The sequence below is a fragment of the Tachypleus tridentatus genome, chromosome 11 (genome assembly GCF_004210375.1).
Source record: "Tachypleus tridentatus isolate NWPU-2018 chromosome 11, ASM421037v1, whole genome shotgun sequence".
NCBI lineage: Eukaryota > Metazoa > Arthropoda > Merostomata > Xiphosura > Limulidae > Tachypleus > Tachypleus tridentatus.
The window spans coordinates 16600117-16722012 of NC_134835.1; the positions used below are offsets into that span (position 1 = coordinate 16600117).

At 32.6% G+C, this 121896-nt stretch overlaps 2 protein-coding genes and 1 long non-coding RNA gene across 19 annotated transcripts; 2 read left to right on the forward strand and 1 right to left on the reverse strand.

Moving 5' to 3' along the window:
- The first annotated feature begins 3518 nt into the window (after positions 1–3518).
- On the forward strand, positions 3519–29085 carry LOC143231701 (uncharacterized). Of its 5 annotated transcripts, none has more exons than XM_076466296.1 (7): positions 3519–3585; positions 15722–15951; positions 20471–20525; positions 21315–21464; positions 25587–25744; positions 26363–26468; positions 28276–29085. In XM_076466296.1, exons 2-7 carry the CDS (start codon positions 15742–15744, stop codon positions 28359–28361), a joined length of 765 nt encoding a protein of 254 aa, XP_076322411.1. In that variant the 5' UTR covers positions 3519–3585; positions 15722–15741; the 3' UTR covers positions 28362–29085. The 5 variants fall into 5 exon arrangements, with proteins under 5 accessions (XP_076322411.1, XP_076322410.1, XP_076322412.1 ...); XM_076466295.1 differs by lacking the exon at positions 3519–3585 and adding an exon at positions 3602–4012; XM_076466294.1 differs by lacking the exon at positions 3519–3585 and adding an exon at positions 14339–15190.
- A 27602-nt stretch (positions 29086–56687) lies between these two features.
- LOC143231705 (uncharacterized) lies at positions 56688–86116 on the reverse strand. 3 transcript variants are annotated; one of them, XR_013017120.1, is made up of 6 exons: positions 85974–86116; positions 73499–74382; positions 68845–68987; positions 68346–68371; positions 58182–58286; positions 56688–56973 (listed from the first exon to the last, which is right to left on the reverse strand). It is a non-coding gene; the product is annotated as an uncharacterized LOC143231705 (long non-coding RNA). The 3 variants fall into 3 exon arrangements; XR_013017121.1 differs by lacking the exon at positions 85974–86116 and adding an exon at positions 74636–74756 and having other exon boundaries at positions 68845–68975; XR_013017119.1 differs by lacking the exon at positions 85974–86116 and adding an exon at positions 74636–74756.
- LOC143231703 (uncharacterized) lies at positions 73688–119935 on the forward strand. 11 transcript variants are annotated; one of them, XR_013017117.1, is made up of 13 exons: positions 73688–73825; positions 87654–87962; positions 88327–88470; positions 101185–101490; positions 103550–104467; positions 106511–106777; positions 108987–109193; positions 112119–112359; positions 112572–112718; positions 114123–114242; positions 116450–116604; positions 117352–117530; positions 118724–119935. XR_013017117.1 is itself a non-coding variant. In XM_076466299.1 (12 exons), exons 2-12 carry the CDS (start codon positions 87684–87686, stop codon positions 118799–118801), a joined length of 2862 nt encoding a protein of 953 aa, XP_076322414.1. In that variant the 5' UTR covers positions 73688–73825; positions 87654–87683; the 3' UTR covers positions 118802–119935. The 11 variants fall into 11 exon arrangements, 10 of the variants coding, with proteins under 10 accessions (XP_076322414.1, XP_076322417.1, XP_076322419.1 ...); XM_076466299.1 differs by lacking the exon at positions 117352–117530; XM_076466302.1 differs by lacking the exon at positions 117352–117530 and having other exon boundaries at positions 116468–116604.
- Positions 119936–121896: the final 1961 nt, after the last annotated feature.

Consider the following 121896-nt stretch of genomic DNA (forward strand, 5'->3'; position numbering starts at 1 on the left):
TCAGACTTACCGCTGTGCCACTGAATGGGTGGGCATTACCAAGGCAAGAAGGTTGTTCAATGATGTGGTCAGATATAGGCTACTGGATATTGGTCCGTGATGACGAGAAAACCCACTTGTAGAGAATATTATATATTTACAAAAGGCTGGTATGGATAGACAAAGCTCTATGTAGATGCGCGAACAGCGTTTCGACCTTCTTCGGTAATCGTCAGGTTCACAAAGAAAGAAATGGTTGGTCAGCTACCGGTCAGTAACCCTTTCTTTCTTTGTGAACCTGACAACGACCGAAGAAGGTCGAAACGTTGTTTGCTCCTCAACTAGTGCTTTGTCTATCCATACCAGCCGTTTATAAGTATATAATTTACTGGATATTGGACTTCTGCTATCGCTGTGAAGGTCTTAGAGACTATAAGTTTACAGACCATACTGAGGAACAAAGTCCACTGGACCATCCTGACATCTAAAGAAGTTCTTCCCCAGATTCATGGTGTCGTGAGGTTGTAGATCACAATGATAGTACGATAGGCTGTTAAAAACAATATAAACTATTGAAAATATCGGATGGCGAAATGGAACTTTTATCAATGATGCCTTTTCTGAAGATAGCTTTATAATTGTAACTGTCTATATTTCACTTAAACATTACATTATTCTGAGAAAGATTTGTTTTAGGTTAAAGCAAATAATACAATAAAACATTTATTGATTAATTTAATATGAAACGTTATTCTTGTCCATATAGGAGATACTTTATGTAACATAATATTAAAGGACAATATAGGACCTTTTCGTCCATCTAGGCATTCCTATCTACTAAATTACACTAATCACACACAAAACCTCAAAGTTATTTCTTGTCATTCAAATATATATCAAGAATTCCCTTAAAATCCCTTACAATAACTGCATCCACCACAACTGAAGGCAACCCATTCCAGTGGTCAACCAAGCTGTTAGAAACGTAAAGCTGTTTTAACTGAAGATAATACTTACTCTCCCAAAACTTACGATTTTGTCCCCTAGTCATTTTGACTATTAGACACACTAATAAGACCCTATAATTCTTTTATTTCTTGAGGAAGCAAGTTCGGAGAACTTAGCTTGTCCACAAATGACAACCTTTCTACACAAAGTATATCAGCAGATAGCTCGATGTGGCTTTGCTATAAGAAAACACACACACAAAGTATAGTCTTGGTGGTTCTCCTCTGTACCTTTTCCAACAATTCAATTGTTCTTTCTGAGACAAAGAGCCCAAGACTGAACACAATACTCTAAATGTGGCCTAACCAATTACGTATAAAATAACGTTATAACATCTTTTAACTAGTATTAAATATTTCTATAGTTCCAATCTAAAATCTTTTAAGCCCTGCTGATAACAATAGCATATTGCTTGGATGGCTTAACAGGCTTATGAACTAGAACACCAAAATATTTTTGTTCCATGACACTATTAAGGTTATTTCCATGAAAATTATCCTCATAATTCAAACTGTGATATCCCACATGCAATAAAACACATGTATTACGATTGAAAACCATCTGCTGTTTATTCGCTCAAATTAACGAATAATTCAAATCCTGTTATAAAGCAACATATTCTTTCAGCCATGTCACTAATATGTACCCGCTTGTAGTTGTTCCCAGACTTTTAGGGGTAATGTGTGAAGCGCTCAATGTAAGAGGTAACAGCATTCTTTCACGTATCTGAGAACGGCTGGTATGGGTGTTAACACTTTTATTGATAAGAAGAGAACAACATTTCGACCTTCCTTACGTCATCTTGCGTTAACAAACAAAGAGTTTCCAACAGACCGCTGCCGGACACATGTCTTAGGGACAAGAGTATAAACAGATACCGGATTGTAGGGGGCGTTGCGTGTGAATGTTAGGTTGTTAATTAGTATAGGTATAAAGGTGTTCCTTTATATTGGTTTAATTTTGGTTTTAGTTGTTGTATAAGTAGGGCTTCTTACATTTGTTTATATTTGTTTCCTTACTTAATATCTGGGTGTTTTCTATGGTTATGTTGTGTTTACATGCTTTGCAGTGTTCAAACACGTGTGAAAGTGTGTTTTTGTGTTCTATGAATCTGGTTTCCATTTTTCTGCTTGTTTCTCCAATATAAAAGTCTTGGCAGTTGTTGCATTGTATTTTATAAATAATGTTGGTGTTGTGTTTGTCAGTGTAGTTTTTACATAATATGGACTTTAGTTTTGTACCTGGGTTTTGAATACATTTGGTGTTTACTGGAATGTTGTGTTTTGTTATAAGTTTTTTTTTTCCAAATGTTGGTTATTTTTTCGCTGATGTCGGGAACATATGACATCCAGCAGTATAAGGTTTTGTAGGGTTTGTTGTATCTTGGGATTTATTGTTGTTTGTTTGTTATTGGTCTAGGTGTGTACGTGTAATTTTTCCACGTTTTTATTCAATAAATGTATTGATATTGATGAAGTGTTGTTTTATTTTGTTGATTTCATCGTTTATGTTATCAGGTGAACATAGTTTTATGGCTGTGTTTATTTGGTATCTTAATATGTTGAGTTTTAGTTTTGTTTCATGTGCTGCATCCCAGAGTATGTATAGTCCAGTATTTGTGATGTTTCTGTGTATTCCTGTTTTGAATTGTGTATCAGTTATTGCGATCTTGAGGTTAAGAAATGATATTTGGTTAGTTTTTTCCTGTTCACAGGAGAACTTAATGTTGTAGTGTATTAAGTTAACATGATTGAAAAACCTAAGTGTGTGTTCTGTAGATGTGAATCCAGCAATTGTATCATCAACATATCTGTACCAGTATAGTGGTGGGTGTAAGGTTGAATTGATCGCTTGTGATTCAGTCTGTGTTATAAAAATGTTGGCTAGAACTGGTGACACGGGATTACCCATACTTAGGCCATTTATTTGTAGATAGTTTTGGTTATTGATGTAAGATAAATTTTTATTTCAAGTGAGTTTCTCATCAAAAAGCATTCAGTATTTTTCAGAGAAAAGTTTCAATCCAACTGTTGCTTGAATTGTCTCATTTTCTGACCTTTGTCACTGAAGGAAACCATAATGAAGAGGTATAAACATGGTATTAAATATAGATATATACACCATATATTATATTTTATTATTCTATTAAATACGGATATATACACCATATATTATATTACATTCTTCTACAGAGAATCAAGCATATATTTCTGTTAAAAATCCCACGTATAGAAGCAAATAAAATGATTAATAATTAATATCGCATTGTTATTTAGTTCTCTTATAAACGAATAGATGGAAGCACTTACTCCAAAAATAACAGAGCGTTGAAATACTGATACAAAAATTAATAGTCAATGGATGTAATAAGAAAACTTCAAATAAAAATTTTAAATTATTCTGTAGAAAATACAAGAACATATTAAATAAATGAAAAGAAATAAAAATTAGAGAAATCTACTTTACAGTTTTAATAACTATTTTAGTTAAGAATAAGGTCATTTAACAACTTGGCACTACTTTATGCGGATTTGCTGCATAAAGTGGCTTGTTTAGACTCACTTTAGAGCATGATAGTTACAGCAGACTTGATGACTGGTTAGTGTTGGTAACTACACGAGTTTGGACAGCTAGATGGGTTCATTCTGAATTTCGCGCAAAGCTACACGAGGGCTATCTGTGTCAGCCTTCCCTAATTTAGCAGTGTAATTTAGTTAGAGGAAGTGCAGCTAGTCATCTGTCCCCCACCACCAACTCTTTGGCTACACTTCACGAACAGTGAGGTTGAACGTCACATTATAACGCCCCCACGATTGAAAGGGCGAGCATGTATGGTGTGAGGGGAATTCAAACCTGCGACCCTCGGATTACGAGTAGAGTGCCTGAACCACCTGGCCATGCCGGGCCTTAGCTGGATGGGATGCTTCAGTTCGCTTGCTGTGCTATCAATTAGTGCCTTTCTACCACACTAGGGGCCGGAATGCTAGCATCGAGAGAGAAATTTTCAACTTACTAACACCCAATGGTAGTAACTTGTTTCTTTATGTTTTTATTTCAATTCATTCTTTACTTGGGAGATCAGTCACCTTCCCACAACAGTCTGCAGGCAGTGAAGGGTGATATAGATGTGGGACGTTATGAGTTTGAGCACCCACATCTCGCTCTCCTACTTTCTATTTTTAATTATATATCTATTGCTGTTCTTTATTTTTTATGTAAGACTGGCGAATGGAGTTTAAGACTGATAGGTGGTGTACCCCCACCGCTATGTCAAAATCTAGAGTACATTTTATAATCCCACATTATAGTTTCTAGCCTGGGATCTTTTCAGTTGATGCAGCATTTTTTGTTTTGGCTTGTATTTAATTTAAGATAACAAACTATGTATTTATATGTATGTATAAATTACAAGAAATTTATAATTATTATAATTAAAACCCATAAACGTAAACTTAAAATCATACAATAGCATATAAAACACCTCTGTAGGTATACATACACACTGTAGCAAAAGTTCACAAAACATTCCTTTTACAACAAATTCTCCGCGTATTCAACAACACCAGAGTCATCACAAACACAGATTTAAAATCTAAGAAAGTCGTTCTCATCATCTCCATCTTGCCGAGATATCTCAGACGGACTTCATTAGAAGCATCTTTAGTAATGGCGGCCTTTCGTAAGGGTGTCGTTTTCAGCGCCGTCTGTATCTTCTTCTTCATGTGTCAAATCTGCGGCAGACATCGACGACCATGGCATGCCAGACTTCTCTGTTGTCAATCCTCCTTATCAACTTGCTTATTGAGTTCTTGGTGACATAGTTATTGAAGCTGTCGATATATTTAGTTCTTTGACACCCTCTGTTTTTCCTCCCGTCTGTATATGTGACCTTAATTATATAGTAATGATATTCGCTCACATGTACATATCCAGTTATTAATCAGCATACCAACAACTACACAAAGACGACCTTCTGTTACAACTGCACTATACATGCACTAAAACATTGCGCTAAAACAAAATGTTTAAGCTACTATATTCATGAAAAGTTTCACTTTTTTAAAGCCAAGTTTGAATATAATAAAATTTTTAACTGAGTCATATTTATTGAACTTTTTCATGTACTAGGCCTAATAACTTTATAATGAAAATGTATTACAGCAATATAATAGACGTTATTGAAACTACTGTAGGCGTGCATATTTTTTAAATAAAAGATTTTTGTATGTTTTTTGGAATTTCGCACAAAGCTACTCGAGGGCTATCTGTGCTAGCCGTCCCTAATTTAGCAGTGTAAGACTAGATGGAAGGCAGCTAGTCATCACCACCCACCGCCAACTCTTGGGCTACTCTTTTACCAACGAAAAGTGGGATTGACCGTCACATTATAACGCCCCCACGGCTGGGAGGGCGAGCATGTTTGGCGCGACTCGGGCGCAAACCCGCGACCCTCAGATTACGAAGCGCACGCCTTAACGCGCTAGGCCATGCCAGGCCTTAAATAAAAGAAGAAAGGATAATTGGATTCTTACAAATGAGATTAAAGAATCCATTAAAGTGAAAAGGGAATTGCTGTTAAACATCTAGATAATATAAAACATAGATTGTTTAAAAATCTAATTATAAAAAAGCAAGTCACCTTAGAAACTTCTGCAAAGTTTGGATGAAGAAACAATTAATTTGTTTTAGGGCTAGCTATGAGAAGAAATATCTAAGTATTATTTTTAAACTAGCAAAATAAATATTAAAACAGTTGATAAATATGTTTATTGTTATTTGATAGTATAGAGAATAAATTTGAACTTTCACTGAGTATGAGTGTTCAGCAAAATAGAATTATAAGACTAATTGTTTGTTTTGAATTTCACGGAAAGCTACAGAGGGGCTATCTGCGTTATAAGACTAATAACGAAATTGCTGCTGCCGTTAAACAGAAATATACGCTAATGTTGAGGACTATACTGTTGCATTTGTCTAAGAAATATCTTAATAGAGCACTTAACGTACATATTTATGATGTTTTTCCAGCGAGCTCCGACTTAACCAGTAAAACCAGTCTACTAAGTGGGTAAAGTATCTGTCTCCTTGTCAGATTTGAGTAAACGGAAATAAATTATGGAAAATTGTCACTCGCTCCATCCATGGAGCATTTTTAGTACGGTTGGAAATTTCAAAGTTCTGAAATCCAAACATACTGCACTCTTAATATTAAAAACATTTTAAAATCTTGATCTTGCAGGTCAACCGTCGCTTCTGATATTTGTGCGGGGTTTGAAATTACTAGTAAAAAGGGTTTGTTTGTTGTAGTTTTTCATAAATAAGATGAATGTGTTCTCAGTAAAATATCATTAGAGCAGAAGCCAACTTTGAGAGAAAAATTGTTCTCACTAAGTCTACAAAAATCATTTTATCTTCGTAAATACTTCTGTATTCTCTGCTGAGTCATAATATCTTATTAAATTTAAAAAATGAAAATAACGGATGGAACAAGTTAAATTCATCCTTTTAACTTTGTAACATCACTGTTGATAAGAATATGGAAATGAACTTTGTATGGTATAAAGCCGATATTATATAAATAACACATACACTTCACGTAAATGTGAAACATATTTTTGCGAAGAAACACTAAAATACGTGGTTGATATTATGAGATATATAGTTCGATATTTATTAATTGGTGTGTTCTGAATTTCGCGCAAAGCTACTCGAGGGTTATCTGCACTAGCCGTCCCTAATTTATCAGTGTAAGACTAGAAGGAAGGAAGCTAGTTATCACCACCCACCGCCAACTCCTGAGGTACTCTTTTACCAACGAATAGTTGGATTGACCGTCACATTTTAACGCTCTCACAGCTAAAAGGGCGAGCACGTTTGGTGTGACGGGGATTCGAACCCGTGACCTTTGGATTACTAGTTGAGCGCCTTAACCATCTGGCCCATTAATTAATTGCTCAACTCTTATATTAATGTAACTGTTTTAAGAGAAAAAAGGAACTTAAAGCGTTGTAACTTCTCCAAGACATTTTAATCATTTATTTGTTTAATTAATTTTCTGATTATAAACTGCTCAAATAAATTAAAGGAACAAATACGTTTTATTATGTAATTTATCTCAGTGTTCCAAATGTGATAATATTTTTATATTTTTACGTAATTTGTCTCATTTCAGTTCCACATTTTTTGATGTGTGATGAACGGTAAAACATGGAGAAATATTTTTTAAAAAATACCAATATCACCAAACTGATATTACATATGAAACAATACTTTAAACAGTTTACATGCGTTTATTGAAGAAACGTTTGAAACATTCAACATCTAGTGTGACCTCCACAGGCTGTGACACACTGCTGATACCGACTTGGCACACTTAGAATCAGTCTATCGATGTTATCTGGGGGTATGGCAGTCCACTCATCCACCAGGGCTTGTCGGAGTTCCTGTACATTCTGAGGAGGGTGATGGAGTTCACTAACACGCCTCGACAACATATACCAACAATATTCAATCAAATTTCAACCTGGAGATCTGGCGGGTCACTCAAAAGTCTTTATTTCTTACTCGTCAAGGAAGTCCATACACAGTCTGGCGACGTTGGCTCGCGGGTTAACCTGCATGAGGATGAACCCATTGCCGACAGCACCAGCAAAAGGCTTCGCAATGAGTTACAGAATGTTGTCTCTATATCGTCGTGCGTTCAGAGCACGCCTGTAGAGTATGAGTTAGTCCGTGTGGCCACCCAAGCATGTGTCTGCCCAGACCATTACAGAAGCTTCTTCATTGGCATCGACTTCCATAATGTTACAGGCGGAAAATCGCTCTCCTCGGTGTTTCCACACACTCTCACGTCCGTCACCACGAGACAGTGGACCTGTTCTCGTCTGTCCACGGCACGGTAGCCCATTGACGAAGTTCCCAGTCCAGGTGCTGACGAGCAAACTCCAATCTGGCTGCACGGTGTCGCGCTGTCAGAATAACGCCTCTTGCAGGCCGTCTGGCCCTAAAGCGTCCTTCGTGCAGATGATTGCTAACTGTTTGGGTCGACACTGGGTTCCAGTGGAATGCTGAAGGTCGTTTTGTAGTGACCAAGCCGTAGCTAACCTGTCCCGCAGAGCGGTAGTCACGATGTAGTGGTCTTCTCAGGCTGTTGTGCAGCGATGACGGCCTTGACCTGGTCTTCTGCCATAAGAGTTCGTCTCCTAGTAGCGTCACCAAAGTCGACTGATGACGCTTGGTGACACACCGACGCGCTGAGCCACCATCCTTTGGGTCTGACCATCCTTCAGCATTCGGACTACTCTGACCACCTCGTTCTCTGTCAGATGGCGCCTGACTGCTTGGGTACACAAGATGAAACGAGCAGCAAAAGATCCATGTTGGTGTTTGTTTCGATAATTAATGAAGAATACATAGTTTCACGTAACAGCCTTATGTAGGGCACCTTGAGTAATAGAGTGCCTTATATAGGATACCTTGAGTTGTGTTCTCCTTGAGTGAGGCGAGTTTCGTTTGAGTTGCTTGAAACTTCACTTGCAAGCTTAAAAAAATACACTTGTAGACGAACGGATATGTTTTTAATACACAAATTTAGTTACGACAAAAATAAACTGAAATATGTACTTCTTCCTTTAATGTTTTGAGCAGGAAGTATTTTTGCGAACTATCATTTAGAATGCTTTGAATAATGCTTAATATTATAGACATATTTTTATTCGTTTTGTTCTTTTTCAGTCTAAAAATTTATAGGTTGTGATATTCGTGACCGGATTTTTTTATCTTTCTTAAATTTATCAAGTATAAAGTCTTCCACTTCCTCTTTGGTTTGGCTAATTATGGTGTTCAATTAATTAGCTTCTATTGATCCAAGATGCTGGCAGTCCTGCAGGAGAAACGGTTATCATCTAATTAGAGAGAGGATTAGCTTCATCACCTATATTTTTATATTATAATTATTTATTGATCAGATGTGACACTTTTACTCTCTGTACAAAGTGACTTCGATATTAAAACATGAAAGTAATGAAAATATTAACTCATTGTTTTATTATATATTAGTGTATTATTGTCCACTCTTATCCAACTTACTTAGTTTTACTCAGAGGCTGATTAATTTATTATTTGTGAAAGATCCTTAGTCCAATTAAAATACTAGATATTTCATTTTTCAATTTTGCTTTAATTAAATATAATCTTAATTTGGTTACGACTTTACAGTTGTTAATAATTACATAAAGCAATATATAATGCATTAGTACTTTCAAATTGCATAAGGTTTGTTTGTTTTAGAAAAAGTCACATATTACTATTTGACGTGTTCTCCACATAAAATAAAACCCTGGATTTTCGCACTGTTAGTCCGTAGACTTACTGTTGTCACATCGGAGAACAGTTCCATAAAGCAACATTTAACTTAAAATTAGACGTCTCCACAAGACCACACTCTCATATTGCCTTCGTATTTACATTTTATATTTTTCTGCTTCTTTGCAAGTAAGTAAAAAACAAACAAAAATGATTATGTGTGAATCTGTGTATTTCTATTTGTTATGTGTATTTCTATTTGTTTTGTGTATTTCTATTTGTTATGTGTATTTCTATTTGTTTTGTGTATTTCTATTTGTTATGTGTATTTCTATTTGTTTTGTGTATTTCTATTTGTTATGTGTATTTCTATTTGTTTTGTGTATTTCTATTTATTATGTGTAGTTCTATTTGTTATGTGTATTTCTATTTGTTATGTGTATTTCTATTTGTTTTGTATATTTCTATTTGTTATGTATATTTCTATTTGTTATATGTAGTTCTATTTGTTATGTGTATTTCTATTTGTTATGTGTATTTCTATTTGTTTTGTATATTTCTATTTGTTATCTCCAATTCGAAATTTAAGAACCTCGTTTGTCTTACCAGATTCTCATTTACTGGTGTTTTACTCGGTTGTTGCTTATTCTAGAGATAAACTGTAACAAAATCACGCCTATCATACACACTTTAGTTTAGGGCAATTATCGCGTTTCCTATACTTTACACTATTTATTTGAAGTGGGCCTACAATTGAAAGTATTTGGGCCTTATTCAACTGTAAAAAAATATTTAAATCAAAATACAGGAAGTAGAAAATCAAAATACAGGAAGTAGAAAAATCAAAATACAGGAAGTAGAAAATCAAAATACAGGAAGTAGAAAATTAAAATGCAGGAAGTAGAATGGGAGTAATAAAAAGTCAGGAAATGCCGTTTCTAACCTTGTATCTAATGTTCTCATCGTTGGGACTTTTCAAGGTTAACAACATAATATTCCCTCATTTTCTCTCATTTACCACCCTTTAAAGGTATATTTTAATGATTCCACTGTTTCAAGTACAACCTTAAACGTTAATAAGTCACATTTAGTTTGAAAACTCTTCAAAGGTAAATTATACAACTTATCTTTCTTATGTTAAGTTCAGAGTGTTTGAACAAGTCGTGTCAACCTTCGGGTAGCGTTCGTCCTCACATCGGAGAATAACGTCTTAGACGACGACTGCTAAAATAGAATTGCTTTGTCCAACAAAGACCCTCGAGTCAGATGTAGAGAACTGGAATCTTCACTTTCAAAAGTTATATCGTAGTTAAAACCTAGATCTAGAGAAGTTACAAACCACGTTTTTATATCTAGCTGCTATAGCTTTAGGCTGATCACGCAGAACAAAAACAATCGTACACCCGCACATATGAGGGTTACTTGACATCTTAGAGACAATGTTCGTAATCGGAGAACATGGATACTAATGTATTGTTAGCTCTTTAGTGGTGTTGCAAAATGTATATTGTTGTTATACATTATTACCAAGGTTATAAGTAAAATAATAAAAACGCTTTTAGCCAAGATAGTGTAATTCAATCATGTATATTTAGATTTAGATAAGATGAAAGTATGTGAGAAAGATACCTTTCAGTCAACCAAACTGATAAATCCCTGATTTTGTAACTTTTTTTTAATCTATCGATTATTGTAATTGCTTGGTTGGTTTCTTAGTTTACAGTGAATTTGTTTACTACTCAGCAATGTATGTAAAGTATTTATAAAGTTTTATTTACATGTTGTTTAAATTGTGTTTGAGATTTTAATTTCTATTGTATATATTGCACTTCTGGCCTATCCCTACTATAAAATATTACGTACTTATGGTATTAACATTTTAAAGAAATTTAAAGCTTTACAAAAGTAAATAAAAAGTATGAATATCCTTATAAGAGTAATCATTAAGTGTGGTTATTAATCTCCGTGTATCTCTTAATTAAGTACTTTAAGTACCTTCCAAGCAACTCTATGTGTATTTGATAAGATATTAAAGAATGGATTTGGCGAGGCGTCCCTCGTTAGGGCAGTGGTAAGTCTACGGATTTGCAACGTTAAAATAAGTGTTTCGATTCCCCTCGGTGGGCACAGCAGACAGTCCGATGTGACTTTGTTATAAGAAAACATACAAACAACCACGCAGTGGGTGATGTTTTACTAAGAAACCTAAATAGTTTTCAAATTCATAATAAATAAATCATCAAAGTTGGAGCGTGTATTGTCATCTTACCCCGTGCATGTCATTAACTTAATACGATTAACCCTGTATTCAGTAATACAATTAGCAAGGTACCCGTTTTAATATCCTTATTACTTAATACGATTAATCCTGTATTCAGTAATACAATCAACAAAATACCCGTTTTAATATCCATATTACTTAATACGATTAACCCTGTATTCAGTAATACAATTAGCAAGGTACCCGTTTTAATATCCTTATTACTTAATACGATTAACCCTGTATTCAGTAATACAATCAACAAAATACCCGTTTTAATATCCTTATTACTTAATACGATTAACCCTGTATTCAGTAATACAATCAACAAAATACCCGTTTTAATATCCTTATTACTTAATACGATTAACCCTGTATTCAGTAATACAATCAGCAAGGTACCCGTTTTAATATCCTTATTACTTAATACGATTAACCCTGTATTCAGTAAAACAATCAACAAAATACCCGTTTTAATATCCTTATTACTTAATACAATTAACCCTGTATTCAGTAATACAATCAGCAAGGTACCCGTTTTAATATCCTTATTACTTAATACGATTAACCCTGTATTCAGTAATACAATTAGCAAGGTACCCGTTTTAATATCCTTATTACTTAATACGATTAACCCTGTATTCAGTAATACAATCAGCAAGGTACCCGTTTTAATATCCTTATTTATCTTGAACGAGATTCTGATTAATTACAATTTCAATTAACCTAAAATCGAGTTAATTAGTAATTCAAATTTAGAAATTAATTAAATTTTAGACATTTGCCAACAATATTGATACAAAGAATTTTATTTCTTAAAACAAATACATTTTGATAAAGAAACAACACTACAATTTATAATAACGGTTATTGCCAACAGTTATTAAAAATAATGGTTTATATACAAGAGTTTTATAATACTGAATCTTCTATCTCTTCTAAAACTGAATGTTTTATCAACGGTTTCCTGAGCGTGAATTAATTCTCTGTTGATATACAAGTAAAGTTCTCTTGACGGCAAAGCTAGTTAGCTCTGTTCTTGGTTGGCCTAACGCAGTTTACAAAGTTTTAGCGAAGAACATATTTAATGTCCTCGTAGAAATACTAAAGTCCGAAAGTAATTCGCTTAAACGGTTCGTAAAGTTTGAAATATATAAACGTTTCTGGTCAAATGTCTGTGTTTTCTGATTAATAAGCGCATACTACAATTATAGCTTCCGAGTTTTATAGTATGCCGACTACAGCAAACAAACAATACAGAAAACTGTATTTATGTACCGGGCAACGGTAAGTTTCAAACTCTCTTTCTTGAGCTGAAGATAGCCTGTGGAGATCGAAACGTTGTTCTGTACTTTATTTTAATCAAAGTTTTAATACCCATACCAGCCATCTGGAGAACATACTTTTACTTCAAATGGGTTTCTTGTCATTAAGGATATATATATAAAACTGTCTCTCCGCATCTTGCGATTTATAAACTGTAAGGCGACGTTCTCAAAAGTACAGTTGGCAGCGATACTGGCAATCACTAGTATTACATATACAGACTGTACATTGTTGATTCTTATGCTCGAGAATCTTCTACAAATTTAGAGATAGACGGGACTTTCGCGATACAAGTTAAATGCATTTTAAACATATATTAAACTGAAACATAGATGTTAAAAATAAGTATACAATATTAAATCCGTTACAATACATATGTTCGGTGCAAATAGATTAGTTATTGATCGAGAAAATATCTGAGGAAATTGACAGTAATATTACAACGCCCCTACAGCTGAGAGAGCGAACATGTTTGTTGCGACGAGGATTCGAACCCGCAACCCTCAGATTACCACTCGAGCGCCTTAAACACCTAGCCATGCCGGGCCGGTCGTATGGATATAAACTCTATCTCAAGGTTCGTTATGAACTGTATTTTATAAGCAGGTTATGAACAATATTATACAGGTTAACCGTCAATTATTTTAAAGGCTTATTATAAATTATATTTCAGATTATATGTGACAGGTTAATGACTTTTCAATTAATTATAGAATAAGTAATTTTTAATTTCTGGTTAGCATTAGAAGAGACAGTTAATCATCTAAATACTTTGGATATTTTTAATTTACTTACAAGAGGTTACATACTGTTGGTTACCAATGTTCCCTTGTTCTTTGTCACTAATTAAATCCACTATTGCTCTACAAATTATTACTTGTTTTGTCGTCAGAAGTAAGGGAACATTTGCTTGTAATTTATCCATGTTTTAATGGTAATCATAACACGATACTTAAACATAAAAGTGTAAGAGTTCTTGTCTTTGCTTTAATGTGTTCGACCTTGTTTACATCAGTTCAGGATCTACGTCTACTCACATTCCCAGTAATATACGACGTAAGTTCTACTCACATTCCCAGTAATATACGACGTAAGTTCAAGATGTGAGAAGAGCACATAAGTTCAAGAACTCTTGATAAAAATACAAACCATAAAACCCGAGCTCATTCGAACGGTGGACTTCTTTCCTTCAAGGACAAATTGAAGGGGGGGGGAGTGTAATCGAATGAGTGATATATGTAAGGAAAAGGTCGCAATGTTGTTCTCTCCTAATCAATAAGTGTTAATACCCATACCAGCCCTTCTGAGATACAATTTAGTGACATAATGATGGCCATCTAGCTTTCAAGGAAATATTTATTTCTCTATGTACTATATTATACGTAAGCGTCTTATTTTCAGTCAATGGCGAGTGTATGTGAAAAAGTGTTAATAATAGCTAAATATATGTATATTTAAAACTATACGTAGGTGCTTAAGTAAAATAAAGGTGACACCTGGAGACTGATTTGAAAAATGTTATATTAATCAATTTATAAAATTATCGTAAACAAATAGTAAATTATAGAAAATTTAGCTTTCGTATTTTATGGAAAGTTAATCAAAAAAATTTTTTTTTTTTTTTTGACAGAGATTAAACCAATAAACGAAGATCACTGATTCCTGGATCTAAACTAAAAGTTAAACACTGTTTATATTAACAATCCAATATTGCCCTCCGCTAGTACAGCGGTAAGTCTACGGATTTTCAACCCTAAAATTAAGGGTTCAATTCCCCGTGGTGGGTTCAGCAGATAGCATGATGTGGCTTTGCTATAAGAAAACACACACACACACAACAATCCAATAAGCCTCTTTTATTTCTCAACTGGTTTAGTTTCGAATCCTGTTTCAATGCCAATGACAGTAAGACAATCAACAGAATGACCAGGTTGGTTAAAGTGCTGAGTGAATCTTTATCAGTGTTAACATAAGAGTTATGGTTATTGATAAGAGTTGTTTGTATGTCCTACATACTGGTGATTACACTATATAAGATAAATAATAATTTGTTTCACAAGTGATTTATTCAGATATGTTTAAAGTTTTTGTCATTGTGCTTGTCACTAAACTCTCATAAATATATAACACTCGTTCACCACCATTACCAGTTTATCGCTGAAGGAGAAAGGTCCATCTTTCGAAAGCGCTCGGGTTATAGTGTCTATTTCATTTCGATATAAATTCGAGTTTACTGGAAGTATCAGTGATGGCACTTTGCAAAGTAACACTCAGTGTATGAACCAAGCTTGTAGAAATGAGCATCCCAAAAAGGTATATCATTTAAATAATATTGCTATCAGTTGTTTAATTGTGCATTGTACGAGTTAGTCATATTTTTCATTAACCTAACATCTAACCAACCTTAGCGTTATGTTTACATCTTCTTGTTACTGTTGTATCTAATACTTGATGGAATAAAGAAACGTTTCCTCTGCACACAGTATTTGGACGCATTTCAATTAGACTTTAGAGATAAAAAGTCGTCTTCTCTCGCAATTGGCCTGGCACGGCCAGATGGTTAAGGCACTCGCTTCGTAATTCAATGGTCGCGGGTTCAAATCCCTGTCACACGAAACATGCTTTCCCTTTCAGCCGTGAAGGCGTTATAATGTGACGATCAATCCCACCATTCGTTGGTAAAAGAGTAGCCCAAGAGTTGGCGGTGGGTGATGATGACTAGCTGCTTTCCCTCTAGTCTTAGGGACAGCTAGCGCAGAAAGCCCTCGTGTAGCTTTGGGCGAAATTTAAAACAAACAAACAAACAAACATTTTCTCGCTGTTATTATCTGCTTTCTTCTTCAGAGTGAACTTGATTATCCAGAATGACACAGAGGGCGTTCGAGAAAACAAGTCTTCATCTCTGTTACAAAACCTTCAACGAGAGTAAAGTAGAGCGGGTCGTGTACGAGAAACTGAGGTCAGACGCTTTAGAGAATAAAATCGACGACTTTGTTGTCCCGAAAAGAAGTGGGAAAGCTTGGATACTCAGAGCAGGTGACTTATGTAGAATTACAGTCACAGAAGGACCCCAGGCAAGTAGAAACCTCACCCTTAATATAATACACTCAATACAACTATTCTGGTCAATACATAAAACGTTTAATTTTTCAGGTCTGTGATTTTTATCATTAGATCAGTCTTTTTAAACACGATGTGACCCACAGATGTCCACAAGTACCATTATGATTGTGTTATTATCAGTGGCATAGAGATATATATGCGGACTTACAACGCTAGAAACCGGGTTTCGATACACATGGTGGTTAGAGAAAAAAAATGTCCATTCTGTCGCTTTGTGCTTAAGTTTTATAAAAATCGTTCTACTTATGTGAGCCCCCTAGTGGCTCAGCGGTATGTCTGCGGACTTACAACGCTAAAAGCCGGGTTTTGATACCCGTGGTGAACAGAGCACAGATAGCCCATTGTATAGTTTTGTGCTTAATTCAAAAACAAAACAAAACCAACAACTACTTATGAGTATAAAAGTAAAGAACAATCCATCATTCAGAATATTACATTGTTACATCATAACTCCGTAGTTTGTAGAACATTCGTGACCTCAACCATACAGTATATGAATGTGTAAGCTACAGAAAATAATATAATGAAAGTGATAGTCAAGGGCGATTTCTAAAGTGAGTTTCACGGTGCTTACTGTAACAACAGAAATAGAAAAAAATAATGTCTTTTCAAATGTCTTCTAAAGAAATTGAACATACCTATATGGAGTTTCACACACACGAGAACAAAAAAAGGCAATTATTTAAAACTCTTGATATAACTGTGATAACCAATAGTGTAACGGTTTTTGTTGTTGTTTTTTTGCATACCTTTGACTTGTTTTTAATATACTATGTTAAAACAAGTGGATTATTGCTGTTTATTTATTGTTCAAATTTATCTCCAACAAGCCACGGACACCTACTGTAAAGAATCCGGCTCTACAAGGTGTAATTCTAAATTGCTTATTATCGCATCAAAAATTACATGCATTGCAGCATTCAGTTTTATAGTATACTCGTTAGCCAATTAGAAAACAGCATTATGACATCGAATTCACTTAATGATCAATCGAAATTATAGCTTCAACGATAAGAAAACCTGTTGTATACCTCAGTCAAAACATATAACACAGACATTACCATCTGATACGACAAACATACTACAACTACTGTACAATTGGATTAAAACATATAACACACAGTTAACTGTTCATGATATCATAAACTTGACATATTTAGAGTGTTGGTTACATTAATTTTTACCTGATCTTAATATCTTAGCTTTATACTAGTCCTTTGCTTTGTTTGTTTTGAATTTTGCGCAAAGCTACTCGAAGGCTATCTGCCCTAGCCGTCCCTAATTTAGCAGTGTAAGACACCTAGTCATCACCACCCACCGCCAACTCTTGGGCTACTTTTTTACCAACGAATAACTTTGCATGAAAGTCGAACACGAATAAGGAGATCAATAAAAACTACATATTTAAATATATTAACACCATTATTCTTTCAGAATTACTTATTTCATACGTAACGGTAACCTGACGTAACCAAAGATAAAAATATTATATAACACGTGCTACCTTTCATCGGTTTTCCAAAACTTACCACTGCTCTGGAGTTTTACATTTTTTTCAATTTCGAGCAAAAACATATACTTTATATACTTAAGATGTACTATAAACTTAAGATGTACTGTATACTTAAGATGCACTATATACTTAAGATGTACTGTATACTTCAGGTGTACTGTATACTTAAGATGTAGTATATACTTAAGATGTCCTATATACTTAAGATGTACTATAATCTTAAGATGTACTGTATACTTAAGATGCACTGTATACTTACGATGTACTGTATACTTAAGATGTACTGTATACTTAAGATGTACTATAAACTTAAGATGTACTGTATACTTAAGACGCACTATATACTTAAGATGTACTATATACTTAAGATGTACTGTATACTTAAGATGTACTATAAACTTAAGATGTACTATATACTTAAGATGTACTATAAACTTAAGATGTACTATAAACTTAAGATGTACTATATACTTAAGATGTGCTGTATACTTAAGATGTACTATAAACTTAAGATGTACTGTATACTTAAGATGTACTATATATACTTAAGATGTACTATATACTTAAGATGTACTGTATACTTAAGACGTACTATAAACTTAAGATGTACTATAGACTTAAGACGCACTATATACTTAAGATGTAATATATATTTAAGACGTACTGTATACTTAAGATGTACTATATACTTAAGACGCACTATATACTTAAGATGTACTATATATTTAACATGTACTGTATACTTAAGATGTACTGTATACTTAAGATATACTATAAACTTAAGATGTACTATAAACTTAAGATGTACTGTATACTTAAGATGTACTGTATACTTACGACGTACTATATACTTAAGATGTACTGTATACTGTATACTTAGATGACTGTATACTTAAGATGCACTATATTCCTAAGATGCACTATATACTTAAGATGTACTGTATACTTAAGATGTACTACATACTTAAGATGCACTGTATACTTAAGATGTACTATATATTTAAGATGCACTGTATACTTAAGATGTACTATAAACTTAAGATGTACTATATACTTAAGATGTACTGTATACTTAAGATGTACTATAAACTTAAGATGTACTGTATACTTAAGATGTACTATATACTTAAGATGTACTATAATCTTAAGATGTACTGTATACTTAAGATGTACTGTATACTTACGACGTACTATATACTTAAGATGTACTGTATATTAAGATGCACTATATTCCTAAGATGTACTATATACTTAAGATGTACTGTATACTTAAGATGTGCTGTATACTTACGACGTACTATATACTTAAGATGTACTGTATACTTAAGATGCACTATATTCCTAAGATGTACTATATACTTAAGATGTACTGTATACTTAAGATGCACTGTATACTTAAGATGCACTGTATACTTAAGATGTACTATATATTTAAGATGCACTGTATACTTAAGATGTACTATATACTTAAGATGTACTGTATACTTAAGACGTACTATAAACTTAAGATGTACTATATACTTAAGACGCACTATATACTTAAGATGTAATATATATTTAAGACGTACTGTATACTTAAGATGTACTATATATTTAAGATGTACTATAAACTTATGATGTACTGTATACTTACGATGTACTGTATATACTTAAGATGTACTATAAACTTAAGATGTACTATATACTTAAGATGTATTATAAACTTAAGATGTACTATATACTTAAGATGTACTGTATACTTAAGATGTACTGTATACTTACGACGTACTATATACTTAAGATGTACTGTATACTTAAGATGCACTATATTCCTAAGATGTACTATATACTTAAGATGCACTGTATACTTAAGATGCACTGTATACTTAAGATGTACTATATATTTAAGATGCACTGTATACTTAAGATGTACTATATACTTAAGATGTACTGTATACTTAAGACGTACTATAAACTTAGGATGTACTATATACTTAAGACGCACTATATACTTAAGATGTAATATATATTTAAGACGTACTGTATACTTAAGATGTACTATATATTTAAGATGTACTATAAACTTATGATGTACTGTATACTTACGATGTACTGTATATACTTAAGATGTACTATAAACTTAAGATGTACTATATACTTAAGATGTATTATAAACTTAAGATGTACTATATACTTAAGATGTATTATAAACTTAAGATGTACTGTATACTACATTCATGGTTGTTGTCTGTATATAAACTGAAACCACTGCAGTCTGCAGCACATTCAGTACAAATTAACAGCCTGCGATCCAACAGTCGCTAGTTATGATAACATAAGCTGTTAGTGCTTTACCCATTGGTCAATAGATTGAAGCAACAGGTCAGTTCGGCAAAATATTTAGTTAATTTTAAATAACAATACTCTTTTCCCCAGAAGCACTCCTAAAAGATGTTTATGGTGTGTGTTAGTGATGTATTGTGCTAATACAAGGACCTTAAAATGTTTTCATAAAATAAACATAACCACCTCAAATACGTTACGTATCAATTTCTATACTGATTCGTACATTTAGTTTATCAGTATTATTTTTACGCATATTTATTGTTGTGAAAACGGCCCGCCATGGCCAAGTGGTAAAGGCACTTGACTCTTAATCCGAGGGTTGCGCGTTTAAATCCCCATCACACCCAACATGCTCGCCCGAAAGGACGTTATAAAGGTACAGTCAATCTCACTATTCGTTAGTAAAAGAGTAACCCAAGAACTGGCGGATTAGCTGCTTTCCCTCTTGTCTTACACTGCTAAATTAGGGACGGTTAGCGTAGACAGCCCTCGTGTAGCTTTGTGCGAAATTCACAAGAATCAAAAAGTTATAACATTCGTTGAACTTAGGTGTTCATTTTCCTGTATTTTGAAGATATTTCGATAACGTTATATTGAATACTTATCTTGTATGTATATTATATCTTGACTAGGTTGGTGACGTCAACTTATGGAACTTGGCGAACCCTAAAGAATTCTTCTATAGTGGTGGGTTTAAATTTCACTATCTTAAAATAACATCGTTAGGCCTAACAAATGTGGTGAAAACGCCTTTAATGTCTCTATCATTTCACTCGTGTTTAGTAAGTCACAAACTTTAAACCAGAGGGGGGAGAATATTGTATCAAGTATAATAAATAAACTTAGTGTTCCAAAAATCGTTTAAACACTCCTACGAAAAGACGTTTCTAGTCCTGATTTCTCCAAGCCCGTTCCCCTGGCTGTGGTTTCGCTAGATAGTAGATAGTGACAGTGGGAATCTCGTTAATCCATTCATTAATGGATTTAAATGGCAATTTCATTTAAATACAAAATTATTAGCCTAATATTAATAACCTTTCAAGTTGCTCTGGGGCCTATTAGGCTCCACTTTTCGTAGGAGTGTTAATCTTAAAGTCCAAGACCAAGAGAGGTCCAGTTCAGTCTACACTTTTGATTAAGTTATTTGTCTTATCTAGCTAAGCTTTTCCTGTGGCAACCCAAAGTTTGTTTGAAATCCTATTTGTATGCGATTAAAGTAATTTTAAAGCTTACGTGTAAAATTAAACATGAGATGTACTTAAAAGGTCCAAAGTTTCAAGTTATATTAAATATTAATGTTTCAAAATTAACTGTTGCAATGTTTCGAGAAAATTTAAATGATGGACTTCGGGATTACCGTTTCTTTACTAGTTTTAAAATTTACTTCACAAACCTATTATAAGATCAAAATGAGTAGACGTTTCGTAGAACCATTGCTGACGAATTGTACCTGTAATTATATCTCTTAATTCGAAGGGAAAACTCGACAAATCCACTCGGGACACATAACAACGTACGACAGACTCTGGAGTAACTTACCGTACTTACGTCCTATGGCGACTATTGTAGCAGATACCGTACAGTACGGAACAGACGAAGATGGTGCTGGTATTCATGACGTAATGGGTTAGTACTTTTCTTGAAAGGAATGTTTTATCACGAGAAGATATTCACAAATCAACATATTTTCGGTGTACAGAACTGTAACAGATTTAGACTATCGTGATATAATAGTTTGAATCTTATCACTGCATAAAAGTTTCTCTTCAGTTATTTTAGTATTTTTTTATCACTGCAAATAGTCAATGAGTAGTGTTATTCGTCAGTCAAAAGGTATTACAGTGGGAAAATTAAATAATATCTTTTGACTTTCATCCATTCTGAATATGAATATTTGAAGGGTTAATAAATAAGTATATAACAATGGAACTTTGTGAGCATATTGGTAAAATGAAAAACCAGTTAGATTTTAAACTATGAAAAATTGATTCTACTCATTTTCACACTATAAGAGAGGTAATATTCTCGTAAGATTTGTGGTTTATATAACGTTGTCCTCAATGTTTCCATAATTATTTCTAACACTTATATATCATAATAATTCTTTAGAAATCGTGAGACAACAGTTTTGTAATGATGTTAAGTGCAAGTTACAAAGTAATAACAGTGGCATATAAGTGGTAAAAATTTAAAGTATCTTTATAATATCAATACGACAGATCCATCAACAATCTACCAAAAATGTCTTTATGTCTTAGTAAATCTTTAAAGAAATGAAATACAATATGTATTACAAGGTTGTACGGATACAACAGTTCATTGTATATTAATTAGCTCTTTATAAATATCTCCTAAACACAAACATTTAGTTGGCACTTCATTGATTTGTACATGATTATACGCTATTTCATGTGATCGTTGCAAGGTAAGAACAGTAAGCTCTATAACAGTGGTGCACAAACTTTTTGAGTCAGGGGCCACAAACAGACTTATCGTAACCGTTGGGGGCCACAAAAAAGTGAAGATTAAAATCATCCCACAGTTGTTTCACACAAGATGGACGTCACATTTAAGAACACACAAATAACGATTACATCAAAGAGTTTGCACATTATTCTAAGAAATGTTATGATACATCAACTGTCACAAAGCCAGTGCGATGGATGATGATGCATGTCATCTACGAGCTTAGAAATGTCCGGCTTGATGATTGACGTTGAAAGACGCAAGACTGCTTTCTCGCATATGAAAGCCTGTGTGCAGCAGTACGTGCTACCAAAGATGCTGGTGTGGACAAGTGCATTCTCTTTCAGATTAGCAAATGTATCAGGCAACGTTTTGTAGAAGTCAAGCAAACTGTTTTCTCGGTAAATAGCACGCAGTTCATCAGCTGCCTGGAGATCAGTAAGTTCGAGCTGATATTCTGCTGGCAAGTCACCCACTGACACAATGAACGGATCAGCAAAAAGTTTTATCAACAATCTGCATTGGTCAAAGTCATGAAACCGTGAGTTGAAGGATTGAATCAAGGTATCTAGCTTCCCAACATAAACTTGTGTGTCAATGTCCTGATTCTTCTGTAGCTGTGACTGAAAAGTGGGAAAGTGCACGAAGTTACCTGATGCTGCTTGCTGCCAGAACAACTGCAACTTTGTCCTGAAAGCTGACACTTGATTTGCAAGCTGACAGACAAGCTGATTTTTGCCTTGCAACTTCAAATTCAGATCATTCAAGTGTTGTGTCATGTCGACCAGAAAGATAAAATCAGCTTGCCATGCTGGATCAGCCATGGAAATCTGACACTTGTTCTTGCTTCTAAGGAATTCTATCACTTCATCAATCAGCTCCCAGAATCTTCTGAGCATCTTCCCTGAACTCAGCCAGCGGACTTCAGAGTGATACACAAGGTCACCACAGTCTGAATCAATTTTTTCAAGAAGACTTCGAAACTGACGGTGATTGAGCCCTCGTGATTTGCTGAAATTAATGGTTTTCATCACTAATGCCATCAGTGCCTGAAAACCAAGTTCTTTATTGCACAGGTTCTGTTGGTGCAACTTCACCAACTGTCTGTTCTGCTTTCTTCGATGCTTTATTAACAGTGCTACCAGCCTGCTATTTTCTTAGATCATGGCTGGTGCTCTATAAGTTGTCACACTTACCAGTTTCGTGAAATCCAATGAAACACTACTACACAGTCGTACTCTCTTCCTTGAATAGAGTAGACCCAGTTGCCTGACCCTTCATGGAATCCATGCTGATTAGTTCCTCTGATATATCAAACGATGACGACACACCACGAACAAAAACTAGTAGCTGTGCTGTTGAACTGATGTCAGTCGACTCGTCTGCTGCCAAAGAAAAGTAGACAAAGTTGGCTGCTTTATTTGTAAGCTGCCTTGTCACATCTGCTGAGAGGTGTGAAATTCTTCATTGAACTGTCATACGATTCAAAGCCACCTTCTGTAGCTTGCGAACTGCTTCCAGACACAACTTTTCCGATGCAGTAATCATACATTGCTTGACAAAATCACCATCAGTGTACGGTCAGCCAGATTTTGCTATCATCAACGAAATATCGTAACTGACCTCACATGCTGCACCTAAATCTGCTGACTGCTTTGAGAAAACGTTCTGCTGGTGATTCAGCGACCGCCGCAGAGATCCAATTCGAGCTGTTCGTTCATCACCGACAACGTTGTGGAAATCTTTATGCTTCGACTCATAATGATTATTTATATTGGATATCTTCGCCACTGCTACTGTCGAATGACACAGCAGACAAATCACGTTCTCTGTTGTTGAACAAAACAGTGTTGCGCAGTTCAATCATCATGAAACTATCGAACTTCGTCGTCAACGTTTCTTTTACGATTAGCTGCCATTTTTGTTAAGAAATAATATTAAAATAGGGCTCGTAAGTAAATCTCGAAGAACAATTGGAACGCGTGAGATTTCATAATTGCGGAAATATTATGTCATTGCACCAATGATTAAATGCCTATGCATTAACGAGATTTTCTTATTAAATTTTCTTTATTGCTGGACACAAATATGAAACCATCCAGTATCTAATCTAATGCATATTCTTTTATAGCGCTTAATCTTCGAACAGGCGCGAACTCTTTATGTTTGAGTTTCCCGTTGGACATCGCGGACCACTCGTCGACTCATCGCGGGCCGGATTTGACCCGCAGGCCGGGCTTTGTGCACCACTGCTCTATAGCTTTCAAAGGCGTATGATAGCTGATGCCCATGTAAATGGAAGTAATTACACTGCACAACAAATGTTTTGCTTCCTGAAAAGTTTTTGCTGATTGTGACAGGTACCTGGTGGGTAGGCACAAATATAGTTTTGGTTTTGCTTCATCACGTAGGAACTCTGAGAAATAGACAGTTAACTGTTTACCAGCAATAACGTATTTAATTGCGTTTATGTTTCTAACACACTATTAAGTTCAACATAATTTAAAGTGTTTTGCTCCTGATTTTCGTTTGTATTCAATGTCCGGTGCATCACGTTGCAGTGTCCGACAGTAGTCAGCAAGCGTTGACGGATTCCAGTTGCCCTGATATCGTTTTTCCATTGTAGCAAAACGGAAGATTTCGATGAGACGGTATGTGATGGGCAAATTTGGATGTGATTTTCATGATCAGCAGCCAAAAATCTTTAAGGAACACCCAACAGTGTTCAAGAAGCAAAACCTTTGTTGTGCAGTGTTATTAACAACCGTTATTTTGACTTACTGATTAATTTAAATATATGTCTCATTAATGTAATTATAAGAGTACATATCTGCCACACACACACAAAACTGCTAGTGATTAACGGACTTTCTGCTAGGTTTGAAAATAAGTTCCTTGAAGAGCCCTTCGATTGTGTAACAGTCTGCACGTGCAGAGTTTGTGTGTCTCGCGGATGAATGTGTGTGTTTTAAACGTAAATATATTTTTTCTAAACATGTAAGAATCTTTTAAAAGGGGTACAGGTGTACCACAGAAAAATATTCATAGTGCATTCTATAAAGGGGGAAGGTAATTTTATGATACTGCATGTAATACCTGACGAACTGGTTAAACTAAAAACAGTTTCCAACTTTTTGTGGGGTATGCCGCCCCAAATTCTCATGATTATCAGATGTTGGGTGAATGTTCTCGATAAGTGACCAGTCAACGTATCAAATTAAACGTCTTGTGAACAGACATGATTGAAATGTCCATTAGTTTCTTAATAGTTTATTTATATAGGTACCAGATGTGACCCTTATACTGTCCAGAAGATCACCGGACAATGGCCCGAAGTTACCTGTCATCAAAATTTGATAAAAGCAATTGAACCATTTGGTTTGACAGAAGAACATGTACATGACGTTTTTAACATATTTATGTGTTCTGGATGGACAAAGGTAAATGACAATAAATATAAGACACAATGAACACATTACTATATTATATATACCTTGTTAAATAAAACAAAGTACAGAAATAATACAGAAAATTTCAAATTATATTCAATATTATAATCTGTTATTCACAATCCTGTGTTTCATAAGAAAGTCGTTAATTAAAAACTTATCAACACTGCTAATCATTTTGGATTGTAAACAATAATTGTTCATTTTTTAAATTATTTCTTTCGAAATATGTGGAATCATAAATATTGTTAATGGCTTTTCATGTACTGATTTGGCAGTAAAAGGCTTAAATAAACTGATTAATATTCAGAAACTTAAAGTATTGCAATTATTTTAAATACTATATGAAATACTTCATATCTTCAGATAACCACACCTACACTTTAACTATATCACCATTTTATGTAAAAGCTTTAATCTACTTATAGCTGAACTAATTACTTCTTCAAGGAAGAAAAGTACACTTTTATGTGTAATTATTTGATTGTAAGAACGCTTACCTATAGAGAATAGAAACGTTCACTCAACACATAAAATAACAAATACTTCGATCACTTTTACTATAAATTCTATAATTTCAGCTCTAATCAAAATATTTTCGTCACTAAGGATACTGTTCAGTACTTTGTGAAAGGAACACCAGCGAACAAAGGTGACTACATCGAATTTATTGCTGAAATAGATCTTCTAGTGGCATTGTCTGTTTGTCCACAAGGTAGGTTTCTATTTTACTCTACAGCAAGGAGATTCATGGTTTATAAGCCTAAAATTTGAAGTTAGATTTATGAGACGGTAACAGCTCAGATAGCCTGCTGTTCGCAGACTGTTTCAGTAAATGTAGTTAAACCCATTCACTTACCATTTTTTATTCCATGGGTTAGTCCGTTGTTACGGATATACCTTTATTTGTTTATTTTAATATGTGTGCTTCATTCAGTGGTTTTCTTTTCTGCATATGACGTATATTATTGACTCGAGATTTGTAGAATATTCTTGAGTAAAAATCAACAATGTACTCGGTGTATATGTAATACTACTGATTGAGAGTATTGTCACCAAGCGAATTTTTGGTGAATGTTTTATAGTCTAGTGTGATTGGTATATAAAAGTCAACGCGCTGAAAGACAAATAACATTATTATTATTGAATAACAGTCAGTGTGCCACGGTTCTCGGTAGTTACAATTGTGATTAACGCCAACTGAACAGAAAACTGCGGAATAGGACGATTACGCATTTCGAACATTACAGGCCGTTCAACTTCAGTGAATTAACTTCAAACGTTATTATTTCTACGAGGACATTTAAGAACTAAAGTAATAATATATTAACTTAGCAATGTTTCGACCAAACGCTCCTTACTAGGCCAGAAAAAAATCCTGTCGGTTAATGAAATATTTTGAAACGAAACAAAATAGAATGTAACGCGAGATAGAACTACGAATATTAAACAATACAGTATAAACAACATAATAGAGCTAGTGACTAAAAACAATATTAACAATTATTAGAAATACGGAGTATCTTAACGACGATTAGTGATAGTTAGACGGCAGCCTTTTAACGTGTATCACTCCGCGTTTTCCTTCTGATCAAAGTTCTCCTGTCACTTTTAATGTGGCTTACTTTAGTTAATGAAGATTATCTAAACTTCCTGTAGCCTTTCTCACTGCTACGGTCGTGTCTGTTTAATTAATTGGTCAGTAAGACAGATCACTGGTTTTGATCTCTTCTACTACAGCTTAGGGCCTGGCATGGCCAAGCGCGTAAGGCGTGCGACACGTAATCCGAGGGTCGCGGGTTCGCGCCCGCGTCGCGCCAAACATGCTCGCCCTCCCAGCCGTGGGAGCGTTGTAATGTCACGGTCAATCTCACTGTTCGTTGGCAAAAGAGTAGCCCAAGAGTTGGCGGTGGGTGGTGATGACTACCCTCTAGTCTTACACTGCTAAATTAGGGACGGCTCGGTGCAGTGGGTTAACAACCTACTCACTTAAATACTTGTTGAAGAATCCGCAAGCGATTGCGGCCCTATATTCCTAGATGGAATCTAATGGTGATAACTAACTAACTATAGCTTAGACTTCACCTTGATAACGCGTGCATTAAGTTATTGTTTCATTTCTTTATTTGGTTAGCTGTCCTCGGAAAACTTCCAAAAAGTGTACATCAATGTGCATGTTTTTGTTTTGTTTTGTTTTTGCTTGGCATGTATGTGTCTTATACATGAATATTCACGAAAAACTTTAATTTCTTGTCGCAGAAGCACTTGTAAAATTGCCTCAAATGTTTCAAAGAATATTTTGAAATCTAGTCGAGTGTGAAAGTAGAGAATTTTAACGTTTCATTGAATTTATTGAACCTATTTCTCACAGTTCTGTTTATAAAAACAATACACTGTATGATTGAAAGTTCACAGAAATTATTTTAGAAATATAACTTTAGGGAAAAACTGTGAACTCTTACATATTATAAAACGTTTCGTGCTTATGGTCGACTAAAAATGTCTCACTTTATTTCCTACAGGTGACGTTTCTCTCCCTGTTGGTGTGACGTATCCTGAAGAAAAATGTTTTCCTTTGGGTGTTCAAATATACAGGTCTATAAAATAATCAACTTCACCGATGAGAAAAAAGTACGTATACGTACGTAAAAAAAAGGTTAAATTCTGACCTCAAAAATTGAAAATATGTTGGTGTTTGAGGTTTATAATAATAAAAATATATTCATAAAAATATTAAGATAAACCAACAACTATACAACAAGCTTAGCAAAAAATGGCGCTACTTTAATAAAACAGTTTCTTTTTAGTATTCCAACTTCTGATATTCAGTGAAATTTGCCAATTCTGTACTGCAATCACTTATCAAATACTCTGCACTGTAGCCGCATCTCATCAAATATAGAAGTACGTTATATTAAAAACGATTTTGGAGCTTTACTACGTCGTAACAGTCCATGTCGCCACCTGCGGTCGTTTTCTAACTGGTAACTGTGTATCAAGACCGTAGCACTACAGTGAACTTTCCACTGTAAAAAGCTCCGTCACAAAACTGTCTTGTCCAAAGAAGACATCTCCTCCCTTATTCGTTTCGTGTAGTGTATGAGATTGTTTTCCATTTCAATACTCTAACTGCAGAGAAATCTGCATGTACTGCATCTGGTAACTCAACATAACGTTTTGGTCCTGTTGATCCATCTCGTCTGTTCAATCTTCTAAACCAAAACTTTTAATAAGTAAATGTTAAAAAATCGTTTTAAAGCTATATCCTTATTAAGCTTTCTCTTACAAACTTTGTAGTCTGAAAATTGTTTAATTTTAAAGTCTAAGTTTATGAGAGATCCAGATAAACCTTTACATTGGTCAATAAGTATCATTGGGTATTATAAATAGTCGCCACCTATCCAGTGTATAGGTTTTCTTCACTTCACCTATCCAATGTATAAGATTTCCTCACAGGCGACACACAGCACAGTCACGCCAACAGTATATTTGAAAATTAAAACTGTTTTAGTTGAAGATGACTCCTACCCTTTCAAAATTTATATTTGTGTCCCCTAGTTTCACTGCTATCAATGTTAAGTATGACAAAGATGAGGTATCAGTACTGTCAGTTATCTTCAAACAACACCTCAGTCATGTCCTCCCTAACTCTTCTTTTACCAAACGAAAACAGTTTCAAAGATTTCAGCCTTTCCTCACATAACAATCCCTCCATCTCAAGCACTATTTTAATAACCTTTACAACAATTCTATGTCTTTTCTCAGTTAAGGAGCCTAAGACTGAAAACAACGTTCTAAATTTGGCCTAACCAGAGACCTATACAATGAAATTATAACCTCTTTAGACTTGTTTTCAATATTTCTGTAGATACAACCTGAAATACTCTTTGCCCTTCCACTAGCAACAGCACACTGTTTGGATGGCTTTAGAAACTGAACAAGTATTATATTAAGACCCTTTCTTTCATAAAACTGTAAAGACTATTCCCATACAAGTTATACTTACAAATCAAATTATAATAACCCACATGCATTATGTTGCATTTATTATAATTAAAACCCATCTGCTATATATTTTCCCAACTCACTAAACGATCTAAATCATTTTGTAAATCAGCATCCTCCTCTTCACAGCAAGCAACACCCAAGACCTTAATATCATATATAAATTTAAGTAATTTATTGACTTCTCCTTCATCAAAATCATTGATGTAAATAAAAAAGATAAAATATCCTAAGACTGAGCCCTGAGGAACACCACTTGTGACATTAATCCAGTTTAACTGAGAACCGTTTGTATCAACCCTCTGGTTTCTTCCATCCAGCTACTCTTCTATCCATTTTGTTATAGAGATAATATTTTTACAAGACTTATGTGGTATCTTGTCAAATGCTTCGTGATAAAAACCACATACACCATATCTACACTCTTACCCTCACCTACATAAGCAGTAACCTTTTCCCAGAATCTCAAAAGATTTGTAAGGCAGAACTTTTCCTTAGTAAAACCAGGACGACTATTCAATAAAATTGTAAACTTTGGTAATTGACTTTGTATAGCACTTTCTAACATACTTTACAAAGCTTCTCCCATAAGTCATGTAAAACTAATTGGTCTATTGGGACAATTTTTATCGCCTTTGAAAACAGGAGTTATATAAGCTAATTTCCAATCCTCTGGTAACTTCACACTATTCAAATACTGACAAAAATAGTAGCAAGTGGCTCGCATATCAATCATTAACCTTCAAAACCCTAGGAGAAATATCAGGTCGAGGAGACTTATCGTCATTTAACGAAGTTATCTTCTTCAATCTTTTTTCCACTTATCAACTCTTTAAAATGTGGAATACTGCTTATAGGTTCATGAGCAAAAAATGAAAAAAAAACAAAATTTAATAACCCAGTCACCTCATAATCATGAGATACGAGCCTTCCTTTGCTACCCTTCAATAGTATTACCAACGTCCTATTGGTTTACCCTTAATAATGTTTTTTAAACAGATCTTTAAAATTAATTTTTCCATTTTCAGCCAATCTTATTTATAGGCTGAGATAAATGAAATGAATGAATTTAAAAAAAACAAAGTTCAAATAAATTATGTAATACAAATGTGTGCATTGATTGGTTAGCATGATTGTTAAATAATAAAAATTAAAAAATGAACATTTTTGACATTAACTCACATAAAAATTTTAAAATTTTTATCAAAGTTAATAAATTCATAATTTCTTCAAACAAATAGGCTTAACAAAACGAACAACTGAAAACAATGGTTCATTCAGGGTTTAATAAGTATTATCAATTATTCAACAAATTCAATAGCAAAAACGTCATTAGTTATTTTTATGTATTCTAGTTGTAGCGTGATAAATGTGTTTGTTTTAATTCACGTTGTGTTCATTCTAGTTGTAGCTTGAAAAATGTGTTTGTTTTAATTCACGTTGTGTTCATTCTAGTTGTAGCGTGATAAATGTGTTTGTTTTAATTCACGTTGTGTTCATTCTAGTTGTAGCGTGATAAATGTGTTTGTTTTAATTCACGTTGTGTTCATTCTAGTTGTAGTTTGATAAATGTGTTTGTTTTAATTCACGTTGTGTTCATTCTAGTTGTAGTTTGATAAATGTGTTTGTTTTAATTGACGTTGTGTTCATTCTAGTTGTAGTTTGATAAATTCGTTTGTTTTAATTCACGTTGTGTTCATTCTAGTTGTAGCTTGATAAATGTGTTTGTTTTAATTCACGTTGTGTTCATTCTAGTTGTAGCTTGATAAATGTGTTTGTTTTAATTCACGTTGTGTTCATTCTAGTTGTAGTTTGAGTCATAATAAAAAATTTTTGCATTTTAATTTAGTAGTTTTTGTCTTTTTTCGAAGTAAGGTGAGTGAGATGTGAAAAACTCATAGAAAAGACTGCAAAAGAAATGTGGTGTTAGTGTACAATGTATTGAAAGTGTATGTTAGTGTACAATGTATTGAAAGTGTATGTTAGTGTAAAATGTATTGAAAGTGTATGTTAGTGTATAACGTATTGAAATAGTGTATGTTAGTGTAAAATGTATTGAAAGTGTATGTTAGTGTAAAATGTATTGAAAGTGTATGTTAGTGTATAACGTATTGAGTGTATGTTAGTGTACAAGTGTATGTTATGTAAAATGTACAAGTGTATGTTAGTGTATAACGTATTGAAAGTGTATGTTAGTGTACAACGTATTGAAAGTGTATGTTAGTGTAAAATGTAAGTGTATGAAAGTGTATGTTAGTGTATGTTAGTGTAAAATGTATTGAAAGTGTATGTTAGTGTATAATGTATTGAAAGTGTATGTTAGTGTAAAATGTATTGAAAGTGTATGTTAGTGTACAATGTATTGAAAGTGTATGTTAGTGTACAATGTATTGAAAGTGTATGTTAGTGTAAAATCGTATTGAAAGTGTATGTTAGTGTACAATGTATTGAAAGTGTATGTTAGTGTACAATGTATTGAAAGTGTATGTTAGTGTACAATGTATTTAAAGTGTATGTTAGTGTAAAATGTATTGAAGTTTGTCGAAAAGTAAAACAGAAGCGTGAAATCAACCAATCTTTTTCATTAACCTGAATATAAAATAATAGATTTCATCATATCGGCTTACTCAAGCAATAACTCAATGTTATTTGCGTCAATGAAAACAAAAGATATTTCTCAACTGATATTAGTATACGTAAAACCACAAAACTGTATTAATACAAAAACACTATAAAACTCTAAACACTTTCAAACAGCAATTAACCCTAAACTGTAATATTAAACCTTAAATATTTATCAAATTTCAACATATTTACACGCAGACGAAACCAAGACTTCGTCACAACTTTTCATCGCAAAGCCATCTACACTGACCTCTACGAACTTTGAAATTCATTTCATACCATGTATTAAAAACAAATAAACTTCTAAACACTTTCATTTCTAATGCTACAACCATTTGCAGTTCCCAAATATTCTGAATTCATAAATCCTCGCCCTTTCAGCCGTGGGGCGTTATAACGTGACGGTCATTCCCACTATTCGTTGGTAAAAGAGTAGCCCGTCTTGTTTTGCCTTGCGAAATTAGGGACGGCTAATGAGAAACAGAACCATTTTAGTGAAACAGCCTACGTGAGTGCAAACAAATTAATGCGCAGTCGTACTGAGCTTGCGCAACTGCTTTGAAAATAAGAAAAATATTACAAATATCTATTAAAAGAATGTGTTTTTAGTAGAAACTCTGTAAGTACAGTTTGAGTTTTATATTGAATTTAAATCTTTGTTTTATTAAGTACATATGCAATCACATTCTTGAAACTAATTGATTTGTGACTTAGTCTAACCAGGTGATTTTCAGTTCACGAAATTAGGCTTTTTCCCCTAACTCTCCCGAAAATAATAAATACTTGTTCAGAAATTCAACTTCTTTCGTATCTTTGCAACCACGTCCATTTTTTTAAACCTCAGACCAATATTTGCTGTTAATCTCTTTTGTTAAAAAGTTTCAAGTTATGCAGACATAGTAAAGACAGCAAATAAAAGAATTACTAGCCCAACTCGCAAGTACCTCAATAATAAACTTGAGTTTTTCAATTAGATTTCAGTATAGATTAAATTTTTAAACAAAGAGAAAAAGTTTTTCACTTGACTTAAATAAATAAGAATAACTGAGAACATTTACAAAACCTCTTCCAGTTATTTTCACAATGCTTTCTTGCATTTGCTCTCCACGATACACAAGCCATCTTTCCAACACACAAGGGCGCAGATAACCTTGTTATTATGCGTTGTAAAACGGCAAACCCATCCACCCACGCACCCAACTAACACCTGAGCCTAACTATTCTTAGGTAGTCAGTGGCGGCGCCAGAATATTTTCGTTAGATGGGGGGGAGATGGGTGGGTTCTGAGGTAAACTGTGGAGGGGCTTCCCAATATATGAAGTATAGATGGTAAATATAATAATGTAAATACCAAGGTACATTTCAGAAAGGTGTGCTATTTTAAACTGCGTTTTCAATGCAGTTTACATTGGAAACTTATACTCTGATTAATAATTCACTATTACAAATAAGAAATAGTCTGTTTATGAAAATATGCATATATGTAAAAGAGGAAGCTCACCTAAATTCCACCCAAGGTAATACATAATAATAAAGAAAATCAAGATTAGCTTAGATTGAACATTTAATATACCATTAAGAGTAAAGCTACAAATCAAAAGAAATATAACATAAAGATATAGTTTACATAGCAGAAACGAATTATCCCATGTGGAGTTAATACACTCTGAGGAAAAGTAAGGTCACTATCAGGCTAACTATCTTTCATCATGTTGTGTTTATAGTCTATATTACTTCAAAACAATGCGCCTGTTCTAGTGATTGGCAGCAAATGTGTCTATAACAGTATCAATATCGAGTTGTTTTACCCTCCTGTAGTTTACTGATATGACAGTAAGCTTGCTGGTGCGGTTGTTACCACAGGTGTTGTGCAAGTATGTCTTGAGAAGTTTCAGACATGAGAAACTTCTCTCACAGGCAGCTGAAGTGACAGGCAGGGTCACAGTGATATATACAAGTTTGTGGAGATCCATGAAGGCATCCTTGTATGGCTCCAGCATGGTTGCAAGCTCCAATGGTGTGGATACTTCCTGCCCCTTGTCTTTCTTCCTGGCAATTAGCCGGTTCAACTGGTGGACCTCCACTGTGAGGTCATCCTCTGCCACACCACAGTTTGCTACATTTCAGTTGACCTTCACAGAAAGGCTGGTTTCTTCACATTATTCATACAGGTCAAACTGTGATATTGTTCTTGTTATCATAAGTGTGACCTGTTACAATAATGTGACTACTACATTACATTAAATTAGGCACTTCTAAATAGCCCAATGACAACTTCAAAATTCATTCTAGAATTTAGAAATATTATTTGGTCAGTTAACATGTAAGGTTATTATCTAATCATAAATATAACATTAATTGGATTGTAAGTCACAATTTTAAGTGTATGCCACAATCATCAGTACAATTTTGGATAGCTGATACACAATGCAAAATGATCTCACAGAGGACACAACACCGGCTAAATATTTCATAGTTTTGACCTATACACAATCCACTTATACATGCATGCTGTGTTTTACTTTTCAATAAAAAATAAATGAAATTAATGGGTAAATACCTGTGAAACCTTTGGTTTATCAAGTAAAATCCCTGATAATCTGTTGTAACTTAAAATCAACGTGGTTGTCTAATCTTCGTCAAAGCTCAAGATAGAATGACATTACACATGGAGCTACAATACACACACGAGTTTCAGTGCATTCAGTACGTTGCTATGGGACACATGACACATACTTCAGTCTTAATGAAGACGTTGAGTTCTACAGATCTATGTTTCTTTAATGTTAATTGTTAAGCAACAACGACGATTGTGTTTTCCATATTTTATGAATATATGTAGGTAACAATATTGGGGAGCTGAGGGAGGCTTGGCTCATTTGGGGGACTCAAGCCCCTTGGCGCCGCCACTGTAGGTAGCTCTTATGTTTTCTTGTTAACATGATTGATTAAAACGTTTACCATGTCTAAATATTAATTTTAATAATATACTCTTTTTATATATAGAGAGAGATTGTTTTGCAGCGTTAACTTAATACATATATTTTGGAATAGCCTAACTCTCCTAAGCTGGCCGAACCTCGTGAGATATTATGGGGGTTTACAGCTGAAACTAACGTTAACACTGAGAGTGATAAAACAATGTATTATAATCTTTATAAGTGATAAAAGAATATTTAATTAGTTAAAACTTACTGGGTTGATTTTCAATTTTCCTTTAAAATATACAGGTTGCTCGTACAGGAGGTTAATATCAGTTTGTATCCACTTGTTTATACGTTATATTACATTTATATAATTTTGTTTGGTTTTCTTGCTTAATTTCAACGTCACTATTTGTTTTCTTACTTCTTTATTTAAGCGCAAATTAAGCTGTTTGAATTATTTTCATTATATTAGATTTCAACATTTAGTTAATGTTTTGCATACAAACTGTATTTTTAAGACATTCTAAGCACAGATAAAATTAAATTTAAAAGGTGTTATAACAAGAACTTCATATTTCAGGAATTATCTTTATGGTGAGCCCTCTGTCCCCAAAAAGGTTTATATGCAGTTGTATAGTATGAAACATTTGACTATAATACGATACATACACTTCACAGAATATTTCAATATAATATAGTTTTATAAACATTTTTAATCTTATGAACAAACGAATGCAGTCTTACGTAACACTACTTAGTCCTTTTCGAAGTGTTCAGGAAATTTACACTAATCTTTGTTTGTTTTCTAATTTCGCACAAAGCTACTCGAGGGCTATCTGTGCTAGCCGTCCCTAATTTAGCAGTGTAAGACTAGAGGGAAGGCAGCTAGTCATCACCACATACCGCCAACTCTTGGGCTACTCTTATAACGCCCCCACGGCTGAAAGAGTGAGCATGTTTGGCGCGACGGGGATGCGAACTTGCGACCCTCAGATTACGAGTCGCACGCTTGGCCATGCCGAGCCTACATTAATCTTTAATTGGATCAAAATTCTGAAGCGTGACTGCCATATGACGAAATGCTCTGGTTGGTTTGTTTTAAATTTCGCGCAGATCTACTCGAGGGATATCTGCACTAGCCGTACCTAATTTAGCAGTGTAAGACTAGAGGGAAGGCAGTTAGTCATCACCACCCACCGCCAACTCTTTTACGTAACAATAGTGGGGTGACCGTCACATTATAACGCCCCCACGGCTGAAAGGGCGAGCATGTTTGGTGTGACGAGGATTCGAACCGCAACCCTCGGATTACGAGTCGAATGCCTTATCCACCTGGCCTCCAAAATGCTCTAAATGGATTACTTTGAAATACTTGTTGTTTTGAGTTAAGCACAAAGCTACACAACGGGCTATCTGTGCTCTGCCCATCACGGGTATAGAAACCTGGTTTTTACATCGCAAGTCCGCAGATATACCGTTGTGCCGATAGGGGCAGTTTGAAAGAGAGAGATTATTCGTCTTCATATGCTACGATATAGGGGAAGACGTTTTTTAAAAAAGAAGCATCTTACCTTAACAGACAAACTTTAAAATTTATTAAACTAATTAATAGTCAAAGATAAAAATGTTTGTTAGATCTATTGTATTTGCCTGAACGAATCATAATTCGGTAGTGTTTCTTAATAATTTTGAAGAATTCGATCAGATGGATTTAAAATACAAACACATTTTAGTCCTACGACTTCATGATGGAGCTAATTTTCATTTTAAAGCATGTAATCTTTCCGAATATAAACCTAATAATCATATCATCCAAAATACCAATTGGTTGCTGTTTCTTAGATCATACAGATGTTGTTATACGTGAGAGTGAAAACAAATAAAACAGGTTAAGTGTAAATACCGTAACAAATACGTCGAGACGACAAAAAACGATTAGGCTTCGGGAACATATCGACAAAAAGCGGACATCATGAATACTATGTACACCAAAATATATAAACTGGAAAAATGATACAGTTTTTAAGTATAGATGTAGTAATCGAAATATTTGCTTACTTTGTGACATATCGCACGTAGATGGACGTAATCGTTAAACAGGTCCATACAATTTGTTGATGGCTTTAATAACAGAGTCTGTATGATTTAAGAGATTAATCTGTGTTATAGCTCTACTTAACGAAGAGTTCTTTAAAGACCTGAAGAACTTGTGGGTTAATAAATATACTTGAACGTATTTCTTCAGTCTGTTTCTTTAAATATTTGGAATACTTGAGGGTTAATAAATAAGAAAACTTGAACGTACTACTCTAGTCTGTTTTTTTTACGTTAAAGAAAGTATTGTTATGAAGCTACAAGTTAAAGACACTATGAAGTTTCAAACTAATACGAATAAATTAAATTGCGTAAAATTGTAATTATCATTACTTGGGTTACAAGATCGTTTTGTTTTTATTTTCGTATGTGCCAGATAGAAGTATTATCTTAAATTAAGAAAATGTGAGTAGATACACTTTTCTTTGTCTCTAATTCGTTTTGGAACGTTTTTCATCCTTGAAGACTATTAGAACTTGAGTATTGAAAGATACAAGTTCGTTTGCTGATTAAATTCGTACATTTTTTAATATAAAGTCGATCTTTTTGTTGGTTCCTATTTGTTAATGTGTTCAGAATGGTGGGTATGTCCAGGTGAACATTATTTACATTTCCTTGATGCTCCGCCAGGTGATAAAAATTTGTCCTTTCAACATCCAAGTTCTATGAAATGCAAAATACTTCAATAAACAGAAACAATTCACCCCAAACACATGAGAACTCACTTCAGTGTACAAAATTTAAGTATTAGTTACAACTTCAAGAATATCTGTGCGTTTTAATACTGCAGCCCATTGATAAAGGTATGCTACCAGACATTGGGATTCGAGGTTCATCCTAGTCGAAGTAACTCAATTACTTAGATTATCTTAACAACTGACCTACTGTTCTTGAGAATCCAGTTTCTGTTTGCGAGTCTTTTATTTTCGTGTATTCGTTTTCCGTTTAGCTCTTTCGCTGCTATGTTTATAAATAAACTCTCCCAGTGCCATGAATATTTTTAGGCACACACAAGAAAAACAAAAACTCGTTTTGATATTTTATCTGAACTGTAAAATTTGCAACCTTTAGTTAGTCTTTATGGAAATTTCCTTTCTTTGTGGTTATACAAAACACTAAACTCTAATGTGAATAAAAAGGTTCAAGGTCCCTAACCTATACAAATCCTTCACTACGCGATTTATCAATTTAAAAAATAATGACTAATGAACTTTAAATATATCCATGAGTCACTTTTTTTTATTCTTTTGTGCGTTTTTAACTCAATGTGATCAATTGTATCAATTTATATTACACTATTTTATTCCGGCCCATTTTTAGCGGACTCTGAAAAGTTTTTCACAGCCCCCTGGTGGACGCGGTTCCCACTTTGGAAGACTGTTCTGGATGCCGTGTTAGGCGCACAACTAAGACGATAGGAGCATGTAATAATATTTCAAAGTAAAGTACACATTTAGCAAAAGAGAAGTTTCAAAAGCTACTGTACAAATATTAAAGATTCTTGATTAAGAAAGGTAAGGGAACAGAGATCTTCCTAAAGTACATACCGATAGGTGGCTTAAAGTAAAAATGAACAGAAACTTAAAGATCGGTAAATAGTGTAGACATTATTTCCTCAACCTACAAATCTCTATACTACATTTAGAAACGGAACAAAATGTATTTGTATCTCAAGGAAACATCAACACTATCACAAACCTTGTTTATTTACTTTTTGTATTTTTACTTTAAACTACCTTACACGTTTACGTGTTTTTTGAAGGTTCCCGTTCCACATTTTCCGTGTTAAGGCGTGCGACTCGTAATCTGAGGTTCGCATCCCGGTCGCGCCAAACATGCTCGCCCTTTCAGCCGTGGGGGCGTTATAATGTTACGGTCAATCCCACTATTCGTTGGTAAAAAAGTAGCCCAAGAGTTGGCAGTGGGTGATGATGACTAGCTGCCTTCCCTCTAGTCTTCCACTGGTAAATTAGGGATGGCTAGCGCAGATAGCCCTCGAGTAGCTTTGTGCGAAATTCCAAAACAAACAAACAAATCCACATTTTTCAACCAAGAATATTTAATTATCATGTTTATTCAGTTGTTTATAAACATAAATCTGTGCAATAGCAATATTGTCGTATTTAAAACAGTTTAGTTTAAAGAAATACCCAGTTAGTATATGTTGATCTCTCAGGAAACAATGAAAACCTTTGAATTGACTTCATGCAGTTTGTTTCTTATCTCACTGATAGTGGTACTGCATGTACGACAGTTTGTTTCTTATCTCACTGATAGTGGTACTGCATGTATGGCAGTTTGTTTCTTATATCACTGATAGTGGTACTGCATGTATGGCAGTTTGTTTCTTATATCACTGATAGTGGTACTGCATGTATGAAAGTTTGTTTCTTATATCACTGATAGTGGTATCGCATGTATGACAGTTTGTTTCTTATATCACTGATAGTGGTACCGCATGTATGACAGTTTGTTTCTTATATCACTGATAGTGGTACTGCATGTATGAAAGTTTGTTTCTTATATCACTGATAGTGGTACCGCATGTATGACAGTTTGTTTCTTATATCACTGACAGTGGTACTGCATGTATGACAGTTTGTTTCTTATATCACTGATAGTGGTACTGCATGTACGACAGTTTGTTTCTTATATCACTGATAGTGGTACTGCATGTATGGCAGTTTGTTTCTTATATCACTGATAGTGGTACTGCATGTATGGCAGTTTGTTTCTTATATCACTGATAGTGGTACTGCATGTATGGCAGTTTGTTTCTTATATCACTGATAGTGGTACTGCATGTATGGCAGTTTGTTTCTTATATCACTGATAGTGGTACTGCATGTACGAGAGTTTGTTTCTTATATCACTGATAGTGGTACTGCATGTATGGTCACTATGATGTATGGTTGTATATGTACATACCATACTTATACCCTGTAGTTATATAGGTATTCTGTAAACGATGAATCGGAGGGCTATTAAACTATACTATGATAATGCATAGACTGAAGTGTTTTATACATGTAGACGAGTACACCAGAGGGATAATCAGCTGTTATGTAACAGGCGTGGCTACCCCAGGCGATATGGGAGGATGTGACCTAATATTTGTTCAACAGTTCTCGATGAATTTTGTTATATATAATTTTTACTTTAGAAATCTAAACAATTACAGCACATTAGCCAATAATAAATAATGTATAAAACTCCGTTTTACACATGAGACCATTCACTATCAAATATAACAGATTTTGAAAACCTCCGCTAACCATCGAATGATTGTCAGATACTTAAGGACTAGGGTTTTCTCTTTTTCAATTGGAAAATATTCTTCGATAAGTATGATTTATACACTCTTTAAAAATATAATTACTAAAAACCTTGTGTCAAGCACTTAGCACTCTGGCAACATCATGTCATTTTTTTTTCCATTTTCACGAAGGTAACTACTGTTTTTAACATGTGTTGTTCTTTATCGGATTACATGGCACATAGAATTACAAAGATAAAAAGCAAGCAAATTATAAGGTGTTCCATTCTGCTGCCTTTTCTTCTTCTGTGATAATACTCAAGCTGTCCACCTTGTCTACGATGAAAAATACAAGTATGAAGCCTATCACCGAAATGCGTACCACCTCTAAAGACAGGTACAGAAATCAGTGTGATATCCTTTATTTTTATACAGTAAATCTAGCCATAGCGAGCTAACAACAATAGTTATTTCGTATTACACAACTTCCATAGATCATAAACGAGAACTTTTATTATACTGTGGCATTATACTGACAGCCCGACATGGCCAGAAGGTTAAGGTACTCAACTTGTAATCCGAGGGTCGCGGGTTCGAATCCCTGTTACATCAAACGTGTTTGCCCTTTCAGGCGTGAGGGCATTATAATGTTACGGTCAATCTCACTATTCGTTGGTAAAAGAGTAGCCCAAAAGTTGGCGGTGGGTGGTGATGACTAACTGCCTTCCCTCTAGTCTTACACTGCTAAATTATGGACGGCTAGCACAGATAGCCCTCGAGTAGCTTTGTGCGAAGATAAAAAACAAAGATCAGTATAAATTTCCAGAACACTTCGAAAAGGACTAAGTAGTGTTACGTAAGACTGCATTCGTTTGTTCATAAGATTAAAAATGTTTATAAAACTATATTATATTGAAATATTCTGTGAAGTGTATGTATCGTATTATGGTGATCAACTAATAACAAATTTTCAAAACAAATATTTACTAATTAATCACAGTAAAGGCTTGAGTCACACCTTTTGTTTGTTTGCGTTATTGCTTTCAAATCAAATATCTCTGCTGGTGACATTCTACTTTTAACACCCACCACTCAAAGAAATTTGCTGCAAAACAGTGGGATATAAAATTGAATACTTAAGAAAGCCTGGACCTTAATGACCAGTGTTAACAGAAACACAAACGGTGTGAGCTTTTCAATTCCATTAATTATTTCATTCTAAGTGATGAAATTCTGATAGAAAGTTGACAAACCCTGACCATCGTGTAAAACCAAGTGATACATTCCCTTATGTTTTAAACAAGCCATGTTTGCATTTGTATAAAGGTTGCAGGCTGAAGATCGTTGACAAACCATAAAATATACCTCCTTACCTTTAAAAACCGTCACATAATGTACGCCGTAACGTTTAATCTTATTAGCTCACTAAAGCACCAAATATTACATAATTAAACACAGCTTATGAAAAATGTTTGTGTACAATTCTTGTATTTTAAAATTCAATAGTAAATAAGTCGATTTTTGTACATACAATTAACAATCAATGTAAACAGTTGATGCTAACGATAAAAAGATCTTAACAAATTAATTCAATTTTACTATTTGTTATAATAAAATATATCTACAAGAAAAGACATTATCACGTTATTTACACAGAGCATCCGAAAAGTCTGGAACCATTAATGATTTGGAACTTTTCATTTCAGATACGTGACTGATTGTGACACTGTCAAAGCATGATAATATCGGCTTTGAAAGAGTTGGTCCCAGTAGAATGTGATGTGCACCATTCAGAGAGAAATGAATTCTGGATACAGTGCTGTTCGGAAGTTGCTAACTAAATTTAAGATGGCTGGCAGTGTGGACCTTTGTCAATGATACAAGTATGCTTCGCACCATTAAAAGACAGTGGAAGTAACATGTAAAAACTTTCAGAACATATTCTGTAAAATTCGTTGAAGTGTCTATGGTTCGTGACCTTTCAGACATCCTGCACAGAATATACTTTTCGTTCAAATCCATACTTTATGTCTCAAAATGAAAAACAAAGTAAATTCATCAAGCAATGTCGAACAAATAACACTATAAAGACCACAATCTTTATATTGCAATGTAAACTTTAACATAAAATATAAAACAAACTAATATTGCTTTCACAAAATTAAAATGTTTGCTGTAATATGAAACTTATTTTTGTATCTTTTGGAAAACAACTTTGATTTTCCATCCGTTTTTTAAACATTTAAATAAACAGACTTGAACAATAAACTTGTTTGCTTTTGTCAATATGTGTTAGAATATGACTAATTAAAGTGCTATAATAATTATCTCGTTCATATAATGGAATTTTACTTGTCACTGGAATGTAAGAGATCCCCAATCAGATGGATGAACTGTGATTTTGACGGCTTGGTCCCATTTAGTTTAGTTTCATATTGGAGGATATGATGTTATCTAGATCAGCAAAACACCACTGCCTTAATCCTAATTGAATAGTTTTATATTAATTTCTGCATTTCATTAATCCATTCAGGAGGATGCCTCTACAGTCCACCACCCCAATGGCTTGGAATTGGAAAGACCTGATGACTCTAAACTCTACTAAAATAGAAGGAGAAAAACCTGGTGAAGATTCCGAAGAAACATCAACACGCGAGACAGTGGGTGTCAACAGACGCCTATATTTAAAAGCAGACCATATTGATTTATTCAAAAGAAAGCATAATAATGATGAACAGCTATCCTATTCCGCTTTATCTACGTAGTCCATGGGTGAATATTGTTAACAATGGACAAATATATTAAGCAATTCCACCTTAAGGATAAACCTAAAAGTGATCTTCTGGAACACCCCTTCTCTGCAGTATGCGTTGTGTAGCGATGGAGATATGTAAGACGACATGTCCTAGCAGTGCAGGATTAAAACGATGAGTAGTAATAGGAAGGGCGAAAAGAACCTTGGAAAAATAAATAATAATGAAAAAATAATAATTTACCTAGTCAAAGTTTCACTGGAGTCTGAAGAATGAATACAAACGGAAGACGGCATCCCAAAGAGGAAGAAACTGCAATCGTATTCAAAAAAGTGAGCAATGAATGTATTAGGGGAAGTCCACAAGCCCGATTGAAGACTTTCCTCAAGGGATGATGAAGATGAGACGGCAAAGGTAAGATGTCGAATTTAATGAGAAGACATCCAAAACAAAGTACAGGAGGAAAACGATAAAGACGAATAAGTCAATCAAATTAAAAACAAAATCCAATTGGGTGAGAGTAGAAGGAGAATGGCTGCCAAGTAATAAAGAGGCGGAAACAAGTACTATGGAAGGAATTCATAGTGGCAATATAACAGTGAAGAGCACATACAGGAAATAAAAATATTTCCAGATTACTTCGAGGATAAACGTGGGAAATAAAAGAAAGGAAAGCGGGCAAAAAGGAGTTACCAGGAAAATATATGTAGAATGATAAAGAGTAGATGAAACACTGAGGACATATAAATCAGTCTAACAGAAGAGGAAATTAGTCTTAAGTGAAATAAGGATCACATGAAGAGAGGTTCAAACGGAGGCTACTGAAGGATCAAATTAAGATTCCAACCCAGACTACCATAATAAGCAATGAATTCAGAGGAACACATCAACAGGGAAAGAGTAGAAGTAAACATCTTACAGAATCAAGAAAAGCAAAAGGTGTGAGATAAAATACACAAATTCGACATGTGATATCAAAGTCTCTGGTACATGATAAAAAACAATACTGCCCAAATTGATCCTATGTAAAACTCATAGATAAGAGATTGATAAACAAACCTGGAACTAGAAAATCCCAACAATGGAGAAACCACGTGTGTAAAGCGAGAGCCAAAGACAAAAATTAACTAAGATGGAGATGATGAGGGAAGAGGTTTTCTGCCAAAAAAACTCCCAGGGCTGCAGTGGATCACCTCGGAAAGGAGATAAATAGTAGATAAATACTTTAGATGGGAAGTAATGTAAGGTGAAAGCATGGTTAAACATAGAGAAAGATCAGAAACCACTCAACATAAAGGTAAAATCGCCTCAATCTGTTGAGTCTAGAAACAGACATTCAGCCTGATGGTAAGCAAATGCAAACTGTAGTGTCCATGGGGGACGAAGCATGTTGGGACCCTTAACCAATTATAAAACAAGTTACTCAGTACGAATCATAATATCCAGGTAAGGTACGAAAATTAAATGAGTAAGAAAAACTATTTTACAAAACGATAGAATGAGGATCATAAGAATTCAAGGAAAAGGATAAGACCATCACGCGCCCGAGAAATCATGTCTAAAAATGCGGTATTAGGCCTAGCTGATTCTACAGGTGGTTGAAAAAAGTTATGAACATCAGGCTAAACATGTCTGGCTTACTCACAATGTTGATCCTTATAACAATATCCCAGCAAATAATCGCAGATAAATCCAACAACAAGTCTCCCCCTCGCCTGCAATCTGTGTAATAGTGCTAGTAGAAAGTATGGCACTAGAAATAGTAACATGAACTTAATAATTCATTGTAGAAATATATATCTAAACATTTTTCATCTAAAAAATGTGAGTGCGAAAAAAAAAGACAAAAAATATTCCTTTTGAACACGAATATTGACAAATAAGTGTCAGTTCGGTAAAATTGAATAGAGGGCGTTACATGTGTCATGAGAGTATGCGAAACTGTTATTGGTGGACGGTTGACGCATAATTAATAGACGCAATAGAATCGTTCAATTCCAATTGAGGAGAGATGAAAAGCTTGTGATATTGTTCAAATTTTGATTTGTATATAGATAGTAGCATTGAATGAGAATAGCTATTTATGAGACAGGAGTTAATGTACTATATCAGAAGCTTCTTTAACAGTATCTTATTTGAATGGTAAAAGCACTACGTCATTCAGTGTAGTGTGTGAAGAGTTTTTGTTTTGCCAAAAACTAGAAGAATGTGTTGAGTTTTTCACCACAGTCTCTCTTGGATTGATTGTGTTGGAGTATTCATTAATGATGTAGTAGTATCTATGGGGAATAAAGAAGGGTTCAGAACCAATGTAAGTGCTCTGATCCAGGTGTAACATTTACTCATTTGAATGAAACACAGGAAAGCACACGCTTCAAGATTCCCCAGATAAAATTAACTCACAATAGAGCAGTCTCCCCGCTGGGACAGTGGTAAGTCTTCGGATTTACAAAGCTAAAATCGGATCCATTTGAACTCTTGTTTTAAAACTCAAAGAGTTATGTTTACCCACTTTGCAATGAAACTAATAATCTTAAACCAGCATCATGATAGATTGTAAAAACCACTTACTTGCAATCACCTTACTGATGACATATTTGTAATATTCAAAAACGAAGATCACTTCGTGAAATTTGTTCACTATATTAATTCTAAACATTCAATTTTAACATTTCTTACAATCTTAAGCATACCATATATTCAGTTAATCAGATCTGTTTTAAAACTTGTCTTTTTATCGAATAACTTTACTGGTCATACCATCAATAAAACCATTCAATATCTACACCTACCTACTTATCTGATATTCAGTTAATCACAGTCAGATCTGTTTTAAAACTTGTCTTTTTATCGAATAACTTTACTGGTCATACCATCAATAAAACCATTCAATATCTACACCTACCTACTTATCTGACTACAGGTAACAAGTTCTCTATCACACAGAAGCTTACACCTATAAATCTTGACAAGAAACAAAACACCATAATTGTCTTTGATGAAACAATAAAGTGTAAAAATCTTACGTTTATTTTTTTCAAGAAATCTAAGTGCAGAAAATTATTTTGTGCAAGTCAATATAACTGTCTTGTTCTCTTACAAATATTAAACAAAGATGTACAACTCATCTTTTATACACAGTAAATCTACACAATTAGTTGTTTTTAAAATTTCTAGGATCCCAAACCTCTCTACACACATTACCAACTGAACAAACAACTTATGTCTAAAAGTAAGCACATTCCAATCCAAGATTAATACAATATTTTCTTTGTTTGCATTTACTTATAGCAAAGCCACATCAAGCTATCTCTTCTGAGTACACTGAGGGGAACTGAACCCCTGATTTTAGTGTTGTAAATCCATAGACTTATCACTGTATGAACAGTTTTTTTATATTTTAATTAGAACCAAATCATTTGATTTCAATATAATACAGAAAATCAATGACTTCAATGGTCAGTTCCCAGTCTACCAATAAACTTTATAGTTTTTAAACTCAAGTTTTATTTCTTTTGTGTACTACTTTGTAAGTCACAAAAGTTCCAATGTTTTCATTATGTCACTAAATGGAAGCCTCTAGTGTCTTTTTCTTCCATTTTATCACTAAAAAGTAAACATCCTTAGTGTGTTTTTATCCACATTATAAGAAGAAAGTAAATCTGTTTAGTGACATAATGTAAATAAAAACAACATGGGAAACATATTAATCATGTTTACTCATGGACAAGTTATAAAGAATACACATTTAATCATGGAACCTCTTGAATATCAAATCAATGAGAACAATTTCAAAACTTCTGACCCTTAAAGTTCTCCTGGATACAAATAGTTCATTGGTGATGTTCTCAACTAATTTTATAATGAAGACTTCCCAAGTACAACAGTGTTGAGTGAGTAATATACAGTATATACAGGTCACTGGGTCAACATTTAAATACTAATATTCAGGACATCTCCAATTTCCTAAGATGGTATATGGTACAGCTAACAGTTTGATTTCACCAACTCTTTAATTATTTTCTTTACTTCTTACTAATCTTGGTACAAATGTGAAAGTTCAGCCATACTCTTCCATTCCATCTTCCCAGTTAAGATGGTGTGAGAAATATGTGGTCCATTTCCCTTTAATACCAATCTCTATCATACATCCAATGTTTTGAATACGGTGATTTTAAGAAATAAAGATCTGAGACATTATTTCTGCAAACTACAAATCCCAGTTCTGACTCCAGATCTAAAAACTGTAATATTCAGGAGAGTAATGTCATGAACTTGTAGCTAACGGCAATAATTTCAACACTACATCTCAAACCTTAAGCTTGTGTGTTTACCAATATCCACTTTAAACTACCTTTAATGTTTTTATTACTTTGGAGAAACCTTATTCTCCCTTTTTAAATTAAGAAATTTTAATAATGTTTTCCCATTAGTAATATTCACTAGTGCCCTGGATACTTACCTTAACTCTTGGTCACACATTTCTTTACTCTAATTCAATGAAGTTTCCACAGTTGCCTGTTTCCCCTATATCATTCCTTTTGTCTCTAATGGTCTAATTGTTTGTTTAATTCATATAAAACTTTGTTAGTTACAATTCTGAACAAGAACTTTAAGATTCTTCTGAAAGCAGTAATTAATCCACATTTTTGTTGATTGTAATAAGAGATTGAGATGCTATCCATAATACTGTTTAGCTCATTCAGTAAGTTACCCGTTTCCTTGTAGTATTTTCTAATCAACAATTATAATTTACTACTACTCCCTGTTTGCATTATTCTTGGTTCTTTCATAATAGCTATACCTGTATTAGTGAATGTAATCATTTCTTTGTTATCTCTGTTTGAAATTTACACTAGCCTCTTAATTATGCAACTTCTCAAACATAAGTAATTCTTTATGTAATCTACACAATAATTGAACATATACTGTGTGAAAGTAATGTCCTTAACAATTATCCATTCATCTCACGACAACATTTCCTCTTCAACAAATAATATACCAACTTTAGTTCCTGTTAGAACTATCATTATCATTCAAAGAATTCCAGTGCACTTAAAAACATACTACTAATGTATATTGCTTTCTCTACTACTATGTATCATCTTTGGTTACTCTAAGGTCAGTCTTCAAAGTGTTTTCCCTCAAATACATTAATATGTTGTTAATGGCTCTAAGTACTTCCTCCATTATTTTGATGCTTGGACTGTTCTTTACTACATGGATATCTCTTTCAGGCCTGTGGGTCAAAGTGCATGTCTCGTGGTTGAAGATTGGATCTACACGTGGTCTTGCACCAGAATGTTGTGACCTTAGTTCATGATCACGAGTTTTGGTATTTGACACAGACTATGATACACTTGTGCTACCCTGAGATATTACAGGAATACGCTGTACATATACTGTGCTTGTTTCAGCTATGCTGTCTCTTGCTATCCCCAATGCTAGATTAAGTCACTTGTATGTTGGTACTTACTTCACTAGTGTGGGTGCCTTTGAAAGTTACTCCTTCAGTATTTAAAATATAATCATTCACAATATAAGGTTTTATTATCTATTTTCTCAACTTTATTATCTCTTATTTTCATCTTATCGGAATCCTTCCTTTCCTCTTTTATTTTCTGTTGTTATTATTTCTGTTTCCTCTATCAGTTGTTCTTACATGTATGGCTTGGATTCTTTTACTATTTATAGGTAATTAACCTATACTACAAGCTTGTTTTTGCCATATATTTCTTGTATTTTAAAGTCTACTAAGCTCAGTTGTTTTACATACCTAAATGGTACCTTTGGAAGTTCTGCCCACATTTATAGTGTTTTCTTTTTTAACAATAGACTTACATACTAGTGACTTACCTTGATTATGATTTTGTCAGATCGTACCTTTTCATTCACCTGCTTTTTAGTGTTTCTGGCAGCTTTAATTAGGTGTTAACTTGCTAATTTAAATGTTTTATAGTCTTCTAGCAATGCATATCACATTCTTCTAGGTGATAATGTCTCCTGTATGGGTAGCATTACATTCTGACCTACTAATAAGTAAAGGATACTGACCTATGAAGACTCATCTTCTGTGCTTCTATACATGCTGATAGCAGATAACTGATCTGTTCAACCCCTTGCTTCTCACAGTACTGGGATATCATGTCTACTACAGTTCTATTAAACTTTTCTGCCAGTCCATTAGCAGTAGTCTCAATTTTCTTTAATATTAACAGTTCACAGATTTCTTTCATTAATTTCAACAAAGTTTTTGTTGGTTAGCAAATATTGTGGTGTGGTAAACCTGGCTACAATGTAGAACACAAAACCCTCTGGTTTCCAATCTCGTAATTATACAATTACTAATATATACTTATTTCTTGCATTAGAAGCTGATAATGGACCTAAAATATCCATAGCTATCACCTAAAATAGCACAGCTAAGTCTGGCATTCTCAATAAGGACACATATCTTAAACAGTTTTATTTTGACATTCTACACACACAATTCACAATTTGTTAATATCCTTTCTCCTGTTTTACCAAAAGAAGTTAGTTTATTCAGATGCATGTTAAGTTCTCACAGCTTTGTTTTTCAAAAGGCATGATAGCTTTGCTACTGTTTAATAGTATTGTATGTTTTACTTTGTTTGTACACCCACCAGCATCATGTATATACTCTTTTGGTAAGTTCACTAATCCTTATTTGTGCTTCTCTAAATCTTCTAAAAGATGATCCTAATCTATCTTACTCTGTCTAACACACATTTTTATATTCCACACATTATACTGTCCTACCACAGCTATTTCCTCTCCACTACTAGCTTTACCTACTAGTACATACTTAGGCAGTACAACTTAAGTCTAATTTACATTTAGAACTTTTATAATCATTGTCTTTTTCTCAAACACTTTACTAAATTAGCTCCTGGTTCTTCCATTTCTATTGACTCAAAATTTCATTTTGCCTAAGTCCCTATATTCTAGTTTAAACAATAATTTGACTGCTTAAATGTACTTCTTCCATCAGACTCTCCTGCTGTATAATCTGATGTTTGACTTTTTGTGTAGTTAACTGAAGGGTTTGTGAATCTTTTTAAGATTATTTGCCTTGCTTTACTACTGTTTTCTTTCTTCACTAATATTATAACAACTACTACCAGTAGTACTGTTACTAGGTCCAGGAATTTTCTTTTTTTAGTCCTTGCTTAATGCTATTATATACTGACTTTTATCAAGTATCATTACATTTTAAATTTAACTACACCACTTTGCATAATGCTAGGGTTCGGTGTCTGAATATTTGTTTAGTGTCAGAAAAGAATTTCTCCTCACTTTTACAAATTAGTCTGAGAATATAATCTCTTCAAAATTTAAGATTTATGTTTCTATGCACAGCTTACCTCTAATAATTGATATTTAACCAACATAAAATCACAAGAAATTCATATATTTCTAACTCTAACTGTATCTACAGATGTGGTAAATGTGTCTAACTTCTATGTTTTATTTCAACACCACATTTACAAAGTGTTTAAACAGGATGTCCTGTCACAGAAGTGGTGGAATGTTTCTAAATGCCCTTCTATACGTTATTTAAACACCACATTTACAAAGTGTTTAAACAGGATGTCCTGTCACAAAAGTGGTGAAATGTTTCTAAATGCCCTTCTATACGTTATTTAAACACCACATTTACAAAGTGTTTAAACAGGGTGTCCTGTCACGAAAGTGGTGGAATGTTTTTAAATGCCCTTCTATACATTATTTAAACATCACATTTACAAAGTGTTTAAACAGGATGTCTTGTCACAGAAGTGGTGGAATGTTTTTAAATGCCCTTCTGCACATTATTTAAACACCACATTTACAAAGTGTTTAAACAGGATGTCCTGTCACAGAAGTGGTGGAATGTTTCTAAATGCCCTTCTATACGTTATTTAAACACCACATTTACAAAGTGTTTAAACAGGATGTCCTGTCACAGAAGTGGTGGAATGTTTTTAAATGCCCTTCTATACATTATTTAAACACCACATTTACAAAGTGTTCAAACAGGATGTCCTGTCACAGAAGTGGTGGAATGTTTTTAAATGCCCTTCTGCACATTATTTAAACACCACATTTACAAAGTGTTTAAACAGGATGTCCTGTCACAAAAGTGGTGGAATGTTTCTAAATGTCCTTCTATACGTTATTTAAACACCACATTTACAAAGTGTTTAAACAGGATGTCCTGTCACAGAAGTGGTGGAATGTTTCTAAATGCCCTTCTATACATTATTTAAACACCACATTTACAAAGTGTTTAAACAGGATGTCCTGTCACAGAAGTGGTGGAATGTTTTTAAATGCCCTTCTATACATTATTTAAACACCACATTTACAAAGTGTTTAAACAGGATATCCTGTCACAGAAGTGGTGGAATGTTTTTAAATGCCCTTCTATACGTTATTTAAACACCACATTTACAAAGTGTTTAAACAGGATGTCCTGTCACAAAAGTGGTGGAATGTTTCTAAATGCCCTTCTGCACATTATTTAAACACCACATTTACAAAGTGTTTAAACAAGATGTCCTGTCACAGAAGTGGTGGAATGTTTTTAAATGCCCTTCTATACGTTATTTAAACACCACATTTACAAAGTGTTTAAACAGGATGTCCTGTCACAGAAGTGGTGGAATGTTTCTAAATGCCCTTCTATACGTTATTTAAACACCACATTTACAAAGTGTTTAAACAGGATGTCCTGTCACAGAAGTGGTGGAATGTTTCTAAATGCCCTTCTATACGTTATTTAAACACCACATTTACAAAGTGTTTAAACAGGGTGTCCTGTCACAAAAGTGGTGGAATGTTTCTAAATGCCCTTCTGCACATTATTTAAACACCACATTTACAAAGTGTTTAAACAGGATGTCCTGTCACAAAAGTGGTGGAATGTTTCTAAATGCCCTTCTATACATTATTTAAACACCACATTTACAAAGTGTTTAAACAGAATGTCCTGTCACAGAAGTGGTGGAATGTTTCTAAATGCCCTTCTATACATTATTTAAACACCACATTTACAAAGTGTTTAAACAGGGTGTCCTGTCACAGAAGTGGTGGAATGTTTCTAAATGCCCTTCTGCACATTATTTAAACACCCCATTTACAAAGTGTTTAAACAGGATGTCCTGTCACAAAAGTGGTGGAATGTTTCTAAATGCCCTTCTGCACATTATTTAAACACCCCATTTACAAAATGTTTAAACAGGATGTCCTGTCACAGAAGTGGTGGAATGTTTTTAAATGCCCTTCTGCACATTATTTAAACACCACATTTACAAAGTGTTTAAACAGGATGTCCTGTCACAAAAGTGGTGGAATGTTTCTAAATGCCCTTCTATACGTTATTTAAACACCACATTTACAAAGCGTTTAAACAGGATGTCCTGTCACAAAAGTGGTGGAATGTTTCTAAATGCCCTTCTATACATTATATAAACACCACATTTACAAAGTGTTTAAACAGGATGTTCTGTCACAGAAGTGGTGGAATGTTTCTAAATGCCCTTCTATACGTTATTTAAACACCACATTTACAAAGTGTTTAAACAGGATGTCCTGTCACAGAAGTGGTGGAATGTTTTTAAATGCCCTTCTGCACATTATTTAAACACCACATTTACAAAGTGTTTAAACAGGATGTCCTGTCACAAAAGTGGTGGAATGTTTCTAAATGCCCTTCTATACGTTATTTAAACACCACATTTACAAAGTGTTTAAACAGGATGTCCTGTCACAAAAGTGGTGGAATGTTTCTAAATGCCCTTCTATACATTATTTAAACACCACATTTACAAAGTGTTTAAACAGGATGTTCTGTCACAGAAGTGGTGGAATGTTTCTAAATGCCCTTCTATACGTTATTTAAACACCACATTTACAAAGTGTTTAAACAGGGTGTCCTGTCACAGAAGTGGTGTAATGTTTCTAAATGCCCTTCTATACGTTATTTAATCACCACATTTACAAAGTGTTAAAACAGGATGTCCTGTCACAGAAGTGGTGGAATGTTTCTAAATGCCCTTCTATACATTATTTAAACACCACATTTACAAAGTGTTTAAACAGGGTGTCCTGTCACAGAAGTGGTGGAATGTTTTTAAATGCCCTTCTGCACATTATTTAAACACCACATTTACAAAGTGTTTAAACAGGATGTCCTGTCACAAAAGTGGTGGAATGTTTCTAAATGCCCTTCTATACGTTATTTAAACACCACATTTACAAAGTGTTTAAACAGGATGTCCTGTCACAAAAGTGGTGGAATGTTTCTAAATGCCCTTCTATACATTATTTAAACACCACATTTACAAAGTGTTTAAACAGGATGTTCTGTCACAGAAGTGGTGGAATGTTTCTAAATGCCCTTCTATACGTTATTTAAACACCACATTTACAAAGTGTTTAAACAGGGTGTCCTGTCACAGAAGTGGTGTAATGTTTCTAAATGCCCTTCTATACGTTATTTAATCACCACATTTACAAAGTGTTAAAACAGGATGTCCTGTCACAGAAGTGGTGGAATGTTTCTAAATGCCCTTCTATACATTATTTAAACACCACATTTACAAAGTGTTTAAACAGGGTGTCCTGTCACAGAAGTGGTGGAATGTTTCTAAATGCCCTTCTATACGTTATTTAAACACCACATTTACAAAGTGTTAAAACAGGATGTCCTGTCACAGAAGTGGTGGAATGTTTCTAAATGCCCTTCTATACGTTATTTAAACACCACATTTACAAAGTGTTTAAACAGGGTGTCCTGTCACAAAAGTGGTGGAATGTTTCTAAATGCCCTTCTGCACATTATTTAAACACCACATTTACAAAGTGTTTAAACAAAATGTCCTGTCACAAAAGTGGTGGAATGTTTCTAAATGCCCTTCTATACATTATTTAAACACCACATTTACAAAGTGTTTAAACAGGATGTCCTGTCACAGAAGTGGTGGAATGTTTCTAAATGCCCTTCTATACATTATTTAAACACCACATTTACAAAGTGTTTAAACAGGGTGTCCTGTCACAGAAGTGGTGGAATGTTTCTAAATGCCCTTCTGCACATTATTTAAACACCCCATTTACAAAGTGTTTAAACAGGATGTCCTGTCACAAAAGTGGTGGAATGTTTCTAAATGCCCTTCTGCACATTATTTAAACACCCCATTTACAAAATGTTTAAACAGGATGTCCTGTCACAGAAGTGGTGGAATGTTTTTAAATGCCCTTCTGCACATTATTTAAACACCACATTTACAAAGTGTTTAAACAGGATGTCCTGTCACAAAAGTGGTGGAATGTTTCTAAATGCCCTTCTATCGTTATTTAAACACCACATTTACAAAGCGTTTAAACAGGATGTCCTGTCACAAAAGTGGTGGAATGTTTCTAAATGCCCTTCTATACATTATTTAAACACCACATTTACAAAGTGTTTAAACAGGATGTTCTGTCACAGAAGTGGTGGAATGTTTCTAAATGCCCTTCTATATCGTTATTTAAACACCACATTTACAAAGTGTTTAAACAGGATGTCCTGTCACAGAAGTGGTGGAATGTTTTAAATGCCCTTCTGCACATTATTTAAACACCACATTTACAAAGTGTTTAAACAGGATGTCCTGTCACAAAAGTGGTGGAATGTTTCTAAATGCCCTTCTATACGTTATTTAAACACCACATTTACAAAGTGTTTAAACAGGATGTCCTGTCACAAAAGTGGTGGAATGTTTCTAAATGCCCTTCTATACATTATTTAAACACCACATTTACAAAGTGTTTAAACAGGATGTTCTGTCACAGAAGTGGTGGAATGTTTCTAAATGCCCTTCTATACGTTATTTAAACACCACATTTACAAAGTGTTTAAACAGGGTGTCCTGTCACAGAAGTGGTGTAATGTTTCTAAATGCCCTTCTATACGTTATTTAATCACCACATTTACAAAGTGTTAAAACAGGATGTCCTGTCACAGAAGTGGTGGAATGTTTCTAAATGCCCTTCTATACATTATTTAAACACCACATTTACAAAGTGTTTAAACAGGATGTTCTGTCACAGAAGTGGTGGAATGTTTCTAAATGCCCTTCTATACGTTATTTAAACACCACATTTACAAAGTGTTTAAACAGGATGTCCTGTCACAGAAGTGGTGGAATGTTTTTAAATGCCCTTCTGCACATTATTTAAACACCACATTTACAAAGTGTTTAAACAGGATGTCCTGTCACAAAAGTGGTGGAATGTTTCTAAATGCCCTTCTATACGTTATTTAAACACCACATTTACAAAGTGTTTAAACAGGATGTCCTGTCACAAAAGTGGTGGAATGTTTCTAAATGCCCTTCTATACATTATTTAAACACCACATTTACAAAGTGTTTAAACAGGATGTTCTGTCACAGAAGTGGTGGAATGTTTCTAAATGCCCTTCTATACGTTATTTAAACACCACATTTACAAAGTGTTTAAACAGGGTGTCCTGTCACAGAAGTGGTGTAATGTTTCTAAATGCCCTTCTATACGTTATTTAATCACCACATTTACAAAGTGTTAAAACAGGATGTCCTGTCACAGAAGTGGTGGAATGTTTCTAAATGCCCTTCTATACGTTATTTAAACACCACATTTACAAAGTGTTTAAACAGGATGTTCTGTCACAAAAGTGGTGGAATGTTTTTAAATGCCCTTCTATACATTATTTAAACACCACATTTACAAAGTGTTTAAACAGGATGTTCTGTCACAAAAGTGGTGGAATGTTTTTAAATGCCCTTCTATACGTTATTTAAACACCACATTTACAGAGTGTTTAAACAGGATGTTCTGTCACAAAAGTGGTGGAATGTTTCTAAATGCCCTTCTATACATTATTCAATAATTTCAGGTTTTTCTTAACTCAGTTTACATTTAGCAGAGAAGATCGATGACTTGTGTCAAGAAACAACTAACATTCTGTACCTTATTCTGGTAACTACTGGAATAACTTTGCAAACATTATTAACACTCAATCTGTTATTTCATACCACACAGAACTACTATCATTTCACTCCACTAGGAAATACTGGTTTTCCAGTGTTTTTCACAAACTTTTAAAAGGTCTAGCCCTTAGGGCTTTCATATTTTCAGATTTTGGGAGGCATCTACAGTCCCTAGTTATGTGGCCTTTTAATCTACAACTAACCCTCTCCATATGGATAGGTTAAATTGTTTGTGGGACGATATTTTAGAGAGAAGTATTTTGAAAATTTAAAAAATTTTATTATCATTATATATCAACAAAATTACCATCATATTTTGTAATTTAAAACTACACTGTTAGCCTGATTACAAAGCAATGTTTTTTTGATTAATAATTAGGTTGTCAAATTCACAGTTGCCTTATAATTGGAGGTGACCATAAGCCCCTTCCTCTACTCTAGCCTGCCAGATTCCAAAATGTCCAGATAGCATCCCTCTATGCATGTGAGCCAGATGTTAATTCAAGGTCATCACTAACCCACCTGCAGGCTGTTCAGTCACATTCTGCAGAAGTAAAAACATTATGGTACTCAATTTTTTTTACCATGGTTTATGAAAATGGGGGTTACCTTATAATCAAGATTGCCCTATAACTGAATGAATATATGTATTTTAATTTCATAATTCAAAAGAAACTATTAAAAAACAAACACTAAATATGCTTTTTTGTGTATCACATGACATCTTCTCTTATTGCTCTGTTTATAATTTACTACACCTACCATACAAAGTCTGTAGTGTTTAACTCATATTTAACATATTTATAAGCTACAATATAATTAGGAACCTCCTATCTTTTTGATTTGATGATATATCAACATATTTTGGAAACTCACCACAGTTGTCCTACCCACTACTCTATTCTTTACTCATGGTTAGTTTGATTAAGGAAATGTCTACAAGAAATGGCACACTACAAACTACTTAAATCTGACACGTGTTTCTAATTGGCTTGAAGAAAAGCCTTGTAATTTCACTGGAAAATGGAAAGTCTGTTAACTAAGTCACTACTCTGAACAGGAATGAGTTGTTTAACCTACATACACCTCAGATAAAAAGCCAGAATAATGACAGTGGTTTTACACAAACCATCACAGTATTACCATTTTTGTTTTTCTAAAGTGCTTCTTTCAAATTTACAAACAATGAATTTGTCTTCCTTCTTCACTTGGGAGAATAAATGAGGCTTAGCAACTAAGACGTACAGGTGCAAGTCAATTTCATAACATCATAAATACTATAAATTGTTTGATACAAATGATTTATTATTCAGTGTTTGAAGAAAAATAACTAAAAATTAAGTGTTTTTGAGCAAACAGTAATAATGTGTGTATATGTATGTGTCTATATATATGTTCATAAGCACTTACACTTTTTTTATTTACACACATATATCACTAAATTCCAACCACCCTGAAAAGATAATTAACATCTAAATACCTACCAAGTCTATTGGATTGGGCCAAACCTCCTTTCTACAAAGTCGTATAAAAATTTTCCCACACTTTTATTATTTTAAACAACTCTTGTTGCGACCACTATACTATAAACAAACCAATGAATCCTTTCTCACTTTGTTGTTACAACTAGAATTATAATAAATTCAATAAAAAATGTCCTGACATTGCATTATGCAAGTCTAGTTGCTATCCATAGTGTTGTATTACAGTGTCATATAAACAGTCTCATTGGCAGGAACAATTATTTCTTACTTTATGGTCAACAGGTCTCTATTTCAGTTGCTAATGGTAAAATAAATACAGGAAATGGTAACCAGATGCTCTCAGCAGAAGTACTCTGGAACTCTTTGGTCAATACTAAAAGAGGACAGAACAGTATTCTTATTTCACATCTTTCAACCTTTAAAGTTTTATGGTGATTACAAAGTTGTTCCAATTGACAGCTTCTGTATAGTTAGAGAAGATAAAAGAATATAGTATATTTGGGGAAAAACCAACACAAAATGCTTGGTATATAATTAGGATGTTTTAACCCTTGAACAGTAGGAATGTTGTAAGTAGCAGCATCAACTGATAATGACTGCTGTTTAACGGTTAAAGATTATGCAAATGAAATTTCAAAACTTCTGGATGGAAAAAATATTTTAAATCGTAACCAGAAAAATCACTTTGCACTCAAATCAGTCAACACTCTGATTATATATATTTATGAAACAATTTTGAATAAAAATACTTCATTAAAAATTCTGATTTTTTTGTCTACAAAAAGACTAACATTTATTAAAATACTGACATAATTTGTGAAAATACAACAAACGTGTTACAAATTATTGTATGGTTACTTTCGGGTTAACACAATAGGTGTAATCTACTGAGTCAGTAGTGAAAGTTAATGTATGGTCTTTGAGAAAATGTGTCAGCACTTTCATGGTTCTATTCAGGGTGATGCACAATGTCCTACTGAAGTTTCTAGAGCCATCTAATAATTTAGCCTTCTAGATTATTAAAGTTCACCAGCCACTTGAATGCTGCATGACCTGTCCAGGAAGTAAACCTTTGTTGATATGAAAGAGAAATAACTAAAGAGTTTGAACTACACTTAGTAGTTTTGAATTGTACAATACCTCCTTTTGGTGGCAGTTACTGCTTTGCTATGGTAGGCAATAATTACACGTTCATTTCCATATTGTACTTATTACATAAACATTTCCCACTGCAAAATCACAACCATCTATATCCAAAATGAGTAGATCTTCCAGCATTGGACATGTCAATACCAAAGTAGTGGTCAATTCTTTCTTCAGTTTGTTGAATTGTCTGTCACAATCAGCTGTCCATCAAAATATATTTGTCTTTGAGTAATTTGTGAAGAGTGAGCTGTCAGAAAATGATTTTACAAAACAGTGATAACAAGAGTACAGTTCAAGAAAAACTCCTGCCTCATGCATGTCCCCTGATGTTGTCCAATTCTAGAAAGTTAATTTTTCAATAGACCTGTAGAAAATTATCTATATTGTCACAGAAAACTCAAATTTTCTTTGAATAAATCACACTTCTTGGTATTAAGATTACGGTCATCATTCCTCAACCATTTCAGAACCTTTTAAAGCTTCTCATAAGCCTTACCAAAGGTATTCCTATGTTTGATTACACCATCCAAGTAGATAAGTATGATGTTCCTCTCTATTAATCATTGAAATCTAGTTGGAGCATTACCTGATCCAAATAGTAACAAGACAACTTGCCACATTTTCTGCTGTAAGGGTTGTCTTCTTTTCTTTTGCTTTGTTGAGTTGCACTTGTCAATATCCACTCTTACGATTCAATGTTGAAAATCATTTCAACCCAGATACAGTGTCCAAAGCTGAGTCCATTCTTGGTATTTGTCAGGTACCCTTCTTTGTACAACTTTATTCACCTTCCAGTTGTCAATACTTGAGGTACCTATTACTATTGTGTCTGTGTCAATACTTGAGATAATTCTTACTATTGTGTCTATGCAAACTCTTGTAGATCCATCCTTTTTTTTCATAGTACCATGGATGATGTCTGTGGACTAGTAATAGATTTCATTACTGTTTGTTCCTTCATCACAACCACCTCTTTAAAAGCCTTAGCCCATTTTGCAAATTGAAGTTGTCTGACTAGCTAACGTACTGGATCCCAAAGTTTTCAGGCATTTCATTTTTTCATCCAAAGTACCGAGGTTCACTGGAGAAGGTATCTTGATATTCCATGAGCGAGTTTGTAATCTCTGACACTGATTACCCAGCTCTTGTGAGTTTGTAAGTTGTCCTTATGTGAGGATTTGATATCATACTTCCCACATTTTTCCTCAGATACTTCTGATGTTGTTTGATGTGGATGTGCTACCCACACATCCTTGCACTTAAGGTTTCATTTAAATTTTATTTGTCGTGTTCTGGAAATCATCATCCTAATAATGACATCTTTATTCTTCAGAACAACAAGAATTCAACCAATCATTAATGCATTAGGAACATGCTGGTGTGTTTGTTTCTATTACAGCCAAGCCCAGATTCTGGAGATGTAAATTTATTTTTAACAAATCCTGGTATGAGTGTTTCCTTTCGTAGTTGTAAAATAACTGCTCTCCTTGTTGTCATAGAAAGCTTAGTCTCTGGAGTAGTATTATCATATATTACACAGGGATTTCCTGGTAACAACCTGACCTTGCATCCATGTCTCCAATTAATATCAGTTACCAATATACACTCTTTCCTAATATCAATTTCCCATACACAATGATATGCAGAGATGTTTCTTGACAAAAAAAAAAAGAAGCTTCTAATTTTCCTGTTGTAGAACATTACGTCCACTTTCCCGTTGTAGAGCATTACGTCCACTTTCCCGTTGTAGAGCATTACGTCCACTTTCCCGTTGTAGAGCATTACGTCCACTTTCCCGTTGTAGAGCATTACGTCCACTTTCCCGTTGTAGAGCATTACGTCCACTTTCCCGTTGTAGAGCATTACGTCCACTTTCCCGTTGTAGAGCATTACGCCCACTTTCCGTTGTAGAACATTACGCCCACTTTCCCGTTGTAGAACATTACGTCCACTTTCCCGTTGTAGAACATTACGTCCACTTTCCCGTTGTAGAACATTACGTCCACTTTCCCGTTGTAGAACATTACGTCCACTTTCCCGTTGTAGAACATTACGTCCACTTTCCCGTTGTAGAACATTACGTCCACTTTTCCATTGTAGAATATTATGTCCACTTTCCCGTTGTAGAACATTACGTCCACTTTCCCGTTGTAGAATATTATGTCCACTTTCCCGTTGTAGAATATTATGTCCACTTTCCCGTTGTAGAACATTACGTCCACTTTCCCATTGTAGAACATTACGCCCACTTTCCCGTTGTAGAGCATTACGTCCACTTTCCCGTTGTAGAGCATTACGTCCACTTTCCCGTTGTAGAGCATTACGTCCACTTTCCCGTTGTAGAGCATTATGTCCACTTTCCTGTTATAGAATATTATGTCCACTTTCTGTTTGCATCAATTCTTTTTTCATATCTGGAGAGAGTTTCTCACCTTACATTACCAAACTGGGTCAAACTGTTCTTGCTGTATGCCAATATACCAAAGGCTTTCCATTAATAAATTCATGGACTGGTTTCTTTAAGCAATGAGATTTTTAATTCATTTGGAGCAGTTGATGTATTCTCAACAGAACTTTACCCTTTAAGTGCAGCTAGCTGCTGTTTCCTTGTGTTTCATTAGCCCTTGATTTTTCCTTCAATCTGGTTGGGCTCAAAGACTTATCACTGGGGTACTGTCCCCTTGATGTCACAACAGCTGTTGATTCCCCATTTTTGATTCCCATAGCAAGGTTTCCCACATATGTAACAGTTAGCTCTTTCTGTTAGCCTCATAACCTAAAACTTTGAAAATCTTTCATGTGATCCATCCATTCCTCTATACACAGATGGTTCCAAATTGGGTGACTCAGTGGGCTCAGCCATGGTTTGTTACAGTTTGATTGTGGCACACAGACTCCCCTATAGTTTCTGTTTTCACTGCCAAATTGTATGCCATCTCTCTTGCCCTAAATCATATTGAAATAATGCAATATACAAATTGTACAATATATATACGGACTCACTCAACTGTCTATTGGCCCTGGAATCATTCCATGATAGTCACCACCCTCTTCTCATCAATAGCGAAAACAAATTGGCCCATCTTTCTCTCTCATCTGTCTCCATCCAATTCTTTTGGATACCAGGTCATGTTGGTATTTGTGGGAATGAGCTGGCTGACAGAGCAGCAAAGTCTGTCTGTTATGGATCTATCATCCCAGTACCCATTCCATACATGGACTATGGTCCAGTTATCAAATCCAGACTGTACACCAGATGGCAGGCAACCTGGAATGAGCAACACAATAACAAGCTTTTTCAAATCAAACCTTCTCTTGGTCTTTGGCCCTCTTGCTTCGGTAAGGATCGAAGAAAGGAGGTTGTTTTGGTAAGGCTACACATTGGTCACAGTTTCTTAACCCACCACTTCCTTTTATCTGGAACTGCTGCACTAGTAAGTGGTCTATGTGGCACTCAGATCACAATCATCCACATTTTGTTATCATGCCGTTGTTACAACCTAGAACTACGACACCATTTTAAAGATATTTGTAATGCAGGTACTTTGGCCCATGTTATAGGTGATACTGCCCATCTCACTCATGTTTTTATATTTTTAAAAGCCACTGGTCTTAATTTTTTTATTGGACTACATAGTGTTTTAACATGATTTCTTTTACACAATTTACTGTTTTAACACAATTTATTTTACACATTTCAATTTTTATTTTGACTTGAACCCAGGACTGGAAAGGCCAACTTCAGGTGACTGACTACAAATTCATTCTTTATGCTTCAGTCTTCCTGGCAAGTCTTAATTTTACACATTTTAGTTTTTATTTTCCTTTTGAAGTGAACCAAGGACTGGAAAGGCCAACTTCAGGTGTCCGTCAGCAAGGGTGTACTTCTTGCTTCAGTCTTCTTGGCAGTTCCTAATTTTACATATTTTACTTTTTACCTTAATTGCCCTATATCTATACTGTACCACATCTTGTCTGACACATATAGCCTTGTAGCTTTGTGCCAATAAACATTGAATACCTACCTACCTAAAAACTTTAGGTTGCAGTTTCTGGCAATACATCGTTTTGAGTGAAAACTGAAACACAAATTATCCTTGTTTTATTCCCTCCATTCTTTACCACTAGTTGTCCAAGTCTTCTTTCTACTAGTTGTCTTTAATTCTTCTGGTCAACTGTTAGCAGAAGTTGATGTTTCAATATTACTTGATTTGATGATCCTGAAACTTTGAGGTGTTTATATGCAACTTGAATGGATTCTAGCTCCATCATCAACTGCAGAGCTTCCTTTACAGATGTACATCTACTCTGTTTCAGCCTAATTTTGTTTATGACATTTATAAATTGGACATTTCACAAGGATCCCCATGGTAAGATAATTGGGCAAGCCTTTCCTAATCTTCTGCAAGTTTTATTGTTCATAATTACACTCGGTTGCTTTAGAAATGATTTTAAACAGAGATTAGTATTCCGTGACGATGAGAAAACCCACTTGTACAGAAAATTATATGTTTAAAAATGGCTGGTATGGGTAGAGAAAGCACCAATAGTTACTGGCAGTTTTTAAATATATAAAGATTAGTATGCATCCTATGGTTCATTCCTATCATAGTTTGTTGGTTGTTTTGATTGGTTGATAAGCTGATCAGTTAAATTCTGAAATTGAAATGGGAAGTAACATGATTGCAGTAGTACAGAAAGATATTGCACACAAAGATTGTGCAGCAGTATTGGTAAAAGGTGTTGACCAAACAGATTCTTCTATTATATTTTAGATTAATACTCTGGAGTTTGCAGAAAGAGATGTAGTTAGTTTTGTTGTGCACTTGACTCTACGCTGTTGCAGTGTAAGCACACATATTAGAGCATAAGATATTTATTGAAAACAGAACCAATTTACAGTTGGGTTCATATATTACAATAAATAGTTCCTAATTAACAAATATTACATCTTTCCTCCTCTTTTATAAAAATAAAGAAATGTTAATCAAGGTTTATATTCTTTATTACCAATACTGATTCCAATCAGGAGATTTACTCTGTCATAACAGAGATCATCTCTCTGGGGTGACTGCAGAGGCAGTTAATATGTCAGAAGCCATCTGAGCAGTAAGTGAAGACATTGGCGATAAATTTTGCAGAAAAACAACTCAAACTGGTGTAAGTTTAACAGTGAACGGTGATGCAAGTTTATGTGTATCAAACTGGTGTAATAAGAGGAGTCTGTACTCCCACATAGATTCATGTGATTCCAGAGTACAGAAGTCTCCACTGTATGGGACAATCTGATGCATACAAATGTGTCTGGTATTTTCTCCAACATAACCACACTAGGTAATGGCCCTATCCAATGAACAATAACTGGGGAGTACCACTTCTGTTGATGAGCTTGGTAATTACACATTAGAACTATCTGATAAGATACACAAGTGGGTATTCATCCGCTTCCAGTCTGCTGTTTGTTGTCAACAGGTTTCGCCAAATTGGATCAATTGAAGTCAATCTCATGTTTAATTTGCACTTTAAGAACAATTCTGCAGGACACACACCTGTCAGTGTATAAAGTGTACAATGATAGATAAACACTGTTGGATTACATTACTCTATAAAATGTGGTAAACTCACCAGAAAGGTGTTGCAAACCATTATCCAACTCAGTTTCCTTGGTTATTTTGTAAGATAAAAATAAACTGTGACTTGGACTGTCAAAGAAGACATAGGTAAAAACACTGGCCACTCAGATAATAATTTACTGATTCAAGAAAATTTTTTTTCTCAAATTTTGTGTAGTTGAAATATGGACTTAACTCAGGAGTGTTGGCTTGAAGTGACAAACCCTTCAGAGTGGAGTTGAGCATTTCTGATAGCATAGTATCTTTATTTGTAACAATTTTAATGTCCTTAAATGACAGCTTCTTGATACAGAAGTCATGAAAACAAGTCAGCACTGCTGTCGTTTCAGAACGTTAATTATCAATGTTATACTGATGAGATGACAGAATCTGTGCCCATCTCTTAATCAAGCAGCAACTATTGGTAGCATTCCAGTCTTTAGTCCCAGTAACTTGCTCAATGACTGATGAATGGTTTCTAAAGTGGCCATATAAGCATTTGTGAAATGTCTCATGTCCACATATTAACAAGAGAACCTCTTGGTCCAGTTGTGCATAATGTTTTTTCACTAAAACTTAAAGGAACACGATGCAAATGCAATGGATCATTCTCTTCCATCAGACATTACATGTGAAATAACTGCTTCTTCTCCACAGATGAAGCATCATACACTAAACTTATCGACAACTGGATGTCACAATGCATTAACAACTGAGCTAATACCAGATAATTCTCAACAAAGTTAAATGCATTATTACATTCTGCTGTCCATGCCCAACATTTTTGTTTTTGCAAAAGTTTGTTCAAATAACGTAGATGGGTCGATAAATTTGGCAAAAAGCTAGAATAATATTGGACCATTTCAAGAAAAGATCAAACTTATGTTACTGATGTTAGTTGTCAAGCTCAGATAATGACTTTCACTTTACCACTGGTTGGATTTAGATTTTCAGCAACATTCATATTCTAGATATTCAACACCAGATTATATAATTTAACATTTTCCAGGCTTAAGGCAAATAATGTAGTGCTGCAGGCATTTAAAAACAGACTTGGAACATTGTAAATGCTGATCTCATGTTGATCCCCTAATCAGAATATCATCAAGGTAACACAAGATGCCTTCAAGACCCTGAAATATCTGCTCAATCTTATTCTGGAAAATAGCTGAGGTGCTAATGACACCAAATGGCCATCAACTGTTCCAATAAAACTCTCTGTGTTGGCTGATAGTTAAGTACTTGTAAGAATCTTTGTTAATGACTAGCTGATGATAAACTTGGCTCATATCCAAATTGGAATAAATTTTCAACCAACTAAGGCAGCAAACAAATCTGGATTAGGTAGTGTGTATTTATCTACATCCAAGCACTGGTTGATGATCACTTTGTAGTCACCATAAAGATGAACAGTTTTATCCAATTTCAGCAAAACAACTAGAGTAGCCAGTTCTGAATGCATCACTTTACTTACAACTCCAATTTCTCCAAATGCAACAAATTGTCTTCAACACGTGGCTACAGCAGTGAGCAAGGCTTGTAAAACTTTGGCACTGCTTGAAGATTTTTCTCTATGCCCTTTAGAGTCCACACCACCAATGAATAAATTGTTATATTTGCTCATCAAAAATTCACAAACACATCTATCATCTTGAACATGTTCCAATTCAGTTTGATGAGATCTAATAAATCACACCCTAAAAACTGCTGGCTGATTTTGCACCTTGACAATTACTGTTAGTTCTGTGATGCACTGTTCATTATAATGAATATTCATATTAGCTTGGCTTAATAGAGGAAGTATCTCTTATATATAGGAACAAAGAAATGTGTGCCATTGACAAAGTTTGATGATTGTTTTTGGTAGATATCTTCAGAAATAATCATTACTGTCACAACTGTATCCAATTCAAACTGAATCAAACTATTTTCGACTTCAATTGATACAATTACTGGTTTTAATATAGACATATTTTGACAAGCTAATCTAACAGAAACCAAACAAATTGTTGCACAGTTCCTCAGTATCAGAATTGTCTTGAAATACATACTTTGTAGCCCTGTGCTTGTTTGTATTAACTTGATATTTATACAAAGCTTGTATCTGACCCATCATTTTATAAAAATAACACTTACTCTTCTTGTAATAACATTTTCAAGGATGATATTCTTGTTTTGTGCAGTGTGGACTTGCTTTCTCATGTTGTTTTCATTTACATCTTTGTTTCATAGAATTGTGCAAAGTTTACATTTTTCTAAGTCAGTATTTGTGACTTCTGCAGATTCTTCTTGAGCACTGTCACTTCTTTTGCCACACTCAATGCAAGTTACCCATAGTACCTTGCTGCTTTAAATCCTGTGTGTTGTGCTCAACTATTTCCCTTGCAAGAGCTATTTCTAAAGCATGATTGTAAGTCAAATCCATTTCAGGAAACAATTTTTTTGAATAGTTTGTGATGAAAGACCACATATAAATGATCCTGTAATGCCCTGTTTAAAAAGGCACCAAACTCTCAATCTTTTGATAATTTTCCCCCTTCAGTGCTAAATTCAAATATACTTTCCCTGTCAGGTTCAGTACAGCAGGGAACTTTAAACTGTACAGCTACAACGAGCAGCTTAGGAGTGACAAAGTTTCATTGCAGCTGTTAGATCAGAATATGATTTTTGTTGATGATTTTGCTGATAACAACAAATTTTTCAATGGTGCATACATTTTGGCACCAGTAACACTCAAATATACTGTCAAATGATTGCCTTTAGCAACATCATTGGTCTTGAAATACTGTTTTAAACATTCCTCATGACACTCAAAACCTTTCTTTGCCACCTCCAACTTATGGTAGACAATGGGTCCATTATAAAAAAAAAACCATCACCAGTTTGTTTTTTACTTGACTCAGCTGCAGTGTAAGCATACATCTATTAGATTATCAGGTATTCATAGAACAGAAACAATTTACAGTAGGATTCATATATTACAATAAATAACTTCTAATTAACAAATATTACAAGTGTAATAATTCATTTTCTGTTGTTGATCTACTTTTCTACCTATTCAATTTTGTCGTTATAGCATCTCTGTATACTTCGAGTGTTAACGCTGCTTCTGTATACTTCGAGTGTTAACGCTGCTTCTGTATACTTCGAGTGTTAACGCTGCTCTTTCTTTGTATATCTCCACTCCATTAGATTCACATATCTTGTTTCCAATCAAATTTATGTCTTCTTTAAACAGTATGTACTTGTTTTAACTTCTTCATTCCTGTCCTATCATTCTAATTTTCTATCTCATTCTTTCTAGCCTTCTTTTGTTTTTCTATCTTTTCTTAATTGTTGTTTCTCTAAATTCCTTCTCACTTCTCCTTTGTTATTAAATTTATCATCACATGCAATGCTTCATCCTAACCATTTGACCTCATCTTTTCAAATTCAACTTCAGTATATAAAAAGTTCTACTTTTTCTTGACCAAAATAATAATACTTCTAATATTATAACAATCTTTTACTGCCAGGTTAATTTAAAATTATTTAATAAAAATCATTCAGTGTACAGTCCATGTAATGTTCACAAGTCACTTTATTTTCTCTTAATATTTTAAACAGTATGATAACTTGTAGGCTCCCTTTACAGCATTCCTAACTGCACTACTCCAACATAAAAATAAACTTACTTGAACAACTTCACAACTGAATAATCCTGTAAAGAAAAACAAGTCACTGAATGATTCACCACTAGTAAAAACAAAAATATTGACTTTCACTTTACTGGCCAGAAACAACTCTCTCATATCAAAACTGTTAGAATTTCTAAGCCTACTTTAACACACTTTTCAATATTAACATCACATACCCTTTAGCAAGCATGTAAATTACAACATGAAAAAAACAGCTTAAAAATGTCTTTAAAATATTGTTTAAAATATTTTAAGTGGTAAAGAAATAATTAGAAAAACAAAGATAGTATCATACATCCAATGAATAAAATGTTTGAATATACATTAAAAAGTGCAGTATTATTTATATGAAATTATGTCTAAATAATTTCTTAAAAGATCTTATCAATGTTTATTCCATTAATGTTTAAAGCCTAATTCACACTCAAAATTTAAAATACAAGTTCAGATATATATATAAAAAATATACATAAAGAAAAATGACAACTCCACATACCCTAACAAAATGTTTAGTTCTTCATGGTTGTTCTTGCACACCAACCCTGAAGGAATTATAACCCTACCCTTTCTTTTCAAGTAAATCATATATCCTCTTCTGATAATCCAGTAAAATTGCGATCTCCACTACTATGATGATAACTGATTTCATAAGTCAGATATCGTATTAGAAGAACACATCTTAAACTGTATATTTATAAGATTATCTGAAGATAAAGAGAAGACATCTTTTACATTCTTTTCAAAAGATAATAAATCGATAGATCTTAACCTCTTCTTGTGAGATAACCCTGGAAGCTTTCTTCTGAGCCTTTCACAATAAATGAATATTACTTCATATTTCATAATGTCAAGACACTTTTCTTTAGTCATGTTACAGAGTTAATTTCCTTCTACATTAAACATGTGATCCAGATGATAACCAAAATTCATTGCCTTGTATTTAACATGAAGGTCATTTGCTATATATCTAACTTATCAAACAATCCTATTGATTCAGTAATACAACTTCAATAGTGCTAGAGTTTAATACAATCAAAACAAATGTTACTTATTATGCCTCAATCAATATTATTGGTATAAATAGTAAACAGCATAGGCAAAACAACCCTCGAGGTATACTATTAACAAGAACAAAATAAAGCAGTTTGGCTAGACTTCATTAATAACAACCTTACACTTTATACCATTGAATCACCCAACAATTAACTTATCTTTACTGAATCCCTAGCATGTGTTTTTTTTATCTTTCTTGTGACAATTCGTTATCAGTTTTTTTTTAAATTTGAAGTACATCACATTCATACCATTTTCTTCATCCACTGACAGATTAGTACAACATGATTTCCATTTGGTGAATCAATGAGTACTTTCATTCATATTTCACTGAATTGTTCTACCAAACTTTCTACAAAGAAGTAAGATTAACCAACCATTAATTCCTAAAGTAATTATTATCCTCTTTAAAACTTCAAGCTACTCTCCACATCTCAGACACCTTGCCACTATTTATTTACCAAAGATGAAAGAAAGGTTTGCATATCTGACTTTTGACTTCCTATAATAAAACCCCCAGAGAAAGCTTTGTTTGGTTATGGTGTTTTACCTATTTTTATTATTCAGTATTTTTACATATCACCTAAATCTACAGGATTCAGGTTCATTACAATATTTCCCACTGAATCCACAGGGTACCTAAGAACTGCTAATATTATCTTTCACAAAACATGGTCTGTCTGTGTGTGTGTGTGTGTGTGTGTGTGTGTTTTCTTATAGCAAAGCTACATTGGGCTATCTGTTGAGCCCACTGAGGGGAATCAAACCCCTGATTTTAGTGTTGAAAATCCATAGACTTACCACTGTACTAGCAGGAGGTGAACATGCAATGGTTTCACAATTTAATTTTCAAAAGGTATAGTAACTATATTGCAAAACAAAATGATAAAAACACATTATAACCTATCATATGGAATAAAAACTGCCAGGTTAATTTAAAATTATTTAATAAAAATCATTCAGTGTACAGTCCATGTAATGTTCACAAGTCACTTTATTTTCTCTTAATATTTTAAACAGTATGATAACTTGTAGGCTCCCTTTACAGCATTCCTAACTGCACTACTCCAACATAAAAATAAACTTACTTGAACAACTTCACAACTGAATAATCCTGTAAAGAAAAACAAGTCACTGAATGATTCACCACTAGTAAAAACAAAAATATTGACTTTCACTTTACTGGCCAGAAACAACTCTCTCATATAAAAACTGTTAGAATTTCTAAGCCAACTTTAACACACTTTTCAATATTAACATCACATACCCTTTAGTAAGCATGTAAATTACAACATGAAAAAAACAGCTTAAAAATGTCTTTAAAATATTGTTTAAAATATTTTAAGTGGTAAAGAAATAATTAGAAAAACAAAGATAGTATCATAAATCCAATGAATAAAATGTTTGAATATACATTAAAAAGTGCAGTATTATTTATATGAAATTATGTCTAAATAATTTCTTAAAAGATCTTATCAATGTTTATTCCATTAATGTTTAAAGCCTAATTCACACTCAAAATTTAAAATACAAGTTCAGATATATATAAAAAATATACATAAAGAAAAATGACAACTCCACATACCCTAACAAAATGTTTAGTTCTTCATGGTTGTTCTTGCACACCAACCCTGAAGGAATTATAAACCTACCCTTTCTTTTCAAGTAAATCATATATCCTCTTCTCATAATCCAGTAAAATTGCGATCTCCACTACTATGATGATTAGTAATTTCATAAGTCAGATATCGTATTAGAAGAACACATCTTAAACTGTATATTTATAAGATTATCTGAAGATAAAGAGAAGACATCTTTTACATTCTTTTCAAAAGATAATAAATCGATAGATCTTAACCTCTTCTTGTGAGATAACCCTGGAAGCTTTCTTTCTGAACCTTTCACAATAAATGAATATTACTTCATATTTCATAATGTCAAGACACTTTTCTTTAGTCATGTTACAGAGTTAATTTCCTTCTACATTAAACATGTGATCCAGATGATAACCAAAATTCATTGCCTTGTATTTAACATGAAGGTCATTTGCTATATATCTAACTTATCAAACAATCCTATTGATTCAGTAATACAACTTCAATAGTGCTAGAGTTTAATACAATCAAAACAAATGTTACTTATTATGCCTCAATCAATATTATTGGTATAAATAGTAAACAGCATAGGCAAAACAACCCTCGAGGTATACTATTAACAAGAACAAAATAAAGCAGTTTGGCTAGACTTCATTAATAACAACCTTACACTTTATACCATTGAATCACCCAACAATTAACTTATCTTTACTGAATCCCTAGCATGTGTTTTTTTTTATCTTTCTTGTGACAATTCGTTATCAGTTTTTTTTAAATTTGAAGTACATCACATTCATACCATTTTCTTCATCCACTGACAGATTAGTACAACATGATTTCCATTTGGTGAATCAATGAGTACTTTCATTCATATTTCACTGAATTGTTCTACCAAACTTTCTACAAAGAAGTAAGATTAACCAACCATTAATTCCTAAAGTAATTATTATCCTCTTTAAAACTTCAAGCTACTCTCCACATCTCAGACACCTTGCCACTATTTATTTACCAAAGATGAAAAAAAGGTTTGCATATCTGACTTTTGACTTCCTGTAATAAAACCCCCAGAGAAAGCTTTGTTTGGTTATGGTGTTTTACCTATTTTTATTATTCAGTATTTTTACATATCACCTAAATCTACAGGATTCAGGTTCATTACAATATTTCCCACTGAATCCACAGGGTACGAAGAACTGCTAATATTATCTTTCACAAAACATGGTCTGTGTGTGTGTGTGTGTGTGTGTGTGTGTTTTTTTATAGCAAAGCTACATTGGGCTATCTGTTGAGCCCACTGAGGGGAATCAAACCCCTGATTTTAGTGTTGAAAATCCATAGACTTACCACTGTACTAGCAGGAGGTGAACATGCAATGGTTTCACAATTTAATTTTCAAAAGGTATAGTAACTATATTGCAAAACAAAATGATAAAAAACACATTATAACCTATCATATGGAATAAAAAATTGACTTTTATTTTGAGCAACAAATTCGAGTTTTACATATAAGTACTTCTTGAAACTACTAATTTGTTACATATTACAAATTACAACTGTAATAAAAAATTGTTAAGAGACATGAACATTTCCTTTATTATTAGGATTTAATATTGCACAGATTACATTTTAAAAGATGTTCACTCTAAATAGATTAGCCAATATTCCCAGTAAACAGTGTAGAGAAAACATGTGAATTACCCAAGATAAAAAAATAGCCGTCCACAAATAATCAACAATTATATTCATAATAGTTTTCACTAGATTACAATAGATTTGCTGCTAAACCTGACTGCAATATTACACACCTTCTCTTAGCTCTTATTATTATTTTTGGGCCTGAATTAAATCATACTTGATGGCGTTTAAAACTATACTGAATTATGGCGCTTTTCTGCAACAGTAATAAATGTCTTCTAATGAAATTAATTTGATTTTGAATTATGCAGTAGGTATCCAATTGAGTAAACTACCAGGTTAACACAGAAAAACACTAATTATTAATAACAATATTCATATGCATTGCTTATGATAGAAACCTACTCACGCAATTTACAATAATTTAAATTCTGTTTTTTTTTAAAAAAAAGAGGCTTATTTCCTAGTTTCTTATGAAATAAGTTAATTTTGCTAAATAACTAACACCATTCCTTTTTGAACAGTAATTAAGGTATTGAATATTTTGGTATGATCCGCCCACAATTATCAAATATGTAAATTCACTATCATTTCTAGCCATTTGGGGATGTAAACAAAACGTTTTAATCGGTTGGTAAGGTTACATTAAAATTTCGAATATTGATTTTTTTGAATAATGAACTTCCTGAATTTCCTAAAACTTTAAGATAAATTTTTAGTTTTAAATTAAAATTCCGATAACTTTGGGATCTGTTCAATCTATCTCCTTTTTTCTTTACCTAAGATGAATTGGTACAGTTAAATTACAATTTTGTCTTTAAAAAAAATTGCTTTTATCTATCAAATTTACAAGGCAAGCTCACTTACAAGTCATTTTGTGCAAGCATGATTTTCCATTTCAGCAATCACACAGTTGATGACACACCACTAATGACGAAATCTGAATACAACTATCGAGTTCGTTTGTTGAATTTTTTTAAAAACATATTGGAATGGGAAACGCAATATTTATTTTTGAAATAAATATTTTCCTAATTTATATCTCAAAGACTTCGCGCCAACTGCAACGTATACAATCGATCCACGTTAATTTTCCATGACGTCAAGACATGCGTAGAAATAGTTCAAGTGTTGCCGCCATCATGGAAGCTTTGAACTAACAACGCCCTCAAGCGTTAAAGCTTGTATTAGTAGGTAAGGATATTGCTTTTTTAGATAACTTTTCATTTTTTCCCCATTCATTTATTGCTTAATTAGATGTAATAAAAAAGCACGTTTCATTTACAGTTTGTGTTTGAGTTAAATTTGTTCTGTTTTACTGAGGTAAAGAAAGTAATACTAGTAGTATAGGTCCACCCTCAAAGTACGTTTCGCGGCAGCAGTTTTCTCTCAACAACGACTAACTACGGTGTACATATTACGTTGCCAGTTTTCAAGTACGATTAACTTGCTTTGTTGTTCGTTGAAGGAAATGAAAGATAATTTAAGTAAGTTGGGCACTAATTAGAGGTTTTTAACTTGTATTTATTTAAAACGAGGTCATGTTTTTTTTGGTTTACCTGTAAGAATACTAAATGATTTTGCATAATAATGTAAAGTCACAAGGTACTCTGCCACTGCGCCATTTTTAAGCTCTAACGGCAAACTGTCCTCCTACATTCAACTTCAAGGTAACATGTTGGCTCGATACTTTAGTGACCAGATGGCGCTAAAATTAGGCAGATGGCGCTTGACTTTTTGTATCGTAAGATCTGGAAAAAAAAAGAGAAATTAGGTGTTTATATATCCTGTTTAAAAATAAAGAGATTGTTTATGTTACAGTAAATACCAATGATGCAATATACTATAGTACTATATGATAGGTGGCAGCCCCATATATGTGTGCTGTTGCTTTGTTACTAAGATAGGATTAGGCCTAACACTAGTGATATAACAATTTTGATATTAAGTTGTGTTAAAAGTAGTTGTAGTTACGTTTCAACATTAAGTAATATTAATACTGACCTAACCTGGAGGAAACAATTGCTCTTTGATCCTTCAAGGTTGTCCTCAAAGTTCTACATGTAGTAAAACTAATGCCAACAGTGATCACTTTATCAGAAAAATAATACTGACTTACTTGAACTTAGTATATCTATTTTTACAAATGATAACTTTGTGTACTTTCATCCTTCAGAATGTAGCACTAAGACAGTAGAAGCTTTTAACATACTGATATCCAAGGAGATACTGTCAATTTCAAATATCATCACATCAAGAGAAAATTAACTTTAAGTAATCTAAAACTATCTTTAATATTGTAATCCTTCTATTTCTGAACTCATATTAGTAATCTTCTGGATCTTTCCCAGTAAATATGTATATCCGTTTTGAGATAAAGATACCAAATTTTATACTGTGTTCCAATAAGACCTAATAATTAATTTTTATAAAGATAATTACCTCCTGACTCAATCATTGTGCCTGAAAATAAACTTTGTTTGTTTGTCAACCCTTCTGAATAATGAACTTGTTAATTGAGGAAAATAATTTATAATAAATGGCATTAAGTAAAACAGCATTAAAAAATCCTTACTATAAGTTACAAAATAAAAATTGTGAAGAAACTACACATAACTGCTCACTTTTCCTAACACCATAATAGTTGTCGTCCAACAAGTTGCTAATATAAATAGCATCTCAGATACAGACCGGCCAATTCTTATGACATAGGCATAATTGTTGCAGTGTTATGTAAAACGCTGGACATCTTTTACTGACCCTTTTATTCTACTAATAATTTGTGTCTCAATCTTACAAACACTTAAAATAATCTATTAAAAACAAGTCATGTGCGTAGTAAGTGTTTAAGGTGTGTTGGTAATATCTGGAGAGGAAAATGGTAGAGAAATTGTAGTTCTACTTGTTCGCAGGTGATTCCTTCTTCTGCTGGTACAGCAGTAAGTCTACATATTTACAATGCTAAAATCAGGGGTTCAATTGGACTCAGCAGGTAGCCCAAAATTACAAAGGAGATGAGATAGCACATAAAACGTGATCACTAATTCACCACAATATTTAGTTGATAGAGGATAGACTTTATAAGTTACTTGAATCAAGGAAATATATTATTTCTGAACAGTTGTACCCACATTTTTGATAGTTATAATTTGAAAGTACAATCTGAAGTCTCATTCATTTGTTGCTTGAAGAGAATCATATTTACTTTATTCAAGGATTTGTTAACTGGAGATGTGACACTATGTAATTTTGAATTCTTCAGATGTTTCGGATTTGAATTTCAAAGACAGGAAACATCAGTTTAAAAAAAGGGTAATTGGTTACAAAGTTGAGCCATTCTTTGCAAAGCATGTCAGAGAAAGCCAGCTCTCTATGAAGATGTTAGAAGTTCCTGTGAAACTGCATTAGGATATATGGAGGCCAACTCAACTATGAAATATTCAGAAGTAACAAACATATCTGTCAGAAAAGCAGTTATTTGTTATTGGCAGAAACTTTTCATCCACCAGATTGAAAGTGGTGAAGTCTATTTTTGTAACACGACACATAAATGCTAGATGTGAGAAAGTTTTCTTGTTTGTTTGTAAAAACAGGGCAAACTTTCATTGATCTGTACAAACTCCACCTAAGAATTAGTGCTGATAAGGAAAATGGGAAACGAAAAACTACGTTTCTGTCAAGAATTTACAGATGATTTCTAAAGAAAGCGAAGAGTGCCACCTACAGGGCTCTTAATCAGTCGTATACAGTAATTATTAGGTATTAAAGAAATGATAAATAGTAGTGACTCCATTTCCATTCTTTTTGTTTTCTCCTTGTCCTGGTAGGAAGTATTATTTTTCAGACTGTAATGCTGGAAAGTACACAAAATTTACTGTTTAATGAGAAAAAATGACAAAACTGTAGATAAAATTTTTATTTATTGATGGTAACATATACAAAAATGAGTTGGTGAAATATGTAGTAAAGATTTTGTCATTTTTTGTGCATGAAGTTTTTTTATTTACATTTAATGTGGTTCGCACTTTATTATTATATAATCTTTAGTTTTACTTGTAAGTTTTTATTAACATTTCTGTTAATTTAATTGATACATGTTAACTAGTGAACACCACTTATAAATTTTTTATTAAAAATGTAGAGGTAAATTTTTGTTAACCCATTAATGACAAGTCAAAGACCATGTTGTCTTCTTTGTTGACTTGTATTCAAAATTTTATTGAACTGCTATGTTATGAATTTATGTGAATAAGTTTGTGATGAAATTGTAACTTATAATTCAAACTTTAGTGTTATATATGAGTTAATTTCTTAATTTAAAAATAAATATAAAAAGAACACATATAAATATTAATTTTAGTGAGTCACATTGTATGTTGAATGCAATACTGTTTAAAATTAGATGTTTGTGATATCAAAATACCAAGCCTATAGTTTCCCATAAATTAGGAACTCAAATTGCTCATATTAACAAGCAAAAATATAAAATAAGAACTGCATATCTTTTTATTTTGCTGGCATGTGGCTTATGTAGTGAATCAAACACGGTAGCTCCTTGTACCTCTTTCCATTTTTGAAAACAGCCCTTTACGTACACTTACTTCAAAATATGATATATGAATAACTAATCAACAGTTTAAAATGTCCCCCTTCAGGTTTTTACAGCCATTTTAATCTGTGAAAAGATAACCACGTTATTTGGAGCCTGTCACAATTTCGGTATTTCATAGGTGAATGCATCTACACATATGCACATGTTAAGTATTTGTGCTGTAACTATTGATACAACATGTGTATCTTCACAAAGTTAGTAGAGATTTGGTAAAGATTACAAGTATTTTGAATACAAAAATCAGATTATTTTAAAGAAATATTTTTACCGAAGATTTGTTTGTGAAAATAGTCTGTTTCATTACTAGTGTGTGTGCAAAGTGATTTCATGTTATGATAAAAAATCTATTTGTTATCTCACAAATCTCAAATATTACTAACATAAACTCTAAAATCTCCGAAGTACATTTCAAATGTTTGTTTTCTTCAAAACATTCAATTTTATTTTGTCTAACTGTGTGGGATCTGTCACTTATCCAGCCTCTCATATCTGTCATAAAAAAAAAAATTAGAAAATAAACATGTTATGCTTTTCTTTCATGCTAGAATGATTACTAATTATAACGTGAAAATACAAATGTTTATTTTTTTATTTTTGAAATTTGCACAAAGCTACTCGAGTGCTATCTGCGCCAGTCGTCCCTAATTTAGCAGTGTAAGACTAGAGAGAAAGCAGCTAGTCATCACCACCCACCGCCAACTCTTGGGCTACTCTTTTACCAACAAATAGTGGGATTGGCCATCACATTATAATGCCCCATGGCTGAAAGGGTGAGCATGTTTGGTGTGATGGGGATTTGAAATCAATACCCTCGGATTATGAGTCAGTTAAATGCCTTAACCCACCTGGTCATGCTGGGCCACAAATGTTTAGTCTAAGTAGTTTAAGTCTCATAACATTATATATGAACATATATATTTATTATTTTTTGTTATACTGACCTTGCAGTCCTGCCTACCTAACATTACATATCTTACATTGATGAGTTGCACATGTACTTAGATCATGTATTCAGTAAGAAAACTGACTTTTAAGTCTTCTCTGTCTTGGCTGTGTTTTAGTGGATTAGTAATTTGTAATATACATTCACATTTCAATTATTATACAATATATCTATAGAGATTATTATTATTATTTAGAAGTATATTATTAAACTTATTTTTCTTAGAATATAGAACAATAAGCAGTAAAGCAAACAATTATCTCTTCTGCTACAACCTTTGAATTCAGTTGCTGCTGGACATACCGTATTTTCCGGTTAATAAGCCGAGGCCAATTTTCAGCTCTGAAAATGAGGGTTTTTGCTTATTACCGCCTAATAAGCTGAAGCCATTTTTAAAAAGTGACAAGTTTCTTCAAAATGATTTCTTAGTCTCATTTCAGCGTCAGCATGCATGTTGTGTGTGATCATTGGCGTTCTGTAGTAAAGCAGAACGTGTCGTATTGAGACAGAGATGGAATCAATATGTCATTCATTATTGGCTCCACTCACTGTAATTAGGTAAGCAATGAAATTCCAGAAACAACGTTTCACTTAACGTGCTTTGCTGATGGGACAAAATTACCGCCTATGGTAATTTTCAAAGTATAAGCCGACCCCCAAAAATCAGGTCCAAAATTTAGGGCCAGAAATTGGCTTATTAGGCGGAAAATATGGTAGGTTGTAGGGCTTTTATAATTTTGCATATGGAGGATATAAAAAAAATTAAGTTTTATATATATATAAAAGTGAAGAACCAGAAATTCATAAATAACTACACACCATATAATTCCACTATAATTTATTAAGCTTAGTAACTAAGATTTATTTAGATCTAAAAAATATGAAATTTCTAACATACTAAAGACAACACTTACCTCATTGAAACAAATTAATGTTGTAGCATTTTCAAATATTAAAATGTCAAGGAAAACCCCTCTGGGGCCATTCTAATCTGCTGATTGGTTATTCACATGTGAGGTATTGAATCAATTGTATATAAGGGGCCTTTTCCAAAAGTGGAAAGAGATGAATGGATCCACTGTGTACACAAGCCATATCTCAGCAAAGTAAAAAAGATATCAAGTACATATTTTATTTCTAACTTTTCAATATTGGTAATATGAGTTCATACTAAACTATAGACTTAATAATTTGACATCACAAACGTCTAATTTTAAATAATACTGCATTCAACATACCATGTGACTCATTAAAATCAATATTTAGATGTGTACTTATTTTTAAGAAACTAACTCATATATAATATTAAAGCTTGAATTATAATCTACAATTTGATTCCAAACTCGTTGGCATAAATTCATAAAATAGTAGTTCGATAAAATTTTGAATGCAACTCAACAAATGTAATGACATGGCCTTTGACCCATGGCAAAAGGGTTAATTCCTTAATGGTAATTAAAAAGACATCCAAATTAAAAGCACAATGGCTAGACAAGGTTTCTTTTCTTGGGGGGTCAAAGATATGCAACCCTCTTTCTTTCATTTTTTATACAACAAATGAGGGTGGGAAGATATCTGAAGATTTGAGAATTTTTAATAGATAAATATAGAGTACTGTGTAACTTACAATAAAGTTCAAATCCAAACTAAGAGAATAATACCAAAGTTAAATGGAAACTAGCTCCAACTTTTTAAATGTCCTCTTTAAACCACTATTAGACTGAAGAGTACATGTGAAATATCTAACCTAGTTTAAATTTAGTATTATTTCACTGGTGTAGATTTAAACTTTGTGATGATACGAGTTATCAAAGAAGTTATATACAAGTTAAATGTGTTTCTGCAGGGGAGAAATTCTACAGTGTTATGAGAAAAAACTTTAAAAAGTTAAGAGATAATATTATTTCTCTATACGAATCACTAGTTAAGCCTTATTTGAGATATCACACACTGTTTTGATATCAGAGATGAAGAAATGGTATTGATTTATTGGAAACGTTTCTGGGATGACTCTTTGGATTAACAGAAAGGGAATAGTTAATATCTTTAACTTTCTGTCAAATAAAGAAAGATAATACGTGTCCTAAGTTTTCAAGATTATCCAAGAGATCAGAGTATAAATTCCTTTGTGCTATATTCTTATGACAGTTTAAAATTTGGATAACACAGACTGGATTCTGATTAGGACAGTTTTATTTTTTTTTAGTTGGTTGGTTATGGAATGAGTTGCTTTGAATAGTAGTGAACATAAGCTCTTTATAACAGCTTAAGAAATGAATTAAAGATTTTCTGAACAATGAAAAATGTGTTAAAATTTTCACTTAGGTTGGTTATATTAGAACAACCTTGAAGGTTTAATGACTCTTTGTTAACTATATACTATGTTAATATTTCTACAGTTCCTTTATAAAAATAAAGTGGTTATTTTCGTTATTAAAAATTAATATTTTTATAGCCATTAACATAGATATTCAAATGTAAAGGTAGTAGCAACATTCATGTTAACATTTATGTAGAAATATACCATGTTAACACTGAGGACAGTGTATATACGTGATGTCAAAATGCTAAGTCTATAATTTTGTACAAATTATGAACTTAAATTACTAATATTTATAAGCTAGAATATAATATCAGGTCCTTATATCTTTTTATATTGCTGAGATACAACATATGTACTGAATCAAACACAGCTGCACTAATCACTTCTTTCCTTTTTTTGAAACAGTCCCTTATATATTTGTACTTTAGTATATACGTGAGTAACTTATCAACAGATTAGAATATCCTCAGAGCTGTTTTCTCAGCTATTTTAATATTTGAAAAGGTTATTATGTCTTTTTGATCCAAGATTTCAATAAAGTAGATTGTGTCTTTCGTCTGCTTAAAGTTTCATATTTTTTAAAATGTAAGTACATCATAGTTACTAAGCTTGATAAATTATAATGGTGTCAGTGTGGTTATTTGTGATGTTTTTTGTTATTAAACTATGTATATAAAAGCTAAAGAAAATGGTTTGATATCTTCCATGTTCAAAAATTTGAAAGGCCTAGCCATCTATATCTGGAAGCAAACAAGTACAAAGGTCATAGAAGAGATGATTATTTGCTTTTTGATTTATTGTTCTTTATTTTAGTAAAAGTAAGTTTCATAAATTATTTCTAAATAGTTATAACCTATACACACACACATATATATATTGAATAATAATTGAAATGTGACTGTATATTACAAAATACTAATCCACTAAAACACAGCCAAGACAGGGAAGACTAAAGGTCAGTTTTTTCTTGCTGGATATTGTGACCTGAGTGCACATGTACCACATCAGTGCAAGTTATGTAATGTTAGCTAGGTATAATTGGAAGGTAAGTATAATAAGAAATAAGAAATATTTAGGTTATGCTACTTAGACTAAACATTTGTATTTTCATGTTATAATTAGCAAGCATTCTAGCATGAAAGAAAAGCATAACTTATATTTATTTTCTAATTTTTTTTATGATGGATACGAGAAGTTAAATAAGTGACAGATCCCACACAGTTACCATAGAAAATATAATGTTTTACTGAAAACAAACATTTGAAATGTACTTAGAAGGTTCTATAGATTAATATTTGAGATTTTTGGGAGGAAAAATACTTTTTTTTAATCATAACATGAAATCACTTTGCACTCAGAGTAGTAAGGAAAAAGACTATTTTCACAAATAAATCTTTAGTAAAAACATTTCTTTAAAAATTCTGATTTTTTTGTGTACAAAATACTTGTAATATTTATTAAATGTCTACCAAATTTTGTAAAGATACACATGTTGTATTAAAAATTATAGTGCAAATACTTGTGCAAATTTGTAGATGAATTTGTGCGTATTATACCAAGCTTGTAGTGAAAGGGTTAATATCTACATGAGTGAAGTCAATTCCAAAACTTATCAAAGAATCTCAGATGCAGGAACGTAGCTATCATCTTTATGTAACATTTTGGAACAACATGTTACCATCTCAGCTGTTCTATCCTCTACACTAAATTAAAATAAATAAATGAAAAAGCCAACTCTTATTACTCATATACCTACCAAGCTTTTTTTAAACTCACTTATATTTACTGCTTCTATAACATCTCGAGGCAACTCATTCCAAAGGCCAGCTACACTGTTAAAAAAATGAAACTGTTTTACCTCAAGATGACTCCTACACTCCCAAAATTTAATTTGTGTCTGCTCGTCCTACTATTCTCACTGTTAAATATAAAAAATGTTGCATCAACACAATGTTTCCTGTTGATTGTAACACCTCAGTCAGATCCTCTGTCTAACTCTTCTTTTTAAAGAGAAAACAATTTGAGATATTTCGGTCTCTCCTCATGTTATAACCTTTTCATCCCAGGCACTGTTCAAATAGCCATTCTCTGATGTCTTTCCTAAAATAAGGAGCTCAAGACTGAATATATTTATCTGAATGTGGCCTAACCAGTAACATGCACAATGAAATTATAACCTCTTTAGACTTACATTCAAAATTGATGTAGATACAACCTAAAATCCTACTTGTCCCACCACTAACAATGGCATACTGCTTGGATTGGATGGTTTTACAGACTGATCAACTATTACAGTAAGACCCTTTCCTTCATAACAATATTAATGTTATTCACATCCATATTGTACTTATTATTCAAATTATGATAGCCCATATGCATTATCTTACATTTATTATAATTAAAGTCATCTGGCATTTCTTTACCCAACTCACTGAATGATCTAAATCCTTTTGTAAATGAGGAGCATCTTCTTCACAACTAGCCACACCAAAGATCTTAACATCATCTGTAGATTTAAGTTATTTATTGAATTTTCCTTAATCTTGTCATTGATGTAAATCAAAAAGAGCAAGGGTCCCAAGTCTGAGTCCCGAGGTACCCTACTTGGGACATTCATCCAGTTTGACTGAACTCCATTTGTAACAACCATTTGTTTTCTTCCATTCAGCCACTCTTCTATCCAATTTACTATATTTTCCACCATACCCATAAAGATAACTTTTTTTACAAGCCAACTGTGTGTCACCTTGTCAAATGCATTCTGAAAATCCAGTAACATTTTAAAGAATGTAAAAGGTTTTCAGCCAACCTTTCTTATACATCCTTTTGATGTTGTAATTTTCTGTTTCATTAATTTTATGATTTTTTTATAATCTTCTAAATCATCTTAACTTTGTGATGATTATCTTTTAAACTTTTTGTAAACCAACCAGATGTTCTACTTGTAGCTACCCTTTTCTTACTATAAGTAATATGTTTACCTCCAATATTTAAAATGTTATCATTAACAGTTTTCTACATCTGGTCAGTGTCTCAATAATTCAGTTACCCAATTTACAATAGATAATTATTGTTGCATCTCTTGAAAATTTGATTTTTTTAAACTTGTAACCAAACTATCATTATTCCTTATCTTCATGTGCAGCAAAACACTGAACCTAATAGAACAGTGATCACTTGCACAGAGATATTCTACACTTTCATTTATGTATTTGAAGTTAACAATAAATGTAAAATAACATTGTTTCTAGTTGATTTCTTGACTAACTGGTGAAAAAATCCATCCTGAACAGTTTTCATAAATCATTGTCATTCATGGTTTGACTCTGATCTATATGCTTGAAATTAAAATTTCCCATAATTATGACATCATTAAAGATGAAGTCTTAACCTCTTTATAAAGTTTCTCATTTATTTCTTCATTATCATTTGGTGATCTAAAACAAATTCCCACTAAAAGCCTTTTCCTTTTATTTCCATTAACAGAAACCCAAATAGAATCAATCTCCTTGCTATTATATTTATTATCCTGAATTAAACAGGATGTAACTCACATTTTATATATAAAGCCACTCTTACTCTTTAATACTGTATCCTTATTAAAAAACCTTTAACCCTGTATTTCAAAGAAATTTATGTTATCAAAATTAACTCTTAAAATATATCAGTTATTCACATTATATCAAAATCCTCCAGCCCTATAGTGCTCTGAAGTCTTCTGTTTTATTTTTTTTACTTCTAGGACTACAATAATAACAATTAAGCCTATTTTATAAGCACTTCTATACTTATTTTATATGCTATTTTGTGTCTCTTATTTTCTTTATTTTTTTTTTTCATATTGTTTTTCCTGGCTCTCACCACTGTCCTATCTTAGTTTAAAACTTCCCTTGCAGTGGAGTTAATAACCTTAGCAAACAAACCAGTCCAGATCCTATTTAAATGTAAGCCATTCATATCATAAAGCTCTCTTCATTCACTGAAATGATTCCATAAGTCCAATCATTTCTTACACATTAATTGAAGCCAAGCATTTAGTCCTAGCAAACAACTTACAACCTAATCCCAACATTTAATTCTCAGCAGTGTTCCCAACAAAATTAACTTATGGCTTTTTACTTTAAATACCTTTATCAAACCATTATAATTATTAATTAGCTCCTCTGGTACCCTTCCCCACATTGTTACCCGTTACATCCAACACAGAAACTGCATTTCTGCTAGCCCCATTCATTATTAATAGCCTTAGCAAACAAACCAGCCCAGATCCTATTTAAATGTAAGCCATTCATATATCTCCTGCTTTTACCAGTTGTATTCTCCATCTGTGTCCCTGGTTAACATAATCTGATTCTTCTTATTTACCTTGCAGACTATTCTGTCCATGTCTTGTCAAAGAATCACTTGTAACTCTAACCTAATCATTCACGTCCTTCTCTGACCCTTTTGTTTTCCTTCTCTCCAATAGTTCTACATCTAAAGAAGCCAAGGACTTAAATGTATTCCTCAAGAGAATAGTCCACTACAAAGGATTTACTACTTTTTACTGTACGAGTACTCATTGTAACTTCCATGAAGTTAATGTTAGCTGACGAATTCCTTACATGTAAAAGCTAAAACTCATCTTCAAATCTTGCTGCCATTTTTCATGGCTTACACTTTTCTTTTTCTTTTGCCTCTACTTTAATTAGGATAATCTCCACTTCTCCATCAACCTACAAACTACATAACACTTGTACACCTTCATAACTGGCTTTTTTTGAAAGCACTTGCCAATCTCAAGTAACCAAATAAAACCCACTTATTACACCTAACAAACTGTAACCACATAACTCATACACTAGTCCTAACTATTGTATATATACTTATAGCTTGAAAATATATATTCAATACCAAATACCAGTAGCCTATTGTTACTATTAAGCCTAACAAATAATGTTTAAGGATCAATTATATTATTCTTTTTGTAATAACTACTTTGTCTTACATTTAAGTAATAAAGTTTATCTTTAATTATGTGGGACTTAGAGAAAGAACTTAATAAGTTAATTCTTAAAATACCAAGAGACAATAAACTAGTTTTTAGATTTTATTTATTTAGTAAAATATTGTTTTTTATTGTGTTTTATGACTTACCAGTAATTGGAAATATACCTAAGCCTATTTTAATGTTGTAGTAAAATTTACAGTACTAAAATTTAGGTTAAAATTTTGAACACCTTACTTGTATTTATCAGAATTATTATAGCTAGTTATTACTGTTATTGAATCAAAATTATTATAAATGTTAATGATAATGTTAAATAACTTTCAGAATTCTGTAATAATATAATAGTTTTAACTTTTCAATGTCCTCCCTCTTCGTGAGTGAACATTATAAGCTCAGCCATCTTTTAATTTTCAATAATAACTATTCTGTCAACATCTTTTAAAAGCATAGTCCCTACTGTAACATTTTACTTACTTTTAATATGCTTGAAAAGTTCTTGATGTTAGTTTTAACAATAGGAACCATGTGTTTCTTGCAAACACTTTTAAATTTCCTCATTTCTTTTTAAACCAGTTCTTTATTCTTGGTCTTCCAGTCTCACAGAGGTTTGTCTGTGGACTTACAACATTAGAAACTGGGTTTAGATAGCTGAATAAGGTGGAGCATAGATAGCCCATTGTGTAGCTTTCTGCTTATCTTCAAAGAAACAAATCGTTATCTTTGTTAAAGTTCTGTGAACCTTTTACCCAGTAATTTAAACTTTGTGAACGTAAGACCTTTGAAAGAACCTTTGTTATATTCTTTATGCTTAGATTTCAGCATTCATTTCCTCTTTCAAGGAATACGCCCATCTTGAATCAACTGAAATGTATTATCTCTTCTAGTTGATCAATTACAAACTTATCCTTAAAACTCCATAGATGTAATATGTATTGATTCAATCTCTGGGAACCCTTTCTGTCAAATCTAACAGGCTGCAGTTCAGCCCCTAGATAAAGGTACACCACATCTTATAAGAAACAACTAAATACATTATAATCAGTTCAGCCCCTACATAAAGGTACACCACATCTTATAAGAAACAACTGAATACAGGAAATTTAAAATGACTCCTATAATATCCTTGACTTTTAAAACCTTTCTTTTGTTCTTATACTTCTAACATTAGAATTACAGAATCTTATCTTAATCCTTAAGTCCATCTGTCTGTCTCTAAAACTGTCATTTAACTTCTTACACTAAATCTCATCTATACAAATAAAGAGTGCTCAAAATCTTTTTTATGATTCCATGACCCATAATGTTTAGGGACTTTGTAGTCCTTACAAAGAAAGGCCTACATTTCAAAAAAATCTTAGGTTAGAGTTTGTTTTGTCTTTAAATAAATATGTTTAGAACTTCCCAGGATATTTTTCATTTAAACCTTGGATCCTGTTATGTAATTCATTCTTGCACTTAGACAACTGGAGCACTCTGAAGAGGGCTAAGGAGTTTCTGTATGTAATACGTAGCTCTTCTGCTTTACAGTTTTTAACATAATTTGTTCCTACATGTACTACAAAAAAAAAGAATGTTTTCTTGGTACCAGCAACAAAAATGTTATCATAACTGTTATATCCTGTACTTGAGAACCTCACAAGTAAACTATTGGAGCCCCATTAGCTAACTTACCAGTTCCTTAGCTTCATGACTTGTACTTTTCAAAAATGAATTTTAGTATAACTCACATACACACAGAAAGAAGTATCAGTATTTTGGGTAGTTAGATGAAAGTATTTTAAATGTATAATTGCTAAACAAACATTTTCTTATGAACTTATAAGAAACCACAACTTTTCACATAAGATGATGAATGTTTTTATTAATATAGTTGTTGATATACTTGAAGATGTAGAGAGGTACATTTTTTTGTAGAGTTACCTATCTAGCTTATTAATTAAAAGAAATTGTTGGGATTATAATTCATATTCACTTTTGTACTTCATGTTTTGCTAAGTATTACAATCAAATGGCTTTCAGAAAAGTAATATTCTGTTTGTGCATAAAAGTGCATAATTAATTATCAATGTATCTTAAAATTGTACGTTCCATTACAGTTTTTTCCATGTGTACTGTTTGCAGATTGATACTATATAAACAATTTTTTTGTTATAGATTTTTAGTAATTGAAAAATTTCCTGGGAGATGGATACTCAAACTAGAGAAATTCAAGCAGCTGAAGAAGAAACGATAACTGATATCCAGAATTATCTAGCATCTTTTAACAAAGAGATACAGAATGGAACGTCCTCATCTGCAGGAACTGCTGTATTTCATCAAATGTCTGAAGGGACACATTTAGTGGCTGCATTAAACGAGCAGTCTGGAGTACAGCCAACTACTGATGGGGCCACTACGTATTATGTTACCCATTCTGCTGATGGTTCCAGTCTGCAGGGCTATCACTATGATCCGAACAGTCAGGTATGTAAAACTGAGAAGCCAGCTACATTACTTAATATAAATAGTGGCATAGTTTAGTGTAAGTAGGTATTCCATGAGTATCCTCAAGGTTGGACTGTATTTAAACAAAGTTATTATGATTACTTCACTATTTTCAAACAGATAGATAACTAATGGTAATTTTTTTAAGAGCATACAAAACACTGTGATTTACATGAAGTAGTAGGAGGTAATGTAACATAAAACTGCCATACTAATTTTCAAAGATGAGGTCTGTTCTTTCAATTTGTTTTGGTGTGTGCCAAAACAAAATTGAAGCAGTTGACATATTAACCTTTATTAAGTCAATAAAGTAAGATTATATTGTGTACAACATTTCCTGAAGGTAAACCATGGACATAATGAAGATTTGATTCAAGTTGTACAAAGCCATGGAGCTGCTATGGCAACCCAGGTTTCTGAACAACCAAATTTTGTTGCTATGCAACCAAGATCATCTGCAAGTCATCATCTGGAAGGTGCTCAGCAAGTGAGTTTTTCAGTATACGTGAGCAGTTTAATTGTATCTCTGGGGTTTTGTGTTGAAACTTATAAATTTATTTACAACCACATACTAACCAAACAGGACTGGTTATAATAACTAAAACGTGAAAAAGTTCCTAAAGTGATTCCAGCCTTCTAGTAATACCTTTGTGTGAAATGACAGTATTTTATACTGATCATACCACCCACGATCTCTCGACACTAAAACCCATCCAGACATCAGCTAAATCTTTGTTAATGCTCATAACTAGCTCTCTGTACAGATATGCATTAATATTTTGAATTTTTTAATGTGTTATTTAAATTTTTTATTTTCATTTTCCAAGTTTCTTTAACCCTGTGTAGATGGGCTGGTGTGTTTTACAGGACCTCATAACTATCATGAAACTATACATAATTCTGAAATTACATAATCTATATTCACAAATGTTGGTAAGATTTCAGTAAACATTACAATCTTTTTATAAGGATTTTCTTAAGATTAAAATACTTGTGTTCATCTTACAGTTTTCAAATTTCATTTTTATTAATACTGAAACTTTCTTAATGAGTGTTAAACATTTTTCTGAGTAAAACTGTATTTAATCTGTTGTTTTTTACTGCCCTAACATTATATGGATTTGACTGAATTTGTAACCACCTTGCAACCATATAGCTCAAGTTACTTGTGGATATACATTTTTTATTATTGTTATTTTACACAATATTACCTGAGTTTACCTTATTTAATTTAATCAGTAAAAAATAAACTCAAAAAGCAAGAATTTTTGCTCTTTTGCTGTCGGCCAGCCAATGAAATTAAAATTATTTTTGTAATGATGGTACTAGTACACTGAATATTTTTTTTTATTTGAAGAAGGTACATAAGAACACAGAATGATAACATGAAAGAAACGAACAATATCATGTAACCATTATAATTTAACTAGCTTTCTAACTAACCCTCACTATGGGAAGGTTATAACGGCATGTCATGATTATTTATGGAATTACATTCAAAATGTAATTGAAGTACATTATTATCAATGTATGTGAATAAACGTAGCTTCAAAGTATCATTAATACATTATATTTAAATACTTTGAGAGAACTCTCCTCCTGATATAAGTACTGTTTTCCTTGCACATCTTTCTATGAGATTTGCATGTCACTATTCTTGAGTAATCTTTCACTTAAATTCATATGTTTAACATGAAGTGTACAATGATGTTATTACACAACAGTATACCTCCACCAATAACAGAACAAAAAAAACTTCCATGCACAGTAACTCCCTCTATGCACTTGCATTTTTGATAATTTCGTTTTTTCCTTGACGTTACATTAGCAGTAGTGTTTAAACTTCTTGTCTGAATTCAAGTTAATAATATTTGCATTCACTAATACAACTTTGGTCTTTGTTTTGCATTGGTGTTGTTTCAAAAGCATTAATTATTATTTCAAACTCTCAAACAAAGGTGACTTACTTGGTCTGATGAAAATGATCATGAGACACACAAAGAACTCCTTTTCCCCCTATTGACTGTTGGGGATGTTGCAGCTTTGTTGAAGATGTTTGGGATTACAGATTGCTTACTAGACTTCCCATTCCTTCAGCCAACTATGTCTCCTCAGCTCTAAATGGCCTGTTAGAATGTAATTGTAACCCGATACACCTTTGTAGTGTCTAAATATTTCAAGGAATTATCATAACCTTCCAATCTCTTTTCTTAGATATATCCCTTTCCTCAACTTTTGCCAGTTTCTTTTAATATTTGTCAGTCTTCACTTCTTGGATTTGCTTTGTTTACCTCATATGTCTTTCTTTCCATCCCTCTTGTCTTCTATTTCTTTTCTCCACCTTTCATCTGAGCCACTTTATCATGCCCCAGAGGGGTTTCTGTAGGGGTTCATTCCATTCTCTTTGTCAGCTTAGTTTCTTCCACTTCACCTTTTTCAACTTGATTCCCATGCTGTTGATATTCATGGGGTTTAGTGGCATTCTTCTTTCCTATACACCTTCCTCCTCCTTGTGTGCAGGGTATTCTTCATCTGGATATTTTTGGTAGTGTCCATTTCTCCTTGTAGACCTCACTTTCCTCCTCCTTGTGTGTATTCTTCATCTGGATATCTTTGGTAGTGTCCATTTCTTCTTGTAGACCTCATCTGCATTTGCATGACTTCGGTTGTTGTTATTCTCCTAGAGTTTTTTTCTTTCTTGATCTTGGGTTGATTTGTTTTGAATTTCTCACATAGCTACACGAGAGCTATCTGCTCTTTGGTTCCTGTTTCTCATCTGGATTAGTTTACCCCCACTTTTCCATATTCAGGTTTCAGGCCTCCTCTTTTTACTAATCCAACTACTACCTTCTCTCTGGTTCATTGCCCTGTAACTATCCTTTTACATTAGGTCCTGTGGGTATCTGTCTCTTTCTCTTTGCTAGTATTTGGTCTCAATTTCTGCAAATAGATTTTATTTCATCTCTCTTTTGGTCTTGCTCCTTTTCTTCTTCCTTCAATTCCACCTATGATCATTTCTCATATGGTCTGTGAATTGTAATGGTCGATGTGTCAGACACCTTCTTACAATTTTAGATGTTTTCTATACTCTCTCCATCATGTTCATGTCTTCCTATTCCTTGCTCTTCTCTTCAAGATAACTTTGGCCACCTTGCAGCTGTCATTCCATTTTTTAGACATTTGGCTTATATTGGCCTGTTTTCAAGTGGTAACCTCTTTTCATTCCTCCCTTTTGCAAGAGACTACTTGATTGGGGTGCCTTGTCAAGGTATACATATTCTTTCTCATACCTGTTAAAAATGTAGTACAGTTGAGCATTTTCTTCATCTCTTGTCTCAGTCGAGCTCAGCCTGTGAGCTGTGGAGTATCAGGTTAACAGGAATTGAGATTCTCATCTTATGTGAACTGTTCTTTTACTTTTGTGGACTCTGGTTTCCCTGGATCATTTTTTTTTGAGACATACAAACATCCACCTCTTCCAGTGAGCCTTGGGAAGTCCAAGGGATTCTTTCTTGGTTCCATTGTCCTTGATTGTGAATCTTTCCTCTCCATAAGGAATTATCCTGGTAGCTGGAATATGCTAGTACTACTTCCAAACCAGATTTATCTCTACACTGATGCATCCCTTTTAAATTGAGGTGCATCTCTCAATGGTATCATGATTTCTGACATTTGACCACAACAAGAGCATTCACCCGACATCAGCCTGCTTGAATTTGTCATTTTTTCATTGGGTATGTGTCCATTTCCTGACCCTTCTGGTGAATCATAATATTGGGTTGAGGAATAATTCGTGAGCATTTTTTCAAGTTAAAAAAATACATTCATAAATGAAATGCTTTCGCAAAATATTTCATGTCATTTGGTAGATAATTTTTTGCTCTAACAGATGGTGTGTTTGATTTTCATATGTCTTTAATGTTTGCTTTCATTTTCAGCTCATTAAATGGAATATCAAGTGGACAAAATCGAGCATTTTCGACACCATCTGCTTTTCGCATTTAATTTCTTGCAATTTCGTTTACAACAATGCATACTATATACCTAGGTATTACATGAAATAAAGTATCATAATAAATGTTTTGGGTGTAATGTGCTCATGCATTGAAGTATTGTATAGTCTTGCATGTAATGCTTGAATGAAATTATTTAAAAATGCTCACGGAATTATTCCTCAACCTAATACTTGTGTAAATTTTGTTGAAAAGCAATTTATTTACCTAGTTTTTATTTCTCTTTTCAAATTTACGACACTCTTTATTGGAGTTAAAATGAATGTAATAATTTATAATAGGTCTTGTTATTGGGGAAAATTCTCTACATGTAATCAGCAATTTCCAAACAGTGATTTAACCCATTTTTGATGTCTTTCTTTTTTGACATGCATGTAATAATTGTTTTGTTGACTGTACGTTTAGAACTTATTGAATTAAAAACCAGTTAATAGACAATGAAGGACATCTCTCTCTTGTATAAGAATCTCCATGTTGAGATTTGTGAGCAAAATGTGTAATGTTAATTGTAAGATGAACCAGCTTAACAATTCTGTCTTGCAACTGTTGAAAATTTTATCAACATCGTTGATTAAAAACAAAACTTCTAAACTGTGGGCTAACTGTTTATTCTATAATTAAACTTATTATGCCTGATAGATAAGTATTCACTGCATTGAATACTAGAACTAAAGTGTTCATTTGTAAATATTGATCCAAGTTTCTTAATGCCACAATTATAGTAACACTTAACAATTGCCAAAAGGATTTTGAATGAAGATTTTCTAAACGATTTCGTGTATATAATTACACTCACATTTATAAACATAAATGAATGTACATTCAACTTAACAAAGATTGTGAAAATGTCCTTACTTTAGTGTCTAACTTATGTTTCTTTCTATAATAACACTTCAGGAGAAGCATTTCTGTTAATTTATTTTTATTAAATGTACACTATTAATTTTAAAAATATACATAATAACCACAAGTACAGATTTGTAAAATTGTTTTTACATCTCAGACTCAGTGTCGGTCGCTTTGCTTTCTGCTCATTTTTTTCCCTAAGTACAGGATGTTAAAGATAAGTTTAGCATTTCTTTGAATTGTTAGCCATAGTAATTTCTAAATGGTTCAACTGTATGTTTTCTTTTTCAGATTTTTCATAATATTTTCTTTGTTTTTAAACAAAAACTTTTAAAAAAGTTGAACTTGTATCTTCTGAAATGCATGCCCAAAAGTATCAGTATGTAATTAATTACATGGATATTTTACTGTAAAAAAGTGTTTCATACTGCTCTACAATCAGAAAAAATTCAGTCTAAATAACAAAAATATATAAGGTAAAATATATGGGTATAAAATATAACATGCCAGTCAGTGATAAATTTCAAATATATATTTGTTTATAATCATGACATTTATCAAATGCATACTTGTGTTCTCAAATTTAATAGATATTTAAGTAAATGTATAATTTCAATTTCTTTTTCATACATACATCTTCATACTCTTTTCCTTCAGTTAAAATTTCAACTAAATAAAAACCATACCAGAAACAATCATTAATGAATGCTCTAAATGTATTCAGGAGATTACCACTCATCCAGAAAGATCACAGTAATAAGAGTATATCTTGATTAGTATTAATATGCTCCTAGAGACAACATACACTTGGATGTAGGGTTATGTTCTTTTTGTTATGTTAGAGTGGCAAGCTTGAGAAAAGAATATGAACAGTGAAACATGCTGTTTCACATTGATGTGTTTTATTATTTGGCCTTTAAGCATAATAAACTTTTGTGATGACAAGAAACCCACTTGAAATAAAAATTTATCCCATAATGGCTGGTATGGGTTTTAACACTTTTACTAAATAAAGCAGAAAATAACATTTCAACCTGAAGATGACCTAAGAAGGTCAAAATGTTGTTCTTTGCTTTATTAATAAGTGTTAATACCCATACCAGCTCTCCTGAGATATATAATAAACTTTTGATTAAAAGGTGTAATTTTACATAAATTTTATGGTATATGTGTTTAATGCCTTCTCTTTGGAACAGTCTTTTGCAATGCAAAAGGCTTGTTTTTATCAATACACAGATTAAAAAACATTTATGTACATATAATAGATATCAGTCAGTTAAGAGTTATATGATACAAACTATGAGTGCTCAAATAGAGCTAATATTGAAGTCCATTAAGTCAAATTAAGTTTTTAAATTATTTACTTGTTTCAAAGGCCACATTTCTTCTGGCAAGTTCAAGTACATTTCAGGTAGCAAGTGTTACAGATACATATTGGTACTGTTATTACTTCTAATCTTCTAAACAAGTGTTACAGATACATATTGGTACTGTTATTACTTATTATCTTCTAAACAAGTGTTACAGATACATATTGGTACTGTTATTACTTCTAATCTTCTAAACAAGTGTTACAGATACATATTGGTACTGTTATTACTTATTATCTTCTAAACAAGTGTTACAGACACATATTGGTACTGTTATTACTTCTAATCTTCTAAACAAGTGTTACAGACACATATTGGTACTGTTATTACTTCTAATCTTCTAAAAAAGTGTTACAGATACATATTGGTACTGTTATTACTTCTAATCTTCTAAACAAGTGTTACAGATACATATTGGTACTGTTATTACTTATTATCTTCTAAACAAGTGTTACAGATACATATTGGTACTGTTATTACTTCTAATCTTCTAAACAAGTGTTACAGATACATATTGGTACTGTTATTACTTATTATCTTCTAAACAAGTGTTACAGATACATATTGGTACTGTTATTACTTATTATCTTCTAAACAAGTGTTACAGACACATATTGGTACTGTTATTACTTATTATCTTCTAAACAAGTGTTACAGACACATATTGGTACTGTTATTACTTATTATCTTCTAAACAAGTGTTACAGATACATATTGGTACTGTTATTACTTATTATCTTCTAAACAAGTGTTACAGATTACATATTGGTACTGTTATTACTTATTATCTCTCTAAACAAGTGTTACAGTTACAGATACATATTGGTACTGTTATTACTTATTATCTTCTAAACAAGTGTTACAGATACATATTGGTACTGTTATTACATATTTACTGTTATTACTTATTATTCTAAACAAGTGTTACAGACACATATTGGTACTGTTATTACTTATTATCTTCTAAACAAGTGTTACAGATACATATTGGTACTGTTATTACTTATTATCTTCTAAACAAGTGTTACAGATACATATTGGTACTGTTATTACTTATTATCTTCTAAACAAGTGTTACAGATACATATTGGTACTGTTATTACTTATTATCTTCTAAACAAGTGTTACAGATACATATTGGTACTGTTATTACTTATTATCTTCTAAACAAGTGTTACAGACACATATTGGTACTTATTACTTCTAATCTTCTAAACAAGTGTTACAGAGATACATATTGGTACTGTTATTACTTATTATCTTCTAAACAAGTGTTACAGATACAAGTACTGTTATTACTTCTAATCTTCTAAACATATTGGTACTGTTATTACTTATTATCTTCTAAACAAGTGTTACAGATACATATTGGTACTGTTATTACTTATTATCTTCTAAACAAGTGTTACAGATACATATTGGTAAACAAGTGTTGTTATTACTTATTATCTTCTAAACAAGTGTTACAGATACATATTGGTACTGTTATTACTTATTATCTTCTAAACAAGTGTTACAGATACATATTGGTACTGTTATTACTTATTATCTTCTAAACAAGTGTTACAGATACATATTGGTACTGTTATTACTTATTATCTTCTAAACAAGTGTTACAGATACATATTGGTACTGTTATTACTATTATCTTCTAAACAAGTTACATATTGGTATTGGTACTGTTATTACTTCTTATCTTCTAAACAAGTGTTACAGATACATATTGGTACTGTTATTACTTATTATCTTCTAAACAAGTGTTACAGATACATATTGGTACTGTTATTACTTATTATCTTCTAAACAAGTGTTACAGATACATATTGGTACTGTTATTACTTATTATCTTCTAAACAAGTGTTACAGATACATTATTGGTACTGTTACAGACACATATTGGTACTGTTATTACTTATTTCTTCTAAACAAGTGTTACAGATACATATTTACTATTACATCTTCTAAACAAGTGTTACAGATACATATTGTTATTACTTATTATCTTCTAAACAAGTGTTACAGATACATATTGGTACTGTTATTACTTATTATCTTCTAAACAAGTGTTACAGATACATATTGGTACTGTACTGTTATTACTTATTATCTTCTAAACAAGTGTTACAGATACATATTGGTACTGTTATTACTTATTATCTTCTAAACAAGTGTTACAGATACATATTGGTACTGTTATTACTGTTATTATTATCTTCTAAACAAGTGTTACAGATACATATTGGTACTGTTATTACTTATTATCTTCTAAACAAGTGTTACAGATACATATTGGTACTGTTATTACTTATTATCTTCTAAACAAGTGTTACAGATACATATTGGTACTGTTATTACTTATTATCTTCTAAACAAGTGTTACAGACACATATTGGTACTGTTATTACTTATTATCTTCTAAACAAGTGTTACAGATACATATTGGTACTGTTATTACTTCTAATCTTCTAAACAAGTGTTACAGATACATATTGGTACTGTTATTACTTATTATCTTCTAAACAAGTGTTACAGATACATATTGGTACTGTTATTATCTTCTAAACAAGTCTTCTAAACAAGTGTTACAGATACATATTGGTACTGTTATTACTTATTATCTTCTAAACAAGTGTTACAGATACATATTGGTACTGTTATTACTTATTATCTTCTAAACAAGTGTTACAGATACATATTGGTACTGTTATTACTTATTATCTTCTAAACAAGTGTTACAGATACATATTGGTACTGTTATTACTTATTATCTTCTAAACAAGTGTTACAGATACATATTGGTACTGTTATTACTTATTATCTTCTAAACAAGTGTTACAGATACATATTGGTACTGTTATTACTTATTATCTTCTAAACAAGTGTTACAGATACATATTGGTACTGTTATTACTTATTATCTTCTAAACAAGTGTTACAGACACATATTGGTACTGTTATTACTTATTATCTTCTAAACAAGTGTTACAGATACATATTGGTACTGTTATTACTTATTATCTTCTAAACAAGTGTTACAGATACATATTGGTACTGTTATTACTTATTATCTTCTAAACAAGTGTTACAGATACATATTGGTACTGTTATTACTTATTATCTTCTAAACAAGTGTTACAGATACATATTGGTACTGTTATTACTTATTATCTTCTAAACAAGTGTTACAGATACATATTGGTACTGTTATTACTTCTAATCTTCTAAACAAGTGTTACAGATACATATTGGTACTGTTATTACTTATTATCTTCTAAACAAGTGTTACAGATACATATTGGTACTGTTATTACTTATTATCTTCTAAACAAGTGTTACAGATACATATTGGTACTGTTATTACTTATTATCTTCTAAACAAGTGTTACAGATACATATTGGTACTGTTATTACTTATTATCTTCTAAACAAGTGTTACAGATACATATTGGTACTGTTATTACTTATTATCTTCTAAACAAGTGTTACAGATACATATTGGTACTGTTATTACTTATTATCTAAACAAGTCTAAACACATATTGGTGTATTATCTTCTAAACAAGTGTTACAGATACATATTGGTACTGTTATTACTTATTATCTTCTAAACAAGTGTTACAGATACATATTGGTACTGTTATACTTATTATCTTCTAAACAAGTGTTACAGATACATATTACTTATTATCTTCTAAACAAGTGTTACAGATACATATTGGTACTGTTATTACTTATTATCTTCTAAACAAGTGTTACAGATACATATTGGTACTGTTATTACTTATTATCTTCTAAACAAGTGTTACAGATACATATTGGTACTGTTATTACTTATTATCTTCTAAACAAGTGTTACAGACACATATTGGTACTGTTATTACTTATTATCTTCTAAACAAGTGTTACAGATACATATTGGTACTGTTATTACTTATTATCTTCTAAACAAGTGTTACAGATTGGTACATATTGGTACTGTTATTACTTATTATCTTCTAAACAAGTGTTACAGATACATATTGGTACTGTTATTACTTATTATCTTCTAAACAAGTGTTACAGATACATATTGGTACTGTTATTACTTATTATCTTCTAAACAAGTGTTACAGATACATATTGGTACTGTTATTACTTATTATCTTCTAAACAAGTGTTACAGATACATATTGGTACTGTTATTACTTATTATCTTCTAAACAAGTGTTACAGATACATATTGGTACTGTTATTACTTATTATCTTCTAAACAAGTGTTACAGATACATATTGGTACTGTTATTACTTATTATCTTCTAAACAAGTGTTACATATTGGTACTGTTATTACATATCTTCTAAACAAGTGTTACAGATACATATTTACTATTACTTATTATCTTCTAAACAAGTGTTACAGATACATATTGGTACTGTTATTACTTATCTAAACAAGTGTTACAGATACATATTGGTACTGTTATTCTTCTAATCTTCTAAACAAGTGTTACAGATACATATTGGTACTGTTATTACTTATTATCTTCTAAACAAGTGTTACAGATACATATTGGTACTGTTATTACTTATTATCTTCTAAACAAGTGTTACAGATACATATTGGTACTGTTATTACTTATTATCTTCTAAACAAGTGTTACAGATACATATTGGTACTGTTATTACTTATTATCTTCTAAACAAGTGTTACAGATACATATTGGTATCTTCTAAACAAGTGTTACAGATACATATTGGTGTTATTACTTATTATCTTCTAAACAAGTGTTACAGATACATATTGGTACTGTTATTACTTATTATCTTCTAAACAAGTGTTACAGACACATATTGGTACTGTTATTACTTATTATCTTCTAAACAAGTGTTACAGATACATATTGGTACTGTTATTACTTATTATCTTCTAAACAAGTGTTACAGATACATATTGGTACTGTTATTACTTATTATCTTCTAAACAAGTGTTACAGATACATATTGGTACTGTTATTACTTATTATCTTCTAAACAAGTGTTACAGATACATATTGGTACTGTTATTACTTATTATCTTCTAAACAAGTGTTACAGATACATATTGGTACTGTTATTACTTATTATCTTCTAAACAAGTGTTACAGACACATATTGGTACTGTTATTACTTATTATCTTCTAAACAAGTGTTACAGATACATATTGGTACTGTTATTACTTATTATCTTCTAAACAAGTGTTACAGATACATATTGGTACTGTTATTACTTATTATCTTCTAAACAAGTGTTACAGATACATATTGGTACTGTTATTACTTATTATCTTCTAAACAAGTGTTACAGATACATATTGGTACTGTTATTACTTATTATCTTCTAAACAAGTGTTACAGATACATATTGGTTATTACTTATTATCTTCTAAACAAGTGTTGTTATTACTTATTATCTTCTAAACAAGTGTTATCTTCTAAACAAGTGTTACAGATACATATTGGTACTGTTATTACTTATTATCTTCTAAACAAGTGTTACAGATACATATTGGTACTGTTATTACTTATTATCTTCTAAACAAGTGTTACAGAGTGTTACAGATACATATTGGTACTGTTATTACTTATTATCTTCTAAACAAGTGTTACAGATACATATTGGTACTGTTATTACTTATTATCTTCTAAACAAGTGTTACAGATACATATTGGTACTGTTATTACTTATTATCTTCTAAACAAGTGTTACAGATACATATTGGTACTGTTATTACTTATTATCTTCTAAACAAGTGTTACAGATACATATTGGTACTGTTATTACTTATTATCTTCTAAACAAGTGTTACAGATACATATTGGTACTGTTATTACTTATTATCTTCTAAACAAGTGTTACAGATACATATTGGTACTGTTATTACTTATTATCTTCTAAACAAGTGTTACAGATACATATTGGTACTGTTATTACTTATTATCTTCTAAACAAGTGTTACAGAACATATTGGTACTGTTATTACTTATTATCTTCTAAACAAGTGTTACAGATACATATTGGTACTGTTATTACTTATTATCTTCTAAACAAGTGTTACAGATACATATTGGTACTGTTATTACTTATTATCTTCTAAACAAGTGTTACAGAACATATTGGTGTTATTACTTATTATCTTCTAAACAAGTGTTACAGATACATATTGGTACTGTTATTACTTATTATCTTCTAAACAAGTGTTACAGATACATATTGGTACTGTTATTACTTATTATCTTCTAAACAAGTGTTACAGATACATATTGGTACTGTTATTACTTATTATCTTCTAAACAAGTGTTACAGATACTTATTATTGGTACTGTTATTACTTATTATCTTCTAAACAAGTGTTACAGATACATATTGGTACTGTTATTACTTATTATCTTCTAAACAAGTGTTACAGACACATATTGGTACTGTTATTACTTATTATCTTCTAAACAAGTGTTACAGATACATATTGGTACTGTTATTACTTATTATCTTCTAAACAAGTGTTACAGATACATATTGGTACTGTTATTACTTATTATCTTCTAAACAAGTGTTACAGATACATATTGGTACTGTTATTACTTATTATCTTCTAAACAAGTGTTACAGATACATATTGGTTATTACTTATTATCTTCTAAACAAGTGTTACAGTACATATTTACTGTTATTACTTCTAATCTTCTAAACAAGTGTTACAGATACATATTGGTACTGTTATTACTTATTATCTTAAACAAGTGTTAAACAAGTGTTACAGACACATATTGGTACTGTTATTACTTCTAATCTTCTAAACAAACTTCTCTGTTTTCAATTACTAGTCCAAAGCACTAACTACTAGGTTATGCTAAGCTCTTTAGTAAAAGTAAACTACTGTAATAATATGTTGGAACTGGTTTCATTATGAGTTGAGTAAAACGTTAACATTCCAAATTTTGATCTTTTCCCGACCAGGTAATTGTGTCAGACAGAAGTCAAGAATTAGCAGCATTAATGAGTCAAGATGAAGCAGCTCACGTACATAACGTGGTAAGCCAACAGAATACCACTGAGCAACAGACCATACGGATGGTCGTGAGGCAGCCGGACGGCACTGAAACTGAACAAACTCTTCCTGTTTCATCATCAGGATCTGGTGGCTCAACACTAGTGACCAGTGATGGTCAGGAGATTCATGTCAGTGATGAAGGAACTCTACAGATGATGGCTAACTTAGCTGACCAGACCTCAGCAGGTGGTGGTGGAGATGGAAACAATCAAGTAAGAGAAAAACATCTCTCTTGATTCTGAGGTAATTAATAAAAAAATGGAAGAGCATGCAGTGCAACCCAGTTCCAGGGATATTTTACATGAGAAGGATTCTAAAAATCAAGAACTTATCCATACTTAATAGGCTTGTTTCTCTCGTTGTTATAAAAAGTCTCTAATCTCTCTCGATTTCCTGTATCATGAGCCATGTACTCTTATCTTTATCAATACAAGTATGCCAGTGCTATGTCACGACACTTTTTTGTCGTGACTCAGGTAGAATACAATGTGAGTTACACTTTCACATTATTGTTGTTTTACACTTGATTCTTCTACCACTATTTGTCTTATCAATGTGTTCCCTTTAAAAATGCACTCATTTATGAAAGAAACCTATAAGAGACTGCATGTTCTGTTGAGTTTAGGTATGTGGTCAGTGCCTACAGTACTGTTGGTCCCTTGTTTTTGTTCTCAGTAAAATGTATTTGCCATGAAACATTTATTATGTACACAAAACTTTGTGTCAATGCTTAATTGTTATTTATATTGAGTAGAACTGGTTAAATTAGTATAATTTGTTAATCAGTTACGTTTAACTAATGAATTATTCTTATAGTATATCTAAAATAAAAAGATGTGTTGTATGTACAGTTTTGATATTTTTATTGGGCATAACTCAATTTTATAGTTTTATTTTTAACAAAAACAAGTATAATAGCAATGTTTTAATTATTGGTATGGTTGGGATAACTGGAAACCCTAATTTTGATTATTTTCATGAATCAGTACAGTATCTAAAGACAGCTGGTATGGATATTAAATGTTTTATTAAAATAAAGTGGAAATCAAAACTTTGTTCTCTAGTTTATTTTAACAAAAGTTTTATTACCCATATTAGCCATCTTGAGATACGTTTTTACTTTGAGTTGATTTCTTGTTGTCACTAGTAACAGATTAACTTAAACAAATTTGAATTAATTAAAAATAATTATGAAACATCATAATAGCAATGTTTCAGTTACAGGGTTGTTGAAGTAATCAAAACAACTATATTTGTAAATTAATTTCTGTTAGTGGATTATTTTTGTGACATTAATCAAATGAATTGTAAATTTGGTTACTGAATATGTAGAATAATTAAAACACTAGTTGCTTATTTCTTCATGTTAATAAATTTAATCACAATTGTGATTAAGTGATGGTCATAGGTGATAAAATATATCGAGTTTCAAACCAGGCTCTGACAGTGAACAGTGTTAGTTTTAACAGTTAACACTTTTTGCAAACTAAACATGACAGTACTATTAGTTTATTCTTTGTCACTGACAGTTATCACATAAAGATAAGGAAAGTTACATTTTACACACTTGGTACGTATTCACAGCTTTTGGACATTAACAGTGTTTTACCATTTCAATGGGGTCTTGTGATAATTAACAAATGTTTGCAATAAAAATAAATTTATCTTATAAAACTGTAAAAAACAATAAAAAAATCACTCCTTTCTACATATAGCTAATGATGGAGTTCCTTTTCAGTGTTATTCTATAGTCTGGTCAGTGTAACCCATGGTAACTTAATTCTGTGAATAGTAAAACTGAAGATGAAACATTTTAAGGCTTAATTTAATTAATTACTTTGGGGTTAGGGTTGTGTATGATTGTAACTTATAGCAATCATTTGTTGATCATCTTTAATCTTCAAAATATTTACAGACTTTTCTCTGAACCAGAAACACACTGGGTGTGTTGGTAAAGAGAAGTTAATATTTTAATTAACCTGAGAGTCCATCTCATGGTTTTAAGGGTTAACAGAACTAACCTTCACACAAACTTCAATATGAATCAAAATGATTTAACATGGTTAAACATCTTATGTTACTGAAACTTCTTTCACTGATCACATAAAAATAAGTCAAGGTTACCTTATACAAGATTGAAGTCTTAATTTTACATGATTTTGTTGGTTGGATGTTTATTATAAAATTTATTGTTTAGTGTCATATGTACATTGCATAAGAAATCTTATCAGTTTCGATTCAAAATTATATTTCTCATTGTTTTTTCCTTAGGTGCTTTTAAATACTGGTAACTCTTACCAGACAGTAACTATTGTACCATCTGATACAAACCCTGGAGAAGTCAGCTATGTTCTAATAGTATCACAACCAGATGAAAACAAAGACGATCAGAAAGGGTTAAACATGGATATGTCCGTCTATGATTTCAATGAAGCAGGAGAGAAGTATGGAGAGGTTGTAAAGGAAGAGGCTTCTCCTGATGGAAGTAAGATGCGTACAATCAGAATCTCACCAAAGAAAAGCCAAACAGTCACTCAGGCACATATGTGTAATTACTGTAATTACACTAGTCCAAAACGATACCTTTTGTCTCGCCACATGAAATCCCACTCTGAGGAGAGGCCTCACAAATGCAGTGTGTGTGAATGTGGCTTTAAAACATTAGCTTCTCTTCAAAACCATGTAAATACCCACACTGGTACAAGACCACATCACTGTAAAGAATGTGATGCTTGCTTTACCACTTCAGGAGAATTGGTTCGTCACGTTCGTTATCGTCACACTCATGAAAAACCTCACCGCTGTACGGAGTGCGATTATGCTAGTGTAGAATTGAGTAAACTTAAAAGGCACATGAGGTGCCACACTGGTGAGCGCCCATATCAGTGTCCTCACTGCACGTATGCAAGTCCAGACACCTACAAACTGAAACGTCATTTAAGAATACACACGGGAGAAAAACCTTACGAATGCGAAGTATGTCATGCCCGATTTACTCAGTCAAACAGTTTGAAAGCTCATAGAATGATCCATTCGGGAAACAAACCTATGTACCAATGCGAGTTTTGCCCCACCACGTGCGGCCGAAAAACAGACTTGCGAATTCATGTTCAAAAGCTACACACTAGTGATAAACCTCTGAAGTGTAAGCGATGCGGCAAGTCATTCCCAGATAGGTATTCATTGAAAGTAAGTTGTTGTCTTTTTTGTATGTAAATATACATCCTTTGTTTTAAACCCAAAATTTTCCTCTTATTTAAAAGCCTTTTTATTTATGTCTGATTGCAAAACTGTTCTTTTTTTTTAATGTCTGTTATTTCTAGACAAGAAGCATTATCGTTAGATTTCACTAACGTGAATACAAACTGATTAGTTAAAAAAAAGTGTCACTAATAATGTTTTAACAACTTAAAATTAACTACAACTACTGCTTAACTATGACGTGATTTCATTACCTTAGATTCAGTATTGTTTTAAGCAAGATTAGGGCAGTATTTTTTTCCATAAAGTGGACCTAGTTTGCTTTACAATTTACAACTAGACATATTAAACCAAGAAATGCCCCCAAGGTACACAAATTCTCTTAATTAATTCAGTGTCATTCTTCATCTTTTTAAACATATTATTGAATTTCTTTTAACAAGAATAAGTGTTTTCAGTATATAAATACGTGTACTTGTAACACACTTTTTGAATTTAAGAATTTATTAGACAAATGTATTTATTTTTTTCTCCATGGTTCATCGTAACATAAATATTACTTACCAAGTTAAAGACTAAAAAAAAGCTTGCTTTGTATATACAATTAAACTTAATTATACCTTTTTGAAGGAATACTGAATGTAGTTCAGTATCATGGATGGTAAGTTATTTTAGTATTTCAATGGAAGATATTTTCAGTTTTGTGGGGTCACATTTTGACTTGACCAAATAGTTCACTAAACCTTAAGTCTTACCATCATTCATTGTCCTTAATTTATAAAGTGCAGTGTTGTTATATATAATTAAAAACAATGATTTTTTTAATATCTTGGATATATATTGTTAATTTTTATTAGTTGCAAGTTGTAATGATTCACGAGCGTAGATTTATTGATAGTACTTGAATAGAAACATCTAGAATATTCAGTATAAATGATGACAGTTAATGTATTTGTTTTCACCTATTTATTTAGAAGAGCAAGTTCAGGGTGATATTGTATTTTTCGGTGCCATCTTAGTCAAATCAGTATTGTTTTATCCCACTGTGACATTATTTGTTATTAATGTACAACAATATTATAGTTATATTCAGTTCTTACAGATGTGTATAATTTAACTTTATGTCCAAGCTTGGTCGTTTTGACTAATCTTACAGGCACCATATAACCGTGAAACTACACATATAAAACTCTGAATTAATCAGTTGTATCTATATGAACTTTGGCAAGCTTTCAGTAAATGTGACAAAACTGGTTTAAACAGAAAATTGGAATTTGTAATTAAATAAGTGTTTTTTTGTTATTTTTTAACTAAAGATTTTTGTGTGAATACACATAGCCTTTACTGAGACAGTCTGTATGTAAGGTGATTTTCATATTAAAGTTTTTAAATTTCAGGTGCATAACATCTAGGACCTCCTAAACAAATATCAGTAAAACTGTAAATATCTGTTATTTTCTATACCCTAACACTAACCATTAGTAAAATCACCAATTTAAAATAAAAAAATGGAAGATACAAAATAAACCTCAGTTACCTTTCTTCCTTTGTACATGACTGCGCAGTTACACTGTTCTTACAACTAAATTTGAGTTCATTTTGGATTATTGGTTTATAACTCCATTCTCAAGAGTATGGTGAAAACTATTCATCACAAAGGGATAGCTTTGTAGTCTCTAATCTTCTTGTTTATAGACTTGAAATTTACATTTTAGCTTGTGAATGTCTGTAGTAGAAGTGTGTGGTTTATAGAAGACAAGATTATATATATGTAGAAATAAAAATGGCTAATGTGGAATGAAGTAATGTCCTGTGATGCAGAGATGTAAAGATGGAAAATTATTTAAATATTTCATAGTGAGTTTACATAATATTAAACTTTCAGTTTACTACATTTTCATTAATATACATTGGTAATAAAGTTGTTTATTTACATTTTGAATTTAACTCTGTAAAAGGTCGTGATGTTCATTTGTTGGTGAAAGTGGCCAAGCCTGTATACAGAGGATTAACCTATATTTTTTCCCACAGATTCACGTAAAGACACACGAGGGAGAGAAGTGTTTTAAATGTGACCTGTGCTCCTATGCCTCTATCTCACAACGTCACCTAGAATCCCATATGTTAATCCATACTGACCAGAAGCCATTCCATTGTGATGAGTGTGACCAGTCCTTCAGACAGAAGCAGTTGTTAAAGAGACACAAGAATTTGTACCATGACCCAAACTACATCCCTCCTGTTCCTAGAGAGAAAACGCATGAATGTGCTGAATGTGGAAAGGCCTTCAGACACAAAGTAAGTTTTGTAAAACTCATAACTGTCCACAGTCTGGAAACTTTCTCAGACTCGTTTGAAATAAGATGAACGTGGCTAATATTCTCCCCATAGTGGTCTTTGACCTGTAAAGATATGAATAATGAACTTAGAGATGAACGCTGTATTGTAAACAAAATTTTGAAGAAGAATGTTTGTCTCCTTTTTTTTCTTTATATCACTAACAAAATTCACTATCTTAACCACTTTTTATTCACGTAAACTAATTTATAGGGTATTATAATAGCTTAGAGTTCTTTCAGTTTACTGATACCAGTAAAAGTGTTGATAACTTAGTTCAGATTATTCTAAATTAAAAAATAATAATATTTAAGAAGAGTTTCATCCAACCAGTGTCTTTTTTTTTTATTTCCTGCTCTCTTGTTGGTCTTATGTGTAGGTTAGTATTTCATTAGAATGTGTGCTAACAGATATATAACATCTCAACTATGACTAGGTGTTTTATACCCAAGCTGTCTGGAAGAGGCCTGATATTAGGCAGATGGTTTCATTGGCACAAGATATACTCAGTGGCCACTTTATTAAGTACACCTATCTAGCACCAGGTAGGAACTCTTTTTGCCTCCAGAACAGCTTGAATTCTTTACAGCATGGATCCAACAAGGTGCTGGAACATTCTTTAGGGATTTTTGTCCATGCTTATTTGATAGCATTACACAGTTCATGCAAATTTGTTGGTCACACATTTGTGCTACAAATCTCCCATACTATCTCATCCCAAAGGTTCTCTGTTGGTTTGAATTCTGGAGACTGTGCAGGCCATTGAAGTCACTAAAGTCACTGTAATGTTCATGGAACCAGCTTGAGATGATGCATCCTTTGTGACATTGCACATTATCCTACTGAAAGTAGCCATTGGAAAACGGGTATATTGTTGTTATAAAGAGATGCACATGGTCAGCAAGAATGGTTAGGTATGCTCTAGCATTCAAATGAGGCCCAATTGGTATTAAGATGCCTAATGTGCACTGAAAAAATATTCCTTACACCATTATACCACCACTACCAGCCTGTTCCTTTGACACAAGGCAGGATGAATAAATGGGTTCATGCTATTTATGCCAAATTTTGACTCTATCATCTGCATGTTGCAGGAGAAATTGAGATTCATCAGACCAGGTGATGTATTTCCAATCTTCAGTCATCCAGGCTTTCATGATCCCATGCCCCTTACAGCCTCATCTTCCTCTTCTTATCTGACAGGAGTGGAATTTGGTGTAGTCTTTTGCTGCTGTAGCCCATCCATTTCAAGGTCTGACATCCTGTGCATTCAGAGATGCCTTTCTGTACATCGCTGTTGTAAAGAGTAGTTATTTGAATATTTTGTAGCCTTCCTGTCAGCTTGAATGAGCCTGGCTATTTTCCTCTGACCTCTTTCATTAACAAAGTGTTTTTGCCCAAAGAACTGCTGCTCACTGAATGTTTTTTTGTTTTTCTCACCATTCTCTGTAAACTCTAGAGACTGTAGTGTGTGAAAATCTCAGTAGGTCAACAGTTTCTGAGATGCTGGAACCAACACATCTGGCACCAACAATCATTCCATGGTCAGAGTCACTTAAATCACACGTCTTCCCCATTCTAATGTTTGGTCAAACAACAACTGAACCTCTTGACTGTGTCTGCATGCTTTATATCTTGAGTTCCACCCACATGATTTGCTATTTTGCTCCTTATATTAAAGAGCAGGTGTACCTAATAAACTGGCCACTGAGTGTATAGCAACTACAGTGTTTCATACTACACTCTTCTTTTAATAATCAGAAGTTTTTATAAAATGCATGTGTTTAGATTCAATCTAACAAATGAATTACTATATATGTACATCCTAGATGAAATGTTTCCTCAGGAAAATACTTTGTTTTTTTAGGAAGCTTCTTCATGTGTAATGCCATAGTACTTGAACAGACCTCTGTGATGAACATACTTGATGTGCAAAACCTCATTTTGTTTCTCATGTGTAGTTTAAGAAACAGTACAAAGTAATATAGTAAAAGACAGGAGTAGTAGTTCATGTTTAATTTGTCATACTTGTGTCACATGGTTCTCATGTTGGTAAAACATAACATTATGTTTGGTATACATTCATTATTACTTTGAGAAGAGGGTATTGGTATCCTGTGTGTGTGTCTGACACATCAGTATTATGAATACTGTTGTTAACTGTCTGCAGGGCAATCTAATTCGACACTTAGCGATACACGACCCAGATGCAACAGAAGCAGAGAAAGCAGAAGCTATGTTAATTGGACAACAAAATGAGCTGAATGAGGATTACGATGGAGAAGAAAGTTACTCAGAAAGTGAGGAAAGACTAATGAAGCCAGTTCCAATTGATGTTGAAGGGACAATTCAAGAAGGACAACAGGAGGGACAGCAGGTATGTTGATCTGAATATTGGTTAGATGTGTAACTTTGCTGTAGGTAGAGCTCATAAGTATATTGCTGATAGAGTCAGGATGGAACGTCTACTGTTTTAAAGCGTGTAGGAAAATACCCTTCCCAGCATTCTAGAGTAAACATTGTAAAGATTACTATATTCAGGCTGCTAAACTGAAATACAGAACAAAAAATAATTAATATAATCTGAGTTTACAGTCACTGATTTACAGGTTAGTTTAATCAAACAATATTTACTACAATGTTAAACAGATGAGTCACCTGATTTACAGGTTAGTTTAATCAAACAATATTTACTACCATGTTAAACAGATGAGTCACCTGATTTACAGGTTAGTTTAATCAAACAATATTTACTACCATGTTAAACAGATGAGTCACCTGATTTACAGGTTAGTTTAATCAAACAGTATTTACTAAAATGTTAAACAGATGAGTCACCTGATTTACATATTTATTCAGTAACTTTAATGAACCACATAGTAACAGTGTTGTTTAACAAAACAGTGTAAGTGCATAAAAATCACTACAAAATTAACCACATACTGCATTTCCACATTTCAGTGTGAAGAGTTACACTTGTTTTTGTGAGGAACCTTCTGTAATGTTAGATGTGATACCCATCAGTTTTAACCTCACATTCATCCTGGTTCTCTATTTGATCTTCAGGTCCATCAGTGATTAAAATCATGTCTTGCACAGTAAGAAATGGTATTAGAAAATGAATTGGTTTAGATCCAGAACTCCAGTCATGAATTTTGTCACTTCTCGTTTGAAACTTTAATATCCCATGTAGTTGTAGACTTTTCCATTTGATTGATACATTTTCTTCCTGCTTGTGTACCTGAATCCTTACATTGTCAGGTTTGTTGTGGAATCTGCAACATCTTTCTATAATTATGAAACATTTCCACAGATCATCTTAAGGGAGCTCATGGACCAATTACAGTTTGGGGACTGCTGGCTGTGCCCTTTTTTAATCCATATTTGTGTAACTGTCATCAGTATAAAGTATAAGGTTTCCCATACTATCAGTAATAACACGATTAATCCATACTTTCGTCAATGTAAAGTTTGGACTAGTTCCTTCTACCTAATAAGATTTCCTAAACTGTCAACAGTAATGTGATCAATCCATATTTTGTTACTGTCTAATAAGTACTTCTTATAACATTTCCTAAACTGTCAACAGTAATGTGATCAATCCATATTTTTTTGTCATTACTGTGAAGTTTACATGTCATTACTGTGAAGTTTACATGTATTACTTCTTATAACATTTCCTAAACTGTCAACAGTAATGTGATCAATCCATATTTTTGTTACTGTCATTACTGTGAAGTTTACATGTATTACTTTTTATAACATTTCCTAAACTGTCAACAGTAATGTGATCAATCCATATTTTTGTTACTGTCATTACTGTGAAGTTTACATGTATTACTTCTAATAACATTTCCTAAACTGTCAACAGTAATGTGATCAATCCATATTTTTGTTACTGTCATTACTGTGAAGTTTACATGTATTACTTCTAATAACATTTCCTAAACCATCAACAATAACAGGAGTAAAACTGCAGTTTTCTTATGAGATGAAATTTACATGTTATTGATGTAGTTAGAACATTTTAATTTAATGTGTAGAACTACAAGCACTCTCATTTGATTCATGTTAGTGTTCAGGTTAAAACCTAATAATATTGATATTGTTGCACCAAAACAATAAATTCCACTTTATCTATTCATAACAACCATAAAACCTAAGAAAAAAACATGGTTTTTATTTCATTATATGCCTTGAAAGTACTTTTTATAGTTATATAGCTAAGAACTTAATGACTGTTGATTTGTCTGTTCAGTAGTTTTGTTTTTCAGTGTATATTATTCCTTCATATACAGACATTTTACACAGAACTACCATAGAACCTCAATTAATGGGCACCATATCATTAAGGGAAAAACATTTCAGCCTCTTACTTTATTGTACAATTTGAAACCAAAAGAAATCTTGCAGCAACAAACATTCAGTAAAGTAGGTGGTTGTCTTTGTATACCTGTATGATATACTCCTAAATTCCAAATATCCCTAAAAGATGACCAATATTTAAACACATACGATGTTTATTGGATTGGCTCTGAACCATACACTGTAAAAAATGTGTAAATACACATGTTCAAAGTTTAATCTGTAGATTACCTAAGATAAATGCCACATTGTGTTCTTAAAACAGGGGTCGAGTCAAATTATTTTTGTGCATTTGATTTGTCGCTTTTAAGAGAACTGTATTATGCTGTAATCATAAACAGTCTTATGACACAAGCAGTGATTTGTTGCTCTTAAGAGTACTGTATTATGCTGTAATCATAAACAGTCTTATGATACAAGCAGTGATTTGTCACATTATTCATTGTGAAGAGTAATCCACGAGATTTGTCTTCACCACACGATAAAAGTTTCTTCTCATTGCTTCCTGGAACTGAATGGACAAAAATAAAAGTCCTTCTGTTGTGTGTAAGTTTTCAAGAAGTTCAGTTTATGTTATAGTTTTTATCTTTATTTCAATAACTGACTGTTCGTTCTTTACTTGTTCAGTAACCCATGCTTGCTCATGGTATGGAAAGAACTAATACCTTGTGCTGGATTTTATTTTCAAAGATATGTATTGCAGAACAAAATTTAATTTTGGTAAGTAAACTTGTTTTTCTTGGTATTCAAATACACGTGGTCAAAAAGAGATGGAAGATTTTCAGAGTAATCTAGTGCTATGCATTAGTAGTTTACATGAGATCAGTGTGTGGGAAATATACAAATAAAAAAAGTCTTTATAAGAAATTGATGTATTGTCAAAGTTGCATCAAAAATTTGGTTTTAGACAGTATCAGAGAAATTCCATGTTTTCTAGGTGGTGGTGTTTGAAGTGATTCAACTGCCTGGTGGCGTTGATGGAACTTCCGATAACTCTGAACAAACGCTTACTGAGCTTCAGCATAGTTCACTTTCAATACCAAACAACCAAAGAAATTCTCAGGAGAATGTTACCATTCTCCAACATGTTCAAAGCCAAGAAGTCCAAGGGAGTGAGCTTGTGAACAACAACAGTGCACCTATCACTCAAGTTCCCAGAGAGTCTACAACAGTTACAGGTAATCTGCTTCTTATGAGACTGATGTTTCAGTAATCTGAACTACTGAGCCAGTGAATGTAAAATTAACAAATATACCAGTACTTTTATAAAGCTCAGTACTTACATGGGATTTAGCTTTAAATTTATTAGTGCTTTGATCAGTAAAGATAAGCTTTGTAGCAGATAATAATAGGTCGATCTACTTTGAAAGAAACGTAATTTTTTATTCAGAACTCATTGACGAACAGTCTCATTCCATCATGACCTTACCCCCTCCTACACCTACACCTCGTCGTCGTGGGCGTCCTAGAAAATACCCACTCCCTACAGAAAGTCAGCCAACCCAGTCACCATTTGCTGCTGCTGAACCTGTACAAGGTACTAGATGGTTTTTATTGTAAACTTTGGTGATGTTTTATGTTTGTGCTTATACAAACCAATTAATACTTTAATTTGTAGTGTGTGAAGTCAAAAAGCAAGAAAACTACCCCCAAGTGACACACAGGATTTTCTGAACATAAAACTATACAACCTTATAATGAACCTTATGTAAAATTTCTTACAAATTATGCTTTCTATGTTGAGAAAATGCAATAATTAACAGTGAATGTCTGGTTCTATCAAACCGGGCTAAGTAGAGCTTGCCAGGGCTAGTACATCTGAGAAAATCCAGGTGTGTGTTTGATTGTAAAAAATATTATGATGTCACTAGGTACAAGATAACACTGCTGTATTTTTATAAAATGTAGTAGTAGTCTTTGGTGAAAATGTGTGGACATCATTTGTTTTATTTGATATCTCAATGTTTCAGAGTTACCGTACAACAAACTGATAACTCTGTCCACCTATGAAGTATCATTTCATGGTGTAGTCTTTGTTAATTTTTTATCGTGTTGTTTGTGTGGATGTCATCAAACATTTTAGATGTACAATATACAATAAACAGTTCAGGGTTCTGAAAAGAGAAATGTTAGGAGTTTGGTAGAATCCACTGTTAGAAGATCAGCAGAGGGTAAAACAAATAGTAACCAAAACTAAGTGATTATTAATAAGAGTGCCATACATTGCTTTAAAGTTAGAAACAGACTAATATTTTTTGTAATGTAAGAGAAAGCTGTGATAAAGATACCATACTTTGTTTTTACTGTATTGACCTTTTAGATATTTCTAAGGAGAGTCCTTATTGTTTTGTTTAAATCTTCACCATCCAATAAACAAAGTACTATTTTTTAAATTAGTTGACATTACAACTCTTTAAGTAACTGAAACATTGAGACCTGAGATGAAAAATTAGAGATGAAGGGTCAATATTTTAACTGTTTGACTACAGATTAAGTGTCACAATAAATAAAATGTCTTGCTGTTTGCTGAGTTAAACACAAGTATTTAGAAGTTTAACTCATGTTTTCTACTGTAAAATATGTTTTTCAAATGTGATGTAAGAAAATCGAGGTAATATACAGGTAGAAGTTGCTTATAAGTGTGATGTCATCCCAAGCTGACCTAGTTGACATTTGTTCTTAGAGAATTTGTCCTATATAGCAGACAAGCTGTAGTAAACATACCAAGAGTAGTGAGGTTGGGTTAGTCACAGTTATTTCATAAGAAGCCTTTTTTTTTTGTCATAGTTATCTAACAGCTATGTACAGAAATACCACTAAACAAATTTGATATGTGATAAAATATTCAACATTTTTGGCAAAAAAAATCAAATAATTTTGTATAATTATCATGGTTACAGTAAAAGTAATAACCATGATTTATAGTAGTTAATTTTCATAGCAAGGGGAGATGGCCAGGAGAACAAAAAAAACCAAGACGTAGCTGTTACCAGAAGGAGAAAAGCAGATGAATATATAGAACAGACAGAACCAAAAAGGGGGAGAATCCAATATGAAGAAGGTAACTTGGAAGTGTAATTATTTTGTTTTAACTGTGTTAACCACACTAAACTTTATATGGTATTAATAATAAAATATTTGAACGCAACCTACAATTCAAAATGTATACAAAGTTTATTTTGAATGATCTGGTTTCAAATAAATAATTAGCCATTTCATACCTTTTAATTAGTTTCCATGTTAATTATCTTTTCCTTAGAGCAAGAGGTACTACCAAACATTTATAAAATGTGTAAAAGAATTTGATAAATTCTAAATTTAAGCTCTCAAATACAACAGTAAATCCACATTAACTAATCTTTTTAGAATCTTGAATGACAAAATTATAATATAAACTCTTAGCCAGTCATCATGAAAAGTTCCAGGGAGTAAACTAGAATGAGTAAAAACAGCAGTTGGGTCTAAACAAGAATAATCAGAAGTAAACACATTAAAAAGCAGAAACAGCTAACATGAATTAAAATAATATATACAGTGAAATCTGTCTAAGCTGGAAATTACACAGGGCAGAAACCTATATGACACAGAAATATCAAAACTCTGTAACATTATCTTAAGATTTCTCTTACAAAACGCCCTCTATATGGCGGAACCTGCGTAACGCGGACGGAAAACTATCTTTCACCTACTTCATCTGTCAACAAGTAGGATTAGAACCTGAATAAGGTGGAAAAAATGTTTTGATTAAATATTAATTTCTTATTTAATTAATGATTTCTTTAAATATTAATAAATCCTCTGACATTTTGTTACACTAAGTATTGCTTAAATATATTCTGTTCTTATTTCTGCCATCATTATTTTTGCAGTTAAAGTAAACAAAAGAATGGAACAAGAAAATAGGAATATTCTACTTTTCTCAGATAATGTAACTTGTCACCCAAAAGTTCAACTTTTAAATGTTCGCTTAGTTTTTCTACTCCATGTACAACATCAGTTCTACAGCCACTAGATAATGGAATTATACAGTGTATAAAATTGAAATACAGAAAACTGATGCTTCAGCATTTTATTACAAACATAGATGACTGTGAGAGAGCATCTGAATACACCATGACAATTGACGTGTTAGATGTAATTGCATTTTGAAGTCATTCAATCAAATGTGTAAAAGATGAATGTGTAATAAAGTGCTTTAGAAACTGTGGATTTATTCTTGATAATGGTGGAGATTGTGGAATTTGTTATGACGATTCTAGTGAAATCCAAACTGATTGAAAGGATGATGCAGATGATTCTGTGAACAAAGAGTTTTTTGAATGTTGACAAGAATAGAATTGCAAGTTTGTAACAGTGTGAAAAATTCATAAGATGAAGAAAATGGAAAAGGTAGTGAGGAAATAGAAATTTCATCACAAGTGTTAAGTTATATTAACGCTGTCAAATTGCATGCAAAATTTAACTTCATGAAGAGGCCTTAGAATTGGCATTTTCCTTTAACTGTGTAAGAAAGACCATTAAAAAATACGAAACAGTTGAAATTGGACACTTTCTTCAAAAAATATGATTAAAATTTTGTGTATTTATGTATATTTTGAATGTCTATTTTTGTTCTTATTCTAATAAATATAACATGAACAGTATAATAACTTTATTCACAAACGTCTTACTTCCCTTGAGTCAAGCAAGTATAACGTTCTGCTCAAAAATTGTATATAATTAATGAAATGCACATTCACTGTCTAAACTGAAAATTTTACTGTGTCCCGTGTGATTCCACCTTAGACAGGTTTTACTGAATTGACTCTTGAATATGTAATGAAGTAAAATTTTAATAAGAAATTAGTTTTAATATGATGTTTACAAATTCATTAGTTAACTACAAAAAGGTACCATTGTTTATGAGCTGTGTAAAAACCTGCAGAATTGAAACTGGTTATGTTTAGCAACAAATTAAACTCAACAATTTTAGGTACGTCTACTTTCATTACTTTCTTTTTAAAACGTCTATTTATTTTCTCTCTTCCAGACATTTTGTGTGTGTGGTTGGTATAATAAGTGTTGTTACTATTTAAAAATATGACACAGTAAGTGTGTGTAGAGAAAAATTATTTTTCAACTAAAGATTTTAATACTTACAATTAGGTATAAAGGCTAAAACACTATTATAGGTACCAGATGGATGTAATTTGTTCACTATACATTTGTCTGTACCTTGTTTATTTAGTACTAGATACGATTCTTTTGTATGACATGTGTCAATTAAAGAAACATGTTTGATGGTAGCTGATAGGGAGCAACCAGAGCCAAAGGTTCCTCTTGTTCCCACCAACCCTGAAGAAGTTGCCCGTCGAGAAGAAGAGATGATGAGAAAGAGACAAGAACAGAAACAGAGAGACATGGCAGAATGCTTTGGTTTTGATGTGAGACATTATAAAACTATAATTTTAAACTTTCCAATTTATGATATTTTCAAAAAATACAAAACTATGCTCAGATTTTTCTTTCAAAAATTTATATGTTTAAATTAGAGGTTGTAACTTTGAACATTTTTTTTAATATATATTAAATTACATTAACAACATTCTTGGTAGTGTATAGAAACTAGTTTATATGGTGTGTGTTTCACTACATTGTAGTTTATAAATTGTCATAGTATTTTTATAACATTACATTTCAAATTAAGTAAGAAAACATTATATCTTAAGTGTAAATTCAATGATATTTTGTTCCAATGCATGTTTTTCCATCACATAATTCAATGTTTATATGGTCTGGTATGTTTCTATAAAAACTTCATTATGACTTGCTGGTATTCTATTTTTGGAAATTCATTTTGTTTATATATAAAGACAGAAAAAAATATTGAAGAATTCTTTCATGTATATATTTGTAATAAATAGCACTTGTACACCAAGCTTTAGCCTGCACAAAATTAGTAGTTAATCTTTTCAGACATTTTATCTGAGGTAATAGTCTATTAGATAGTAAACATTTGTCACTTCAGTCATTTAAAATTTACACAGTGTGTAACTTTGATTTTCTTCTGATCCAAGACTAATATAGCAGGCTGTTGCTTACACCTTGTAAAGTCTAGTTTTGTAGGAACTCAGATTATTTAACAAAATACACTATAAAATAAGAACTTTGTATCTTTTCTGTACGGTAAGGTATCACTGACGTATTGAATCAAACACAATGGTCACCCTTTCATCTCCTTACGTACACTTAATTCTATATATGACATGAATAACCAATCAAAAGCTCAGTATGTCCAACAAGTGCTTTTTCCAGCCATTTTAAACAATAATGTCATTGTTTGTTTCTTCCAAGACAAGTCTTTGTACTGGTAAGTTAAGTATTTTAACCTGTTTGAATTTTGTTTTTTTACCTATATACAGCTTTATTACAAAACTAGATAAATTATAATGGATTTCTGTGGTATTTATACAGTAATTTATTATTTTTTGGTTATTCAAGTATATATGTAAAAATTAATTCATATACAAAGGTTGTAACTAAAAGAGATAATTGTTTGCTTTGCTTCTTTATTTACTGTTCTACACTTTAAGGAAAATGAGTTGAAAATATTATTTGTAAATAGTAATGATGTATTATAACTGAAATGTGATTGTATTTTACAAAATACTAGTCTACTAAAACACAACCAAGACAGGTCACTCTGTAAAAACTAAAGGTCAGATTTATACTTATGATAACATATCATTGATATGATATGATAACATGAGAGCATACACTCCACATCATTGTAACTTCTATCTTAGCCAGCAGTGGCTTAAAGATCAGTATAATAAAAATACTAATATACAGCTGTATAATGTTATGACATTTAAGTTATTTAGATTAAATATTTATGTTCAAGTTATAATCTTTAATCATTCTAGAAAGAGAAAAATACTAATTTTTTTATGATGATTAAATCAAACATCCAGAGATTACAATTTGATTATGAAAATATTACAAAAAGTAAGGTTTTTTCTTAAAAAACAGTTGATAATTATCTGGAAGTCATAGAGGTTTCACATGCGATATTTGAAAATGTTCTCATCTATAAAAGTATTTTTAATTTTAAAATGAAGATTACTCTGCATGTTACCTAGTCAACATTAAAATATCTTGGTACTTAAAAACCTGATTTTCATTAAAGCATTGTGATGTTTACTAATAACCTGCAAAATATTTTTAAAAGTATGTGTACATTATCAAACATCATGTATAAATACTCTCATGAATACCTTCATGGTTACAAGTTGGGTGAATTTCACCCAACCTATAATGAAAAGGTTAAAAGTTTTTTTCTAATTGGATACAGACTTATAGGGCAGCAAGAAGTTAGTGTTTTGTTTTTTTAAGTGTATCAAATAACATTACATATCCAGAATATGATTTAAAATACAGTTTGAAACCTTTGATGGAAAAGTGTTTTTAATTTGAAACGTCTTTTTTTAATATTAAGCTTTACTGAAAAAAGTGTTATAATATAAAATGTTAGCTTTGAAAAGTCCATCTGTTGTTTTGTAGGATAATGAAGACGAAGAAACAATACTAGCAATGCCTGCAGCTCCTGGAACCAAAGGTTTGCAGCCTGTGTGTCTGTGAATGGGTCTGCTAATACTAAAAGTACAACTCCTCTTTTGACTTCTTTATGACATGATGGAATTAGAGATATATAGAGAGGAGAATGTGGACCAAATTTCATAAAATGCTAGGTGTACTAGTGGACTTTTATCAGTCCACATGCAATGTGGATTAACATGTGATCTTAGACTGGGTTCTCTGGAGAAGAAGAAACTTGTGAACTTTTATTGAAAATTACTGTGAACTTAGTGTTATTTTGATTGGTTTCCTTGGACAGTAGGTTTTCATTAGTAGCCTTCACATAGAAAAGAAATAAAATTCTCTGTGAACATATAAAGAGAATTAATGTTCATCAAACGTGGACGTTAAAATCTTCCCAAAATTTTAACATGATCCAGTAGATCAGGTTAATTCTCCCGAAATTTACATAGTTAGTGAATTTTGGCCAACCGTTTTTGAGGTTTTAACACCTAAGACTAGTAATGAGTGTTGTCTTGTAAGTTTGACAGTTATCTCTATATCTTTATATCTGTGAATAAGTCTGGAATGCATTAACCAGAAAACTTCCTTCATAAAAGTATTTTGGTTGTATAAATTTTTTGTTGCTGTAATTCTCAGCACTTGATAAAATTGTTTTGGTTGAAACAGTTTTAGTCATGTATTTTAAAACATGCCATTAAACACATGGAATTAATAGTAATATTTTATTTGCACTGTAAGCTCAATTCATGCAGAATTTTGCATTTGTTTTGGTGGAGAGGGGTGTTTGTAGTTACGGAGAAAAGTGTTAGCATGTGATGTCAATGCTAAACATCTCAGTTTGTCCATTTGGACTATTTTCTTGCAATGTGGCATTGTTAATGTTTCATAAGATTCAAATTCTTTGTGAAGGATTTGGTGGTAGAGTTAAAACAGATTGGTTGTGTTTTCTTAATAGCAATTTTTGCAAAAAAAAAAAAATTAAATTTCTAACTCTCATTAGTTGTTATTTGTTCTTATACAAATTTGAAAACTATTAACTAGAACCATTTCCTGCCAGATTATAATTGGACAGATTGTCAATATTGTACTCCTACTGAATAATGACAAGTTCAGTGGTTCTTTAAATCTGTAATACATCATTCGTGTGTCTGAAATAAAGTTTAGTTATCTTTATATTGTGTCTCTTCATATAATTATTACATTATTCTATTATCACTGATAATAAATACACAGCCATGTACAAGATATACCATTGTTATGTCTTTATTAATACTCATGCTAGATGCACAACAATATTCAAGTCTACTTAATTAAAAGTTATTAGACATAGCAAAAGGTTGAAAGTTTTGTAATAAATAACTGATGTCTGGTGACTCACATGATATAAAAACTATACCTGCTTATACTATTCCCATACAGTGTTGAAAGCTGTTCTCAACTCTCTTTGTTCATATAAAATATTGTTAAGCTACTAATGGTATAGGTTACCAAAATACACAGTACTGTAAACTAATCCTGGTATAAACTGACAACACAGTACTGTAAACTAATCCTGGAATAAACTGACAACACAGTACTGTAAGCTAATCCTGGTATAAACTGACAACATAACACAGGACTGTAAACTAATCCTGGTATAAACTGACAACATAACACAGTACTGTAAACTAATCCTAGTATAAACTGACAACATAACATAGTACTGTAAGCTAATCCTGGTATAAACTCACAACACAGTACTGTAAGCTAATCCTGGTATAAACTGACAACATAAACTACTGTAAACTAATCCTGGTATAAACTGACAACACAGTACTGTAAACTAATCCTGGTATAAACTGACAACACAGTACCGTAAGCTAATCCTGGTATAAACTAACGACATAACAAACTACTGTAAGCTAATCCTGGTATAAACTGACAACACAGTACTGTAAACTAATCCTGGTATAAACTGACAACACAGTACTGTAAGCTAATCCTGGTATAAACTGACAACACAGTACTGTAAGCTAATCCTGGTATAAACTGACAACATAACACAGTACTGTAAACTAATCCTGGTATACACTGACAACATAACACAGTACTGTAAACTAATCCTGGTATAAACTGACAACACAGTACTGTAAACTAATCCTGGTATAAACGGACAACATAACACAGTACTGTAAACTAATCCTGGTATAAACGTACAACATAACACAGTACTGTAAACTAATCCTGGTATAAACTGACAACATAACACAGTACTGTAAGCTAATCCTGGTATAAACTGACAACACAGTACTGTAAGCTAATCCTGGTATAAACTGACAACACAGTACTGTAAGCTAATCCTGGTATAAACTGACAACACAGTACTGTAAACTAATCCTGGAATAAACTGACAACACAGTACTGTAAGCTAATCCTGGTATAAACTGACAACACAGTACTGTAAGCTAATCCTGGTATACACTGACAACATAATATAGTACTGTAAGCTAATCCTGGTATAAACTGACAACATAACACAGTACTGTAAACTAATCCTGGAATAAACTGACAACACAGTACTGTAAACTAATCCTGGTATAAACTGACAACATAACACAGTACTGTAAGCTAATCCTGGTATAAACTGACAACATAACACAGTACTGTAAACTAATCCTGGTATAAACTGACAACACAGTACTGTAAACTAATCCTGGTATAAACTGACAACATAACACAGTACTGTAAACTAATCCTGGAATAAACTGACAACACAGTACTGTAAGCTAATCCTGGTATACACTGACAACATAATATAGTACTGTAAACTAATCCTGGTATGAACTGACAACATAATATAGTACTGTAAGCTAATCCTGGTATAAACTGACAACATAACACAGTACTGTAAACTAATCCTGGTATAAACTGACAACATAACACAGTACTGTAAACTAATCCTGGAATAAACTGACAACACAGTACTGTAAGCTAATCCTGGTATAAACTGACAACATAATATAGTACTGTAAACTAATCCTGGTATAAACTGACAACATAATATAGTACTGTAAGCTAATCCTGGTATAAACTGACAACATAACACACTACTGTAAACTAATCCTGGTATAAACTGACAACATAACACACTACTG

Bases quoted from the DNA above. Each gene is read 5' to 3' on its own strand.
- LOC143231701 (XM_076466296.1), top strand. From the start codon at position 15,742: ATGACACAGAGGGCGTTCGAGAAAACAAGTCTTCATCTCTGTTACAAA. The intron at 15,952-20,470 runs GCAAGTAGAAAC...TATCTTGACTAG, and splicing joins CAGTCACAGAAGGACCCCAG to GTTGGTGACGTCAACTTATG. The intron at 26,469-28,275 runs GTAGGTTTCTAT...TATTTCCTACAG, and splicing joins ATTGTCTGTTTGTCCACAAG to GTGACGTTTCTCTCCCTGTT.
- LOC143231703 (XM_076466299.1), top strand. From the start codon at position 87,684: ATGGATACTCAAACTAGAGAAATTCAAGCAGCTGAAGAAGAAACGATA. The intron at 101,491-103,549 runs GTAAGAGAAAAA...TTTTTTCCTTAG, and splicing joins GTGGAGATGGAAACAATCAA to GTGCTTTTAAATACTGGTAA. The intron at 106,778-108,986 runs GTAAGTTTTGTA...AACTGTCTGCAG, and splicing joins GAAAGGCCTTCAGACACAAA to GGCAATCTAATTCGACACTT.